Source organism: Limanda limanda, chromosome 10, assembly GCF_963576545.1.
Source record: "Limanda limanda chromosome 10, fLimLim1.1, whole genome shotgun sequence".
Classification (NCBI taxonomy): domain Eukaryota; kingdom Metazoa; phylum Chordata; class Actinopteri; order Pleuronectiformes; family Pleuronectidae; genus Limanda; species Limanda limanda.
Genome location: NC_083645.1, coordinates 10,795,316 through 10,932,492, shown reverse-complemented (window position 1 = coordinate 10,932,492; position 137,177 = coordinate 10,795,316). Strand labels below are relative to the sequence as shown.

General features: G+C 40.2%; 3 protein-coding genes across 4 annotated transcripts; 1 reads left to right on the top strand and 2 right to left on the bottom strand.

The window, feature by feature from the left end:
* Positions 1–22,968: 22,968 nt before the first annotated feature.
* mchr2b (melanin concentrating hormone receptor 2b) lies at positions 22,969–26,428 on the bottom strand. The gene is made up of 2 exons (XM_061080280.1): positions 26,025–26,428; positions 22,969–23,608 (listed from the first exon to the last, which is right to left on the bottom strand). The coding sequence occupies exons 1-2, from the start codon at positions 26,426–26,428 to the stop codon at positions 22,969–22,971; spliced, it is 1,044 nt and encodes a 347-aa protein (XP_060936263.1).
* Positions 26,429–62,157: 35,729 nt separating this feature from the next.
* On the top strand, positions 62,158–133,890 carry ctnna1 (catenin (cadherin-associated protein), alpha 1). Of its 2 annotated transcripts, none has more exons than XM_061079009.1 (18): positions 62,158–62,232; positions 64,328–64,437; positions 64,794–64,989; positions 71,047–71,213; positions 71,645–71,764; positions 73,506–73,775; positions 77,602–77,805; positions 97,047–97,127; positions 97,404–97,556; positions 103,424–103,516; positions 104,893–105,049; positions 105,781–105,981; positions 108,145–108,296; positions 111,665–111,775; positions 113,687–113,868; positions 120,203–120,308; positions 130,768–130,902; positions 131,953–133,890. In XM_061079009.1, the coding sequence occupies exons 2-18, from the start codon at positions 64,333–64,335 to the stop codon at positions 132,238–132,240; spliced, it is 2,721 nt and encodes a 906-aa protein (XP_060934992.1). In that variant the 5' UTR covers positions 62,158–62,232; positions 64,328–64,332; the 3' UTR covers positions 132,241–133,890. The 2 variants fall into 2 exon arrangements, with proteins under 2 accessions (XP_060934992.1, XP_060934993.1); XM_061079010.1 differs by lacking the exon at positions 62,158–62,232 and adding an exon at positions 62,282–62,433.
* On the bottom strand, positions 91,152–93,447 carry lrrtm2 (leucine rich repeat transmembrane neuronal 2). The gene is made up of 2 exons (XM_061079473.1): positions 93,444–93,447; positions 91,152–92,794 (listed from the first exon to the last, which is right to left on the bottom strand). Exons 1-2 carry the CDS (start codon positions 93,445–93,447, stop codon positions 91,152–91,154), a joined length of 1,647 nt encoding a protein of 548 aa, XP_060935456.1.
* Positions 133,891–137,177: the final 3,287 nt, after the last annotated feature.

Sequence of the window (137,177 nt, the reverse complement as noted above, 5' to 3'; positions counted from 1 at the left end):
TAATGTTTGTCAGACTCAGCAGCAATGTTCTGTCAGACAGTGGCTGGAATTGAAGCTGCAGTAATTTTCCTACTTACACTGGAAGGCCTTCTGTCATTTTCAGGGTGTATGATTAAGGAAATGTTTGAATTCATCATATGATGGATGAGTCAGCCAACAGAGGGAGACAAACAGTGACACACACACACACTGACTCACAGTTGTGCTGTGACTTGATCTTTTTATCCTGCGAGGCAGCAAACAACTGCAATGCTAAAAATACATGCTTGATAAATGAAAAATAAACAAAGCGGACTCTGATAAATGAGCACATGATGTTGACAGTAGTGGTGTTTAAAGGTCCGCTAGCAGCTTCATAAATCCATGCACTTCCGTGTCATTTTTGCCTTTAGGTGTTTTTAAATGTTCTTTTATGGTTCAGAGATAGGATGCACAAAGTGGAGCTGTTTTCTTGACAATGTACAAATGACCAAGTGGACACATGCATCACTGTTCACACGGTCTTTACGTTGCAGTGTCTGGCTGCAGGGAGCGGCAGCGAATGATCATTTGTAAACCTTGAAAATTCCCTAATTTAGTGCTGTGCCTGTTTAGATAAAGCACGTGGCTTCATGGACAGAGCTGCGACTGGCATTCCTCCTTTCTGATCTGATTTAAAGTAGCTGCTACCATGAGCAGTAAATACTGAGTGGTGCTGTGGTTTTATCTGCTCAGGAAACATCATGTACTGCGGGCAGCAACAGCAGCGGGCTTCCTGGCGTCCGCACAGTAGTCGCACAAAACCAGACCGTTTAATATTATTATGAGGATGCAGCTCGGTGATATCACAGCTAGATACACGCTCCACTTCCTTCATGAGTGAGGTTTCAAAATGTAATGGTACATCTGCAGGGCCGCATCAGGCCACTGCTGCCTGCCTGTATCACTGAGACTCTCGTATTGTACCTGGCTTCACATTGTGGTGGAGCACAGACCGTGCTGATGCATCTGACCCCCTGACCTCAACGTGAAGGCGTACAGTAGATCGTGTTCCACATGTGACCTCTCTATCTTTGTCACTCACTCACTTTGTTCACTGTCATGGTGGCTCCATCTGTAAGACAGTGGGGAAGTCTCTTGAGGGTGTAATAACTGCCATGCACATAATTTGATTTCATCACTTGATAATCTGCGGTTGACTGAGCACATTGACAGATGAACAAAGTGTCAGCTGTACTTAGCTTTACAAATAAGGATCTGCATTGTACCATCATATAAAAGCAATGTGTAATGTTTTTCTTATCTCAATTATCAAATGTTCTTTTCCCTTTATTTTCTTTCCTTCTTTTACTCGAAACAACGGCACATTCTCACCACATGAAACTCTGACCCGACCCACTGGTCAAAAACCAATAAATCTTTTAAAGTCATAATCAGTGCATCTTTAAGCAAATATTTGTCGAGTAACTTATAATGGAAATAAAGCCAAAATTTGTCCAAATTAAATTCATGTCATCATAACACAAACATACATATTTGTGTGTGTGTTGCATGTGTTATACAACACAAAAGCCATATTTATTTATACACTGCATGAAAAACTATAAAAAAACGATATGGTCTTTTTAACTTGTTATACCAACGCTGACTTTCATCGACTACAAGGTCGTCACCTGTTTCTTCAGAACCTGATGCTAATGAAATACTTTCCTCTGTCTCAGATTGTTTATGTGAGATACAGTTACATTTGTATTGTCCGTTGACTGAAGGCAGCAAGCGGTGTGGATGTAGGTCACACATTACATCCTCGCAGCCTCTCCAACCACGTGACACGTCTGGATGACCACCTCAGGCCATCATAAAGACTCACCCCCACTAAGCGAAAGGATGATAAATAAGTCATTTGTTTTGTGTGTGAGAGTAGATGCCGTCAATATGATTTAAAAAAGAATAGCAAATACCTACAGGCTAGATGGGGGAAATCATTCTCAGCTTTTACATTTCGAACAAGGACAGGCACAAGCAAGCAATGACTAAATAATACAGAGAACAAGGAAAGGGACCACAACGTGTGTTCGTGTTGCATTTGAAAACAAGATTGTTGTAGTTAGCATCATCCCGTCTTTTTTTTCCACCAGTGGAACTAAATATTTTAAGCATGAACTTGTTTTGGTGTCAGTATTGAATCTTGCTTCAGTCGTTGGTAAAATCGCCCTGCTCACTCTAATTAAACATTTGCATAAAGTTGAAAATATATTCACAAAACTTGACAATGTTGATGACAACATTTGGTGTTTCGTGTTAATAGGTGAACATTTTATATGTTTGTTAGTATAGGTGGCGCTACAGCAAGAAAGGTGCAGCACTCATTGCCTGCAGGTGGCGTCAATATATAAATGAGCATAGCTTTCACAGTCTTTGCTTGTGCTGATATTACTGATATAACTTCCCAGGTTGATAGCCAGAACTGAGCGGACAGAACAGCTCCCCCTAGTGAAGAATCTGCATCCTGTGGACTGTGAATAAGAAAGTGTTTCAACTATTTTCCATGATGCTTTACACCCATAACAATAAATGTCACAATCATTTCAGCCCAAAACGTATCCGTGCAGTACCTATAATAGAATTGATATTAAACTACAGTTACCGTTTTCAATGTAGTGTTCAACACTAACTGTTCAATAATAATATTTTTTAGTTATTGATCCACCAACCTGCTATCAACACTTTAAAAAAATACTGTCAGCAAAGTAGGAACTGCCTTTACTTTGCTCTCCGGTGGAATTACGACACTTTCTTTGGCTGTTTTGTCAATTTATGGCGCTGAGGCTTCGCTGGCCAGCCGACTTCGTGCTCGCTCTGCCAAGGGGGGCGTGAGTCCTGTCCCTGTTTAACATTCATAAAGTCTGTGGAGTTCTCTACCCGGCAAGATTTATGAGTGAGATTTCCCACACTTCATTTCACTACAGATATGATCAAGCGAACGAACAGCAGGGAGTAGAGGTCACAGTTACATCCTTGAAGCCCTGCAGTGTCTGACTCGCGTTGAAAAGCCCAGAAACCTCATACATTTGGATGCAGGACTTCACCCCAGCTGCTGTAATCCGTGCCTGAGCAGCTGAGTTAGATCCACACAGTTTGTAATTAGCCAATTAAAGAGCACGGCGGGGAGACTGTTGGGAATCTTAAGGAGCTGATTGGCCTCCTCTTGACATTCGGGGAAGCAAAGCCTCACCCCGAGCCCAGATCGGATTTATTGAATCTAAGTGGGAAAATCTCAGTTAAATGAAACAATTATCATTTTCCTTTTCAGAACACTGCATTTGATTTCAAATTGTTTCCAGCACGTTCAGTCTCAGCTCTGTCAATTACAGTCTGTGCGATGCTGAATCTCGTGCACAACAATCAAATCCTGCCAACCGTACCAGTAAAACTCAATATAATCATACAAATCACAACACAAATATGGTCATGGTGTCTCAACAAGCATAGGAATTCTTTGCTGTGGTTCACGTGGGAATGAAACCCATAACTTTGGAGTAACAGGCGGAAAGCTTTAATCCCGCTGCAGACATCCTGATCAATCGGAACAAGTATCTGCCATCAAGGAACATCAAACCTCAGGCAGTGGGAAAAGTCCCTGTGGTTCTGCAGGGGGGGGAAGATACCATGTCCACCTCCAGATAGGCCTGTTAGTGCCGCTGGCATGGACGCCAATTGATTTTATTGATGCATTCTGCGCAGTGAACTTTCAAAGGCGCCCATTCAGTAGCAGGTGACGTCACATCTGCGTCAGCTAACTTGGAGAAACAGACATCACATGACAGCACTCAGCTCCTCGCCGCTTCATGTGGTGTGTCAAAGGCATTCTTTCATAGCGGCGAGGGCAGGGACGCCGGGGCACGAGGGAGTTATTGACATATACTGTATTTGCTAGAAATAATAATCTTTGAAGTATTTGGGAAAAAAGCATGAATGCGCTGGAGAGGAACAGCACGGTAATTGTTTTCTTATCTAATTTGGTTGAAGAAAACTGAGTTTTTTACAAGTTTCATCCCCGAGATTTGTCCCCAGATCATCCACATGTCTGTATTGGCAGGCGATGGTCCCCCCCCCCCCTTGGGAAGGCTGATAGACGCAGAGAGTTGATGATATCATGATGTCGGAGCAATGTGGCGTTTGTTGGGGTCTAGTGGACCTGATTGGTTGATGGCATAATTCAATGAGCATCTGCATTTACCTGGTAAACAGTTATTGAATCAGAGGCCAATTTAGTTAATGGAGAGAAGGACTTCAGCCGAAACACAAAACTCAGAGTACGACTCTTGATCTGCTGGCACCTCAGTCACAGGTGCGTGCCACAGCATTTGAGATTTTGATCAGCACTATGTAAAGTATTTAAAGTTTTTCCAAGTACTGCACGTATAGTTGTGAAGTTGAGGGTGAATTGCAGTTTACCCCTTCATTAAGTGTAGGGTCCCCCTAGACCAGATCAGGTCTAGGGGATTAGGGACAAACAATTAAAACCAAACAGAAAACACTCTTGACAGAACTGAAGAGGTTATAAGCCGACAAAGAACAATCCACTGAAAACAATCTCCAAAAAACTGAAGATGAACCAGGACAACAAAAAGAGCCAACCAACTAAGGCAAACTACTACACTGGTCACTCGCAACTTCCCCACTGCCGCTTGCTTGGCCCACTGGTTTCCTGCAGGAGCGGCCTCAGCTGTGCCAGTGGGGGTGCAGGCAACAGCGCACACCTGGAGGAGATGAGAGAGAAAAAAAAAAACCCCACAAACAACGGCATGTAACAGCTAGTATTTTTAATAACATCAACTCTACTCAGCTGTGCTTATTGCAAATTAGCAAATGTTAGCATTCTAACACACTATATTACGACGGTAAACATTAGGCTTACTAAACACTAGCATGTTATTAGCTGTGGACAGCATTTAGCTCAAAGCACCAGTGTGCCTCACAGAGCCACTTGATATTTTTTTTTCCAATGTCCCAAGGACTATGGCTTTGTATTTAGCATTCGGAAATTTGAGTGGCATCAGCAAGAAAAAGAATTTGCATAAGTCCCCGCAAAAACTCAAATAATTTCGTCAAAAGGATCGGAAATAATAACCTTGGCAGGCAAATCAGGTAGGAGGCAGGTCCGGACACAATTAAATACTTTTTTCTTTTCACCGTAATTAGAATATTCTATATTTCTATTCATAAAATCATCTAAGGTCAAGTTTTCAGTGCCACAGTGATTCTTATATTGCCTTATTTATCACTGATATACAAGGTGTGACATTCATGGGAAGAGTAGACAGTCAGTTTATGTAAGATGTCCCGATCATGGTCTTAGAGCTTAAGGAAACACACACTCCTTCTCCGCCTTTGTTCAGAGGTTTACTGTTGCTATTCTTCTGTGAGGCCTGAAAAGACAGAGCCGTTAATCCCCCGAACACACTCAAATTAAGATGTTTCCTCTGAGCCCCCTAAAAAACAGAGTTTTTTCAATTCACAAAAATACTGAAGAATTTAATAGTGAAAGTAAAGCTATTTAAATGGCCTTGAATCGTGCTGATTAACAAATTAATGGCCACGTTTCCTTAATGTTAATCATGTCCAACTCTAGCAGGAGAGGATCAGCCAGTGGCACCAGAAGCAGCTAGAAGTGAAGTGCAAGAAGAGTTTCTCGCACACTTAAGGAGCTTAAGCTTTGTTTGGCATGAAGAATGGAATTCATATAATTACATAATTTCTCTCTATATGATCATGCTTATATAATATATGCAGCTTTCAAGTTTTACTTAATCGTTTTAGTGAGAAAAAGGTTCTTCAGTACCTCTGATTTCTTCCTCATCCTCCTCAGCGCTGCAGATTTGTTTATCTCCCGATTTAATAGGTGTTACAACGAGGCAATTTCATCTTGCTCCTTTCGAGTTTGATTTTCGTGAAGTCAAGGACTGATCCTTAGAGATCTATAAACAGTTTTTTGAGGCGGGACGTATGCCCAATTACCGTGGTAACCTCGTTGAAACGTATAAAGAGAGCGATACATGAACGGAACACACACTCAACCACTCAGCCAGACAACAACAGTGATGTTCTTAATACTGCAATTTACTGAAGAAAGTTCAGGTCTCAGTCATCACTTGAGAAAACACTGTCACAGCAGGTCATGTCCGATTAGAGTGTGGTCCGGAGATTTCAATCACATTAAACGAAACCCTGCTTTAGCAGAGTGAGTGTCCCCTGTTGTCCTTGTTTTTAAACCGGCATGGATGAAATGTTCTTAAGCGACTCAGGACAAAGACGTGAATTCTAATATTTACAGTTTCATGTCAGACTCCATGTGCTGGTAATCAAGAGATATGATCAAAAAACAGAACACCCCAAAACAGCTGCTAATCGCCCTTTTCCACCAGCCAGTTTTGCACGTTCCCACTGATTAAGGTCTTTTTACTGGCATGAATCTCGAACCACTGACGTCACTGGCTATGGTTCATTTTCTGGTTACATTTTTTTTAATTTGACATGGTGGGGGTGAAAAGCACAGACCTTGAAATTGTTCCTGAAGTGCGTCAAAACCAACAGAGCTCTCCCATGAAAAAACAAAATGCATTTAATCAAAAACCCCATACAACAATTATCCATGTATCTCCTAAAGAAAACCATGTTAAAATCCATTGATAAATGTGAAATTGATGAGCCCTTATAAATGCAGCTGGCCTTAAAAGCATCTGTGTGTCTTTTCGGAGAAAACATGAGCGAAAGCAGATGCAGCATGATGCTTTATTGGAAACCTTCAAATGCAAGATCTACTTAGTTTAGAATAAGATTTAAAAAACGCCATAGTTTTCCATATGACGGTGGCGTGTATATTTTATATTTTTCTAACATGAAAAACTGCACAGATGATGATATTTCGTATTATCTTGACTATTTATCAAATGCATATATTTTCACCAATGATTATTTATTGCACCCTTGAGTTTTAGCCATATGAGTGAACATGCAAAGGTCCTTTGTTTGTGTGCATGTGAAACATAAATCTGTCAATCCCTCAAAGTGCTCTCCAATGACCCTGAACAATTTATATATATTTACAGCCTATCTGCTCCCTTATGACATCATGGTGTTTTTTTTGCATTTTTAGTTGAAGCGTTGCACACTCCTCTGTAGAGTGAGGAAAGAAAACCCCCTCTGTCGGAATGAACTTGTTAAACTTTGTGGAAATCTAATTCATAACTTCAATAACTCTAATTTCATGATAAATCTCGAAAAAGTTGACATTTCTAAACCTCAATAAACACACGTCACAAACCGGAGTAATACACCTACAGATACATACATTTAATTAGTACCGCATACATTCCACACCACTGAACCAGCACTCACACACACATACCTTTCCGAGTCTGTCTGAATGACGTGTTCTTATCAATCGGCGTACCTAATGATTTACTGAGCTGTGCAACCACACGTCAGCCTTGGTTGTGTCATTCCAAAACATTTTGTAACCTCAAAGAAAATTTGAGCTACAAATGCCTGCACTCATTAAACCGGGTCTCCTGGTTTCTTGTCTTCTGGCCTTTCATAGCCTAATCAGGCCTGAGCCAGTGGCTGAGACTGTGTCCTCGACCCTGAGCATCTCGACTCGAACAGTGTGTTCTCCTGCAAGTGCCCTCCAACACAAGGACGCTGTCTGAGGTGAATGTTATTAAAATGATAATCATAAAATGCACATTTTTTCCTCAGTCACTATTGAGGACAAACAGAACCTGACCTTTTCATTGCCGTACTCCTAAAAGTCTCTGTTAAATCTGAATTTGTGGCAGCTTAATAGAAAATATCACACGAGCAACAGCGAGCAACATTGAGAGAATGTCTTTTTATTGACTATTATATTATTCCAGCGCTCACACTGTCAGGCCTCTACAGGAGTCCCACTCACCAAGACAAACACCCCTGCGTCTGGCTGTGCGTATGAAAGCAGAAAAGTGTTTTTCAGCGATCACGGCAAAAGTCGAAATCGATGTCCAGATTTAGTTTTGATATGGCGGAGGGTTGTCATATCACATTAAGATGGACGCCCTTTGGGATGTGTTGCCGGGAAGTGTGATGAGTAGGATTCTGTCGTCCAGGAGCAGCTAATCAATATGCCTCTCAGACACTCTCTTTTTCAGCCAGAGCACCACTTTTTTTCAACACTGCTGACACAGTTCAATTAAACTTGTGCTGCAGAGAGAGAGAGAGAGAGAGAGAGAGAGAGAGAGAGAGAGAGAGAGAGAGAGAGAGAGAGAGAGAAAAAGAAGGTTGGATTCAGATGGAGTCTCATTTCAATTCCAGTACACTCAAGCATTTTCCTGCTATTTAATCTACATCTCACACCTTCCTTAATATAGATAATCAAAACTATTTTGCCGTGATGCATCCGAGACAGGCAGTGTAACCCGATTTTACTCTCATAACTGGTTTCTGAGAGACGCCGCGTGAGTTTGTGCCCATTGAATTATGACAAATCACGCCTGGCGCTGTGTGGCTGCATCCTGTGTCATCACTCCATCAGCCACACTCAGAAGGAGACAGAACAAGTGTGGAAGTGATTATATTGAGCGGCCTCTGGGCTGTAGACATGCACCTGATCAATAGTCAATCTCAGTTATTTCACCCCACATTAACATCCCACACAGCGCTGCTCGATGCCTGGAGGGCGCGCCGCTGCTCAACCGCACTGGGAATCGCTTAATCAGAGAAGGTAACTAGATTCGGAGGTGTCGATAAAGGCATGTTGGCTAATGGGTGTAAAGCAGGTGGAGGTACTGTATTGCTTTGATGCAGGATGACATATCGATATAATGTCAGACAGTGTTTGTTGGAGTAGAAAGGTGTAGTGTTAGTTAGCTCTGAGTTTGAGAAAACAAACCAAAAATGATTTTCATCTGATTAAAACTGTCTGCTGGTGCTCTGTCTCAATGTGCATTTACTGTTTGTCTTTGAAAAATGTGTACTTTGCTGCTTAATGGAGAACAGTGGCTCTAATGTCATGGTCCTGCAATGCGATCCCAAAGATATTGAATATCTCTGTCCCTCAGCTGCTCGTATCTTTGGAACCTTATCAAAAACGCAAACTTACTGGATGATAGGAAATCTTCGAATCTGGAGGCAGCTCTGAGCCGGCTGCTGCTGAGCTTTTATTCAGCTGCGAGCGAGGGAGGAGACCTGACCTACACTATTTTATATGTTTTTTTATAAAACCTATATGGACGACGTGACTCACATCGAGATGAACATGTTTCATGAGCTGATCTGTGACAGAAGTATCCAAGTTATGTGAGAAAGCTGCACCGCACCATAAGAAGTGTAAGAGCTGGATGAGGAGCGAGAACATCAGCTCCAAGTCATCTTATAACAACAGATTCCATAAGACAAATCTGAATTGAGATAACTCATATCCTGCAACATGATCATCTTCTCTACTGTTGATGGCTGGATTTGTTTAGTAGTGGAGTATTATATGCATAGTTAAGGAAATCAAATTCTAAGATTTCCTGTATAAAATCTGAATATTATGAGAATAAAGTCGGAATAGAGAACTAGACTAAATACATCATATTATGAGATTATAGTTGTGATTTAACAAGAAAAAAAAGTCATAATATTACGAGAATAAAGTCATAATATTTCCAGAAAATTAAAAGAAAAGAGGAAATAAGCAGCAAGGAGAACATGTGCTCATCAGACTTCCCTTCCCTCTGGGTCTCAGTCTTGAACCAATCTCATTGTATCTTGAGAAACCATGAAATCCCCAACGCAGATGTGAACAAGGATAACCTCACAGTCAACCACTACCAAACATTTCCTCCTCGAAAAAGAAGTCATGATTATGACTTATGATAATGTGGATCTGATGAGCTGAAAGAGTCAGTCTGTGTGGCAGAGATGTTTGAGGTTGGCTTCAGAAAACCATGACTCCATCTTAAAGGTCCAGTGTGTACTATTTAGGTAAAAGGGATCGATTGGCAGGGATTTAATAGAAAACTCCTAGTGATGTTATCACTAGTGTGTTTCATCTAATTTGTATGAATTGTTGAACTTTAACCTACAATGGGCTTTTATATTTAAATACTTTATATTAACGTTCAGCTGCAACATGCATTCACCACTAGATGTCCTTCAATTCTACACCTTGAAACTTTAAATCAACTCTTTCTGCCTCAGTTGTTGTTGTGCTTGTAAGTAGATGCTATATTGATTTGTGCACATTTGCTTCTGTACTTATCAGCCCTCTGATTGGCTAACCAAATACACCTGTGGCTCGAGCAGTTCCCATTTGAATGTTTGCCTTTTAACTAAACTCCAGCTTATTACCATGTGGAGTTAAACTCATATCAAACCTCATCTCAGCCAGGCTTGTTTACAGCAGTAAGTCAGGACCCAACTTTGTGCAATCAGCTAATCCTCTCTCGCTGACTGAACCGAAATGTGTTGGTTCTGTTCATCTTGATTCAACTCAGAATTTCTTAGAAACCCCAGAGTTGTTCTAACATGACGTCTTTTGACTGGATATGAATTCAAGCGTTTACTCAGCTCATTAAATTAAGCTTTTAAAGAAACAAACCAGCGTAAGAAAAAACTTCCCTCCATGCATTGCTCCAGAGATCCTTCTCTTATGGACAAAAACAGACGTGATGTGAACTTCCTGTGATTCTAACACATGTGAAGGTACACTAAGTCATGGATGTTTATTTTCATGATAATGATGGACCGTATTGAATTCACTCCTGTAATCTGTATGCATGGAGTTTAACAGAGTTCTCTGGGATCAGCTTTGTGTGTCCTCTCTGAACTGACTCTGGTATAAACAGCTTCGATGGCTGCTGCGGTGAGTTTGATTCTTTAAACCTGTTAGTAATTGTTAAATGTGCAATGTTCAAGAAAATTCCTGTATCCGCCCGTTTGTCTGTATCCACAACAAAGTGTAACGGCTTCTTTCTTGGCCCATATTCCATCCTTCCACCGAGTTTCATGGAAATCTGTTCATTAGTTTTTGCGTGATGCTGCTGACAAAACAAATAACCCAACTAAACAAGGCAACGTTTTTGTGGTTGATTCTGGACCCATGTGCTGACGCAAACACCAGCTGAGGAAGTTTAGTGATTTACTCCAATAATTTAACACAATCAACACGAGAAAAAAATAGAAACTGAAACACTGAAAAACACTGGGAGCGGAAACATCATGTGGTATGAGAAACAGACCCGAACAGAACCCGAACTGAACAGATGACCTGACACAGAGGAATGAGTGTGCGACACAAGGGAGGTGCCGAAATAACTGTGTCTTAATTCAGATCCAGATCCAAATCCATCCCAGGCTGCGAGTGAAGACTGATCAGACCACAGCAGCACAACTTGACTGTCCCATTTCGTAGGCTCCTCAAAATAGGTCCTACCAGTGCGTCCTTCCATCCCGTAGATAGTAAAGCTTCCAATGGGTGGATCTTTCTTGGGCTCACCTGTCCCAGAATTCATTGCACATCGGTGACCATTTATTAAATAGGTAGTAGCGCCATGCGAGTGCCAAGAAGGCCAATGCTTGAGTATCACGCTTCGACCACCGTATTTCAGTTCAGCCTTTACCGCCCTTGAATTGAGATATAGCGAAATACAAGGGTGGGAAATGTAAGTAAAGACACACAAGGAAAGTGGTTTCAAAATAAAACGGGAAATGAAACAGACTAAGGGATAACAAAGAGTAACTTAACAGAGTCAGGCACACAGGAGGTGGGTAACGTAACACACAAAACACAAATCCAAACACATTAACACAAGAGTCCATAAGAAAAAATAAAATGTCCACTAAAGATAAAATATTGAGTTTCTCAAGAGTAGCAAATAGTCTATTTTAAGTCCTCAGAGAAAGAACAAAAGCCAGACACTGTCTTACAAAAGTCTAAACCAGAGCAAAGAGACAAACAAGTCCATAAATAAACAGACACGGGTGTAAACACAATCTTACTCGTGGAGGTTGTTATTTTCTTAATAAATTGAAATTCAAAAACCATTTAGTTAAATTAACTAATTAATTAAGTTGAAGGAACTTAAAAAAGATTTACAATGAGCTGTATCAATATACAGAGCATACCTCATCAAAAGATAAGGGGCATCATTAGAAAGCACCAAGCATTGGGAAGAGGAAACAAGTGATTAACGTCGTTCACAGGAAGCCGCCTATAGAGAGATTACAGCCATGTTACATATACTCCTATGTTTATATTGTTGGGCCATAATGAATCTAATGACCTTGTTTTCTTGACCTTGCTGAAGACACAACTAAGCTGCTTGCTGTTGACTTTGGCTGACTCCTCGCTGTTTTGCTACGAGCCCCCATGAGACCACAATACACTTTACATGAGCCAGTCAGTCATGCAGGGAGAAAACAAAACATTCTTTCAAGACAGACATTTTCTTTTTATTTCAGGGACCATGAAGACTCCATACAGGCCCCGCTTTGTGACTGCAAATTCATCTTGGGCCAGGCCTGGAGAAAGGTGTTTACCAGCACAATGCTTCTCATTATGCCATGAACAGGGGGCATGACTTTCAAGTTTATGAGCTCAGCTCATTGCACTAGTGGCTTCCAACACTATCAACCCAACCCACTCTCACAGGCAATTTATGATATTTAATGTATTTAGTTATCTGAAAAAGACTGTTTCCGTTTTTTGTTTTCTCTGTGACAGTCGGTCAAGACTTTTCGACTCTTCTCATCCAACATAATGTTTTTCTGTTGACTACAAAGATGTGATCACACATTTCCTCTGAGGGCGTTTTTCCCTCGAGGACACAGTGACAAAGGGTTTCTATCACACCCTGACTCTGAGTCTTTAGAGCAAAGATAGGAGATAGTTTTAAGGGCACGGCACATCAAGCCTTCATACTTTTCATGGTCACCATCACAGCTGTGTACGAGTGAGAAACTCGAGTTCAACACCAAGTCATTCCAACCTGACACTTGAAAATCGGGAGAGAGAATCAAATATTCAGATGTACTGTTTTGAGGATAGGTGTGGACGTCTTCAGTGGCTGAATATCCCTACGGCTATTTAAATGGACGCTTCCATGTCTACATCAGTTTGATGCGTGTTTATATTTCAATTTTTAATGGCCTTGTTTTTCAGGGGAATCAGATGTGATTGACCTTTTGTTGATTGATTAACTCTAATTGAATTTAAAGGCTGGCAGGCTCCTGAGCTGCTCTCATGTCTTGGATTGGAGTGTGTGTTCGTGTGTGTCAGCAGAGGCAGCGCGCCTTTGTCCGCTTGTTTGACTTGTGACAAAACAAATTTCAGGTCTGAGTATTAATAAAGTTGACTAATTCAATCTAATATAATCTAATGGATATATGCAATGACGTGAACAAAAGAAGGTAGGGAGATGTGGAAGGATGGAAGGCAAGAGGGAAAATTCCAGTTTTTATCCACATTATTGTTGCTACTTATGGCACTTTAATTTGATCGGGGATTTCCACTGCAGCTACTGTGTCCTGTTGGCTCTAACGCTGTCAAGAAAATTTAATAATCCTGAGCTGAAGTAGTTCTCCTGCGTGCTTAAGAAAACACTAAACTCCCAGATGTATATTTTAAAAAGGGCTGCACCTTCTGACTTATCGAGCTTGATTTCACCCAAAGAAATGTAAGGGGAGCTTACGTCACTGCACCATTTTAGAATAATATGATTGTGACGTATTTTATTAGCTAAAACAGCATCTCTGTCAAAGTCATAAAGAGACATGAAGCCAGTTGGTAAAATAACACCCTGGTCTTTTAAGTAACTCCTGAAAAGAATGCAAGACAAGGATGCAGTCAGGGCATGTGAAGAATCAGACACATTAATGCAACAGTGCTCATGACCCACAGTCAAATGCTTTCGTGAAAAGAATCCTCTCTGCACCGATTAAAGAGAGGAACCCTTCTTTCCTGCAGAGACAAGCCGTAAAATACCTCCTGACTAAAAAAGAGTCCTATTGAAAGTTCGAGAAATAGCAACAAGTGTTCACTCGCAGAGCTTTTCATCAGCAAGTCACAAGACCTCAACCCCAGTGAACAACTCTGGGAACATTTGAGGAGGAAAAAATTCAAACAACATCACAAGACAGTCTTCTGAAATCGAGCTGGAATGTGGGTTTTCCAATTCTGAAGACTTCACAGAACAAATGTGTGAGTGTGAGCTCTGATAAAGACAAACCTGTCTGGGCTTGGTGGAGACTCAGTTGAGGCATAAAGAACAGATCTAACCAGTGACCAATTGCTTGAGGTCTGGGTTTTAAAGCTGTGTCCACACCGATGGAGACAAACCTAGAAAACAACCTTCTATCCGCTCAAAATATTGCTTAACACATCAAGTTCACGCTCTTCAGGCCTCAGAGAGCCCTTCTGTTTGATTTGTATTAGAGTTCTCAGTAATCAGCACCACATAGCGTGCGTTGCTCCTTGAACATGCAGAGAAAATGTAAACTTTACACTTGCAGCCACAGAAATCTGCAGGTCTAGGAGCTTGTTCACAAGCTTGCGTCACTGCGACAAATCCCAAAGGTGCTTTTTATCATCATGCTGTGCTCTCTCTCCTCACACTGCTCCACTGAAGCTAAAGTGTTCAAAAGCTCCAACTCTATCCCAGCATCCACCCGCCGGCTGGGAGCGAATTACAGTACAAATTCTACGTTAACATAATGATCTGTTCTTTTTGACTAGTCTGACTGAAAGGCAATAGTGGAAGACATGATTTTGCCGTTGGTTCTTCAGGTGAATGGAGCTGAACCCTGTGGGTTTCTTGAGGTGCACTTTCAGGCTTTCTGATTTTAGTGAGTAGTGATGACCACTGTTTCAGTCAAACTAGACGATCACTGATCACATTAACAGCATTGGTCCTTCCATACTTATCTGATTCTCAAAAAATTCCCATGAAATGACTGAAGCCGACTTTGTGTTGATCTTTCTCTCAATAAGTCCTGATTTCTCAGCCCCATCTGTGGAAATCAGCCTTTAGTCCATTGGTTCATCTACTGAAGCTGTAAATCTTTAAAAAATTAGCTTCAAATAGGAAGTTTCACTTTCAAAAAATCTGAAAAACAGCTGCTGCTGTAGTTTTTAGAAAATAATGTCTCTAACGGGACTGAGTCGCGCTTTTTCAAGGGCCTAATTTCAGCGGTGGATTAATTCACTGCTGCTGCTGTGGTGAGTATTAACAGCAGGATGGTTCACGTGGGACTAACAGAACTCATCCCTTAATGGTTATTATGGCCCGTTAGTCGTCTGCAGCTCCGCAGTCTGCCAACATTGAAGTGGCAGTGATGCTTGGGGGTGGCCGTTGGATGAACTCAAATATATATGATGAAATATTTGCGTCCTTCATTTACAACACTCCACAATTTAGAGGAAGCTCATAGCTCGACTTACACAGGGAGGTATGTTCAATTGTCATATGAACCAATGTGCTACTCCAACATTTCAGCGTTTTTTGAAGTCAGCCTGGGTTTACAAACTATTTCTATTCAAATATTGACATGGTATGATTATAACCTACATTGTGTTTCTTCTATAACAATATAAAACACATATATGTGAACTTTATCTTGTGGTGACATGCAACTATTAAAATGTAAAAAATTGTATAAACAATCATTTAAGCAACCAACAGCTAGAATAGCAGTCCGTAGAGCACATACCTCCACCAAGGCCCAGCAGTTCCCTTATATTCAAACCAGCAGCACCACATTCCACACACTCATAGATAACTTCAACAAGATTCATGAACTGTTCCTTGGGAAATCAGGGAAAATGCCCAATCATACTCATGTTAAAGTACTGAAACATTCCTGTATCAACCCCCTTAACTGGCTTTGTTCCATTTTGTAATCTAATAATATTTCGTCCCAGCAGAACAAAGTGGACGAATATGTAACGAGTCTGGAAGTAGTTGCATCAACAGAGTTGTGTTGGAGTGAAATTCTCACTCCACATGCAGTTTAGTCGTACATACTTTTTAAATAACCATAACTTGCATAATTTTCAACCGATTTTTAAACGGTTTGGTTTGTTATAAACTTCAGAGATGTAGTTATGACACTGCATAAATTATTATTTTTTTTAGAAAATAACATAATTATTCATATTCGTATGCAGTGTCATAACTACATCTCAGACGTTTATAACAAACCAAACCGTTTAAAAATCGGTTGAAAATTGAGCAAGTTATGGTTATTTAAAAAGTACGTACCACTACAACACAATGTTATGGGTGGCCATCTTGCCTGTATCAAGATGGCCGCCATGTGTGGACGTTCGACTCCGTTGGCCGAGACATCTAGCCTTATATATATATCTATGGAGGGGACCATTTGTCAGAGGTGCATCTTTTATGATACCAGCATCCTCCTGTAACGTAAGGGAGGGAGGGGGGCTCTCCAGGCCTGAGACATGAGTGTTAAGAATCCATAATTTGATTTATTTCGTCTCCAGTGAGAGTCGGGGGGATCTGCTTCACTGAGATAGGAAGGAGAAGTCAGTGCGTGAGGAAAAATGAGGACAAAACCATGTGATTTATGTGTTTGCCCAGATCATAAAAGGACTGCTGTCTGACCATTTATTGAATCAGGGCTGGAATGTGTTTTTTGGTGCAGAGCAGGTGCTGTGTGTCCCGGTGAATGAGAAGGGGAGGGCAAAATGACATGTTGAAGTGTCCACACACAGGGCGTCGAGGTCTCACTTTGAATACATCAAGTTTAAAAAGGTTGACAGAGGCACGACATACGGTTGAATAAAAACACCTTTAGTTTGGAATGAAAGTAGTGTTGTTTCAAAGGGAATTGTACACATTAATGTTTATACAGTGAGTTGTAAACATTTGTGTGAGTTGTACAAATTAATCTATATACAATGAGTTGTACAAATTAATGTTTGTACTGTGAGTTGTACACATTTGTGTATATAGTGAGTTGTACAAATTAATGTTTATGCAGTGAGTTGTACACATTCATGTTTATACAGTTAATTTTTTAGAAATTGATGTTAATACAGTGAATTGACTGACTACTGTTTATTGGGCCACGATAGCGAGCAATATTAAATCATCAGCAAGAAAACTCTGTATCACATCTAATTCAAAACTAGATTTGAAGCTCACGTCAATTACCTTATTAAAATCTGTTGCTTTGACCTACTAAATAACAAAAAATCTGATCAACGTCGTCTTTTGACCTAGAAATACTTATTCATCACTGCATTGCACTATTTACATGCACCAGTTAATCCTCAGTGTCTGGACTGCACCAAGAGTATAGGGCTCATATCTCTACAATAATGAAGTGCCTTCATTGGCTGCCAGTTCAATTTAGGGTTGATTTTAAGATTCTTTCAATAACTTTTCAAACTCAGCACAGTCTGGCACCCAGTTTTATTACGGAGCAGCTTACTCTCTATGCTCAAAGATCTTCCTACCAACACTTGCTAGTTTAACTTCCTTTGTCAAGGCTCGTAACTCGTTAGACTTGCCAGCACTTAACCTCTCACTGCTTTATTAGGAATAGTTTACATGCCTGATTATTAAGTGGTTTTAACTAATGTTGTTTTTAATAATTGATTTTGTGCTCTGATTTCTTTTAGTTTTGTCTTGTTTTGCTTGATGCTGCTTTATTCCTTTTATTTGTAATCTTGTTTAGATTAGTGCTATAGAAATAAAGTATTATTATAAATTGTCATCCTCTTACAGCTACTGCTCTGTTATATCTACAACCATGTTTCAACAGTTGAATCTACTTTTCTTCCCAGATATTTGTTGATGAATAAGTGTTTGCGGGCCTTTACTGTGAGAGCCGTGCAGCTGTGGAGCAGTCGACCTGTTAAGATCAGCAACATCCTCTTCTTTAAAATCGCAAAGCTTTTACTAATATTTGGCATATTCTCTGTTTTTGTGTGTGTGTGATTTCATATTATTCACTTCTGTTTTAATAACTTTCACAGGGTTAGGTTTCTTATTTTAATTTCTTTAAACAGATTCTACATGTGAATATCAAGAACCTCTTAACTGACACAAACTTGACAAAGCACTCCCATTTGACAAGATCTTTGCTTTTTGTGTTTTATTACAAGAAGTCTATGAAATTAGTCAAACTTTCTGTATGTGTGTGTTACATAACGATGCCATTAAATTATTTCCCTTTTTGCCAGGGGCCCCTGAATCCGGACAAGGACTCTTTGTGGTCCCTGGACTCCACTTTCAGCACCCTTAGTCTAGACCCTAAACATTGGCTGTTGCCCCCAGAGGCTAATGAACGATAGCCAATGGGCTCGGAGATTGCCCTATTTCTTGTTATGATTGCCGTTCTTTTAATCTCCATTTTTTTCTCTATCTGAAGCACTTTGTAACTTTGTTGAGAAAAGTTTACAAATTTGACCATTCATTTCAATAATTTAACTTATGTAACACTTTCCAACAGAGATGGATGAAGAGATTGATGCAGTGTCTGTACAGCTTGGCCAGCAGCCAGTTGGCTTGACAGCAAGAAAGTGCCGGCGTGAATTTGTGCTGGGCGATTACAGATCGACCAAAAGTAAAATCCACATCCAAATATTTAATGATATTCTTTTACCATATATAATTATTATTTACAACCCATGGACAAAGCCTGGCTGTTTCCCCCTGGTCTTCATGCTACGCTAACCCATATGCTCGGTTGTAGTGAAAGTCCTTTAAAGTCACACTTCCTCCATAAACATTCAAATACGTGATTGTTTCAAACAGGCCATTAGGCACCACAATATGCTCCTGCTGTGCAGTACAGGAATGTTCTATATTTAATGTGTATGTGCATGTGTTTTTTTTGTCTGGAGGGGACGACTGCCCTTGAGCATCACATATTGCTGTCAGTCTTATTTTGGCTGAAACCAAAAGAAGTTTACTCATGGCAATCTTCCTAATGGGGGGAAAATAATTTGCGAAACTAATCGTTTTGTTCCACTGTGTCCACAACTTTGACATCAAATAACACCAGGAATCCATAATCCCTAAAGCATTCCCCGATGACACATAGCTGCTTCAGTGGGAATTTAATTCAGTTTATGGAATCGTCTGCAGCTGTTTACATGAGAATCAAACACAGAATCTAGGTTAAGGGTCGAGGTCTCGTCAGGGGTCACTGAAGTGGTTTTGTTTGTGACTCTGAATTTGCCTCGGCCATCAACCATCTGACTTCTCCACATTATGTCTCACAACATCTGACAAACCTGAGGCAAATAAGCTTTCACACCATATATGACATTATCTATTATTTCCGCGCAGCACTTTCTCCCGCTTCGCTTGGCATCCCCGAGAAGCCTCCTGCAGTCATAAATAACCAAGAGCTTATGAGGAACACTGTAAACAGCCAAGTCAAGTTGTTTGATGTGGGATATGGCAATCAAAGATAAATCTTGAATATCACCACTGCACCAATCGCTGATTTAAAGCCTGAATCCCATCCAGGTATCCTTCATGGTTGTTAAAATATTGGATTAAATCAAAATGAAAGGAGCCTCTGGACAATAGGTGGTGTTACACTTCTTTAAAATAGTGATTGTCAAAACACAGACTGCAGTTCTTCCATTGACATTGACTGGGAAACCATTGAAAGTACACAAGTATACTGCACAATATCAGTATGAATCACGACAAACAATAACATTCAGATAATATATCATATATTGGTAAGCTATAAGTATGTCATAGCACAGACTACAACAAACACAGCAGGTTTCAGTGATTGAATTGGCCAGTAGACACAGTAACCCAAACTGCAACATCAGAAAAAGGGTGTCAACTATACTCAACAATATCAAACAGTGAGTCTACACCAAAGACCACATTAAAATTCCGGCTGCATTTAACCCGAGTGAGGCCCCCAGAGTGAAAACCTGCTGTGGGCCAAACTCATGTCCCCAAGTTAGCTTGTGATGATATTAATACACTTATAATTGATCACATACGCATTATATCAGCTGAAATATTAGAATGGAATTAAAACAATTTTACATGTTGAGAACATTTTATTAATAAGGGTAGTCCCGCACACAAAGAAAAGATTATAGCATCAGTTATTGAAGAAAATTCTCAGAATCCACAGAGGTCTCTCTTCTAAATCCTATGGATGAGTGATACTGCATCACTGGGTTGCCACTTTAAAGGTATTTACCCTGGAATACAGACCTCAAGATAACGTGGAGTCACTTTAGAATAGGTAGAATTTGTCAATTTTTTGATCTTCACGTCCGCATTACCATCAATCAATAAAGTTGTCTAAAGAAAGAGAAGAGCTGGAGTAAGTGGCGCTCACTCCAATTCATTTCATTTGGACTGAAAAATAATTTGCTCTCTGTTACAAACCAACCTGCCTACCTTTCTTCACAAAGCCCAGGGACAAGCACTGCTGAAGCACAGATGATAGTCGTGCATTAGCAAGCAAGTCAGTGGGCTCAGCTTTGATTAGAGCAGCGATGGGACTGGGCGAGATATATCAGTTGCATACTTTTAAGGAGCAGCCTGCTCTTGCTAGTTTTTCCAGGATTATCAAGCCTTGCTTTAAGACCCTTACCAAATCAGTTTATAACGTGCACTAGTGGAAAATATTAACAACCGAATTAGCATATACAAAAATCAACAAAACTAATTTCCTCCGAGTGAACCTCCAACCCTGCAGCCCAACTTTGCCCTGCTGACCTTCCCGCCTTCATGGAAGTGAAAGAACGCCTACAGTCTTTGCACATTTAGCACACAGAAGAGCCAGATACAGTTTGACAGAGTCGTGCACATCTGCTGTAGCGTACGGACATGTGATTAGTGTACAGGACACACTGTATATCCCATTTAGTGATCCGTTGTCACTGTAAACACACAACTGTAATAACAGAAGATAATGTGAATGTAATTCTCCTGTACATTGCCTCTTGCTATGCATTCATTATGCAAAGAAACACTCAGGCATATGACATGATATCAATGCGAGAGCATTACCTGTCCTCCATGATGTCTTGGTTGTCTCTGTATTATAACTGTATTTGTCTTCTGAGTCAGTTAGGACAAATATACAACTGCAATTCACAGCCATCTTGTGCAGTCTAAGTGAATAATGATTGGTCTCACGTTGAAAAAATAGCGAATACAGAAAACAACAGTCACAATCCAAGGGAGATTATACAATACAGTCTCCTGCAAATTAAGGCAACTCAATTTATGTAGCATCAGATTTAATATGAGTTTTATTATCAGTTTCATCAAGTTTCCTCCCACGTAACATCCTGTCAGTGTGTAGTTGTCCATTGCGCTGTTAATTTGTGTAGTCCACAGTGATGGTGATGCTGTGGATGCAAAGATTTAAAAAAACAGCAAACGTCTGATACAGTATTTGTCTAATGATTCACACATCCTGGGATTGACTGATCTCTCGCAGGCCGATCTCGACAGTCTGAGAGATTCTTGATTTTCTCTGGTGAGCCATTGGGTTTAAGGCAGTTTCTGGTGTTTAACGCCGCGTTTTCCAGTGATTAGAGTCTAAAATTGATGAAAATTGGCCGTTCTGATCTGTCTTTAAATAGCATAATGACAGAGTGTGAAATCTGTGTTGATGACGAACGAAAGCACACGTGTTGCTCGAACCGTTCAGCTCATTATCGAGTAAAGAATGTGTGAGTCATTAGCAAGAGTTCATGAGAAACAGTACTTACACTGGTAGCAGTCATAAGTGTGTGTTGTTGGTCACAGGCTTTTTGTCATGAGACCAACAAGACTCAGTAAAACTAGTCTATTTGTGGTCGTGTGGATCAGCTATAAAATATAGATTGATTATGAAAACCGTAAACCACTGTAGAGAATGTGATATGAATGTCTTTGCTTTATTAACAGTTAAAATGTAATATACCAAGTTATAATAATTATAATAATTCTATATAATCCAACGATGAGTACACATCTTGGGCTGCCATGTTATGAAAACTATATCAAAAATGTGGGGGATGATCTGGACCAAAATCTATTTATTGACGAAAACAGACTAAACTTTGAAAATCAAACTTAATGACTTAAACCATTCATAACTGGTTGGGGTCTACCACCATGTATGATTGCATTATTATAAAATAGACGGGATAAACATCTGCTATTTTGATTTTGAACGATTTAAAGGTCCTCACTTATTATTATTACTCGCTGATAGCTGCTCTATAAAAAATAAAGACATCACATGTTAACCACAAAAGTCCCTCCTTATTAGAAAGTGAGACCAGTAATTGTTTTTGACAGAGGTCACATGTTCAGATCTTTTTTTTTTTTTCATCAAACAACTCATACAGCTATGAATTGGTAGCAGACTTCATCACGAGCTCTCCGGGCACTGTCTCGTACTCCGACTGGTGAATCTCACAATATTACAGACGTGAATGTGTTTTTGAATGTTTGTCAGGGTCAGATCTCACCAGCTGCCCCTCAGTGTTGTGTCTGACCAGCATTACACTGGAGGTAGCCTGTGGTCGACAAAGGTGTTGATGAAAAAGCTCCCAGTCCAGAAGAAAAAACAGAGCCACACCTGATTCGCTCCTCAGCGTCCCCTTCTCATCTGTGCATCTGTGAAGTCAGTGCTGGAGTCCCCCCTGGCTCAGAGACACTAAGTTCCTTTTTTATTTTTTTTTAGCGGGCTTGCTCTCCTCTGCAGATCTGTGTCTTTTCTCTCTTGCACTCTCTGTTGAAAACCTTTGATATGACCTGTATTTCACTTCTTTCACTCAGGGCTGAAGCTGCTACTCATGCTTTATACCCAGGCTCATTTGAACGGTATCCATTTCCAGTTGTGAAAATGCTGGGGAATGTTATTTCACTGACAACACCATTAATCGAGCTACTTCCTTTTGAGGTGAGCAGCAGCACATTGTGTATCTACAAAAGGACACACACTTTGGGATTATACGACAGTACAGCGGTAGTTGGGATTATTGGTTACACTGGAACCATCTTGTTTGACGACTGTGAGCTTGGAGGAATGCTGGGAGCTGTTAAGCATGTTTTTGCGGCAAAGGCGGTCACGGTAGTTCTGGGCGAAGATGAGCAGCATGAGTGGGTTGATGCAACTGTGGGAGTAGCTGAGGCAGATGCTGATGTGGTAGGCGTAGACGAAGGTGATGGTCGGTGTGTTGTTGCTCAGGTTGATCACCTGGATGACGTGGTAGGGCGACCAGCAGATCAGGAACAACGCGATGACCATCAGCACCATCTTGGTGGCTCTTTTAGCCCAGACGGACTGCTTGCGTTTAACCCGGCGGATGGAGCTGAAGACGTGGTAGAGGGTGAGCGAGTAAAAGGTGCTGATGATGATGAGGGGGATGATGTAGCCAAGGATGGACTGGTAGAAAGTGTACCAGTACATGTCCTCAGGCCCGTCCAGGTTCATCATGCAGACCTCCATATGCTGCCTACGCTCAACCTTGGCGAACATCATGACGGGGACGGTGAGGAGGAAGCTGCCCAGCCACACTAGGATGTTGATCATGATGGTCCAGCTGATGGTCCTTCTCTCCGAGGTGGGGTGGACGATGGCTATGTACCTAGAAGGAAGAAGTCACTGTTAAGAGTCAGACTGAAGACTCAACACTCAGACAATAAAAGCAACTTTGCTAGAGTGCATGTAAAGAGGTCATTGACATCCTTGACATGGGATGATACAATCAAATACCATGTAAAAGATACATTCTCAATATATTCGCAGAGTGATGAATGCAGCGATAAATTAGTGTAATCTAGAAAGTAGTGGAAAATGAACACATTTCCATTTGGTTGCATTTTAATTGAAGGAGAAGCTCAGCTGGATTAGTCACAATTGATCTCAGGCTTTAGGGCATTCGCAGGAAATTAATGACCATTTTGTCATTACTTACAGCAAGTGTCACTGAAGTGGAGAAAATTACATATTCTCTGCCGCTGAGGTACAAATGATTGCGTGTGTTCGTTCCCGACCCCTCTGCATAGATCTAAGATGCAGGGTGAACTGTAAAGATGTTGACGTTTTTCTCCCGGACATCCTGCTCAGCGGCAATTATATCAGTCCATAACAATTTTGACATTATGTTCATGAACAGACGCTGCTGTTCCGAGCTGACGTTCAATAAATGTACTTTTAGTCTGACAGTAGAATCGATGAGTGCAGATCCATATTCGGCCTCTGACCCGCTGATGTGTTCCCCCCAAAATTCACACTTAAGGCCGGCGCATGCTTCTGCGTTTTCACGGGAACGGAGACGCAAGAGCCCTTCCGGGCCCCTCACGGCCCTTCCTAAAGGCCGGCGCATGCTTCTGCGTCGTCAGGGGCCCGCAGGCACGCAGCTGTAACGCAGGACTCGTTGTCATTCATGGTTCTCCAACCGTTGCGCGTGTTGCCATGCAATTCCCCGCCAGAACACTAGGCGCAGTAATGTTTTTTGTCGAAGTCGGCTCTTCTTCGTGTGTTGCACGAAGAAGAGCGATTTATTTACATCGCCACGGTGGCTCCGCAGAGCTTTTTTCTGGCGGAAAAATCCGCCGGTTAGTGACGGGTTATACTAGTGGACATAGTGTCGGATCTCTTCTGCCAAGTGCTCTTCTATCTGGTCCATATTCGTTCTTCTAAATCTTCCGTGGTTTCCGGGCATGAACCGGAAATGCGACTCAGGAAATGATGTAGTCAGCAGACCAATCACAGCCCTCGCGGCCGGGTGACGCTTGCGGGGCTTTGCCGTCTAGTTAGAAAAATTGGCCGACGCACGTAAGGACGTAGGAAGGGCCGTGAGGGGCCCGGAAGGGCTCTTGCGTCTCCGTTCCCGTGAAAACGCAGAAGCATGCGCCGGCCTTTACACCACACCGACAGGAGAACTCTATGCTACATGCACGTCCTTTTAGGGCTACACGGAGAATCCGTTTTATGAACCATGTGATTGGTTCATACATGGGATTGTTCATCCTGATTATTTCTTATCTCTGATCGATTTTTTTCAGATAAGGCACTGCGATGATCTGGAACAGCGGGGGCAGTTGAAATAGCTTTGCATTTTTCACAAATAACTGCACCTTTTTAGTTATGACATAAATACCGTACATAATGTGCTCTAAGGAAATGATCTGGGCATCTGTGAATATGACCAATTGAGATTTCACCAGACCTTGAGATCAGTCCTATATTTGTAATGATTTACCAAAGCAATATGTAAAAGGTGCTTGCAAAACACTGAATCAGACTCTCCAGATGAAGATGCACTCTTCTTCATCAATCTGAGCTCCTCAAGACTCTGCTGCTGCAGCAACAGGAGGTATAACTATAACTCCTCTTCCTCCTCTCCTGCTCCGTGTTGTCTGCAGCCCTTCTCCTTTTTGAAAAAGTCTCTTATACCCTTCAAGTCTTACCTCATTGATTTAGTTTGCTGGCTCCCACCAGGTGCCAGCAATTATGACAAGCCGTGTAGACCTGCACACGTGTTGTCTGTCTTTCTTTCTCTCTCCAGCTCTGACACAAAATGCGCACGTGCCAGAGGAACCCAAACCTGCTTTTACGCTTATTGATCAGTAATCGGCCATTATATTATTTTCTAGCATTAACTAAGGAATGAATGCTGGGCTGTTTTATGAAAAGTTATTTTAGTTTTGTCTAGTACAAATTTGTTTAGACCATTAACATGACATTTTGATGGTTTATGCATAGAACATTATGTCTTCATGGGTTCTTGCAGATGATTAATCATCTAGGAAAACCTGTTAACACTATAGAGGGACGATTTTTTTTCACTATTATTGCAACAGTGAATATGTTTATTCATATCATTATTATTATTATTGCTGCTGCTGCTGCTGTTGGTGTTAGTAGTAGTATTATTAGTATAATTCACCTTTTAATATGTTGATTTGCACAGACATAAATATTGTTATTTTTCACCACCTTTATAATAACCCCTATCTGACTGCAGGCATCTCATCTGCATGTATTGATGGACTTACCGGTCAATGCACAGCACAGTAACAATCCCCACTGTGGTGAACTGGTTGCTCACGTCCACCACCACCACCGCTTTGCACATAAAGTTTCCGAACACCCACTGCCTGTCTCGGACCAGCTGGTGGATGTTGAAGGGCATCACCAGTAGGAACAGCATGTCCGCTATGGCCAAGTTCAGCACGTAGATGTCCGAGACCATCTTCTTCTTGCATGCCGCCACCGCGTAGATGACCAGTCCGTTGGCAATAACTCCAACCGAGCACAGGATGCCGTAGATGGTGGGGAACGTGTGCATGAACGTGGTGAGGTCTATGTGGTTGTAGGACGGGCGGGTTGAGTTCAGACACGCCGGGTCTGTCAGGTTGGCTGTTTGGTTGTTTCTGCAGAATATGCCCGTGTCGTTCATCTTCGGCTCCTCTCAGAAACAGTCCGTGGATGGAGGGATTTGAAGCGGACGCTCTCCTGTCGGTGACTGCTCTCCAAAAGTTTCAGATAGTTTTACGCACTATCCAAAGACGCAGGAGCGCGTCTTCCCTCCTGGGCTTTTCCTCAGTGCGCTTTGCCTTCACAGAGGTGTTTTAAAAACAAGGAGACGTTCACAGTTTGGTTTAAAATCGAACTGTGTACGGGCAGGGACAGTCTGTTGTAATAATGTCTCTGGAACCAAACTCCAGCTGACTCTTCACCGTGCGCCTCTGCTGCGCGCTTTACCAAACACTGTGCGCATCAGCGGACACTAGTTCCCTCCCTTCAGAGATCATTAGCTGTGTCATATTGAGGAAAGTACGAAGCCCTCCAATTAGGAGAGGGCAGTTTATCAAAGCCCTGTTGTTGGATCAGTACGCCATATTTACAATCTTATTCTTTAATAAGTATTAATAACTTTATAAAAACAACTTTATTAATGTAGCTTCCCTCAAAACAGCTACAACAAAAACATCGACAGCAAAAGCAGAATTATGCAAAGGCATTTTAAATTCAAATACAGGAAATCATATGACATAAAATCTAAAATCAAACACCAAAAATGATACGAAAGACAAAGATAAATTGGTACAACATCATTTAAGAGTAAGAGCAAAGAATAAAGAAACGTTAAAGTTAGAGCAAAAAAAGTAATGTCCATTCTGTTGTGTGATAAAAACACAGACAACAAAGAACAGATGACAATTTGGCCCAAAATCTCAGAATCAATAAGACTGAATCGTATCTCCTTGAGGCAACTTTAATAGATGTGGGTAAGATGAAATGAATACAAATGTTAGAGACATTCACCTCAGCAGCATCTGTCCAATTGGTACGTTTCAGTCACTTTAATACAAAAAGACATAGTGTTATTTTTTGCATCGCAAATTAAAACGCACATTCCCTGCGAGCCATTAATGAAGCCCCCTTTTTGTTTTCTCCAAATAATGATTAGCTTCAGCTTATTAAAAATTTGAGCCATCACTTGCAATTACGCTTTCAGTGATGAATACGCCCTTAGGGCTGCTGCTTAATGCTCACACCAAAAAATGATTTTCTGAGCAGCTTTGATCTGAAATCAGGAGCGGCTTTAAAGGACTGTCTTGATCCAGAGAATGAATCACCTTTGCAGAGAGGATTCTGCTGGGATCTGATCAGGTCACAGACAATGTATTCAAGCTTTTCACACTAGTCCTCATAAAGAATGCACTTTATGACTTATGTAACTGGACCAGACACAGGAGGCCTGCTTCAATCAGCTCTTTAAGCTCAGCTCTGCCAGTTCCTGACAGCAAAAGACAATTCCACCATGAACACCTTATCCCTAGAGACAAGAACAAGAGTGTCATTGGTCAAAAACATGTTGAGTGTCAAAATATCTGTCAGACTTGAACAGTAAGTCCAATGTGTTACAACCATATACTGAATAGAAAGATGGATGACGCATCTCCACTTCCTCCCACTGTCCAGCGGTGAGCCACGCTAACCTGGATACAGACGCCACCGCATATGGAGCAAGAGTCTGTGCAGCATTTTATTGCATCAAATAACAAATTAAAACCAAACTTATTGGGAAAATGAGCACTTGGACATAGTCAAGCAGCCAGTAGACAGGTGGCAAAAGAGACACTTTGGCTTTACTTTTGGGGAACCGTCATGTTGTCCATCTTTATTTACAGTCTGTGGTGTGGACCATGGATGGAGGTCCCACATCAGGGCCCCTTGGCTTCACCTAGAAAATGTCCCTGATAGAAAAACTATAAAAGGGATTAAGAACAACAGTCAATAGCTACAGAATGACAACATAAAAGAGACACAGTATCATCTCACCTGCACTCTGCAGTATGATCTCTTCAAGGCTCTCTTTGTTTTGGCTGCATTCATCATTCCCTCAATCCTAATCACTCTATCTGTCCCTGCAGCTGAAAACCACGGCCTCTACCATGATCTTGACACCATGCCTTTACAGTAGGGATGATATTAGCCAAGTGATGTAGTACATGATGTTTGCCAGATACAATGTTTAGAGTTCTTCTCAAAAAGTTTAGTTCCATTCCACCAGAGAATCTTTTCCCTTCATCCGCTCAAAATCCTTTTAGAGCTGTCAGGGAAACTCACGTCATCCATCTTTTACTCAGTGTGGCGTCCGTCCAGCCTCTCGCCCATAAAGCTCTGATTGATGGAGCGCTGCTGAGATGACTGTCCTTCCTGCAGGTTCTATACTCTCTACAGAGGGCGTCTGAGGCTCTGTTACAGTAACTGCTGGGTAGCTGACCAACCCCCTTATGGCCCATTAACTGAGTTTGACCTGACATGCAACTTTAGGAAGAGTCCTGGTGGTTCCAAACTTTTTCCATTTCACTATTGTTGAAGCCACTGTGCTCTTGGAAAGACTCAGAACTTTAGAAATGCTTTCACATCTTTGTCCTGGTGCCAACCTCACCACAATGTTATATTGGAGAGATCCTTGAATTTCGTGACTTGGTGTTTGCTGTATGTTGTTGGACAATACAGTATATAGAGGAGTGGGCCTGTTTATACTTTGGAGGAGTGGGCCTGTTTATTATCAATTCCGTTTGCTACAGGTGGACTTAGGACACATCTCACGGATGATGAAAGCCAATGTGATTTTGGACGTTTTGGAGTCTGAATACATTTGTAAATAGGAATTTCCAGTTTTAGATATTTAAGTAGATTGTTTTGCACAGATTAATCGGCCTAGAATTACAATTTGTTTATATAAAGTAATTCACATAACAATAAAATGTGAAAATTGCTGAGTTTTTTAAGATAAGAGAATCATTTATTTGTGTTTAACTTGCTCCCACCAGACAATTGTCTCATAATCCATCCATTGGAGGAAAAAGAAAAACCTTCGACCCGGGGCTAATCCTGTTTTTTGTCTCCATCTAATGCTGCTTGATTTCCTCAGAAGTTATTACAAGAATTGCTCTGACAGTTGGTACAAACAGTCATGTCCCTTCAGGATGAATTGTCATAACTTTTGTAATCCTTTCATCCAGTGCTGTCATCTGCTCCAGCGTCCGACTGCTCTGTAACCTGCTCGCTTTATGGCCAAATACTTGGAAAACGCGTGGATTTCCCATCATCCTCTGCTGCATGGCTGTGCTACTGGCTCAAGTTGACATGGTGAGCATCATTCAGCACACATACCTATCTTTAGCACTGTTATAACTGTCTACATCAGTATGTACAGATGTCTCCTTGTGGTTTGTCTGTGAGTGTATATGAATATGCATTTACTTCTTATTTCTTTAGATTTATGAAAACAGACATTGGAAAATAAGTATTTTATTGAATTATTATCTTGTTATTTCTGCATGTGACAATACAACCTTTGAATATTTGAACATCTGCATGCTAGCTACTGAATATTTAGCTTAAAGCAAATCATACAACCACAGAGCTTCTGGCATAAATGTTGAAATCATATAAAATTCAATTTAATTTGTATAAAATATAGAATAGTTATCAGGCAGCATGATTTATTTGTCCTCAAACAGAAAAGCATTTTGTTTGTCAGCTGCTGCTGCACCAACATCAAACTATTCAACCTGATTGTGCTGCAGGAAAAAGAGAAACGGAATTCAGATGATGAAATGAAAGAGGAATTCTTTTCCAGAGTAGCTCCAGGTGTTGTCAGTCTGAAAATCAGCATCCATCAGTCGGTCCTGCGTTCTTTCAGTCACGTCATGGACGAGGTAACACTGCTTAACTGATGGACAGCAGTGATGGGGATGGACTAATGATGCAAAACTCATGACCCGGCTGCCCAAGTCATGAAATGTTAAATTCGACTGACAGCAGAATGTTCTCTGGTGTACAGTATATTCAGACAGCCAGATTCACCGTTAATAAAACCTTTCATATACAACTGTGTGTGTGTGTGTGTGCGTGCATTTTCGTTTCCCCTTTTTCAGCATAAACACTGACCTTGTCAAGACCAGTAGACCTCATGTGGACCAAAGTCCACCCTTCTAAGGACCTCTAGTCAAGACCCCTGGTTAAGGTTAGAGATAAGATGTGAGTTATGGTTAGGTTATTGTTAGACATGAACTGGTCATGGTTAAGGTTAGGAATAAGGTTTTGGTTAGGCTGTCCACAATGAATGGGAGGCAATGCAAAGTCCTAATAAGGATAGCAATACAAACCTATGTGTGTGTGTGTATGTGTGTGTGGTTTGTTCTTCTGAGAGATAAAGTAGGCCTACTCTCCATATGTCCATTCTGAACATGATTACATGATACAGTATAGCAGTTATTTAAAGCTACAGTTGGTACTAACAGACCAAGCGAGTGAGAAAACATCAGTGCAGTGGGCTACACTAAACACACAGTTGGACTTTCTTCATCAGATTGTCGGCATCAGTGATCCGCTGTAATCCCGACCTGGAAGAATTTGGCTTGTGGCTGCTACATATCTGCTTGTTTCCTTCCTTCAGTTAGTGCAGGGGTCTCAAACTCGCGGCCCGCGGGCCAATTGCGGCCCGCGGGACGATATTTTGTGGCCCCCACCTTAATATGAAAGTTTAATGTTAGTGCGGCCCGCACAAACATTGTAGCAGCTCCGCTGTTAGCTGCTGTGTGGGACAATGTTATGATGTTCTGGTTTCCTACTGTGTGCCTGACCAGTGAACGCAGCATGCAAGTGAGTGACATGGGGGGCGGGGTCGTGTGTGTGTGTGTGTACGTGTGAGAGTGAGTGAGAGAGAGAGCCGGGAGAGAAAAGAGTGGCTTTGGATGTGCGTGGCAGGAGGGTGAAATTCATAGTTTTCTGCCCTCTTTCGCGCAGGTCATGATGTAGCCAGTGCTTCATTTATAAATCACAAGGTGCCGGAACGCTAAGTACATATCACAGCGCAGGTACGACGAGCACAGGTCCCGGAACGCACATAAAACGCCGCTTAAAACAGCACACACATGTCACTTACAATGCAGTGGGACTTATTTAGGCTATACTGCAGTGACGGTATCAGTCTTTATGTCAGTGATTAATAAAGTGGCGTCTTGAGCAAAGGCGACTTCTGTGTCCAGCGGAACGGAACACACACACACACACACACACACACACACACACACACACACACACACACACACACACACACACACACACAATTTGTTAAATTGAAGGCAAATTCAAGGGACACCACGGCTCCTTTACGCACACGCTGCGCTGTGAGGTTTTGGGAGCTTCTTTACGCAGACAGATTATTCTAAACCGCAGCAGTTTATAACACATCATTGAGCTAATATCTACATTTTACAGTCTGGGCTGTTTTACATTATTATTTACACCTGATATGTGTGGATGAATTTTAATGATTTAAATTCCCTCATCCTCTGGTGGTGACATTTACGCACCGAGCCACGGACTGTACATGACGATGTGCTAGTTATTTTGGTTCATCTTAGAAGTCTGCATTTGTTATTATTTTATGAAATTGTGATGCTGTTGTTAAGAAAGCTTTATATATAATTTATTAGATTATCTTGTTATTGCGTGGCCACAAATTAGTAATTCATCCACCGATGTCAACAGGGGCTCCGTAATTTTCTAGTGATTACGTTATATTGTTATATTTTATTTTAATCATTTCTTAAAAAACTTTTTTTAATGTTCATATTTTTTTCGATACGAGAGGTACCGGATCTGCTCAAATAAGTCCCAGAACGCAGGCAAGCCAACACGCCGGCACAAAGTAAGCACAAAAATGTATAGAAAAATGTGAGGCTACAGGAGGAATTTGATCATAGATTTGCAGACTTCAAGACGCACAGAGCGACTTTTACAAAAATTTTGCGGATCCCTTCTCCTTTGATGTGCAAGATGCCCCTCCTGTGCTTCAAATGGAGCTCATTGGCCTGCAGTGCAACTCTGACCTCAAAGCCAAGTTCAGGGAGGTGAGTGGAAAGGAAGACAAGCTGGGGCAATTTTTGTGAGAATTGAACCCCAGCTTCCTTGAGCTTTCCCGAATGTTCAAGCGGACCATGTGCCTTTTTTGGAGCACATATTTGTGTGAAAAGCTCTTCTCCACCTTGAACTTCAATAAGTCCAGGTACAGGTCCAGGCTTACTGATGATCATCTTCAAGCCATACTGAGGGTCTCAACTGCTTCCTCCCTCAAGCCAAATGTGGCTCAGCTATGTGAGAGGAAGCGCTGCCAGGTCTCTGGCAGCAAGAAGTAGGCAAGAGAAGCCATGTTTACAAGAACTGTTCCTGTTCTTCAATATTCTATTCATGTTCAGAAGAACCCATTGAAGTTAAATAACTGTTAAATAACAGAAATGACATTAGAGAAGTTTGGATTTTTTTAGCAAAGTTTTTTTTTTTTTTTGTGGAATACCTGATGCGGCCCAGCCTCACCCAGATACTGCCTCTAGCGGCCCCCAGGTAATTTAAGTTTGAGACCCCTGAGTTAGTGCCAACTGTACTGGGGCGATACAGGGTTAGTGAGGTCACGCCCTCAGTTACCAACATGGGAGGACGGCGATGCCCTCGCCACCTCCCGGGTGTTAAGTTGTGCACTTGTTGAAATGTGAAGCTGGAATCAGTTGAAAAAGAGCACGAGCGTTCAATACAACTCTAACCTGCAGCAAGTTACTCCATCAAGTGAGGAATAAACATGAGTAAATAACAGCTACAGACGTTTATGGGCTGTTTCAGGGTTTAAATCAAACTCAAATAAGGTCTAAATGGTGAATAGTTAATCCTGGTTCAAAAACTGGCTTTTTAATAGAGATCTTAAATATGGATTGGTTACTTTTTGACAACAGAGTCCTGGACTACTTAATTGTAACAACCCACAATATGTTAGTGCTCATAAATGTGATTATGTGAACACAACACTGGCCTCGGGCAGATCATAAAAGCTGGAGCAGATCACAATATGCTGGCTTCAGAGGAGTAAAAACAGACACAACCACATACACGAAAAAGTGAACTTTCACAAATACAAAATCCTTAAAGTGATCAGCACATAGGCAGGGAATATTGGTTTTGTTATGTGTGATAATAATGCAGGCCCAATCTCAAGCAGTGAATTTATTGCCGCTACAATTTTTATGTGCATGGAAAATGGAGCTGGAAAATAATTTCCTGAAAATGATTGCCAGGGTCGTTTCTGCAAATGGTAACTTGTTCACTGAAATGGACCAAGTAATGTTCATGTTCGACCATGTGACAAACAGTGTTATTCTGAAGTTGTTTCTGGTTCTGTGAGATTTAATTTCAGTTTTAACTAAATCCGTCATTTAGATGAGGAGAACATTTCGACTTCCTGCAGTAAAACCGTGTCAAAGAGGAAGCAACTGAGAATGGATCTTTGCTACTATACTACATTTATAACTAGAGCACTTGGGTGTATATCTTTCAATTTCTTATCCTGGAGGACTCAAACTATCTGTTTTATTTAATTTTTATATTTTTGTGTGGATCGTATTGCTGTGAGATGGAATGAAATAAAAACACCATACTTGGGCCATTAAATAGAGATGATGGTGAAGAGAAAAAAAAGGCCAGATGGTGGGAAATTATGGTCCCAAAAAGCAATGTTGCAACAGCCATATTAACTTGAAATTTTGAAATACATCTAGCTCAATGTGCTTTACAATACAACTTCATGAAGAACCACTATAATTAATACTACGCTGCTTAGAATTGTTTTGACATATATCCCTCATTATTCGTCTGCGCATAAATAGAATCAACACATCCTCCAGCTCACAGAAGTTGCAGGATGTGTTTGGTCTATTTATGCCTCCTCATGCGACCACATACATATCTGCAACACACTCTGAAGGTTTGTTTCAATTATACCACAAAAAATTGGTGTCACAACGCAAATCAGACTATCAAATGGAAAATTTTTGACCCATCGTTGCGAAACTCACAGGGAACGTTTCATAACAATGTTGAACCATGGGTTATAAACTATTTTGAAATCACACAGTAGGGACGCACCGTCAGAAAGAAACTTGTGCACAAGCCTGGTGCAAATTGTGTCACAAATTATTTAGAACCTGCCAATTCCTGCTTGGGGTTGGAATTCTTTGGATTGTTGTAGTTATGCCTTTGGCAGTGAATGTCACATAGACAAAACCCACCGTACCTATAATTACCATTGAGTTTAAATAGTGCATATTTTCAAATGCATGCATCTACTGCATAGTTTGAGTATATTTTTTCACTGAGATGAGAGGACTGACTCTCACTCAGCTCGATGTTCATTTGCAGTTTTCCAGAAATATTAGGTGCCTTATGTGCCGCAAACCCAATTTCTCCTTGGAACCCCAAAGGCGCGGCCCAGTAAGGGATATAGAATTGATTCAGTGACACATTTCTTTCTTTTTTTTAAAGGTAGAAGTAGTCAATCTCTTCACAGACGACACGTTCTCTTTCCAGGTCAAAAGGCTTGGAGTGCTCTGATGTCACTGTGCTGACTGAACCTGTCTCCTCTTCAAGCATTTTCTCCCATCAGGCCTGATGAGGACTCATTAAAGTGAGGGGTATAATTGCATGTCACATTGAGTTATTTGACGGCAGCATTAAGGAGTTTGCACTGATTTCTAGTGATATCATCATTCCTCTCTTTGAGAGAGAATTAACCTGCTGCTGCTCAGATAGAGAGGGAGAGTGGCGCTGCTCCCTGTGCTTCCCCGGGAGGTAGCATTTAGTTCAAAGTGTTTCTATGGTAATGGTGATGCTCCTTGCCTCCATCCCTGGATATCAGGATAACACAGATAGAGCTGGTGCGTGTTTCTCACTGACTTGTGTTTTTTTTTTTTGTCCCTTTAAGGAGGAAGGCATAACAGAAAACTTGTGGTCTACATGAGCATTTTGTGCTTGGTTAGCTGCTGGAATAACATTCAGTGTGTATCACTGCCAGCTACATTTCATTTTTTTCATTCATTTTTGTCTACATGGTCCAGCCGGTTGCAGGAGCTTTAGTTGATGCTTGTTAATTCATTACCACCATTGCACTGTGTATATTCAGCACACAGTGAAGCCATAGTCTACATTTATATTTATTCCTCACACTTTGATTGCGTATAATTGAGCCTTTTTTAAATCTAAACCTCTTGATTCTTTGTGATTTATGTCAAGTATCAGCTGCAACACTGCAAACTCCCTTAATGATCAATACAGATTCAACAACACTTTACTTTAAATAGAGAGAATAGAAGCCTGAGCCATGACTTGCCACAGCAAATGATTTTCTATCACATCAGTAAACACTGACCAGAGACCATCCTGTGCTCTGTATTCATAAGTCCCCTCTATGGACTGTTTTCAGTGTTTGCGCTCTATAGACTGAAAGCAGCACTGCCAACAGGGAGTAATAAAATGAGTAGGACATGTGAACTGCAATGCCACAGGGACAATACTGTATATAACCATATTAAATATGATATGATCAATATTTAGCGTTATTAGTATATGATGTATGTATGTCTAATTTATCCTAATCGTCACACCAGACATCCTGTAATTCACCTAGTCGTTTGTGGGTCACAGATTTACAGATATTCTCCTGTACTGCATGTTCAAGCGAGGCGGAATCAAAGCAGCTGTTGTCACAACTGAGCACGAATCCAGGGGGAAAAACATGAAGCAACGCAAGTGAAACAGTAGCCTCTCCTGTCTGGTTCACAGTCGATAGTGGGTTATCACATGGCTCAGATGTCTTATGAGTTTTTGTCGAGATAAGATAAACATCTCAATAAATGCTCTGGGCCTTAGTTAATGTTAATTGCATGCTCTGGTCAGTGTTAAGTTTATATTTATCACCAGGAAAAACAATAGGAAATACTGTCTTCCAAAGGTTAAGACATGTGATAAACACAGTTGGGAAGGTTGATCGAATACGATGAGTCAGACTGGGTTCAATGTCATGATTTATTACTACTGTTTTTTTTAAATATATTTGGGAGATTCCCATTGGTATATACATATATCCTCTGGCTATAAATGTTACTGTGGAGTTATGTTTCTTTTTTTTTTATCAGTTTCATTCGTAAATACCCAGAAATTGTGTAGTTCCTCACGTGTGCATCACATGCAAGCTGTGTATGAGGACGTTTTCTGTTCAGATTCCTCAAATGAAGTAGTCATAAAAATGTCACGCCTAAAAAGGAAAAGTATAATATATACTTAAAAATATAAAAAGAAATCCTGAAACTATGATAAAAAAACTTGAACTCCTGAACGACACCATGGCTCTGATGACGTTATCTTTCTGTCACGTTACATGTTATCCTGGGTGAAAGGTTGATCAGATTATGTCTCGTTCCCAGTGGGGCTGTCTGTCAATGTGAACGGGCAACAGGCCAACAAATGTTCTAAAAACCTCTTCATGCATTCACACACATCATCAGATTGTAGAGTCGTAAAACCTACACTCAAACAAACATAAAACAATCACGTTAGATAACTTTATGTTTGCTGGAATTAAAGACCGAACAAGCTTCGACAGACGAGTCTTTCAAATGAGTCTGACCGCAGTGTTTGTTCTGACATGCTTGTTCTTATTCTCTCGGCTGCTGGATGACACAGATCTTGTGGAGGACGGTCATATGATCTCCTGCTGCAGCTCCTCTGGGGGATCGAGCAAGACAAATTCCCATAATGCGGTGAACCCATTCCTTTATAGTAACCACTTTATTACACCAGTCTGAGAGATGCTCCTATGTACAAATATATACTTTTACTCGTTTCATACTGATAATGAAAACATTACATTTTCCTCCAAGCACCTCTCAAAGTTAAGATTAAGCTGTTTTTTTATTTATATAAATAGCCTCTACGTTTAAAGGGATAGTTCACAGAAAAATGATTTACTCACCACTATGCCATTGGATGGCTGGGTGAAGTATCTGAGTTCAAAAAGCACTTTCAGAGTTTCAGGGTGTCCGTAAGCCCCAACAGTCAAATTTAGCCTAAATGTCCGCTGATATCCTCCTCTGATGAAAATTACGTGAATGATGTGCTACGGCCTTCACAGACTCCTGACATTAGCTCAACAGCTTACATCCCTATATCAATAACTCAATAGCCTATTGGGGGATTTGGACCAATATATTATTGACATTTTTAAAATAACCTTTTCTTTTTCTTTTCAACCACTTGTTTACTGTCTTATTTCATAAGATTGAAATGACAATAGACAAGTGTTGTGCCTTGACAGTTTAGTGTTGCGATAGTATGAGAAGGGCAGGACCATGAATATCTTTGGAGGAGATCTTCGTTTATTGTGACAGAAAGAACCAATTCAGTTAGGAACACGAATGTCATGATTTAACCAGAGGTGTAAAAAGTACTGAAATATTGTACTCAAGTAAAAGTACCTTTACTTTGATGAAATTTTACTTAAGTACAAGTAAAAGTACCCATCTAAAAATCTACTCAAGTAACAGTAAAAAGTAGTTCATTTGAAATGTACTTTAAGTAAAAGTTACTTAGTTACTTCCAACAACTTGATGGGGGTCGCACCTATACAGTGCAAAAAAAGGACAAGGGGTCATAAATCCTATCCAAAAACAGTTATTTTTAATTAAAGGAGAATCTTTACAAATATAAGTGCAATGACATTAAACATGTCAAACATTAACATTTAACATGTCAACACAACATTTAAGAACTTTTGGGAGGACATGTCAAGTTCAGTTCATTTCATAGTTTTAAGGTGGAAAGTGAGAATGAAAGACTTAACTTGTTTTTTGGAGAAAAACTATCCATCCATATGAATCAATCATGTTTTTTTTTTTAAATTTTATTATTGCCAATTTTGCGTGTTTATTTATTCATACTCTGCACACAAAAGGCACAAGAAAATCAAAGTTTTGATACATTTATTTTGAAATGGTTTCTTTTAGTTTGAAGAGATACTTCCTGAAAAATACGGAAAAAATCGCTACTGGCAGGTGGCCTGGCTGTTGGAATGAACGCGTTCACTGTCTACCACTGCAGTGAGAATTGCCTTGCGCCTTGAACTATGTTTTTTTTTTTACTCAGTAACGGATGTAATTTCCAATGTGGCGAAGTAAAATACTTCAGTCAAAATCTACTTAAGTAAAAGTAAAATTACCCCTTTCAAAAACTACTCAAAAAATTACAAAGTACACAAAAAAACTACTCAATTACAGTAACTTGAGTAAATGTAATTCGTTACTTTACACCTCTGGATTTAACCATGTGTTGCACAAATGGGACAGTTATGCTTGGCACAGATGGCTCATTCTTTGGATGTGCCTTGGATTAGCCCTGGATTAGCATGCTAAAATAGAACAGGGAACACATGAAAAACCCCATAGTGGGCCTAGCAGGCAAGATACATTTGTTCAAGATGAATCTCATTTACCACAACCATGTTTGGACTAAAAGGTGGAGGCCGGGGTGGTGGAGGCAGATGCTGGCAGCAGGCCGCGGGTGGAAGTGTAGCTGAGCAGGGATCAGTGAGGAGGAGGTCGTATTTAAAGAAACTGTGATACACATATTACTGCTGTATAACTGGCATTGTTGAGTGTACGATGAAATAAAACAAATAAATGACATCATCAGGTTTACTTGACTTGCAGCACAAAGGAACTGTATCTCAAAGCATAATGCTTTTTTTTTTTTTCTATCACTGACTTTCCAACAGGTAGGAGAAAAGAGTGACGAGCATTCACTCCCAGCCTCTGGAACGTGCACGCTCTCATGCACACCTTGAACACACAGAGAGGTCTATCTTATGAACTTTCTCTCATTACAGTGATGGAGCTGCATAATATAACAGATCTATATCTCAACAAATAAACAAAAAAAACAAAATCTTCACCAGAACCAGTCTGTTTTTGACTCCTATCAATGACGTATCCGTGTTTATATTTCCCTCGTATTTATTTTAAGAATCTTATCAGACGGATATGAGTTTTTCTTGACCAGAGATGGCGTTGGAGAAACAATGTTCTCAAACGTTTCTGTGCTGACCCTGAATCTCACCGTGAGAGCATGAGAATTACGTTTCATTCAGATCGTTTCATTCAGATTTTTATAATAATACCATCAACAATAATAAAAGTTATGATAATAAAGTTATAATAATAACAATAACCTTTATGTGTATAGCACCTTTCATACAAGAAATGCTACGAAGTGACGATAAGATTATTGTTGTATCTGATCACTGGTATCCCATTGTTATTGCCAGTGTTTTTCTATGAACCTTCAATGTTTCATGTGGCTCCTTGTCCTTATGCCTGGTGTCACTTAGCCTTTAGTTCTTTGGAACATCAAGACGAACACACGTAGAGAGGGTTAGTGCTTCCTTATTGATCTTTCAACTGTTTCAATAGCCATTGATAGAAACCTCTGAAGCTTTTTGTTACTGCTTGAAGAACAGCACTCCAGAATGCACCTAATGACTCCTTTATGGAAAATACACTTGGTTCTTCATATGTATATGAGCAGCACAAGCTGATGAAAGCTGTGTAGACCCAGATCACAGATGAATAAACTGAAAAGGCCTGTTTTAAGGCTGTAGACGTATGTTCATCTCTGAGAAGGGATTTCAGATGAGTGAACATCTCCACCAAGGCCCACTAGTCCTCTAATAAAAGCACATTTAAATCCACTCGGTGTGGATTATCACTTGGAACTGCTTTAAATTGCTTAAACTCATAGATATCGCTGCCCTAAATTTGTCAAATTTAGTCAAGATATGGAAATATTTCCTGGGATATCTGCGAAAAAATTTATTTAATTGAATTTTTCAATTTGACACTTTATCCGGATCAAATCCACAAAGTTTAGCGGGTTTATTTTGGCTTATGTTCAATACTTCAATCAATTCACAAAGTGGCATGCAACTGTAACGTATCTCGTTGGTTTGTGAGCTGCTGTTTTGAAGCCTCAAGCTTGGCATTTAGTCCGGTGCCATCTTGATTTTTGAAAACCAGAAGTAACCATATTTGGAGGGGTTGGGGGTGGAGCCTGACTGAGGACTCAGGACACTGCATGCACACCTACACCTTCGACCTGCATCCATCGGAAGGTAATAGCATTAAACCACGTGGTATCAACGCGTTAATGCATACCTGAGCTTTTCATCTATTTGACTCTAAATGGGACCACAGTGTAACCTTTGCAGTCGCCCTCTGCTGGTCATTTAAACAGAGTTTTCAGGCACTTCCGCATTGGTTCCCCTTCCAGGCTCGGAGTCTATATATATTTTTATATACAGTCTATTACTGTCACTGACTGCTGCGGAGGTCCAACTGGGAAAGCATTGACTCTTTAGTGACCCTGTGTGGGGAGGTGTGGAACACAATAATAATTATATATCGAAAAAGGAAAAGATTGCGACAATGAAAAAATATGTATTTAAATTTCTGTTGTCTACTCCATGAAAGTTGGTCGTGCTGCGTACCCATCTACTACCCTGTACTCCACAGCCATAGTTTCTACTTCACTCCCGGAATGACACATCCTGCACTACAACTGAACACTGGCACGGTACAGAATCTGTGATATAATCCAATCTGAGTGTAATTAATGGGTTTATTTGACACAAAAAGACCAACGTTCTTCCTGGGAAAAGGCTCGGACGGTAAATGAGGTGCTATAGGAAACCTGCCTGAGCAAATCTTCTCTATCTTGACTCTAACTGGCACACAGCTCCCCCCCCACGCTGAAAAGAGCCAGCTGACCTCTGATCAGGATTCTCCTGGACACCTTCCAGTAAAAGGTATTCTGGAGGCATGCAACTGGAAGCTAGATAACATCAGAGAGGTGATATATCCCACCTAGCCGAGGAAAGCCTCGGGATCCCCAGATAGCAGGAGGATGTGGCTGCAGAGAGGAGCATCTCGGGTGTTTTTCTCAGCCTGCGAACTTTGTCTGAATTGTCTAAGAATGTGTTCAGTCATTTTTGGTTGTGTCTGAATGTAACAAAAGTGTCACTATGAACAAATTGTGGAAGCGACCGCAGTTTCTCTTTAAGTCTGCATGAACTGACACGTCTCCATGATGACACGCTCTATTGCCTGCAGAAGCGTGTTTTTTTTATTCAACTACCAACTGCATAAAGTGGAAAACCATGAAGAAGATTGATTCATAAGCAACCATCGTGTTGTGCAGATAAGCACACAAATCTGTGTGGCCACATACTGGAGGTCGAGGTTTAATCAAGGAGCCACTATGGATGTAGCCTGCATAATCCTGCTGAGATTTGAACATCGACCCTCCACCTTCATTTGCTTGACTAGAGAGTTGATTAACCAAAAGGGAAAGCCGGCGCACTATGTAGGCATTTGAAGAGATTCAGAATTAGACGTGAAGCTAATGTATAGTGGGCATTACTGTCATTATGGATATAATCTGAACCAAACATGATTATTTTCTCGTATTTTGTGTGTTTATTGTGTGATTTAAAAGTCAAATAAGCAAAGAAAATATGCATAGTTATACAATGAGCTTCGAGAGGTCCATGCACATTTGTTTCTGCCTACTGAAGGGATGAAAATAGCACAGAATAGTGCAAATAGAGATGTTCACTGTTGACCTGTTTTAAACAGGCAAACTATTCCATGTAAAAGGGAGTCACCTGAAGACATGACTGTGAGCTAAGCTGTCATTTTCTAAGTGATGAGTTACATTCCAAAACTGTGAGAGCACATTCACCATGAAGAAGAACAACACGTCTCCACCTCCTTCCTCTATCCTACACTGTCATCTTGCACATTGGTGTGATAAGAACTACTTAAAATGATTCACTTCCCATCCACTAACATGGAGGAGACAAGGTTTTTTATGATGATAACATACTGTAGCTAGCCACAAGGGTGATAAAGATGCTTCATCATCATTTTTGAGTAGCCATGATATCATCCATTTTTATATACACTCTATCACATTAGCCAATAAGGGATTTCAAACATAGTCAGCCAATGTTATTGAGGTTACTACTTAATTAAGGGCAGGGGTCTTTTTCATCATGTTTACAGTGATGACCAGTGTGGGAAACAATCGTGGTAATGATCTCCCCCATGTTGAAAATGTATTGAACCATTCATCAACCCGCAACCTCGTCAGACATTATGTTTGTCTGCATTGTCACCTGACTTCCTACTGTGCCCCAAATAGAGAATGATTATAGATTTAAACAGTATAAACTCATAACGTCTTGAGAGCTTAGCTTCTTAAAATGAACCATATTCTTTTTGTGCAATAATTGATGCTCTTATTTGTACATATAAATACCCAAAAAGGGTAAGAGAGAGTTCAGTATAACTCCACATAGACAGTTCTCACCTCATACACTGAAGCAAAATAAATCGTTCACACTGAAGTTGCAACGAGCCATTCAAATACCAAAGATATTCGTTCTGTTGCCCTTTTCCTCCGACTGCAGCACATGGAATAAGGAAAATGCCACACTTCGATAAGAAAGAACTGACACTTAATGTAAATATCTATCCAACAGTTGCCCAATTAGGACAATTTATGACCAATCTCAGTCTGTGAAAGGCCAAACTAAACGCTGTTATCCATGATTTGATTGAAGTGAGTATGTATATATGTATGGATAATGACTGACATGTGTTGTTGTATTTGCTGTAGCATCTATTGGAGTAATTCAAGGTAAAGAAAAAGGTTTAAAGAAAAGCAGTAGTTAATTAAAGAAAAATGTGATGTTTAAAAGGCACAGTGGAGATCAGGCAGACTACCATGATTTACTTCCTCTGTGACACTTGACATTTGTTCTGCGGAGGACATTGATCACTTCTTCTTTAATCATCCCCTGTCTGGGCTTTTTCGCTACACAGTGCCAAATGCTGCATTGTTGAACCGACAAAATGAGTTTGCATGTTCTCCTCAGATTGAGTGTTAGGTTGTTGGGAAACTCTAAATTGAACATGGGTGTGATTGAACGTGCGATTGTTTGTCTGTCTCTGTGTGTTGGCTCTGAGGAATAGTGGTGACCTGTCCCTTTACCCCTTCTCTTGCCCGATGTCAATGATAGGCTCCAGGATGGAGGGAGGGATTCTGTCTTCTATTTCAGGCTTTTCGTTTTTTATTCCTCACAGCCACTAAAGTGTTAAAAAGTATCAAATACCTGAGTGCAGTTTATCCTGGGCACATCTTTTGAAGATTTGGTCAAACGTATAAGTGAATATCAGTCAGCAATAAGCAAAAGTCAAACAGCTTATTTTCACCTCTGAGATGTAAAAAAAAAAAAAAAATCTGTATTCAGTATTGATCCTGCTGAGCCCAGTAGGCTTTTGAATTACGGCTCGCCATCTCCACAGCAAGAGCTCACACCTCTGAGTAGCATCTGAGGATTCATGCAGTGTCTGTGGGGTTCCAGCATTATCAGTATGCAGCACGCGCGCCTGCAGGTCCGCAAGTAAGTCTGTGGCGTAACCCCCACCCACCCATCCCGCCCCTTTGTTGATATATTTTATTGCTATATTTATGAGTAATATACAGGTTCCAGCACAGTCGTTCCAATCAACGAGGGGCTGTGCAACTTTTTCCCCACTAGCCATAAAATTTAATGAATAATTTGAATAGGTGCTGATGCAGATGGAGCTGTTGGTCAGGTCGGTTTATCTGATTGGTTTTTAAATATATTGTGCTCAAGTGATACGGGAACAGATAAAACACTTGAATCTTATTAACACGGGATAAAATCGCGTTCGCTCGCTGCCGCCAACCTCACCTGGGAGCTCTCAAGATCAAAAATGAACATGTCACAGATAGCATCTCTCTCCCGCCTTTCTTAACAGGGGAAGAAACTGCATCAGTGCAAATGGTCACAAGCAGATCGACCAGAAGCCAGCCTAAAACACAATCCTCTGTGCACTTCAATGATTTCAACACGGAGATACGGACAAGCTCTGAGCTTATAGAGCAGGAGAGAATCAATAATAGATTTTTACACCACGCAGGTAATGGTTTATACCTGACAAGTAACAATCTTTGTTCTGTGAGACGCTCGTCCACCTCAAAATGGGACTCCATTTCTTTTCATGTGAGGCAAAGTAGATGTAAGATCAGACAGGGAGAGAGGCTTCAAGTCCACTGAACATAACATGATTGTAACATATCGATTAGAAATCCATCAGATGTGTTTAACAACTCTGAATTAAAGTCTCCTGGTAAGAGCTGGTATTCTAAAGTTTGTACAGGGTAAGTGTGTGTGTGTGTGTGTGTGTGTGTGTGTGTGTGTGTGTATGTGTGTGTGCGTGCGTGCGTGTGTGTCTGCAATGGTTTTTTCCAGGTACTCTAAATTCCTCCCACAGTCCAAAGACATGGTTGAGGTTAGGGCAATTGGAGACTCTAAAATGACCATAGGTGTGAATGTGAGTGTGAATGTCCATGGTGTATCCCACCTCTCGCCCAATGTCAGCTGAGGTTTTGCTGCAGCTCTCCAGCGATCCTCAAAGGATAAGCTGCAGAAAATGTATAAAGTATACATTCGATTTTTTTATCTGATTTTGAGTATATAGGAAAAGCACATATTCTTTTAATGACTGTCAATGAAACACGCAAAATCACAAACAAGGGTCCAGTGTGTAGACCATGAGCCGAGAAAGTGAAATGTTTCTTCCCCAAGAAACACTAACAGAAACCGTAGTTTTTATAGATTTCAATGGTATAGTAAAGTATAGAATATACTATAATGTTCATGTTAAGAATCCATGTACAGTTACCTGCACAGCTTTCAAGGCAATAGCTATTTTTTAGTTTTTAAATAAGTTTAAATGAATAAATATGTGTTTGCTGCAAAACTTAGAAGATTCCTCTGTCTGCAGCTGCCACTGCAGTAAAACCTCCTTGGCACTGACTCAGCCACTTAATATGCATGTATTTCCACCTACTGGTCAAACAATGACACTGCACGTCGTCCTCATCCTTTCTCTTTTCCAGTTTACGATACAAATCTAAATTACTGATGCAAAATAGAGATTTGAGCAGATTGTAGACATGCATATAAAATGTCAGCATACTTATATAATGGGCCGCGGTCAGTCGAGCGTATCACAGGCAGCCTCTGAGGTTTATAGCTGTTATAAAAACAGCCTGGTCCAGACCTGTGTTGATTTGTGCCTCTCTGCTCAGGTGTTCCTGCATGTAATTTGCCAAACACGTCCTTTTCTGATCTACACTGCAAATTCTCTCTCAGACAGGTCGACACAGCATGCGAGCAATTCCCTGCAGTGCATTTTACATTAAGCCTTTCATCCAAACCTGCGCTGATGCTCAGGCATTGGGAATACTGTATAATAGGTGGTGCCTCCCCCTCTTGTGGTTTGACGCAATATTACATAGGTCTGCAATTGTCCTTCTTGACTGTACTCAGACATTACAGCTTTTGAGAACCACGGCTGAGGTTGAAAGTGAAACTGTGGCAGTGCTTAAGCATCTAATCATAGGGGAAAAGAAGAAAGTGAGTGGACCGCGCTTATGTTTCATCCGCCCCAAAATATCACAGACACTCATAGACCTGTGAGTGCAAAGTATGACTTATGTGACTAACTGTGATCCGGAGGATAATGTCTAAGAGGAAAGAGAAAGAAATCATTGTCAGGGTTGAAGTGGCTGCCTTTCTGTATGTCCTTTAGAGTGCACTATGTTGCTGATTGAGCGTTCAGACCCATTCAGAACTGAGATTGCCTCTCCTCTTTATAGGCAGCTCCAGCCTGGATTAGTTCTCAGTCTCATGATGCTGGTAAAAATAGCCTTATTCTCAACAGGCACGATTTAATTTAGCGGGCCTGCGTCTCCACAGCGATGGCTGATGTGACGAAGTGTGTTCACCACGTAGGAGTAGACAGATCATATAGCAAGCTGCTATCTTTCTATTCTAAATTCATTAAAAAAACAACAGTTTGCAACCTCAGCGGTCACTGTTGCAGAAAACATGACGACAGATGACGCGACTTTGCTTTGTTTGCATTTGTTTGCATGTGAACAATTCCCCCTACCTTCATATGTTACTGTGCAAGTGTTTTCTTTTGACAGTGGAGACGAGTGTTCACATTGCCAATGTTCCCCCATGCATTCAGAATTTGCTTCTTTAATCTCCTCCGAGGAAGCTCCTGGGCTTGGCTGCAAAGCATGGGTGGTTGTGTGAGTTATGGCATGCCAGCTCTTCAGGAGGGTTTTAGAAGAATGGGTGAAATAGAGGATTTCACCCAAGAACACGCTAATAGTGAAGACTTATCACATCGCTGTGCAGAGCGAGAAAGGTCCTCCCAGATACTTAGCAGATAAGAAAAAAAGCGTTTTTATGGGACAGACAGGGGAGCTTTGGGCTCATGGGGGGGTGCTGGGCCCCTCGGGTCGTGTTTTCTCATGGCGAGGAAATGGCGAGCGAGGAGACCTGGATTCACTCTCCTTTATCTTCCTGAAGGCACCGGGTTCATGCCGCTCCTTTATTCTCTCCTTCCTGCCTCTTTGTACTCCTGTGATCGTGCAGGCCGCGCTCCTGTTTGTGTTTGTGTGTGTGTGTGTGTGTGTGTGTGTGTGTGTGTGTGGGGGGGGGTGATTAGGAAGTGTTCTGAGGCATCAATGGGTTGAAGCTATGCGGAATGAAATTCATCAAAGTCAGTGGAGCATTGTGATGAAGGCTTTGTGAGGGAATTTCAACCATTACTATAGCCAGGGTCCATGCAAAGTTGTTAGTTTTCTCTTGTTTTTTAATGAAAATTCTTCCCAGCCATCTTGGTTCACGGGGTCTCAGTATAGCCTCAACCTTCGCCAGTTATACTCTCAGCTCAATTGGCTGCTCGCTGTCCATTAGAACCATCCAGAAGTTGTTAAGCTGGCCGAGAACCTGGCCGGGCGTCTATCTATCCGCTTCGCCCCCTGGAGACAGATTCTCCAAGTTCACGTTGTATTTGTTCCATCCAGTTTCCATTTGGAAGCTGATTGACTCTGTGCTTCCCCATCCGACATATAATCACCAAATAATTTACCTCGTTGTTATGAAGGGGTAGATAATGGAAAAGAAAAGAAATCCACATCTCAATTTTGTTAGACCGGCATTTGGGAACAGGGGAGGAGAAGAGAAGAAGAAAACACTCTTTGTGTTGCTTCCATTGCTTTTGTAACTGCACCAACATCATTTATTTACAATAACCCTGAACATTACTGTAAATGACATGAGACAAGATCTGATGTCCCCCCTGCTCTTTTACAGAATAATCACAGCCTTTTGTGCACCACCTCCAGGTCGAGCACACATAGGTATAGAACTCACGTAAACCCACTACCACCGTTAATGGACCACGGTAAACACATTCATGATTGCAGCACAGTAGCCCTGCATCAGAGTATGATGGATGCTATGCCATCAAAACTCTTTCTGATGACAGATTTGCTCCAACAGTTTGCTCTGACTGTGTCGTGGCTTTGACAGTGTTGAGAGGGAGACAGGACCAAAAAAAAAGAGTACGCATCACGATGCATCAGGAGCAGTCGTGTCTCGGTTCACTTTTTCTTCTGTCTTTCTCAAAACAGTGTTCGGTCTGCCACTGACATGCTTCCGCTCAGAGCCAGTGTTGTGTATATGCTGATGTGGTATTTCATTTTCAGCTGTGAAAAGTTTTCGGCTTAGCCCACAATTATTTTTAGATTGGATAATGGAATTCACACCAGCGCTGCAGATATAGGACAATTTGCTGCCTTAGAAGTGCAGTTTCATCAGGTGTGTGGATGAGCGTATGGAGACCCCAAAAGAAAAAGAAGGGGGATTGAAGTCATGCTTGCTCAAAGATCCTCTTTTTCTCCACGATGCACAGAGACAGACATACACAAAGACGCACCAACACAAACAGCCGCACTTTCATGCCACATTCTCAGGTTTAATATAGCACATGCATTCCCGGCGCCAGACACATCTCACAACACATCGTCATCTGTTGACTGAAAACCCAGTGATATATTTTCCCATTTATTTAAGACACGCACAACATGGATATCACTTTAAAAATACTCCACCTCATTAATTTGTTTTTCTACAATCAGAAAAGTTTCGTATACTCCCTTCTCACCAGGCTGTCACTCTTTTTCTCTTTGCATTTGCGGCAGCGGAAACTGGTGTTTTAATGCCATTAACTAACAAGGGCTGTTAGTTGCCTCCTGTTCTCTCTACACGGAGCCACTCTGCACTTCAGAGCACAGAGGATACTGTAAGCCTGTCAATGAGCAAACCCCTGTCTGCTCAGCCCATTAACCTCCCGCTCATCTGCCATGGACAACTGATTCAAAGTAGCACTTTCTCCTCACAGCAAGATGGCTCCTGCTTTGAATCACGGTTAGACCGGAGTCTCTCTGTGTGCAGCTTGCGTGTTCTGCCTGCGTTTGCATAGGTTGTCCTCAGGTATTCCAACGTCCTCCCACAGTCCAAAGACAAAGCCGTGCAGATTGGAGTTATAGATTAAATGGAGATTCTTAAATGACCGTGGGAGTGAATGGTTGTTTGTCTCTGTGTGTTAGCAATCTGTCCAAGGTGTATCCCACCTCTTGCCCAAGGTCAACTGCGATTGGCCCCCAGCTCCCCCCATGACCTTCAAAGAATAAGCAGTAAATATAATGGATGGATGGATGGATGGACGGGTATATAGATATATAGATGGATCGATGGATCGATGGATAGATGGATAGATGGATAGATGGATAGATGGATAGATGGATAGATGGATAGATGGATAGATGGATAGATGGATAGATGGATAGATGGATAGATGGATAGATGGATAGATGGATAGATGGATAGATGGATAGATGGATAGGTTGATAGATGGATAGATGGATAGATGGATAGGTTGATAGATGGATAGATGGATAGATGGATAGATGGATAGATGGATAGATGGATAGATGGATAGATGGATAGATGGATAGATGGATAGATGGATAGATGGATAGATGGATAGATGGATAGATGTTCAATGTGCAAAATGCAAATCCCCATAATCCCTGTTTTGAAATTATATAGATAGCATGTTTTGTAGGAGTTTTATTTTACTGTATATGTTCCACTGCTTCTTACCAGGCTGGATGTTTATGACCTCGCTTTATTCAATCATTACAACATGTATTTTTAATTATGCCTTGTTTCCAACTGCACCAGCCAAGTTAATAACACTGCACCATAATTAATACGCGGCGGGTTTGCAGACAGCCACACACACACACACACACACACACACACACACACACACACACACACACACACACACACACACACACACACACACACACACACACACACACACACACACAGACACACACACACACACACACACACACACACACACACACACACACACACACACACACACACACACACACACACATACACATACACACACACACACACACAGCAGGTCCATTTAGCCTTTTGCTTCTCTCTCACTCACACTAAAAGACATGTATAAATTTTAATCAGCAGAAAGACGCAGAATTGGAAAACTGAGAGGACAAAATCAATTCCAATCAGCAGGAACCTGACCTAATGCTAACTATGAGCTACTGAGTCACTTGCAGTAACTGTGTAAAGCCGGGGCTGACCGCATTACAGAGAAAATAAACAGTTTTCAGCTCGGCTCTTTAAAGAGAGCTACAGAGTTCTCCTCCTTATTCTCTGCAGGAAAAGCAATGAAAGAGAATATCGTGATGTGAGTTCATTCCCTTCGAAATAGCTGTACATTGAGGTCACCTCCAAATAAAAGATAGAACATTAGTACCCTGGACAGTTTTTTGGACAGTGAAAGGGAAGCAGAGTACAATAAGAAAACCAACACTAACATCGGGGCAACACAAAAACTCTGTGCGGAAAGGATCAGGGCTGAATTTGAAATTAACAGGTTGTCGCAACGCTTTGCTATTTTTAGAATTCTCTCCAGTAAAATGTGTGTTTGGTTGTTACTGGAGAGCAGCACAGTTACAAACATCTGTAGTTTGAATTCAGTGAGTCAATAAGGACGAGGGGTTGCAAACAGGTTATTCTATTGAACGTTGTTTAAGCTGAGTGTCATCAACATAAAGGAAATCCTAATTTAAATGATATATGAAATTAAGAAACAGAAAAAACATATTAAAGTTTAATATCTACTTCAATAATATTTTATATCTCCGCCTAAGTGGTTATGTTTTATCCCCTGTAGCTGTTGATTGGTTTGTTTATAAGCAAGATCAAATTAAAAAACTAGACGGATTTCCACGGAACTTGGTGGAAGAATGTTGTCTGGGTTAGAGAAGAACCTCATAATTCTCGGGGGTTTGGAGCAGGGGACTGATATTTGAGTGTGTGCAATTCGTTGCAGATCCAACCAAAAATCTGGATCCAGTGAATTTAAATGTGGTTTCATAAGGGAACTGTTGGGCATTGGCGAAGGTAAATGTGCTCTGTGAGTGCAATTCTAGTTATTGTTGTAGTTCAAAACAGAAAAAAGTTTACATAGTGACTGCAGACACGATGTGTTCTTCGAAAAAACATAATCTTTCCAAAATGCATTTGTTGCCTAGTGACGGGAGTGTGAGTGTGAACCCCCAGCATCATCCAGAGGCTTTTTGAAAGCTTGTCAGTCGTACATTAAAATGAGAAAGGTGGTGTTTAAAACATGAACACTTTCCCTCACTGGGATGTGGATTTGACCCTGATGTTAACACAAAAACTGTTTCCGTAAAAAAAAGATGAGAAAGTGCTGAGTGGATGTTACAAGTTGGCATTTTGATCAGTTCTTGGTTTTGTTAGCAGTCTCTACCTCGTGTCACCTTGTGTAAAACAGGGTGGGTGTGTCGATGTGTGACACTAAGTGCACATGTGCCGCAGCACCCACAGTTCTTGGTTGCAGGTTCATAACATTTAAGCAGCAACAGTTGAGTTTAACTTAAGGTGCACTAACGAAATGTCTAAACCTGACATCATACACACAGTGTCTGGAACAACTCCCGTGCATTGTGTCATGTTTTGAGTTTAGTCATAGCAGAAGGACAAAAACAATTAAATAAGGCTGTCAAGAGTATTAACCATCCTCCTACTTTCTTACATTAAGAGATTAGGAAGTGGCTCATCCCTCCGTATAGAATAGCATCTGCTGCCGAGTGAAGGGTACTTATTATGAAAAATGTGTTGTCTTCATCTAGCAGCTCATAAGACGCCCACACACACTCCTGCGCATACACATACTGCGGGTGTCGTCATTCAGGCTTATGATCTTTTTTTTTAAACAATAAGGGAGGAAACGTCAGTATTTTTAGCACATACTCCATGAAATGTGATAGGGAGCAATACACAAATTAAGTTATAGGGACTTGGCTACGCTTCTATAAATCCATTTGAGCTGTTTTAATGCTGATATATGACCAGTAGGGGGCAGAAAATAATCTTAAAAAGTTCACAGTTACAGTTACAACTGTATTACGACTTTTTAAAGTTGTTGTGGTTATAAAGCATTAGCACACGCTTGCCGATATAGACATCAGGAAGACACAGAGCGACTTTAGCATTCCTTCAGAAGATTAGAGACAAATCACTACATGGTCAGACTTCGCTTTATGTTTCAGAACTCTTAACGCCTCACTCTGCTCCGAGACCCCTGAGATCAGAGAATTCATGTTGTAAAAGAGTCTCAAGATCCAGGCTTAAAACAAAGGGGATCTCGCTTTTATGGCTGTAGCTCTTTCACTGTGGAACAAACTCTCCCTCAACCTCAGATCAGCAGAATCAGTGCCTCAGTATAAAAAGTTTAATTTTCTTTATATATTTATTTTTCTTTAATTTACTCAATGTTGTTCTTTTATTGCTTTAATTTCCTTGATCTGTTTTGTTTTATAGCATTGCTGAGTATTTTCTGGCTTTTTTAATGATTTGCTCACTTGGCATTTAGGTTTTATTTTATGGAGCACCTTGCAACTCTGGTTTTGAAAGGAATAGAAATAAACTATTATTATTTAAGTCCAATATTTACTCTTGTTTCAGTTCAGTTTTTATTTCACCTCTCGCTGGGGTGTTAACTTAAAACATTAAAGCCTGAATAGTTTTAGTAAACCTGAAGATTGAAAATTAATGCTCCATGATTTTAGCACCCTGAACAACACCTCTGACATTGCACATAACTTACTGAATATAAATATGAGAAATAATTTTAGTCTCGGGAATTTAAAGCCACTAAAAATCACATTAATTTGACATTTAATTAAATCGACAATAAGGATATTAAAATAGCGTAAGTGCATTCCTCCAGTTTCATGTGGGATTTTCAACTTGAGGGCTCAAACACTTGATAATGTGCGAATGTGCAAGCAATCATTTGGTGTTAAATTCTTTGAAAGTAACCCAATGCACACAGCATTTGAAGAAGGTGTGCTCACACTGAGTATGGATGGCTTTCTAATCAATTCTCTGCTGGCTTAGATGAGTCTTGCGTGGCAGGAGAGAGACATCTGCCGGGATACATTTTTCATAAGGAAGCCCTCCTCGTGGGCATACCACCCCCCAGTAGTGTATGAAACATTTACCGCAATCGGTGAAATGAAGCTTAGCAATCAGCAGGAAATGAGTCGAAGGTGCAGACCTGCAAGTGAGAAAAACAGCCGACCAAAGCTGTTTGACATCGTGTTCCTGCAATGGATGCTGCAACACCGAGGCTGGCAGCACATTCCCTACATGTTCCTGTGCTTTGATCACTGCCTCTTCTTAACTAGGTCCATTTTTCGCTTTGTGTTTTTTCCATCATATCCTGCCCCTCCAAAGCTCATTTACCCCTCCTCCTCCTCCTCCTCCTCCTCGTCCTCCTCTCCATTCTGTTAAAAACACAGCTGGGTCATTCTTCTTGTTTTGTATTTTCATCTTTTCATGCTTCACGCTTGATGGTTTCATTATAGTTAAGAGAAGAGAAATGTTTGGGATAAACTGCATTATATTTGTCACAGGCTAGCTGTGGTTGTTCCAGGCTTGCCTCCTGTCACTCGATAACCTTGGTTTGTTAAATGGAGCAACAATGGTTCTCTCCCAGATGCAACTGCAGTTTGACGCTGTCTTTTATTATCACTTTGTCTCGTCTTTGTCTGTCTTCAAAGACATGTCAGCACTACAGCTGACTGTAGTTTAACCCTGGGATTAGTTTTCGCTGCCATGTACTTTATCCTACTGTGGATGTACTGCTGCAGATGGATGTCAGCTCAGTCACAACACAATGTAAACTGACAGAGTGTGATCATCTTTCTCCCCAACATGAATCCTTGTGGGGATAGGGTTTAGGTTGTTTGTTTGTGTGGAAGTGTAGTTAGAGGACCTTTGAGTGAGAGGCCACTGAATGAAATGTCATTCCCCTCATTACTGGACTCATTTACACAGTCTATCACAGTTAGACCTTCACATTTAACCTACACCCCTTCTGAAATGTGTTCAAATTTGCAAAGAGAGTACAATTATAATTTGCAATATCTGATATCTGCAATATCAAGGACACAATTTGATTATTTTTTTAGGTTATTAAAAATCTACCTTTCTTGTCTTACATTTCTTGACATACAGGATTTGTTTTGTTGCATTATGAACTTTTGATTAAATAAAGCTCATTACCAATTCTCCAGGTTGTTTGACACGTATGAATAGATTTTCTCTGCTGCTGAACATTTTTTGCGGTGATGGTCATTTGCCAACAGCTTCAGTCTTTTTTTAATTTAAAATTCGAGAATACTCTCTCTGGGCAATGCTATATCTTCAGGCTGAATGGATGCTGCAGTGACTCACTATTGAGAAAATGATGTGTTGGCTAGGCCCAGGCTCTTTGTTTAGCATGTTAACTTAAAACAGAAATAAATAGATGATTGTGAAGATTAACAGCAGTTAAATAAAAACATTAATATTCATTTAAACCATAAGGGAAAATAATACTCAATAGTTGTCATCAATTTTTTACTGTTATTTAAATTATAAAAGTAATTTTCAAGCAAAAACAGCTCAAGTTAACAGATCAGCTTCTCTGGGTGAAAAATTAAAAAGCTTTACGTTTTGCGTTGTTGGCTCCGGGAAATTGTGATGAGCTTTTATCCTTCTGGCATTCTAGTGACCAACAGTTGTTTAAAGAACAATTAGATTAATTAGTAATAAAACTAATTTCAATTGTCTATTAAAATCTAACAAACTCACATTTACTCACTGCATCAGGTAATCTAGCATTCAAAATCCGCAAATTGGTAATATACAGTCCAAGAAATCTGTCCATTGATTTCTTGCTACATCAAAATTTATCACCACTTATGAAATATCACGAAATTTTGATAATAGACACATGGGATTCCCTGTTATTGGCCGAACTGACGTGTCAGAATAGAAATCCATAAACCTCTCTTGACAGTGCATTAAACTGGACACATCCCCATGATTGATTAGACATCCAGCTGACAGATACCCAACGATTGTTTACTGTGGTGGGCCCTGGCAACGACTGGGCGTTTATTGCTGTCTGGTCCAGCAGTATTTCAACATTGTAGCTCACTCCTTGGAGACACCGGCGAGCAGGTTCACAGCGAACCCCACTCAACCGAGCAGGCATTGCTAGTTTGTGCCTAAACGGCCGAGGCCCTGCTGGGTTCTACTCAGCTGACACCTCTTCCAGCTGATGTTCTCACTCTCAGGTGTGTCAGGAGGCTAAGAAATGTGAGAGTGGTTAATTCATGGGTAATTATCCATCGCTCTTTGACGATCAACATGTTCACTGAATTCCCTTCAGATTTGCAAATATTGTTGGAGGAATCAAAACTGCTGTCTAGCGTGTTGGCATTGCAGAATGGTAGGCACATAAAACATTCACTTCAGTCGCATTTGTAGTTTGTGTATTTTTCATTTCGTACAAGATTTTAGCATATGAGTGGATCAGCTTTTCTTCAATCTCGTATTCATTATTCAAACTGCAGCTACTTTTGCGAGAAATGCTTCTTGAATTTTAAAGAGCCTTAACAGGGAAGATGCCGTTTGCCTCTATCAGTTGCCGGCTATAAACTTTTTCACTCACCGATTATCCATTCAAATCACAGTAGCGCGTCAGGTAGAACAGCTCAAGATGGAAGTCCCAAATAACTGACGATGCTGGTGACATCCTCTCGACAAGGACTCCTTATATCGGAAAGAATTAAAGTCAGACCAGCAGAGCTTCACTTTCCCTTGCTGCATTTTCTGTGATGTGTGAGAATTGTATGCTTTCAAAGACCCGTGCTTTGCACTACATTAAAAACCAGGCAGCACACAGAAAGAACCCCCCCCTCCTGCTGTTATACTGCCTGAAGAAGACTTAAATGGTTCTGAGAAGGTGATTGCATTTGTTATATTTGGAGAAAATTTGATTCCACGGTGCAATGTGTGAGGCACCTTCTAAGCAGGCCAGTAAACAAACAGATGTTAGGGGGGTATCAGTTCTGCTTGAGCAGGAGAGAAAAAAAAGAGCCTAAATGCATTTCAACAAGACATCATCTCAATGGTGTGGAGATGGGGAGAAGGTGCTCATTGAATTACAACACTACCGCTACTGCTCTCAATAGGACTACTTGAGCTCAGAGTGCTGTGGTTAGGTCTGATACATTTTTATGAAAGCCAATATGGTGTAAATGTTGGCTGTGGGTGAACTGGTCGTCTCAAACGCTCATATCAATTCATTTTCCCATAGATCACATGGACCCAATCAGGTCCTGATGATGTCATAGCTCCCTGCATCATTAATATTGAAAGGTCATTTCCCCTACTTGGAAGTCATGTCTATCACATGGGGGGGTTCAATTTCCAATTTGCCACGAGACTGCCTGGGTCTTTTTCACCATTTATCTAGGGAAGGACTACCTACGTGTTGTAAAATTCCTCTGGAAATTAGCTGACTGCTTCTTTTATTGTTTCCCAGAGAGCCCTTGACTTGAAGCGGTAGCATACTGAATCACCCACTGCCTGCCTCCTATAGTCCCATGATATTTTCAGTGGAAAGCTTGTGTTTAAAGCCCGACTGAACGCAATGTCTTGATACTGAAGATGTTACCTTCTTTAAAAAGTAGAAAACTGTTGAGATTTGCTTCCGTTTATCAATTATCTCTGCATTGAATATTTAATCCTGCGTTGACTTCACATTTATTCAGGTATAAACATCTAACCTGAGTTTGATTTGTGGTATATATGGTCATGGGAGAGCATCAAGAGACTTTAACTAAAGTAGTTAGAGCAAACCCCCATCACCATCCAAGACCCATCATATTAGACATTCACAGTCACATGGGGCCTCATTAGGGGGTTTCTGACTTCTTGTACATGGCTGATCGTAGAATGTAAGGGGTTCTCACAAAATTAGCAGTTAGTTTTAAAAACGTACTCTTTACCTTCCCAAGTCCAAACATGCATTAAATTTTATTTCGACCAATACCAGTTTATTAATTTAGCGACTAAAAGTTACAGATTTTCAGATTTAAAAAAAGACAGCAGCCCGTTGATGTCCTTCGAGCTCCTTTTTTAAAAATTAAAGCCACCTATATTGTACAGTATGATGTCATATAAGCTGTCTTCAGCTATTTCAGTGCCGCTGATGTTGTGACCTTGTGCATGTTTGTGCGTACACTAACCAAGTGTGGGCCAGACACTGTATTTGTGAAGCTCATATATCTAGGTAATACGTTTGGTTCTAACGTTGTGACGCTGTCTGAACCTGTGACTCATTACTGATCTGAAATGCCTCATGTTTCCTTTTGTGACTTCCTCCACATTCTTCACCTTCCTCTTAGCCTGAATCCCACATGGTGCTGGAAATTAGGACAGTAGCTCCCGGGAGAATTTTGGTATAAAACAAAGTTTCTGAAATATAGTGCATTTATAGACAGGTACAAACTGGGCGGCTGGTAATTGTATTTCCGTCAGTAATCACTGATTGTTTAATAATGACGATGAACACATTGTTACCATTCGTTAAACCTATCCAGAAACAGAGGCAGAACTGCTGGGAGAGCATTAACAGCAAATGCACTTGTTGGAATACTGTCCATAGCATTGTTACCACAAAACATCAACAACTCCTCACTGAGTGCTAGTCCTTCTCTTGTCTGACTTTGAAGACTTCTCTCAAACTAAATACAAAACATTTTTGGTGGCGTTAGTGGACTATTTATTTGAGTCATATCGAGCATTCAAAGTTCTTTACAGTTTTATACACAATCAAATGTTGGTAAATGGTCTTAGTGGGCAGATGCATATATTTCGGTTATTTCCTTCCCCTTCTAGAGCCAAAAGACTGACTGTATAGAGCAGAAGGCGGCGGTCTGATGATATGTAGACCAGCAGGTGGAGCTCAACAAACTGCCAACAACTAGTTAACTGCACCTATCTCAACGGCCCAATCAGATGGCATTACATCCTTCTGAAACCATTACATCCCTGTCCCAACAAACAGGCTGTAAACACGTTTGATTTGTTTTCCCAATGGACATTTATTTTGCTTCTTTTCACCTCTGCGAGAAAGTCACTGTGAATCACTGCTACGGGGGAGAATCATTAGTGTTGTTAGCATGTTGATTTTGCTCTCCACCCCCTGGGTGTTGCAGTGGATGACTGATGCTAATACGTTGCACCGTGCTCATTTCTAATTGCAAAGGTAAGAGGTCTTACTCAGGAAGGAAGAGCCTGCAGATGACATCATGCAGCTCCATGGAAAGGATGAGTCAGGTGAATGTGGGCAGAGTGAAAGTCGCTGTGTTCCTTATGTCAGGGAACAAAACCCTCCTTCAGTGAGGATGCTTCCAGTCCAGTCAACATCAAAGTATGAGTAACTCATTCGACAGCAAGCTATAAGGTACAGTTACTTCCACGTCTGAAAAACCACAGATGATGACAAATTGCGAAAGAAGCTCGCCTATGGCTGCAATCACGAGTGCTTCTCTTATCAGCGCAGACCAGTGCAGGACTGCCATTCGATAAGACATTGTGTTCCTTGAATAGAAATGAAAATCTAATCTACAGATTCACTGAGCAGAAAGCTCAGAAAAAAACATGTAATGTAATATGTATATTGAATGTATATGTTACATTTTGGACAAACCCCCCAGATTAGGATCACGTTAAAAATACACTATAACGCTTTATTTCTCATATGCCACACACAACAGATTTGCATTTGCTCAATTTTGGATTCAGTGTGTGACAAACATGTGCACTTTCTCATAATGAGAAGGAATTATTTATAGCATGCTGTGCTCTTATCATTTGTCGGGCCCAACAGGTACAGAAAGCTGAAGTTCAAGGACACCCAAACTTGTCCTCCAAGCAAGCTGTTTCTCGGACAAACATTCATCATTCAAGCACAAGGCCGCACAACATCCAATCCTTCTCTCAACCTCAGAGAATTAATTGGATAAACAAATCTCTGCCACACGATGTACGTGGCAGGCACCTTTGTGCTTGACTGAAATTAATATTGCACACAAGACAGTTCACTTATATATCTCAGTTTGAGGGAATTTAATATTCCTATTTAATGCATGACCCTTCAGTTTCGGCATGGTCAAAACTCCATGGAGAAAACAATTACTTTGCTAATTATTATTGCACGAAGAATATTCAGGGGCGTCTTTCTGGGAGATAATTGTATTCTGAGGCCTTCATTAAAGAGCTCTGTAAGTACATAGTACATTTGTAAACTCATTCTCATCAGGACTGTAATTCATTCTGCACTGGTGGAGCTTCATCTACTCCAGCCAGCAACACAAGTGTGTCAGCTGGAGTGGAGCACAGAACAAAACACCATTGTAGCTTGTAATGTTCTCTGTGGTAACAACTGTGGATTGCAGATGACTGTCTCCTATTTTCTAAAGCTGTTTCTATTTTCTTTCTCTAAACACACTCATATATATATATATATATGTATATATATATGTCTGTGTGTGTATACAATTAGAATTATGACCCATGTGATTGCACTTCTTTGTCATATTAGATTATATATTGTGTTTTGTAATTAGACTTATCCTTTGCCAAAGAGGTTTAATGAGCATATACCAATGGGAGGTTACAGAAAAGGATGCAGGCTGTAGAAACTTAATTACCAGATTAGCACTTGTCATTGCCTTTCTACTTATGATATAACATGATACCTCTGTTTAAAGAGATAATGTTTCGATTGTGTGTGGGTTGTACTTTATATTTGTGAGAGGACCATTTTGATCATAGACCTTACGGAGTGAGGACACTTTTGGAAAGTGAGGACAGTCCTCCCTTTTTCAAAGAGCTGTTCGAGGGTTAAGACTTGGTTTAGATTAAGGTTAGGGTAAGGGGCTGGCAAATTTATTATGCCGATGATTGCCCTCACTAGATAAGCACTAGATAGAATTGCAAGTATGTGCGTGTGTGTGTGTGTGTGAGGTGAAAAAGTAAAGTGGGAGGACTGGCACCTAGCCTCTTCAAATAATCTATTTATGGCTCTGGCACTTCATTACGTCTGAACCAAAATACTTGCCTCTTGAATATGTTTATCAAACTTCTCATTGTTATCAGTCACAGCTGCAACTACCCATAAAGGTGACCATCCTGCATACTGACCCATGACTTATATAATTTTTCCTTGACCTTGAAATATATATCTTTGTGACATCTGCGTGCCCTTTCTAGCTCAAGAATAAAGTCTCATATGAAAGGTCAGCACTGCTGTAGGAGGATGTTTATTATATATTAATAAAATATGAGAAACCAACTCACCTGAGAAACATCCTCACTGCGTGTTAACCTGATGCTGCATCAGCTGACTTTGGAGTACACGTCTTTCTCTGGAGTCTGCTATACTGGAATTTGTTCCTCCAACATTTGGCCTCATTAACATTTTAAAACACAACCTTAGCTAAGATACATGGAATGAATGCAGTCATATATAATTTATGAGAAGGTTGGAAACCGAGCTCCTCCACAGGGAACAGAATAGGCCGTATGTTAGCAATGAAGAAGAACGGGAAAAAAAGGTAATTTTAAAATCCAGACAACTGAGACGTTATATGACACTTTGGCGTTAGCAGAAATATGGGTTCAGATCAAAAAGATTTTAAGAAAGCAAATTCTAAAATGATCCACCTACCATGGACAAAATATGTCACACATGCTGCTTAATAACTGCAGGTGAAGGTAAAAATACTTTGAAGATTGCAGTCACGTATAACTTGAAAAGATTAAATAATAGATTAAAGGTAAGGTTTCTCCCAAGACATCACTTGAGAATGAAACCTTTAACCTGAATCCGTTTTTAATGAGCAAAGATGCTGTGGATTTACTGAGTAATGTTGCTTGTAAGGTTGGTCAGCGTGCAGCTGGACAATACAAGAAAACATGAGACGGGATGAAATCACCATTAAATTTCACCTCAGCAGTAAATAATTAAAACCCTTCAGCGTGAAATGCTTTCCAAGGTGGCTATAAGATGTAGTGTGTGTTGATTTGTTATAATAAGACAATCTAAGGTGAGCTCTGAATCAAACAACAAGGTTTTTTGGCAGTTTCTACTGTAGCAAAGTCAGGGAATAGGGAGACTGTACATAAAGATGGATGACATGACTGCTCTCCGAAAGTGAAGCCAAAGTGTCTCGATTACCACCTACTGGCTGGCTGCAGTATAGGTCATAAATCCCACCTCCAGCGTGTTAATTGGTGGGACAAAGGCTAAAAAGTCAAAGCACACATAATTTTTGTAATTTTAAGTAGATCTTATCAAATTGATGTATACCCGAGTCTTAATTTTTCCGGTAATCTTAGTTTTAATTGCCTCTAATGAGAAGCTTATGGTTTCAGCCTGTCTGAGTGTTTATTGGTTTGTAAGCAGAATTACACAAAAACAACTCAGCAGATTTCAATAAAATTTGGGGGAACATTTTAATCCGGATCAGGGGCCAGATACAGGATACTTTTTTTTTTACTTTCTTTAACATAGCAAAATGGGGAATAGTTCATGGATCTAGATGAAAACAATGAGGCACATTTATGGAGCTGGTATCTATAAGGGTGAAATTTGGTGCAGCGGGATTGAATTTAAGGAGACTGGTGGGACTTGCCGGAGGTGTGCCGTCTACTTGATGACACTCAAGATAGTAACTGGATGACAGAAGCACTACCTTGAAACGTCATGATCGACAGAAGCGAGTGAACCAGCGAGACCCTCAATACCTGACTCCAAATATGCCAGAGGACAGCGTTCGTATCCGGATGCTTTGGCTTCACTTGTGGATACCGGGAGGAAATGGAGTGCACTTTTGTCTGCACTGATAAAACAATACCGATGCAGAAATAAAAGTTGTTATGTTAAACTTTACATTTTTTAAACATTATTTATTCTTTAACATCAGATCCCCACATGATTCTCTATCTGGCTCCATGGTTTTGTCTTTGCTGTGGAGTAAGTTCCCTTTCCAGACGTGCCTGTGTAGAAACCACAGCCTGCTCCCACACTATGTTTCATGGAAGCAGTAATTAATCCATATATGGACACACACAGCCAGTGCCACGCCCGGGACACCTCCTCGTTCTGCGGGCTTGCTGTGTCCTGTGGTCGGCCCGGGCCTGCGCCTGCCCCCCCCCCCCCACTGCTGCCAGGAAGTTCAGGAACTCGGTCACCGCCCCGGCTCCAGCTCACACCCCCCCCCTCGCCCCCCACATCCCCACCCCTCAGCCTCATCCATTGTTGGGCAACAGCCAGCGACACCGAAACAATCGTGACCGAAACTTTCCAGGTAACGTAACTCGCTGCAAATCTTTCTACTTCTCGAACCGACCGCTCGGGTTCAGCTGTCGTCGTGTTTGCTCGGCGGCTCGTGACGCAGCTGAGTTACAGTCGGCGAGGGGAGGAAAAGTTTTCAGCCCAGGAATTCCGTAGTTCTGCTTCCTCCATTTTGAACTTTTAAACTCCGGGGTTTTGTAGCGGACTGTTGTCGGTAAGTTTACTAACTTTTACTGCAGTCGCACTCGGGACAGAGACTCCAGTTACTGGCATTGGACGGGACAGGCCTTTAAGACCCCCGCTAAAGTTCCCCATAGGTTTAAAGCCGTTTAACGGAGCCACGGCGGAGGGTTGTTGTGTCGGCTAGCATTAGCGTTAGCAAGGTGCCGTGTCTGCTACAGCGAACGTTAGAAGGTAACCAACCAAGCTACTAGGCTAGCTAAGTTGGCTTAAATGTAACCGGTGTTCTATTTAAAGAACAACCCATTGGAAGTCTGCTACAGCACCGGGGTTAAACAGCACCACTTATTTGTGACCGTTACAACGAACTGTGCAAACTTTAGCGGTGTAAACAATCACAAATGCAGGTAAAGTTAGCAGCAACAGGTGTAACCACACCTATCGCTGCTAGCACCTAGCTCACCTGGTGCTCGACCCACCCCGGTGCCCCCATTCGAGTACCTGGTAAACTTGTCGATTTGGGTCTTTCTTCCTCGTAAACTACAACATCTAAGGTTTTATTCTCTGGTTTCTCTCGACCCTAATGTATTCGTTTGCTCGGTACTTCCGCAATCACCTTCTGGGGCCTTTAGCCCTGCACAGACTTTTAGTTTCATCGGATCAGATCCTCAGATACCTGCCCCTGAAACTCCTCACGCCACACCCAGACCCTCACAGAGGAAGTCAACAGAATTTCACCAGTGATGTCGCAGTTACCTGGAATAATCAACAGACTGGCTGTGAATGCAATAATTAAATAATTACTGGCTGCCTTAGTGTAAATAATCCACAGTTAGGTGCGTGTGAGTAACTGGTGAATATGGTGTTTTTATAAAAAGCCTTCAGGGCCTAGTTTCTCGATGTAGTTTTCCAGTTCACGTGTTACAGTATTTGTTATAAAGGCACATATGTCACAGCAGTGGAGATCTCAAAGCCCCCACAAAACAAAGCTGCTGTCATGGTTAAATCCTTATTACGTCTTTGATCTGTTGGTTTGTGTGACCTTAAACATGCAGTGGTTGATAAGTAATTACAGATGAATGACTCAGTGAATACTGTGGAAAAACATGAGGAGCTTGTGCTTGGGATTTATGTGCTGGATAAAACCAGTTGACACTCTGACAGACCATCTGCATCCATTCATGCTGCATGGCATTATTTTCATCTTTCTGATTGGTTCAAATTTAAAGGGTGTCATAGATCATAACAACTATAGCCCATCCAAGTGCAATCCTTGACAGCAATATTCATAGCTCCTCCACGCAGTAAAAAAAACAGTTGGATTTAATGTTGTGTAGTTGTCCTTCAAATATTTTTTTGGTGTATTCAATAGTTTGGTACAATAATCAACAATATAGGCTAATGACTAGTCAGAATATTGTTCTCATAATACAACTGGCCAGCCTTTCAGCTTAAGGCCCTCAGCCCTCCGGGCTTGCTGATTATCCCTGCCCCTCCATGTTTGATAGTTAATCAATAGAGCTGCAGCCACTGACTGAAAAGAGAAATTGAAATTGGGCCACAGTGTTACTGTGCTCGGCTTTTGGCAGACATTCTGTGAGAGATGGGGCATTGCTGGCTCTAACAAGGGACCTAATATTTGGACTATTGCACAAACCTTTAGAGAGTAGTCTGAAATTCATAAAGGAATATTGATTTAGGAAGCAAACTTTTTTTTACTGACTGCATCTTCTAAAGTAGTTTTACTTTTTATTGGCAAAAGCAAAAAGCTGTCTTTGGAACATACAACCACAGTCTTATTTGAAAAGCGAGTCAGTTATTTGTGTCGTTTGATGCCGTCTGAATTGTGTTTCATCATGGCATGTAGAATGATTTGACATAGTCTTGGTCTTCTTTTTAAATTTTTGTTTCCTTTCTCCAAATTCCAGACACCATGACGACCATCAACACAGCAAACATCAACTTTAAATGGGATCCAAAGAGTCTGGAGATCCGCACTCTTGCAGTGGAGAGGCTGCTTGAGCCTCTGGTCACCCAGGTAACGTGAACACAGATTATTTTTATCCATAATGATGGGATAGGGTCAGATGGTTCATATAGGGAATTGGCATCCTGGTTAGAAAAATGCTTGAAAACAAGCAATTATTTGAATGCATTTTTATTTAATCATTAAAGATGTATTTTGTGAAAAATTATGTATTCTACATAAAAACTCAATTGGTCGATGCTAATTCATTTGATAAGAAACTAAAAGCTAGTACAGTGGGGTCATAGGTTTTACCTGTGAAAATGACCCTGACAACCATCATTTGTTTACTACATTTTAGATCCTGAAGCTGCCGTTTCTGACATTAGCTGTTACACTGAACCACTTTGTATTCCTGCCATACATAGGTAACCACTTTGGTAAACTCCAGCAACAAAGGTCCATCTAACAAGAAGAAGGGACGCTCAAAGAAGGCTCATGTTTTGGCTGCTTCAGTGGAAAATGCTACCGAGAACTTCCTGGAGAAAGGAGAAAAGATTGCAAAGGAAAGTCAGTTCCTTAAGGATGAGCTGACTGCAGCTGTGGAAGATGTCCGCAAGCAAGGTAAATTGAAAATGCATACTGCAGTAGCGTGTGGTTTCTAGCTTGTACAGAGTACCTCTCAAGATAGCTGGGATAATACATAAATCATAAGCTATGTACATTGCATCTGCCCCAGTGGACGACATTGCAATAAGATCATGCATTGAGCCTGATAGATTTCCACTTGCGGTTGGGTTTTCAGGGCTCCCATTAATAGACTTTATATGGTTCACATTTGGTTCAGTCCATACACTGGCATTACCATGCCACCTACGAGGATCTTAATTAAGTATGTGTCCATTCAGACGTTCATGGGTTCTTGTAGCTCAGTGTGAGTTTGCTCAGAGGTTATATGGACCTCAGCATCACTAGCCTCACTCTTATAAGCCTAAGCTGTTGTGTAGTATTTCTCCTCTTTTATGTTTCTTGTCTGTGTTCTATTGTGATGAAGCGATAGCAGGTTAATAAAAGACTCCATAAATTAGGGCCAGGCAATTATTCAATGTTATTGTCTATCATAACGATATGATGCAAAGAAAAAATTGTCCTCTGGTTTTGTAGTATGTTTATTATAAGTTCCTTTCTGATGTATAGTGCAGTAAATATAAAAAAAATCTACCTTCATTTTACATTTTCAGTAGGAACATATACATTTTTATAGTGGGATAATAATTTTGGCCAAGCCCCCACTTACCTTGCTATTCCCTGCAATATAATTCCAGTGAAGTCCTCCTGATTATAATAATAAATCTCCCCCATCCCTGTGCTTGAGCGGCATAAGACCTTTGTTGGGCTGTTAACAAATAAAAACAGGTATTCTATTGTGTGAATTAATATTCAGTTGGGGGTGGAATAAGAGGCACTGCTGGGGCTGTCTGTGGCAAAAGCCTGAGTTGCTGCAGTGCATCGCAGACAGGAATCACAGAATTGATTGATAATGAAATGTATGTCACGCTCAAATGTGTAAATAATTCAACATTAGCAGAGTGATTTGCACTCAAAGCTATCTAAAACTCCTGTTGGAAAACATATAGGATATTGGTAAGTACAACACAGAATTGTCAAATCGAACATAAATTTGCAAGCCCAGTAAGCTACAGTTAACCCACCATTCCGGCATCAGCAACCTGAGAGAGCGTCATGAGAATATGCACCTAAATGAGCATGGCCCGATGTCAGGTACTCTACCCAAACTGCCACTTCTTGACTTGTATTTAACACCATAGAATGTAGGTATATAGTGAGAATCCCATATAATGAGGCATGAATCTACTGCAGGAGCAGCTGCAGGTTTGGTTCCACATAGCTGCTAGCCTTCTCCTTCTTTCTCTCCCCCTTTCAGGCTTATAATCGGTCCTATCAGTGAAGGTGAGAAAATATAGTAATGTTTTCTTTCTTTTTTTAAAAATAAACTACAAGGGCAAAAAAAAGAAAGAGTAATCATGTCCTGTTTGCCCTGTTTTGATTGCAGTAAACCGTTGATGGTTCTTTGTCAGCAGCAGTAACAAGTTTCAGCTTGATTTACCTGTGTTATCCTGCTCAGACTAGTGGTAAATGGATCCTTTGTGCCAGTCTGTAGAGCACATTAGTTTGCAGCCTCTGGAGCTGAATTTGTCTGTAATGATGATGACGAAATCAAAAGTGAATCATCAAACACCAGGAGGCTCGTCTTGTCTTTGTAGGGAGTGCGTTGGTAGTTGAGATGGTAGTTCTAGCATTCTGTGTAAAAGGTTATCTGCTCATTGTGCGGCAGAAGTGACACAAAAGGTATCTATCAACACACGCATACATTTTTGTTCCGTTTTTATAATGAAAATTCCTCCTTTTTGGTTGTTTCCATGGTGATCAGAAGAAGGAAGTGCTTGTCCTTCATCAAGGGATAAAGGGAAAAAAATGTCGAAAGATGTCATTGATGATGTCAAATGTATTTAAATGACTATATCCACTTGCCTGAGGGATTCAACCCACGCACAGTCCATTTCCAATTCAATTGCATACCTCCCACAAGTCTCAAAACAGGAATCCACCATCAAATCACCTGCCAATGAAATTACCATTTGTCAGGTTATATCATCTAACAACCACACTTGGAGCCTCAATTATTCCTTTCTTCTCTGAATACGTGTCTCTCTCTTGACACAACAGCAGACCATTGGGACCGGGGAGCTTTGACTTCAGGGTGGCTGTTATCACCTTGTGAAGCAACATCTGTGTCACTGTCTCCTCTCCCCAGATGCCCAGCGAGTTATACTGTGTCCCTTGCTCGAGTACTGCTCTGAGTAGTTGGGAGGTAGATGACATGTTGCTAGATGGCTTGTGCTGTGCTCAGTGCCCAGGAATGTTACTGTCGTCGTGGTAAGCTGTCACCGGGCCGGAATTCAGTGACTGTTGTTAGCTGGTGCCTAGGCCTGGCTGTCAGCTATGCCATGCTGCTCAGTGGAGCGTGCCTAGACTGATAATACGGCCATTGAGTAGGGTAACACCCCCCCACCCCCACTGGACTCTGAAAACATTTTCCAACCAGCTGTGGCTTACCAGCTGTTTTAAAATGGGAGAAAAAATTCTGTCATGATCAGTGAGGATGACTGTGCATAAAATTCATGTAGAAGAGGCCAGCAGACCGTTTCCGGTTTTCCAATGATTTGAAATGTAGTGGAGGAATGGCACCAGTTAAATGATTTTCTGAATATTATATTCATTTTTTATTTCCAATAGAAATCAGTATACACATTTCTTATCCTGTAAGCACTTCCTTTACTAAGCCTTTTCTCTCTGTTGTTTTCCTTGTTCTCTCCCTTTTGTCCTTTCCTCCCCGTCTCGAGTCTTTGTTGTCCTGCTTTGGAAGGCTTTTTGCGTGATATACATTTTAATCATTTCACCGTGCACTTGGTGGGCCGCAGGTGAGCATTAGATGGATGGAAGTTTATTAAAGGAGCCCTGATCACTATCTGCCCCCTGAAAATGGCCCTATTGATTTTGTTTACGGGGTGTATAACAGTCTGAAGATGTGGACTGTGTTTGAGGTGTGTGTTGTCAATCATTTGCAACAACAGCTTTAGCTCTCTGTCGGGGTAACATGAATCTGATTCAGATCTTTGTGCTAAAGATTTGATGGTGTGAAATTTTTCTTTACCAATCACACTGCTTCACTGAAGTTAAATGTGGATTTTCTGAAACTGTTTCTTTGCAAGAGTATTGATGAAACAAATTAATCTTTGTATTGTATAGGCTATGTGCATACCTACGACATAGCTTTGACGCACAAGCATGAATTGGGCTAAAGAGAAAGTGGCATCCCTATTTTGTTTGGAAATGAGTCTACGCGTCACACATCCATTCATCTGTTGTTAAGTCAGTTTGAAAAATCTGTTTTTGAATACAATCCAAGGGTTTAAGCCAAACTTCACATTGTATCTAAATACAGCTCACTTCTCATCAAGGAGTGCAATAGTACACTTATGCTTTGACTTCATAAAATACACTATGGCACTTACTCCAGACTGATCAATCAGCCAGTTTGTAAGACTTAGTTTATTGCGCAGTCCTTTTTCAGTATGTCCTTTATGTTGCATGCCTACTGAAAATAAATATGGAACCTAATCCCAGATCAAATGTAGGTTAAAGGGCCTTGAGTGTCATCTTCTTTGTTTCATACCGTTAAAAGTTTGTAGTGTTGTCTTTTGTGTAAACCTAAGGTGATTTTATTATGTTAAATGGAGCTGCTATATGGCACAAAACAAATTATGGGTTGTGTTCTGACAATAAAAGTATCGTCATCATTTTCTCAACTGTTTACCGTGTTTACGGTCAGGGTGGTTTGAGTCAGCCCTGGCACACTATGGCTAAAGGGGAAGTGCATTCTGTATGAAAGCAGTTCTCTCTTAGCATTGGTGCCAAAAAAAAGAGCTGCTTTCTAAATACACTGCTGTCAAAGAAATAGTATTTAGCAAGATTGTAACCACTGACTGACAACATACTGCTGCTGAATACATACAAAAAAAATTCAGAAGTATATAGATAATTTTTCCTTATTTTTAAATGCTTAGCTTCTTTGAAGCCGTACCACATCATAGTAAAGTGGACGATATAAGTACTCATCCTTTTGTTGGTTTGACCCTATCATTCATTTTGGTAGAGTTTAATTTCGCCCATTCCTCTTCTGAGGTAAACTGTTTTAGGATTTACTGTCTTGTTCATAATGTGAGCCTACAAAGTCCATTTGTGTGCCCAGTCAACTGTGCAGGCCCAGCCAATGTAGGACAAAGCAGGGAGCTGGACAAACCAGACACTGAGCCTTTTGTTGTGGCTTTGACCTCTTTTTTTTGTGTGTGTGTGCATGTCCATTTGAAAGAAGAAATTATTACCGGACACTGAAGAGGTGTGGGTGTCTGTGTGTGTCACTGCCCCTCTTGATGACACATGCTGACCCAAGTCAGTCAGGGAAAATGTGCCAAACAGTTGTCCGCCTCCTGAACACCCATCCTCATTTCTAGTGATTTTGACTGTGACCCCTCACAGAAACGCGCTGCAGTACTCCCACCACTACTAATACTACCACTGATGTTACAACAGCTACTGTAGGCTTGTGTCATAAATACTGCCAATAACGGTAACACAATGTTTTTACGGGTGAGGAATTTTGTCTTATTTAATGGTTAACCGACAAGTGTTGTAGTAGCTTGCATTTAAAAAAAACAGTGCTGTCAAATGATTAAAATATTTAATCGTGATTAATCGCATTTATGTCATAGTTAACTCACGATTAATCGCAATTAATCGCAAATTTTTATCTATTCTAAATGTCCCTTCATTTATTTTTTTTTCCATTTTTTTTCCGTTTTAATGCTCTTATCAACATGGAAAAGTGGATTGGCTTGCTTTATGCAAATGTTTTATTTGATTGAAAAACAACATTGCCAAACAGGGCGGTACAAAATAAAATTATAAAGTGCACATTTCAGGTAAACCATGGCTTAATATTAAAAAAAATTCAAGTTTGCTGTGAACATAGCAGTCAGGCCTCTTATTTCAGAAACAATGAAACATAACAGTTAGGTTATCAATAAAAGGTAAGCCTACTACTTCTTTGCTTTTAGCCAGCTACTCAAACAGACAAGCAACAAAATAACAAACAAACAAAATACACAGGCAAGTGTCAGCCTACTTTGAAATAAATTAAACACAGAACTTTGTAGGGCTATTTGAGTCCTCCCCATATTTGTGGAAAATGTATGAAATAAGAAGTACCCTATTTTGAAATAAATAAAACCATATAGCTGCAGCCTAATAGTGTAACGGACTGGGTTTATGTTTATGTTTGGTTTTGACGTATGCTCAGTAAAACACTGTGGTGAAGGAGCGTTCTGATATCCTGAGTGTCAGTGAAGGGGTCGGGGTTGGACATGTGACTGTTTGGACCAATAGGATGGGTTGTTTGGGGATCGGGGGCCAATGAGGAAGTGAAGTGTTGTTGATGTGTGCGAGTGACGGAGTATGAGCGAGAAGTGCACATGTCCGTGTAGAGGATAATAAAAGCTACTAAACCACGAAGAAGTTCCGTGTCCTGTGTAAGCGGGGACGCTACAATAGCTTTAAAATATATATTTTAGTTGGCGAAATATTAAAACAAAAAGCAAAAGCAGGTCAGACTGGATCCGAACACAGATACTGCAGCTGCAGCTCTGCTTTAACTCACGTTAAAAAAATTGACGGCGTTAAAATGGGTTTGCGTTAATGCCGTTAATAACGCGTTAAACTGACAGCACTAAAAAAAAAAAAACAATTTTATTTGGTTTTGCATCACATTTTCAAATCATAAACTGATGGTTAGGCACGTGCTGAGTTAATCAAATGGTCACAGCTTGGTGCTTAGATATTTCTTCTGTAATCACTGCAAACTGATGGAAAACTGTTTCCTGGTCACAGTCAATTGATGATTAAGTGCACTTTTTAGCACTAAAAACGAATAAATCACAGCTGGCATTCTTGAACAGTACTTGCTGTTTTGAATTGGATTTCATTTGAACTTGTAATTTACACTTTAGAAGTTACAGCAGATGTTTTGTCATTTGTTCTCAGGTGACTCCATGCGCCAGTCTTCTGGAGAATTTGCAGAAGACCCCTGCTCTTCTGTGAAGAGGGGTAATATGGTTCGTGCTGCCAGAGCCCTCCTGTCAGCAGTCACACATCTGTTGGTGCTGGCTGACATGTCTGATGTCTACAAACTTCTACTGCAACTGAAACTGGTGAGATTGTCAGATTTGTATGCATATTGCACTATATAAACAAGCTTATCTGTAAGACTTTGCCATATCAGTTCCTCTCAACCTGAATCTGAAAACAACTTAACTTATTCCTATGGTATGATGGGAGCTGTGATATACTTCTGGGCTAGGTGAGGCTCATCCCATCATGTGTAAATAATAAAGGAAAACTGAATAAGCAAGATTTTTGAACTCATGTCATAGATATTAACCCAAATTTTCATCTTTCTTTTTAATAAATTAATTCAACTCTAAAAGTTTGGATACTTCTGACAAAACCCATATAAATGTATTAAAACAAAAAAAAGTCTGAAGTGGGGCTAATTAAATATTGACTTCATTCTAAATTGATCATTTCAGCTGAGTGGAACTTAACAAGTATTTTCTAACCTTTTTCCATCTTCTATGGTCAGGTGGAGGACAGTCTGGTGAAAGTGCGTAATGCAGGAACAGAACAGGACCTGGGAATCCAATATAAGGCCTTGAAACCAGAGGTGGACAAGCTGAATATGATGGCTGCCAAGAGACAACAGGTAAGGGAAAGTGAGCATGAAAGAGAGACAGGTTCTGATTGTGGGAGAAGAGGATTGATGGAGTTCTCGTCTGAAGGTCATCATGTAGATGAGTGGGTATTACTGCTCCTGTCAATCATTACAAAACATGTTATCCAAATGTCATAGCAAATTGTAAGTACAGTTGTAATAGAAAGTAAACAACAGGAAGAGTGCCTTATGCATAAACTGCTACATATATGTTGTATGTATGTATGTATGTATATGTGTGTGTGTGTGTGTGTGTATGTTTGTATGTATGAACAATCAATTACCAGTTGCAAGGACGTGGTGTGGGAATGCAGAAGCATGCAGGCTTGAGAAAACAAAATGACAAAAGCCTTTTCCTTGTGATCAGATATGGCATCTACAATGTTTTTCTCTACTATGGTGTTCGTGGTACTCACCAAAGGACACATTTATAAAACATTTTCCAGCACATTCTTCGAAAGAATCAAGGAGATGCACAGACATGCAAGTCACTGCATATGGAGAAAGCCTAGTGAATAGTGTTTTGATGCGTTAACTCAATAATTCATATGCTAATTATGGCATTAAATACATTTAGTGCCTTTTATGTTACATTTCTTTAATGTCCTACACATGAGTGTAGAAAGACGAGGATGCAACTTGACTGGTTAGTGGGGGCATACAGTCATGAGGCAGTAATTCTGTAGGTTCATGAATTTAATACTTCTTTTGCAGCCGTTACATCATATAGGAAAAATATTTGAATTACTGTATGTACATTTTTCAAGCAATAAAAACCGGCTAATCGTACCGGTATAAAAATCGGTATAAAATCGTATCATACCGGCTGCTATGACAACTTAATTTCCCTTCGGGGATGAATAAAGTACTCTATCTATCTATCTATCTATCTATCTATCTATCTATCTATCTATCTATCTATCTATCTATCTATCTATCTATCTATCTATCTATCTATCTATCTATCTATCTATCTATCTATCTATCTATCTATCTATCTATCTATCTATCTATCTATCTATCTATCTATCTATCTATCTATCTATCTATCTATCTATCTATCTATCTATCTATCTATCTATCTATCTATCTATCTATCTATCTATCTATCTATCTATCTATCTATCTATCTATCTATCTATCTATCTATCTATCTATCTATCTATCTATCTATCTAATCAGTAAATACTGTTTCCAATATTACCCCTTTTTAAATGAGAAAACTTGGCAGAGTAATCTGTGATGATTTTGTGAGCAAATTAGTTTTAGTTAACAAAATGTGTTTAACTTAAGTGAATGCAGGAAGTAATAAGGCTTCACAACTTTTTTCTCAAGCAGAAGTAGAGCCCTGGTAGCGTTCCTTTTGGAGGAGAGGTTTTGTGTATTCAAAGTATTTTTTACGCTGAAGTCTATGCCAGCGATCACTATCTCTTCTCCTCCCTTCTATGAAAATGAAATTGCAATATAATGCAGAGGTCTGAAAAGCAGCGCATTAAATTGCAAAGGCATATAATAATGGCCTGATTATGACTGTTGTGTTACCGCAGGGGACAGAAATAAATCTGGGTCATCCAGAACAAACTCTGTCACACTTAGTGTCCCCACAAGGGCATGACAGGCCCATTTTGAATTTAAAATACATTACCACCCCGCCCCCTGTAGGTATTCCATCTTCTAGTTTAACCCTTTATTTTTCATATTTTTCACTCTCCTTTGAATCCCGTTCTGCTAGGAACTAAAGGATGTCCAGCACAAGGACCAAATGGCTGCTGCTCGTGGGATTCTCCAGAGGAACATCCCCATGTTGTACACAGCGTCCCGTGCCTGCCTCCAGCACCCCGACGTGGCAGCCTACAAGGCTAACCGTGACCTCATCTACAAACAGCTGCAGCATGCAGTCTCTGGAATCTCCAACGCCGCCCAGGCCACCGCATCTGAGGACTCTGCACTCAATCATCCAGCAGGGGGTGGAGAACTTGCCTACGCCCTCAACAATTTTGATGTAAGTCAGATGAGTAGTTCACAGATCACATCAAATTCAGGTATCTGCCAGATCAATTCAAAACATCATATTTTTCCACCGCCAACAAGGCTCAGTTTCAATTAGAAGGGTTTATTAACAGAGTTAGATGAAGGGGTGTTTTTGAAGGATATAGTGAGGTCATATAGTGAGAGGAAACCCAACTGAATCATAAAATGACCAAAACCCTTGAAGGGCTTGGGGTCAAGGTGGAAATTAGGATGAGATATGTGGACAAATTTGGAAATGCCTTCAGGGTTCCTCAAAATATAGTTGTGAGTCACTTCTACATTCCTTGATTTTCTTCTATCTGTCAAACAAAGGAGATGCGCCCAACTCTGTTATTCAGACATAGAGACTCAAATGAGGCTGCATTTATAACTGACTCGTCATCAACTTGATTTTACATAAATATAGATAAACCCTTTCTCTGCTTGTTGCTATTGAGCTTTGTTAGTAGGTTGGTATATTTTACAGAAGTTATCAGAAAAACATAGCAAACTGCAATATTACCATTAAGTTTTATTTTGGGAAGACAGGGATTATACATGCTTCTTTTGTTGCAGACAAAAGTGTACCTATTTTGGCATTTAGCGCAGGCACAAACCCTAATATACTTAAATTTATTTAGCATGTTGCTCGCCAGTCCTTTTTGATGAAAACCTTTATTTCTCTTAAAGGTGTTGAGAGTCATCCAATGTTTTTTGGGGAATATATCTTTTCTCTATTCTTCCTACTATGGATCTTTAATTGTTCAAATTGCTGATATGAAACTGCCCATTCAACCTTTTAACAGGTTTTCTAAGATGTTATTCAAAAAAGATAGTCTAATATATATTATTTAAAGGAAAATATTTATGTCACAGTAATCATCATAATTTTGACATGAAATAACATTAGGATATCAGTTGGATTTAACATGGAACCAGATGCAGTCTGTGGTGAAGAATAGAAAGACTTTTAACCAGATTTTTGGTTCTGACATTGACTTATGTCAGAATTTCACTGCACCTTTTGATAAAATAAAAAAAAAGCTATATATATATATATAATGTACTGAAGATTGTTCATATTCAGCTTCCAAAGACACTTAAAAGACCCACAGCGACACATTAACTCTCTTTCAATGAGCTCTATAGAAGCACAAGTTGCCATTGTGTCCTCCACAAGTGTCCTTTGTCCCTTGGTTCCTTTCACTTGACGCAGCACTGCTCTTGTATTGATCATTTATTTAGTTTCACAATTTGCTGTGTGTATTTGGAAGAATGTGCCCTTAAAGACTCACAGCAGTGTTTCTCAATAATTACCATGGCTGTGGCGGCCCACCAGTTTAATTTGTACTGCCACAGTTTAATTGTGATCTGAATTTTTGTTTCACTTCTCAGTGACATAAAATATGTATAATGGAGTTTTTTTCACCATGGCCTAATTGTAGAGCGATGCCTGACTCTCGTTGCCCCGCTGTCATGCTCTCTCTCTCTCTCTCTCTCTTCATTGACAATTGACCCGTCCATCATTCAAAAAGAACCAAAGATTTTAGAACTCAGAACTCGGCATATCATTGGCAGTTTTCGATTTAGCTCTGTGCTTTTCCCTGACAAGCATTCAGTTCTCAGCTGGCAGGCAGATCTTTGCATAACACAGGCCCTCTTTCTTTCTACCTGCCTATCCTCTCAGTGTTCCCCTGTTACCACTATTGCTACCGTTATTCTAAACTTTTTCATTTGTAAAATTTTAAGGGATGCAGCTAACACAATTGGAGAAAAACTTAATTTAGCCTTTATTTAACCAAGAGCTCCCTTAAAATACGTTGTCTCTTTTTTTAATGCAACACCTGGTTATCACTTAGTCTTATTACGTTTGTAAATCACACGCCACAATGCTTTACCCAATCAACAAAATTCTTAGGCCCATCTTCAGATTTTCCACCTGAGTCAGTAGCACTTGGCAAGACTTATAAAAATGTACTTTTGCTAAGCTTTTTAATGTTTGTCCTTTTGACATTAATTTTGAAGTATGCTTCATTAAGCTTTGCTTTTCAAAATAGTCTCCGAACTCAGTACTCAAACCATGCCATTTCCTGCATGTTTACACTTATGGCACCTCAAGTGATCTATGTGCATCCAACAAGTGGCAACAATGCTGTATCTGAGATCTGTTGCATCACTTATTATTTTACAGGTAGTCACTCCAAAAACCTGGATGCAAACCTTTTTCCCAACTAGCTCCTTCAAGAACAAGTCAAAATTAGCATGACTCACCCCCCCTACCAAATTTCCTCTCTCTCTATTTCCTCCTCTGTGTCTCTCTCCTGTGCCTGTTGCCATGGCAATATGACACGAAAGCAGATGAGGTCAGATGAGACGGAATGGAGGGAGCTGGAGGTGGATGTGATAGAGGGCGGGCTGCCTAATAAACCGCAGTTTTATCCACTGAATTGTTGAATATTTTGTAGCAACAAGACATCTGTGGAAGCACGGAGTTCAATGGAGAAGTTGTCTTTCTTTGATTCGCTGCCACAGGCGTCACGGTGATATCTCAACCCTCTGCAGCGCCTCTTTAGAATGTCAACTAGTTGCCTCTCTGAGCAGGCTTGTCCCTGTAAAATCAGACATTTGGCTGTTCTCTCATCCTGCAGATATAAAAAAAGAGGAGCGTCGGCTACTGTAGCACTCAAATCAACGGTAGCAAATCAAATTCTTTCACTAAAGGATTATACATTTATATATACAATTACGTATTCATAGGCTCATCTGTTGTATGAAATGGATCTTGTCCACATTGCAGACATACAGTAGTACAACACCTGTCCTTTTTTGACTCATAGTGGATTCTTTCATGGGGTCCTTGGATATGCTCTCACTATCCCTCAATAAGGTCCTTTAATTACACTTTTTCTCCAGCCAGGGCCCATAAATTTGCCCGTTGAAGCAATACAAGTCAAAACACTATCAGTAGAGCAAAAGAACAGGCTTATGCTTAAAAAGGCTTTATAACAAATAATACTCACCCGTGCTTACTTTTTCTGTTGGTAAAACAATCGAGGAGACTCCCGAGTCCAGTTTAGAAAAGAAAACCAAATCAAATTGTTTTCAGTTGAATATGACTTGTGATCTATATACAGCATTGCATTAAACAGTAATGTCGAAAAGAAATTCTGACCAGACTTTCAAATTTGAAATGTTTATTTTCCTTTTCAAATGCTTTAGTTATTTTTTTGTACAGTGATGTATTAATAGTGATGTGATGGCTGGATGACAAATATTTGAAAAGATTAGAGCCGTTTAAGGTTTTCATTTTTTCCCCAACATTGCACTTTAATACAGAAACGTCTTTGAAAATATGTTGATATTGTCCCAAACTTTTTTACCATGTTGTGTACCTAATTCCTCCAACATTCAACTTTTACTACTACATTTAATGTGGTGCTCTCTTAGTGCTGAGTACAGGCCATTTATTTTTTTATTGAATTAAAGAAACAAGGTACTGCTTCTTAATTCTTTGCTATCCATATCATGAATTAGTCAGGACATGTTATCTCTTTCATTTTATGAAAGATGTGGCCATTATTTATATAACTATTTCTAAAACTGTCCTGTAATTGGCCTACATATACATAAATACCCTAAATACATATTTACCTTCACCCTAAGTGTTCCCTGTCGACCTGTCAGTCTCTCAAATCCGCCCTCCTCTTGCTCTTCACTCTAGTCTCTCTGGTTTTGGAGAAGGAGACATCAGTGTACCATAATAACTTTTTGCATTTTTTCCTCCATTTGTAATTTCCCCTCTGCTCCTTCCCCTACAGAAACAAATCATCGTGGACCCTCTGGCATTTAGTGAGGAGCGTTTCCGTCCCTCCCTGGAGGAGCGCCTTGAGAGCATTATCAGTGGTGCTGCCCTCATGGCCGACTCATCTTGCACACGTGATGACCGCAGGGAGCGGATCGTGGCCGAATGCAATTCTGTGCGCCAGGCTCTTCAGGACCTTCTGTCCGAGTATATGGGCAACGTAAGTGTCTCAGCTTTTGATATTTCCTTGTTCTTGCCATGCCACTATCTTAGACTCTGTAAGCATAACTAGTTCTCTAGTTTTTTATTCACATTTAGTCTTCATTGGAAATTTGGACAGAATATTTGTGAGATCAAAAGACATTTAAGTAATACATTTTTTCCAACTTTGACAAATAGTTATATAATATATAACATCGGATTCTCAAAAAACTTTTTATAATGTAGCATTCAGGAGTACGACCTAAAATCTGTGAAGTGCGACTCAACATTCTCCTTGGTTGCACCGGTGCACCAAACATTTAGCTGGCCTGTCTATGTGTATTTGATCCAGTCATGTCACTTCCTCATTTCATCTCTCCACTGCAGCGTTTACATTAACCCACACACTGACACCAGACCAACACAAAGACAGTGAGCAAAGATAAGCGAGGAGAGGCGGTGAACGAGGTGCAAAATGTCGAACAGTGGTGTCAAAAAGTGTGAATACATGGTCTACGCGACGGATTGCTAATGATTAACGATTAGTGCCACCGATTCAGGATCAGAGCAGAAGCAGCGGTTGGATATCACACTGTCAGAGTCTCCTGTCTGGGTTTGCTCCCTCCACACTCCTGCTCACCACTGCTCACTCACCACAATTCAGTAAAAAGTAAACAGTTTATCTGGAACTATTAAATAGAGATAATAGGACTTGATCCTTTCTGTAACATCAGAATCTCAGTGTGTGGAGTATCATTGCTGTGTAATGTCTTATAATCTATGAGGCTGATGTTTGTGTTTGCTGCGTTTTTTTCTGGCTTTTAGAGGAAAAGTCATACACTGCACAGTCTCCTTATTTCCTTGGTGAAATTTAAGTGTTCCTGTGTCTGTGACAGATGTCTGGTCAGGCAGGTTGTTATCGCTGTATTTTAACTCTTAAGCCCCTCTCACACTGGATAAAAAAACACCAATAGCTGCCTTTGTCTATAGAGTCATCACAGGTATTTTATTGGCTTCAGCTTCAAGCGCAGTAATGGAAACATGATGCCTGGGTAGACACTGGACACACTAATTTTCACCCCTGTTCTGATGCGATTCTGTGATGGCTTGTCGCCTCCATCTGTCTCGGCCACAAATTCCATCCATCTCCATTCAAGCAATGCACCAATATTGTTCAGCTGTCATCACGTTTGAACAGACCAAAGAAAAATATATAAAAAACAGCTGCTATAACATAGTCACTGGACAATGTAGCTTTCTACTGTTTACTAACCCTGCTTCCGTCACGTTCATATTTTTGAACGTTGCAAACCATAAAAACAAATCAGTAAGGCAAACTTGTCTTCCGGAAATAATTCGATCAGCTTTTTTACCTGTGTCAATAGCATCCATATATGTGGTAATTTTGGTGTAAAAGTTATCAACACACAATAGTCGTTTTTCAAAAACACAAGTATTTTAACAATGAAAATTGATTTGTCGTTGAAGTTCTGACTTTTTGTATTACCTGCCATAGTCTGAACAGTTGGCTATTAATTTAAGCATGTCTTGCTAACTGGCTTACTACCTGTAGTAATTTCCCTCCTAAACCAAGAGGTAACCTAACATAATCTAAATACAGTATGAAATTCTAAAAAGGCCAATTTAGGACAGGCAGATCAGCTGCCTCACTGCTCAGCCAGGATATTCACTACAGTAGAGAACTGGGCAATAGCCTAAGCCTGCCTGCTTAACAAGGTGAGCAAATTGGTGTTCTTGCTGCACCCAAATGTACTCTGTCTTCCTGGCCCTTGGCCTAATGCACCATGCAATGTCACTGAAATGTGTTGGAGTAGGTTTTGAGAGATTCTGCAAAGTAACTCTTTGGCAGAGATAATAACTGCATAGCAAGGTGGCATTTGATGAATTGCAGTAGCTTTACATTTTGGAGCGTGTAGCTTTGTTTTAAGTATGACAAAGTAGTACTTTGTAATTCTACAGTAGTAGTTTGCTTCACTTTGGTTGTCCTTGGGGGCAGATATTATATAGATATAGATATTAAAAGGATGGTAAAAGCCTTTTGTTTTGCTCCATTTCTATCCTTTACCTCTGTTCTGTTGTCGTGTAATCAGCTTTTATAGAATACAATACGCAAGAGAAATAGATTATGTTGCTGTATCGCTGTTTGAATGGGTTTTCAATGACATATTCACAAAATGGTTGAGGAGAATCATCAAATAAACCAGATTGGAGAACTCTAGTGTCAAATCATTGCTCATGCTGCATGGATATGACATTAGTAACCTGATAAGAGGCCATTTGTCAGGTCAGACTATTTGACACGTCACAGACAGTAATAGTAGAATGATGAAATGAATGATAGCTGAATTATTTTGTGCTGTTCAGTTTCGGGGTCCTTGTATTGTTACGCTTGCTCATAGTCATGTCTTTCTAAAACACTTGAGGTGATTAGGGCTACACCTGTGCTTTTCCTGCTTTATTGGTTCTCACTAAACATTTTCAAGATGATGACCAGATGTTGATCCAGTTTAAATGTTTCTCTCTGTGTATCATCCTTTTCCTGCACAGGCATTGCAGCAGTAGTATGATGGCTTTGTTGACCCAGAACATTGCCAGATTATTTAAGGTTCAGTCTATTCATGCAGCATCTTTGGTTTGCTTCTAAGTTTTCTACTTGACTGAACTCTGTCTGAACTGAACTCCATGTCACTCAGCATCTTCTTGTATGACCTGAGAACTTGGGATCCATCACCACAATGACAAGAAGACATTACATAGATTTGGCTTCTCATTTGACCAAATGTACGAAATGAATGAGGAGCAAAATATGTAATTTCCCACTTCGTGCAACTCTTTATTTTCTGGTGCCTTGCAAGGGATAGTTCTCTGAGAAATAAAAATTCTATCATCTACTCACCACTATGCCGATGGAGGGTGAGTGATGTGTTTGAGTCCAGAAAACAGAGTATTGGGGCTTAATCCAACCAAATTGAAGAAACTGGGTACCCATCTTCAAACTTTACATTGTTTTTTTAGCCTAAATGTCGTCCGTTCACATAACACACGCACAAGCTCTCGCCAAAGGTGCCAGAGTCGAGATAAGCTGGAACTTGCTGCAGAACGTGCAAGTTTTCACTGAGCTCATCGGGCTCCCCTTGTGAATGCGGTTATGAGCTATGAGGATAACAGAGGTCATTAAGGCTCAAAACATGGTGTAAATGACACCGTTTTTTAGTTTACTATGAAGGGTGGGTCTTACGGACACTTTGATGACAACACAAAAACAGTATGGAGGCATTTTCAGTTTTTTACGTTTGAAGAAGAGGTCACCAGTCACTTCAATTGTATCGAATATGGCTGCTACGCTATTTACCCCTAAAACTCCAAAAGGGTTTTGTGGACTCCGATACTTTACCCACCCCTCCATAGCCATAGTGGTGAGTAGATAATGATTGAATTTCAATTTTGGGGTGAACTATCTCTATAAACCAATGTTAGACTGTGACATATAACTGTGATTGAGCTTGACAGAATAACCTTAGATCACACTGGCTTAATGCAGATGTCTCTGTCATGATTCTAAAGTAGAGCTGGAAAGAAATGTAATTTATGCAGCAAAGCAATACCCTTTTTTGGGTCGATTTTTCACTACAAGTTCATACCTAGCACATATTATTCTGAGTGTAGAAACTGGAGTGCAAGTCATTTATCACTATATTTTGCCATTGCAGCATATGGGTTTACACTCACAGCTGATGCTGTTTGATAGACTACTATCTCCTATTCACTTTCTCTCTCATTCCTTCTGCTCCTTCATTCCCTCAAGCTACAAGATGTCTCTACCCCCCCCCCTTTCTCCATGTTTTTGACACTTCAGAAAAAAATTCTGTCTGAGATCCTTTCGTTTTCATCTGTTTTGAGTGACATTTCAAGGATGACACATAAGCTTTTAGAATATTTCACAAAATTTTGTGTAGTTCTGTTCAGTATGCCTGTAAGTTTTTATGGGTAAAATAATATTCACTAAGATTGCCAATGGCATTTACTTTGATCTGGGCTCACAACAGACCCTATCTGACCTATGCAGATATTCTAAGTATTTCATGACATTGAGGAATGTACTTTTGCAGCAGGGTGACCAGACGTCCCAATTTAGAAGTATTTGTTCAGGCATCCCAAAGTCTTAAATAATAATTAGGCTGAATGTTTTCTCAAAAGAAAATATAATTTATTGTAATGGTAGAATAAAGGCTATATTTAGACCATAGAGATAGAGAAGACCAGTGTTCTAAACCGAAAACAAACTCACACAAACGCACACCTACTCTGGGTTAATACAGCCTCTCAAAGAAAGGAGGACAAATTAAAGAATGTTGGTGGAATTCTACAACTTCCTCGCCTTTGTTTTTTATGTTTTTAGAAAAACATAGAAAAACATAAAGCTGCAGCACATTGATATGAAAAGCTCTGATAACCTTGGGTTAAACTGATTGTGGACTTGAGGTTGTGGGAAACAGATATTTGAAAAATTTCTTAATAAACAGAATATGTTTTGTTGTTGGATCACGTTTTCCCTCCTCCAATCCTGAGTGGAAATATACGTTTGCACAGTGTTGTGATTATCATTTAACAAGACTAGAGCTTGTGCACTCAGCCATTGAAGGGGAAAGGCGAGTGGGGGTAATGTTGCCCCAGCACTGCCACATAGTATGACCTCAATTACTCCATATTGTCAAGACAGTTCGGCATGGTGTGTGTTGAGTGTAACTGTTTCTGCCACTTTTTATTAATAATGCATCTCTTGTTCCCAGTTTCTGTCAGGGTTTTATTTCACGTAAGAGAGTGATGCTAGGTCGCTTTGACATATTAGGCTCCTGACATTTAAATTCTTCAACTTGAAGTGATACATTATCATTTGGACCTGTATTAAAAGGACATGCGTATCCACTGCATTGGGACCCTAGCCTCTCCCTTCGCTTGCCACCTTGTATCTCAATATAGTTCCCCATGCTGTACTATTCAGCATTTCTCTTACCCATGGCTTTTTCCTGGTTGAATTCTCTTTCCTGTTTTTTCCATCCTTGCAATCCTGTCTGCCCCCCGTTTATGTCCATCTCTCTCGTGCAACAGCTCACTTCCCCCAGCCAACTCTCGCAGTCTTTTTGCCTCAGGCATCCGCAGTGAGTGACAGAATTTTGCTTTATGCCTGCTACTCTGTGCCAACATGGAAGCCTCTCATTTAAACACATTTTCGGTTGAATGAATTTCAGACCATCTATCCTGTCTATCCGACACATTAATGAGATATGTGTTACCCAACAGAAAATTATTTTTGATTTAGGTTTAAAAACACCTGCACACAAGTAATCTTTAATACGGTTCCAAGAGGACCGTTTACAAGTTCATGAGACATAAGCTATAACAGCATACTGTTAGGTAAGGATATTTTTTCTTTCTAGTGGTCAGGAACTGAAAGACTGAATGTAGTGGAATGGCTCAAGGTAGGTTTTTATTTTTCCCCATATTTTGAAAAAGCTAAAGTGGAATAACATTCAAGGGGACTACACCTAAAGCAAGACCTGCGTGAAAGGAGTTCAATTTATCTAGTTGTAATCTCATCTAAACGCATAATTAAAACAAATTACACTCCACACAATGTAACAGGGAAAAGATTTAGTGTCCCCAAGGCTTTCGAATATTTACAGCCTCCATAAAACACTAGTCTGTCAGTAACAGCCCGTCAGGCAACGTTTCCCAGACCTGGCCCTTGATCTCTTACTGGTAAAATCTAGGCTTTTTGATTGGCTTTGCTGGCAGGTAGAGTATATGCACCTTGTTTTTCCACTGTAGTCAAACAGCGAGGAAGGCCACGCCCTCACAATTGGACATTTAGCAAATTCGAACCTTCACATTATTAGTTATGTGGGTAAATTAAATTGACCATGGCTTGGGTTTTTACATAAAAAAGGTAATTTGTTGATATTCAGTAATTGCGCGCTGCACAAAAAAGCAATTTCAATGTAAAGAAACATAACTGATAGCTTTCTTATATTATCAATCTATAGGCATGACTCTCTTGTAAAAATCACACAACTAAACGTTGTGTGTATTTTATTCATGCAGTTGTCCCTAATATTTGCTAACAGCTGTCTCCAGATATCAAGCTGATGTCTTGTCAACACAAACGGAGAATGAAAGCAGACTCTCAGTTTCTGCTTGGTTTGTGCTCAAAGTGATCATTAAATTTGATTCACTGTACTTAGTTGAATCATCTGCCTTCAACACGGCTTGCGTATCTATATAAGATGGCAGTTATTTCTATGAAATATGCATGATAATGTCCTTGTAAGTGGTTCAGTCTTTTTATCGTTGTTGCTCAATGTTTTGTACATTTGGGGCTAAAATAAATATGTCTTGGCTTGGTTGTTTGCATTTGTCAAGGAAAATAAATTCCAAGTTTTAGGTTTTATAACTGGGTAATGTGTTTATAATTTTGTCTATAATGTTCCCTTCACATATTTATATTTAATGAAACGGTGTTAATTTTCCTTTTAAATGAAACAGTGTTAATTTTTCTTTTAAATTAAATGGAAGTTTAAGTTCTCTCGCATGTCCCACAAATGTGAAGCCCAAATTAATTGCTTTTACACTAACACGAAAGCTACACCAAGCTTACGGTTAAACCTGTTATAATTCCGTCAGAGATGTAAGGAAAGTTTCTTTTTTCCCACACAGCATGTTGTGGATTGTTGCAGCTTTTCTGATGCTGATGACAGTAGTAAGAGTGAACCAAATTTAGAAGCTCTCATAAAGCTCCATAGAACTGTGGGGAACTGCATAGTCTTTTCAGTTCGAGAGTAGTTATGCTTTCCATTGTTGCTATAACGATTTGGATTTGAGCCATTTTAAATGGAGGTACATGAAGTGTCCATTTTGTTTCACCCTCATATGAACACTACATTTATCACACACATATAAATCAACAAATTCAATCAACATCATTCAACCCTTGTTTCTTACCTTGATAAGTCAGATGTCCACTTGCATTCATTGTTAAAAATGGGAGGGGAAACCAAAATTAGAATCTTCTCCTCTCAGGTGTCGTCTCAGAGCATTACATTAGATGGAGGTTACAGGTTAGAAACAGACTGAATTGAAGTGAATAGAGCAATGATGAAAGTTTATACATTTTTCTCTGCAAACTAAAAACACAACTCTTCTGACTATACTTTGAATAAACGTTGAAACTAACAATTTAGTAGCACTTAAATGTGATTCTTGTTCTGGGATCTTACCCTCATGGTTGAATGCACTTATTGTAAGTAGCTTTGGATAAAAGCGTCAGCTAAATGTAATGTAATGGCAAACCTCATCTAGGCATGTTTTGACTTGTTCACTCAGATTACATATTATAGCAAGTCCCATTATAAAACATGCCACTGAGCTTGGCAACAAGATATTAAATGACTGGATACTGTGGATATCTTTGTGTTGAGTGAAAAACAAAATTAATTACACAGAGTCCTTTGCTAACAAGCTGTTGCATCGATTTGTATCATTATCATCCATCTATTTTCAAAACCTTGGAAGCCTGCATCATGGCCTTTCATGGAAATCAGCGCACGTGCGTAATTGACAGCAACAATGTTTTGTTCAAGCTGTACTATCAAATCAGACTTTATTGTCATTTTACGGGCATACAACAGTAAAGCAGGTAGAAGGAAATGGCCTTTCCAGTTTGTAACCAGTCTGTTTTAATATGTCATATGGTGTGGTATTTCAGCTAACCTATAAGTTGTTGTCATCCACTCTGCACAGAAAACAAGGTTCGAGGTGGAGCTGTCAGTGCTGTTGCTTAGAGAACATGATTGCAGCAGTTCGTTGTATTAAATCATGTGTCACAATTTGACACAACACTGACTTCTGGGAAGAGAAGGCAGCAATGGAAGGCTTGCAGTACGGAGTGCCTCTTTTTTTATTGTTTGGACACTTAATCCAAACCAATACATCACAAAGAGGCAAACAAAAGACTAGCACTGTGCTAAATAACCATGGTCTGTGGCTCTGACAGCTGACCGTAGTCTAAAGTGTAAAGTAAAAAGACGCTTTTCATTTTCTGTGGTCGCCGTCCTGACTATGAACAGGAAAAGGGATGGAGCACTGCTGGATTTTGCGGAAGTTGCAATTGAGGAAGAAGGACAGGTTGTTGGAGCCAATGGCAACCTAATTCCCTGTCATATGAAATGGGGCCCACGCAAGAAAGTAAATGTTAATTGTATTTCAATTCAAAGCAACCGGTAAATAACTTGGTGAGCAACCTTTTCGGTCATGTTTCAGCCATCATCATTTTTGGTGCGTGCAAAATGGTCATGTTGTATTTTGGGCAACAATATCCTGCTGGAGTTAAAGCTCAATGCCAGTGAGTTTACCATCCTCAATGTGACTGCACTGACCAGAGTATCCAATTCGAGACGCAGTACTAGTCCATATAGGTGATAGCAATGATGCTGTTTCACAAGTGGCTCATTAGTTTTTGCTTGCACATATTTATACCCAGACTGTTAGCTTAACTTCTTCTTTAGCTTGTAGCTAATGTTGCCATATCCTCTAAAAAGATCAGCAAAAGGGCTGAGCATTTTGCAGATAGAAACAGAGTCTGACCTTTGTGTTGCTCATCCCTATATCAGTTGTGCTTGAATCCCCCAATCATGTAGTTGAGGAATGGGTTTAAATGTGTTAAGCAATAAATACATTAGTGGTGTATTTGCTGAGAGTCCAGATCAATATGTCCTTCCCAAGCATTTTCTAGATTTATTGGAGGTTTCATAATAATACCTGAAGTGTACATGAGCTCTGAGTCCTTGAACCCTCCAGACTACAGAGGCCTCATAGTCAGACTCATCAGTTTAGTGGCTCCCCGGCCTGGGTACACTCTGTAGGTTAATTATGTGGTTTCTGAAGGCCTCATCAAAAAAGAGAAGGTAAAATTGAAGTACCTCTTAGAGCTGGTAAGCCAGGTTGGCCTATATTCTTCATAATGTTTGCACTCCAAACTGCTTGACATAAATAAGTTGCCTTAAGATAAGGTATACATATCGAACAGCATGTCAACCTGAAACTGTCAAATTCAAGAGTTGAATTAAAGTAAATTTTTTTGGAGCAAATTAAGTATTTGCTGAGGATACGAATGAGATGAGTGAATTTACATTTTCGGTGCACTATCCCTTTAAAGTGCCATTCGTGACACGCTATGTGTGAGACGGGATACCTGCGTCTAATCGTGTCTTTGCATTGTAAAACATTGCTGTCAGTGTATAAAGTACACACACAACACCAAGAACACATCACCTTGATTTCACCCCATTGCGTCTCACCGCAATTCTGTGAAATCTACTGTGCAATGCCAATTCTATAGACATACGCCCAACCCGCACCACCATTTTGAAAAGGTTTCTTAAAAATCAACGGGTATTCAATGTGTTATCTGCTTTGGGTTATTTTTGATCATAATTAGTCTGCTAAATAACATAAAATCCACAGTTGACCAGAATCAACGTCAAAAAGTGTGACTATTACGATTATTCAACACTTTGACATGTAGCTCATATTTATATACAAGGGAGGAAATGGAAATTTTGTTATCACCGTCTTTTTCTATAACTGACATTAGCGTGATTTTGCATGGAGCATTAACTGCCAACTGTCAGCCAAGATTTCTAATCTGGAATTTTATTTGGAAGTTGATGCCTGTGGCCATTTTTAGAATATTATTTTTTCACTGCTATTCAGGCAGTGGAGGCAGTTAATATAGTGATTCATCATGTAAAAATATTATTTGGTACTTTGATTTGCTCAAATATGAAGATTTAGTACTTTTCTCTATTTTAGATATCACATACTCAAAAGCTCTGAGTTTACCATTGTTGTTTGGACAGAAATCGCAGTTAAGAAATGACCTTGGCCTCTGTGAAACCAAGGAGCAGGGAATGCAGGTTGTGACCATCATGCTGCCTTCTGTTAATGCTTTGTATTTTTATCACATCCATTTGCAAACTAGATAATTTAATAATTGTGCTGACAGCTACTGCTGGAAGGTAATTTTTTTTTTACTTTAGTGACCTAAACTGTTACTAGAAAACCGTGAGAGCGTTTATGTTCAATACATATGAATTTTCACAATATACTCTTACATTTCACCTTCATCAAGGGTTGTTTATTTTTGGAAGGCTTTTTTCAAGAGCGTGAGGTGTATACATTTAACAGAAAATTGAAAGACCAAACCATGTTGTGAGCATCCATCATTTCGCAAACAGTCTAAATTATAACGATTTTATTTAAAAAATATATGTTTTGAGGGGAAAATGTTTTTTTTTTCAGTTTGGCACATCTTTTCCACTATACAGATATGAAATTGTACATTTTACAATACAAAATGAAAATGGGAAGAGAAAAGCATTCATTTTGCACAAAGATGTTGGGTAAGAGAGAGGGGGATTGGTTCACTTGGTTTTTCTTTTTTTTTTTGTTTATTTTTTTTAGGCAGGATGGGGACCAGGGCTAGAGGATGACAAGAGGAAACAAAAACAGTTTACAAAGACCCAGTGCAAAGGATGCTTATTTCTACAAATTCTGTGGATCTTCAGTCACTCAGTACAACTGTAGTCAGTGAAATTGAATTTCAATGATTGACAAAACCTTTTTAGGAATTCCACATACATCCCCATTCTTGGTGATATCAAAAATGAGGTCCCCCCCCCATAATGTTTGCTGAATGACATTAGGAATATTTAACTCAATTTCGACTTTTGTACATGCAAGACAGATTAGAAGGGCAACAGTAAAAGCAGTGCTGGAAGAAAAGCTGGAAGAAAATAAACAGTGGAGCTGCGAGGATTTGGAAATCGGTATGATCAGTGTAGTTTTTCATGTGAAGTGTAACAAGTTTTGGTTTACACACTTTCTTCAAACTTGTTGAATGCATTTTATGACCATGTGCAGAGAAACATTGACACAAACATTAATTTAAAAGTGTGAATCCAAATTTTGGCTCCCAAGAGACAGCCACAAATGCTACCCCCTGGCTACCTCTAGGGGCACCAGCCAACACACAGCAACCTATTTGCTCAAAACCAGATATCTCACTTCAACATGCTATGCCACTTCTTGCTGTCTGAATGGCTGACTTTGTTAAACGTTGCCACACATTTAACTGTCTAGAAAATGGCATATCCTGATTTCCAGAGTGAAATGTTTTTCACTATAAAAATGCTCAATACAGCTCATCAGTTAACCAGTAATGAAACTGCTGCTGCTGTGGGATCAGTATACATTTCAAGCCCAAGTGCAATCAGTCAGCATTCGTCATTCCATTTTCTACTACCTTTACTTGGCCAGAGAAATGCTCAATGGTTTTGATAAACTACGACATTACCCCAGAGTTGCCCCCCTCCATCGTCCCATCAATTCCTCTTAATTCCTCTCTTTCACCCTGCCCCCACCACCAAACTGAACACAAAGAAGTGCGGAGCTGCGGCAGCAGCTTTAGTCTGATGCTAATGCACATCCTCTCCCTGCTGCATACAAATGTGTCCTGACCCAGGCTTGCTGTTTGCTTATTACCGGATCTCCATTTGCTTTCAGGGTATTAACCACAGTTTAACTTGACACTTGTGACTGCCAACCAAGTAACTGCTCTCAAATTTATTATTCACCCTAAACACATTTTTAAGACTGTAAATGACAGCTCAGTGTCTCTAACGAGCAATTCCTTAAAATAAAAGGTTATGTTTTGTGTGGTGTGGTGTGGAGGATGAATCTAGTGGAACTACTTTCGAGTGGCTGAACAAGCCAAATGTTGCTGGATCACTGGTGTGGGTGACAGAATTTTAGATTATTTTTGCCTTGCCTTAATTGGTTCAATCTTGAGCCTGTCAGTCCTGATTAGAGTGTTAGCAGTTAAGATCCTGGATGACTGGGAAAGGTTTAATTTTCAGAGTGAAATGCTCTCCTATCTGGTATTTGCACTGTTCATTATTCTTTCACTTGCTACCGTCTTGTCACTCTACCTGGTCTGTATATTGAACCTTGTATATATTAGCAAATCAGTAAACTACTTATTAGGTGAAGCTGTAGGAATGGTTATGGTCACAGTGTGTATGGCATTTGGGTGCTCAAAAATCCATGTACAAGTTATGGTACATTTAAAGGTCTAATAGTTTTTTTCTTGATGTCCAAGGTCAGGAAGACATCCATGTGCTTTGTTAAGCAGTGTAGCGTATTGGAGATTAACCACAGACAAACAATGCTTAGTGTTTCCCACAGGTTAAGAATTTATTTGTCGCAGTTGGCCCCTGTGTGTGAGTGCTCCAACATCCGAGTCAGCTGCAAAACAGCATTACATTTACAAGCTAAGATCTGATTAAAGAGTTCATTTTTCCAATTTATATAATTGAACATAAATTCACCATACCGGCAGTGTTTTCAATCAGTATACACTTTTAGTTGCATTTGCACGCAAGATATTTTGGAAGAAACCCAAGTTTCCCCCGAAAATCCCCTTTTGGCTAAGGACAACTGTTTTTGGGGTGGGCTGCCCAAATAAATTCTGCAAATGGGAAACACAGAGAGCCTTTTGGTTTGATGGGAAGTTATAGACTTCCTTAATAGGCTCATGTCTGATTTTTCTAAAGTAATATAATTATCGTATACCGAATAGGATTCCACCCTCTCTAAAGAGGATTTATTTTTATTTATAACATAATAATAATAATATCATGAATTTATAATTCAGAATGTGAATTTGGTCTTCGTAGCCTTTAATGTGTCATGCCTGTCCCCAAAACAATGAAGCTGTAAAACAACATGTATATATCACTCTAATATCCAATTAATCTGCCTCAGTGTTAGAGTGATTAGCTTACAGTGTCTGTGGTGCATTTAGAATCATGATTTCAAATATTTACTCTGTAAAAGATGTAAATCACATTTCTCCACTTAATGTATTCTGTACGCAGTGGGCCATTTGGCTATGTTATATAGTATTCTCTCTGTGCTGCAGAATATAGAGACAATGTGGTGACAAATCTCACAGTTTACATTTTTCTTGTTTAAAATGATTGCCCCCTGCCTGATATGAACAACCTCGCATTCATAGAAAAATAAATTTGTGACTATCCCTACCTCATCCCTAAACTGTCACGTCCAACCTCTGTCATTGTGGCATTCTTTATTTCTCACATATTCTCAAATCTCACTGGTAGAAATTATGCTTTTTACATAAATTGGAAAACAAAATCAAAAAAGCAAACCCTGTATCATCTGAAATGGTCAAATGGAAAACCATATGCTCTAGGAATAAATAAGAGTTCATACTTCACACTCTTTGTAAGGCAGTTGCTGACACTTGCACTGCCCATAGCCATTGATGATCACGAGTGCCCCTTCTTCGTGGCTGGGCTCATATTCATTATAGGGTACCTGTGTTGCTAGATCTGCCATAGGCTGCCGCTGCTGGGTCCTCATCTGTCTGCGGTTCTGTATGGCCGAACAGTGGCGTATCCGGCGCAGGGTGGGAGGGCAGCACTTCCGTGAGATATACACAACAAAAATGATGAAAAAGAATGAAAATAGAAGGGCCATAGTTCCAATTATAACCCTATGAGTCATAACAGTGTTGTCCATTGCCGAGAAGTCATCCGTTACTGCTGCCTCTTCCAATGCAGCAGTAGTTGCTTGAGCAGTGAGTGGTGTTTGTGTTGTGGTTGTCGTGGTAGTGACCGTGGTAAAGCTCCCAAAATCCTCTGAATAGTCCTGCGTGGGGGTCAGCTGCATAATTCCAAACAGGGAGCTTGTGATTTCTGTAGCTGTAGTAGCGTCTGTGGTTGTACTGATTGTCTGAACAACTGGCGCTGAAAAATTCTGACAAAGCTGGAATCCATAGACGGCATCAAGTATCTCCTCCCCTTGGGCATATTCAGGACTATGGCAGAGAATGGAATGTTCCCACCTTCCCTTAAAGGTGCTTAGCCAAGTGGCCAGAGAGCAAATCCTTTTGGTACATTCCCACAGGTTGCTAGACAGCCCAACAGTGCCCAGAGACTGCCACATTTCCATGACTTGGGGATCCAGACTGCTTAGTTTGTTGTTATCCAACAGCAAAATCTTTAAATTTGGCAGCGTTTGAAACACATCAGGTGTGAGCACACGAATTTCGTTTCCTGTAAGGTCGAGCTTCTCTAAAGTGGTCCAGCTCCACTCCATGCCACATGTTAGGTTGCTGATTTTATTCCATTGCAGATATAGAAACTGCAGAGCAACAAGGCGAGGGAAATGGGCCAAGTTGATCTTGGTCAGCTGATTGTGCTCCAAGTGGAGCTCTTTAAGCTTAATGAGCCCAGCAAATCCATTCCGTGCCAGACTCCTTAGACGGTTGCTGCTCAGGCCCAGATATTCCAGGCTGCGGCAGTCCCAGAATGCTCGAACAGGTGTGGTGCGAAGTAAATTTGAACGAAGGTGGAGTATCTGGAGCTTCCTCAGTCCATGAAATAGTTCGGGTTCCAATGCAGTCATCTGATTGAAGGACAGGTCCAGTATCTGGAGGTTGATGAGGTGGATGAAGGTTGTGTTGGGCAACTTGGTGATACGATTAGAGCTCAGATTGAGGTCCTTCAGCTTGTAGAGCCCTTGAAAGGCATCCTCTTGTACAGTGGTAATCTGGTTGTGGTCAAGGTGTAGCCAGGTCAGCTGGCCGAATCCATAGAACTGATCAGGGCTGAGCTCAGTGATGCTGTTGTGACGTAGTGACAACCCCAGGGCCCCCTTGTCCACACCATCTGGGGGCGCCTGAAGCCCCTGGGTGTCGCAGTAGAACTGCAGGTCCTCACAGCGGCATTTTTGAGGGCAGGTTGTGCACGATGCAGGAGGCAGCTGGCACACTAGGAGCATGCTGATCACACACAGACACAGAGCCGCTGGTGCAGGTCCCACCAATGGCCACCTTGAATGGAAACCTGGGTGGGTTCAAAGATAAGAAAATGAACTATGGGGCGGGAAAGCTAATCTCTGCAGAGCACTTATTACTAATTCATGGTGGCGATTGTTGTCTCGTTTGTTAACACATGCACATGCACCAGTTTAGGTATTTTACATTGACAACTTTCACAATCTGTGTAAATGTGATATCTTTGAGCTTAGGTTTAGTAGAGATATCATTTACGGAGGCATCTAATTATCAAATGCATACAGCAGCTGCACTTTCCTCCCCCTTATTTTTTTAATTTGATCTATTTTGTTCATAATTTGTGCTAAGCGATTTGACGTAAATATACATTTTCTGCTGCTTACGTCATTCATTTATTACATTTTTCAATGTTTCTACCCCTTTTTTCAGCAGCATAAATAAGATATGCTGTCATCCTTTTAATCTTTAGTTTTTTCTTCTTTTTTCCCCTGAGTTTTGTTATCACTCAAGAGGTTAACAATCAAATAATAATGGTATTTAAAAAGTATACATACACAAGACTGATTCAGTGAAGAAGGAAACATGAAAGACAATTGCGGTAAATAGACTGGGCTGAAGAGCTTTTAGTCCTCAGCCTCCCTCTCTTACTTGTATTCCCTATTCATGTCCCGACCTGGCGTATAAAGGGGCTAACTTACCCATTCTTTTGTGCACATCGGAGGCTGCATTCAACTGTCCTTTTCTGCAGACTCTTGGAGCAACCAGATGGAAAAAAAATCCAAAGGGAAAAAACCCTTTTGAGTAAGCACAAAAGGAATCAGCCTCTTTGGAAATAAAGCAATTCGGAGCCCACCCCAATGAGACAAAATCTGAAATTCCATGTCCCGAGATGATGCTTATTCCGGTTTTTTTCTCAGTCCGTTAAAATCCAAGCTGAAAGAGAGTGTTGAATCTTGTCCTTCATCCCAAAAATCCTTGAAATAAATATTTATATTTTTTTAAGTTGATCAGTTGCATCCAGAGCGACTCCGATGAACAGACCCCCTCCTTCTCCTTTTTTTCCTCTTTCTTTTTTTACCCTTTTGTTTCCCCTCCACGGCAATGATGTCAGCTTAAATGGTTAATTGAAGATCAAGTGTTCCTCTTTCATGGCTGTGTTGTTCCAACCCTAACTTGTTGATGGCAGCTGGAGATCCTGCTTCCGACGCCGGCTCAATCTCGGCATAGCCTCTGCAGAGCTGTGCGCGAAGCTCTCGTCTGCTAGCTGAGACGCAGGGAGAGAGAAAACACCAGAGCAGGGAGTCAGGGATGTTATTCTGTGCTTTTTGTTGCAGCCACTCACTGCTACAGAGTGGTGGCAGCCTGGCGTCGATCATCACTACTGTTTCTCTCTCTCTTTCTCCCTCCCACACACACACAAACACCCTCTCACTCTCTTGCTCAGTCACTTGCTCTCTGCCTCATACACACTGCTTGTGTACCTCAGTCCTACCCCACCTCCCACTGCCTCCCCCAACCCTCCTCGCTGCCCCCCCCCGCCCCCCCCATCGCCCCCTCCCCCTCCTTCCACTGGCTCGTCACCATCAGAATATTGATATCTTGAAGGTGTTGCAGCAGCTTGCTGTTGAAATTAACCACAGCTGTAAATCTGAGTGTTGCCTTGACGGTGCACTGCATGGGCTATGTATGGAAGTATACCCGAGACTTAAACTAAATGGCATAACAATACTAAATTGAATTTATAACGAGTGCCTTTAGTCAAAAATAAACATGAACAGGATTGAAAATAGGTGTGCTGCATTGCCATAGGAGTATGCTATAGCAGAGCTAACATGGGGTGTCTGGCTTATATTCATAATTTACATATCCTGAGTGCAATGCTTTAATTTTTGAGCACTGGCATGTGATGTATGACCAGCTGCTCTGAAGTTAAATGAGATTGGCTTTGAACATGTAATGGTTGCAGTAATGTAATAGCAGAATTCCTGCTTGATTCACATGGTGAGATCAAAGAAACAAAATTGTGTTAATATGATATTTTTCCCCAGTATTGAGCAAATGGATTTGATAAGTGGTTTTGTATGAAAAAGACCATATTCCAGCTCCATTAACAATGTTATATATATGTTGTTCAGTGTATGAAAACACTAAGACTTTCTCTTAATTATTTAATGGGGGTGGAGATGGATGTGAAGGTAATTGCAATGAACTAGATTTACCGCAGCAAAAGGCTAGATACCAAAGAACATCCGAAGGACAAGGACTGTTCTTCTACCCCCTGTCATCCCATTCCTCACTCAAGCATCTTTTACTTGATTTATTTGAACCTATTTCACCTGTTGCAGACAATAGGTTGTACTTAATGAAATGAATGCAATTCACACTGTGCTTTGGCAGTAGACGTAGTCAAAGACTAACTGAAACAAATGTTCTATCTTCATAATTGAAATTTGAATAATTATAAGCTAACTTGTGTCACAAATTTACAGATCTGTGGAGAGAGCAGAAAATTATTTTCACCAAATGTTTATGTCCTATTAAATCTTATCACATAATTCTCAGTTCTTCTTAAGACAACACAAACATCTGGCTGTGACTTCCCAGGTCAGCTGACTAGCATGCTGCTGTCATTCTCCACAGTTATTGTGGTAGAATACATCTCCCACTGGGACTCCCCTGCAGAATGTGAGAGTGGAAAACATGGCGAAACATGCTAAACTCTCGGGGGGAATGATAGATATTCCCTTTACTTAAGGGGTACTAGATTTGCACTTGGAATTCAAGCTGTTTAAAAACATTTTTTCCGAGAAAAAATAATATAAATGGACATACAATTAAGTGAACTTGATGTCTTATCTATAAAAGCAATATCATTGAGCTCAGTGATCATTTGACACTTGAAGCTATTCCCTTTGAATCTTTCCATAATCCAGCAGACTAGTGGTTTTGTAGAAAAGGGATGTTCCTAAATCTTTCCTGAAGGAGATAGATAGAGACTCACTTTAGTGTCATAAAAGATGCCACATAGAAACAGCCTCCATAATAAGCACCTGAAGAAGAAGTGCTTTAGAACCCTCTGGTGTGGAAATAAAATATAGGCTAGGCATGAATGAAATAGGATTGAGGGAGTAGGGGTAATGCAGACTAAACCCTACCACAGCATTCCATCCAGCCTGCAGAAAAAAACCGGGGGATTAGTGCGGTTGGAGCTCCCCAGCCCCTAACTATGTACACAGCCCTTCAATAGGCAAAGGGCAGTGGGGGATGGGGTAGGTCAATGCCACCACCGTCCATGTGTTATGTCGCACTTGATTTAAGCTTTATAAGGGGGATTAACAGCCCAGAGTCCAACTGTTTCTTTGCCTTTTCTCAGTTACCCTTTCATCAACATTTTCTCTCATTTTATTTTAGTCCAGTGTCTCTGTCTCTCTCTTAATCTCTCACATGCTGCATCTCTCCATCATTCCTGAAAGTTTTATATATTCACTGCTTGAGCAGTTTGCAGAACATCGCTCTGCTCTCAGCGGGGAGGGGCAGTGGTTATGGCCAACTGCTACGTGCTTAGCTGTATGACCACTGCCTATGGTGTTAGTGTTACTGTACATCATTTCACATTTACCCATGTGGAACAAATTTGAACATATTATTCGTCACACATTTCTCATTCGAGATAAGAAAGTGAAAATGGAAAACAAGATTAGAATGTTATTTTGACTTTGCATTACATAGCTTTTGCCCAGTGTTGTCACAGCCTTTTTACATTTTTATTAACAGTTGCTCATGTCCACACTAGTATGGAGAAATAAATACTTGTCTAGGTTCTGGATTTCGATATCAAACAGTGATTTAGTCCTGCAACTGGAGATTTGTGAAGGCACTGGTCTCAGGTTGAAGAGCTTATAGGGAGAACAGCGCTTCTGAAAAAGCTACAAAGTGATGCAGATTCTGTCATTTCAGGCAGAAAACACATACAAAACATTTTGCGGATGTCCAACTACCATACTAGTAAGAGGAAAGAAAGCAATAGTAAGATTAAATTCAAGGGGGCTGAAAAGAAACCAACTGTCTAAACTGTCCGACTACAGTTCAGACAGATTTGTTCCCTTTTGCCTTCAATCACTTCAGTCTGTAAGATGTTGTTGCATCTTTTCAGACTCCGACATAGAATGATTCAATTCAGTGTTATCCTTGTTCTCATCCCAATGCTAGTTTATACAAGTGTCCACAACAAATACGTTGGAAACAGTTGTCACGGTACTTTATTACTGCACACTAATTACTTTTCCATATTCATGCTTTAGGCTGGAAGGAAGGACAGGAGTGATGCTCTGAACACAGCCATCGACAGGATGACAAAGAAAACCAGAGACCTTCGCAGACAGGTTTGTTCTCTGTTTAAATTTCTTCTACGATATTTATTTCATGCATAATAAAAAAAAATATATATATAGTTAACTGCTCGAGTATATTTTTTTCACCTCAGGAATGTCTTCGCTGTAGTTTATCTAATCTAGTTGATAAGCTATTTTCTTTGTCTCTATCTTGTATATAAAGGTAATGTATGCTATTTAATCAGGTAAACAAGCTCTACTGTAAGATGTGAATGCATATCCACAAGGGGATATATTATTTTAACGCTGCCTTTCTTTTCTTCACAGTTGCGTAAAGCTGTAATGGACCATGTCTCCGACTCTTTTTTGGAGACTAATGTTCCCCTTTTGGTCCTGATCGAAGCTGCGAAGAACGGCAACGAGAAAGAAGTCAAGGAATATGCCCAGGTGTTCCGCGAGCATGCCAACAAGCTGATCGAGGTAACGTCCAATTTATTGTTCTTCCATAGTCAAATTCCGATGTGACCCAAATACGCAACATATTGTACTGCTGGTTATGGACATTTTAACCTGGTTTATGGTTAACATCAGTCTTCATCCAGCTTCTGTGTTTGTTGCTCTGTTCTCAGAGATTCCCTTGTGATACAACTCTAGGATTACGAGGCCTCCGAAAACAGCAATCTGAAATTGTCTTTCCCTAATGAAAACAAAACCTAAAATTTGGAAATTATTTTCTATGGTCACTGTCTTTATCTGTCACTATTTCCCATACACACAGATAATACTTTCCAACAGCATTTGTAAATTAAAGGGCGTCCTGACTGTATGCTGTGACGCTACAGACAGCAGACAAACAACATTTCAATGGTGGTTATAACAACGAATCAAATATTTAAGCACAACTGAAGGAAGCAACAACCACAACTCAAGATAACGCTACCTCTGGGAAAATGTTGTCTTTGCCTCAACAGATTGTTGTATGATTTCTTACTGACCAAGTCCTCATGACCGCTAAAGTGATACTTACTGCATAAGTACTGCCCAACTGCATCCTGCTTCTTATCCCTTTCTTTGGTGTGGACTAATGGCTTAACAGGAACAACAGATATTGTCTTTACACATGGCAATTCGAAAGCAGCTGCATGGGCAACGTCTCAGATGAGCAACATTCTCATAAAATCATCATTGACCTAATTAGAGGTCTTTTAAATCTCTTGGAAGCCTTTGTCAGAGCATTATGCTGAAAGTGACTTTTCTCCCATGGGCAAATTACCATGAGTGTTGCTGGAACGGTTCGTCCAGCAAGAGCAGGGCAGTGTGAGCATTGACTGGGATTACCGCCGAGGCATCCAAGGGAAAAGGGGACCACCCTGGGGAGTAGAGCCCTAAGTAGCTCCTGAAGGCTGAAGTGTCAGGAGTTGCATTAGACCGTGACATTGATGAACTTCTCGATGCTCGGTCACTACTCCTGCTTCTTAAACTTTGATGGCTGTTTTAGATGAATGGTATTAGATGTAAATACTTTGCCAGTTGCCTTATGCAGTTAGATGTGATTGAGTGAATCTCACAATGGACTGCACTGCATTAGCATTGAGAGGCAGCAAGGTCCACTGTTCATAAAATTAGAGATGGGGAAAGGAGTTTTCATCTGTTTCAGGAACAAATGGAACAAACTTTCCTCTATACACTGATTGAATATCAACAATGAAACAAGAAGTTGTTAGATAGAATCCCATGCAGTCATAGTTCTGGGTGATAGGTTTTGTTTTATCCTTTAGACAAAATATTTAATTCGCTCAATATCCATGCCTTCTAAACTGCTTGCTTGATCTAATCCTTCATAAATTATTCATCAGCAACAGGATCTTTGTTAGACATAAACTAAGAATTAAGACAGAATATCTCAGGAGCGCCATTGAATAGCATATAGTTGTGCTGTGTCCTGAGGATTTGCCAAACCTTAATTCTCATGACTAAATAAGATACGTAAACTGATCATTATACTTAACTTTGACTAAAACACAAGTATAACTATATAGATTAGACATAATGTCATCCAAAACTGACTGCTCACTAATTGTTGTAACTAATGATACTCCGATTTAATCTTTTATTACACCCTACAAGTACTGTAAGTTCATAAGAAAAAAATCCCCTGTAGAATTGATCTTTTTTGTTTCTCTTACATAAACAATATTGGAAACTGTTATATTCCATGAATGTACCACTAAAAATGTGAAATTCATAAGTTCAACCACAAAAATATGCTAAATTACTCTAAATATATTCTAGAAGAAGCATTATCACACCCAAAGACAATGTAATGGCAGGTGCAGATGCAACCAGGTGCTCATTCATTCTTGCTGACATAAATTGAAGCATGTGTCTGCATTTTAAGAGTGTAGTAATGATGTTATCAGTAAATTGCTAAAAAAAAGTATTTAAATCCCGGGGATTCAGTTACACATTGCACTTAGATACAGTTGAGTATGTGATACAGTGGTTTAATTTGCTAGCATACTTTTTTTTTATTGTTTGCAATGAAATATGAAGAGGTTGGATGTCAGAATGGATTAATTGTGGTTAAGAATTGTAATCTTTTTAAGAGCAGCCAGTGTCGCATTTTTATAATTTTCGGTTTACTCCCAGCTTTATTTTAGTATAATAGAGCACTGGCTAACATGAGATTCAAATTGTTCATGAAAACCCCTATCCTTTGGAGCAGTCTCACATTAATGCATTCAGCTGAACAATAGGTTAGTCACAGTAGGACTCATGGCTTTCACCTCTGAATGAAAATGGTTGACCTTTTCCTCTAAATGCAATGTGCAAAGTGGGTATCGAACAGTACTGCAAGTAACTTCAGGAAATGACCCTCAGCCAAACACTACAGATACAAATGAATGGTGTTGCAATGTCCCGAGTGAGAAGTAATAGTTTGGTTTATTATCAAAGAAACCAGCAAATATGTCAGTAAAAGTAATGTCCCCCATTCAGCGGGACGAACAGCAAAGTGCCACCCATCTGAGCCTCTGTGTGTATGACATCATGCCACTGTAGGCTGCCCAAAGGCAAATGATCCATTAGATCACACACATTTATTTAAAAGCAACATTATGAGTGACCCACATCCATTCAGGCAGGCTTCAAGCAGCTTCTCTGCCCTTGTTTGTCAGAACACCAATTTATCGAAACCCAATGTTTATCTCATTAAATAATAATAGGTGTTACTTTAAATTTCATTCATGTGAACTGCAATAATTTAATGAGAGTCAGTACAAGTCTGGCAACATTTTCCTCTTCTCAGAAGGAAGTAAGTTAAGATTATTTGACCTGACAAGACATTGACACGGCTGGAGCCCTTTTATAGTCATTTCGTAAAGCAAGCTGTGGCAATAAAAATGGGTATTGACATTTACAGCCAAATCCAGTGGTTTAAAGGTTTTCTTTCCCATGTTTGTAAACATTTATAAGCAGAGAAATTCATCATCCTAAGAGCAGGAGGAAAAAATAGACTTAGCTTAATGTTTTTACCTCAAGGCTATCTTCTTAACCAGGCTGCTCAGGATGCTGTGTGGAGAATTCAGTAGCAGAGAAAAAACTTTAACTCAAAATGCGACTGATTATACCGCAATCTGTAATGTTCTCATCAGATACTGTAAATCCATTTCAATTCTCTCCTTATAACTAAAAAGAAGTATCTTGTCCATCCTAATGAGAAGATGAAATTGGAAGATTGATTTGCTGTAGAACGGTGTGAATTAAAAAAATATATTCAGTTTTTCAGGCACCAAGTGTAAGTCTCCTCTTAACCAGGCAGAGGGATGGTAGTGACATAAGAGAGGAGGTTGGTTTTTGTTATTTAGATAAGTTGATGCTCTGATCTGATGATGAGTTCTAGATAAAAAAGTCATATGTCGGAAATTTGCAAAATGTCAAGCCAACATGTAGACTTGCCAGTGATCCTATGGAATAATGGAATCCATTGAAAGACATAATTTAGCTGATGAAACCCTACTCTGTATATTTGCACACAGATAAAATTACAGAAATATACTCTCGTATAGAGAGTTGTACAGAAATGCATTGAAAGATATTAAGATGTTATTTTCTTTTACATTATTTGATGTACGATGAACGACATGATCAAGTTGAATGCTTTGCTCTGCAATATACAGAATAGAAAACATTATTTCATTTTTCTGTTAAAATGAGACAAGCAAATGGAAAAGGCTGAGATCTTTTCAGTGTTTTAAGCATGACTGACCTGTTATCAAGTCTCCAACCGAAGGCTATGGAAAAGAATTACAGCTACACATTTTTACTTCTGATTCTATTTAGTACAATGATGACAATGCATATTTAGCCTCCAAAACAGACTCCTCCTCTCCTCGTATCCTCTCTCCTTTCCTTGCAACCACAAGCAATATTTCATAAGCATAATGTTTATAGGATGGTCCTCAATATGCATCTGCGTTAGATGTCATTTAATGTAATTTGTCATATTCATTTGCTCTGTATGAACTAAATATTGGCAAGTCAAGGTGAAATCTGTGTAGCATAATATAAACAAAATAATTCCATTGAAAAAAAAAAAATTAGAATACGGGCTGGTGCAATTTGTAATTTTTTGCACAGACTTAAACTCTGACTTCCCTGACACTTTGAAATGTGTGGCACAGCATAGCAAGTGAAACAGTGTGAGTTTACTTAGAAGTCTCCTCAGTCACCTCCATGGTCTCTTCGTGTTGAAATGGCTTCAGTCCCAGGGGTGTCACTGGGAGAATAAGAAGTGTTACGTGAAAGATCAAGAAGGTGGAAAACACAGGTCGATCAATAAATTATCCGTTTTTCTTTTCATAACCACCACTCTGGGGTTGCTGAATGTTCTCCCTGTGGTCTCTACATGGGTTTGCATAGTAATGCAAAATATTTTGTGTCAATCTTTCAGTGCTTCATCAGCGCACTAGAATAAGTGCTTCTCATCAGAAACATTGCCGATGAGTTTTTTAACCAATTGGTTTTTTTAACCAATGTATCTATTTTTAATTGTTTTACCCCACATTTCCAATCTTAAATCATAGCTTTTTATGTAGCTGTTTAATTCCTAAGACCCTTTAGCCCAGTCGAGTTAAATCGGGCAAACATGAGCAATGAGATCACATGGGTTGAATAAAACTGACTTACCATGATCTTTTCCTTTTGAAGAGTAAATTATTACACATTAAAATTAACAACCAAGCTGTCCATTATAAACATTAATTTATATTTTAAATAAAACAACCTGCTTTTGCTTTGTCCATTCTGATTTCTATAGCTGTGAACACGTAGTGCTTCAAAATCATATGCAATCATAACAGTCTTGTTGCACTCAATGTTAGATGCCATGGTAAAACTAGGGTTTTGTTTACATGTTGGATATCGTCACTGCTTACATTATCGCTTGACCCAGATTTCAGCATTTAAATTGAGAATCGGTGTGCAGCAACTACAAAAATAAGACCCACGTTGTAACAATAACCTTTCACTCCTTATTGTTTTTAAAGCAATCAGCAGTTGGTTTTTGCCTTTGTAATTGATTATGTTTCAGCACATTTTCTTTCTATTGGATAATCCCACTCTGGCACAGTTCCTCATAACACAGGCATTCTGTTTCAAAACTGTTGCCAACCCATCCCGACCAACCAATGGGAATCTTCAACGTCTGTGACCTAAATTCTGGAGTATGAGTAGAAACATACTACTACTCTGCAAGATGCAAGAACATTTACAAATAATTGCTGGAGAGCTTGATTTGTTGGTCAGTACAAGAAAATATACTCACAAACCATAAATGTTGGCGCTCGCAAAGCAAAGACCTGCTTACTTCAGCACTCCAGCTCTCACTCGGCTGCTTGGTTTTTTGAAAGTGTCAGGAATATTTGCCTCTCTGATTCCAGGAGTGTAATGGCAATCTGGCAGCCTTGTGATTTAGCTGCTGAGAACTACCTCTTCCTTGCTGAGAACTACCCCTTCCGTGAGAAAACAAATACAAAACTTATATTTGATCAATTCACTCACTTAGGTTTTGTTTACCCTCCTACTTCTCTTTTTGCCCCCTCTGTGGCATCGTATTGTATCATTTTAGCATCGCTATAAATTAATCCTTGGCCGTGTGTTTGTATTCCACTGGGATTAGTTGTGTTGCAGAGCTGCTCCATTTCTGATGGAGAAGAAACCAGGCTACCATAATGAACTTATCTAAGTTTAATTATGTATTGCTCTATTTGCTTTTCTCAAAATACATTTGTGTTAGTGTCTCTGAATGTGTTTTAAAAGTAGATTGTTTTTCTTCGTCTTCTTTTTAGGTTGCCAACCTGGCATGCTCCATCTCAAACAATGAGGAGGGAGTGAAACTGGTTCGCATGGCAGCATCTCAACTGGAAACCCTTTGCCCACAGGTACCAGGCAATTTACCCCTGACTTTTACTCAGTTCATTGATAATACAACTCTTTAATGTGTCCTTGTTGTCTCTTACTTGAAACAGCATTGTCAATGTTAAAACTGCAGCGTATAGACACAGTCTCTTCAGCATTTTGCAGCACATAGTCGCTCTTACAGTTTTTTCCACCAAATCATCATTTTGATATAAATTCATTTTTTTAACCACTTGCAAGCAGTTTAGTATTTTAATACTTGATTTAAAAAATGAAAGATTTCCATCTGCCATGTACAAACCTTGATGGAATCATCAAATTTAGGACAAAATCCCAACATTGTTTGGGCGTTGTTCCCTTTTTCTCAAATAATTAATTTGAACAATTCTGAAATGAAAATGGGCACAGAACAGGCCACTTAACCAGACTTCATTTACACCTGGCATTAAAATGTGTTTTGTATCTGGATATAATCTGATCCAGTTTACATTTACACCTGCTATTATGTCTCCAGTGTCCAACTCGGAGATCAGACTGCAGATCTGATGGCTTTCTCCAGCTAATTTGCATCAGTCCATAAAAACAACAGATAAAGAAAGAAGAACAGAGGATGGTAGCCATCCATGTTGTAACTGCTTTGTGTGTTTATGGGATAACGGTTCAGACCAGTCATGTGTGATTCTTTTATTGGCCCCCATCTAGTAACTGTATTTGGACTTGCAACCTAATTGCATTTATACTTGTGTTCATTGTTGTCACAGTGCGTCCCTGCCCATCACATCCGCCCTCAATGCATCTCGGGTTCATTTTTTCTCCACTTTCATGTGGTCAATCACTATCCAGTTGCAATACTATCAACCAAAACAGATTTTTATGCCAGTTTTAAATGAAGTAGACATTTCATAGATAGTGGAAATACCTGCAGTTTGTATTTCCATTGTCATACATACTATATTAACTAAAGTGGACAAGTCAGAAAGATCATGGGGGAAATCTAAAAACATCAGTACACTAAGTCTTGTCCATCATTGAGCCCATCTTTTTAAACCTCTTGCCACCCTAACTACCAGTCCCTCATCTGTACCTTTGAGCTGTGCCAGCTCCCTTCACTATGCTGCCACTGCTCTTTTTAATCTCATCTAATGACTCCCATTCATCCTGAGCTTTGATACCCACAGATGTTTCTACCCCCAAAACAAGCAGCTATTAGTTTTATTTCAATCAATCCTTCAAAACACCCTGTGTCTATAATCACTCCCAGGAATGAATTGGCTTCATACTACAGTCCCAACATCGAGGCGGGAGAGTAGGGGGGCTTCGTGCAATCAACCTATGCAAATGTTGTGGCTCAGGGCTATGCTGTAATGGAGCTTTAATGGCTGTAATTGGGTGATTACAGGTGATTAATGCAGCGTTAGCCCTTGCTGCAAAGCCCAACAGTAAGGTGGCCCAGGACAATATGGATTTGTTCAAGGAGCAGTGGGAGAAGCAGGTTCGCGTCCTCACTGATGCTGTTGATGACATAACATCCATTGACGACTTCCTTTGTGTGTCTGGTAAGTGGTATTCTTCTGCATGGACAAATAAAAATGTACTGTTGGGATGGTTTGGATTAGTGATGTGTAAACAGGCGGGGCACTGATTATTGGTAGACAGCACTTTTGGTCAGAATTAAGATGGATTTTCACAAAGCTTTTAAGACCATTCGTAAGAGGAGGTAAAACGGCTGTAAAGGATCTCTGTTATTTGTCTTTTCTGATGAGAGCCATACATACCAAGGCTGATTGGTTTCCACAGAGGAAAGCACTGAAGCATCAGCAGAACTACGTCTGAAATTGACATCCTGTCCCGTGCGTTAAAGCACACAAATGGTTTGTCAGGCATACCCTTAAAGAGTTCTCATTAAGCATTAAGCAGACTGACTTCTCTCACCTCCAGCCAAGGACAGACTGTAATTTACACAGTCGACATTTGCATTTTACAGGCTCCCATTAATAAGCAGTCTGAGAATTTGTCTTCAGCCCTCTCAAATATACACTTAAGCTTCCCAGTGGTCCTCTTAATTTCATCCCTATGCAAACACACAATGAAGGCCAGGTATTCGGTTAATATATGTATTTTCTCATTTACTCACATCAAGATGATCCAGGTTTGATTAAAGTGTGTTTCAGATGAGCAAATAAAAAATGACATTTAAAGTTTAGGCAGGCTGATGGCATGTTTGGAGCAACGTGTTAAACTTATAAGACATATGTCACTCATACAATTATTGGTTGTTTGTCCCCAGAGAACCACATCCTGGAGGATGTGAACAAGTGTGTCATCGCTCTGCAGGAGAAAGATGTTGATGGGTTGGATCGCACTGCCGGGGCGATTCGAGGCCGAGCTGCAAGAGTCGTCCATGTGGTCACTTGCGAAATGGACAATTATGAGCCTGGAATCTACACAGAGAAAGTGTTGGAGGCCACCAAGCTCCTCACTAACCAAGGTACCATACACATATATTATTATCCAACTGGAAATCTGCTTCTGCCAAACAGACATGTGCATTTATATGTTCTTAAATCATTTGACTAAGTTTTCATGACTTGGACTTGGACTCACCAGGAGTACTATTGTAGCTTTTTTATTTATTGCACAATGTTTGTTTGTTATGTTATCTGCCTTTTGTGTTAGTGATTCTGCACATGCACAATTAAAATTGACTGATAATGTAGGGTTATTGACTGATATTATATAAAGGTAAAACCTAACTTGCTTTTCAACAATGGATGTGTCTATATTTGTGGATTACACATATAAAACCGGATCCAAATTTCCCTGCAGGGATTCCATGTTTTGTCCCAGTGTGATGAGGAACAGGGTTGAACATTCCTCCCAATTTTTTATCTTAATTTCTTCAATGGTCTTTATCAGTGAAACTGGTATCCAGCCTTGAATGTTATGTTACTAATTCGCTTATTATGAATGCAGCATCTTCTTAAGGAGTCCTGCTTTTTCATTGTTTCAGCGTATTATATAGGTTTTTATGTCTGTATCAGCAACAGCTACTCTGGCATGCCCCCTTATATAGCAGTTGACCGAAGGCAGTACAGTGGGCTGGCCGGCCAATCAGAGGAGCTGCTGCAATGGACAGTATGAAGAATTGATGTGTTTTTAGAACATGAGAGCATTTTAATCTTTTAAAGAAATAACCCAAATTCAAATGATGTAGCTGAATCTGAGAATATGTCGCCTTTAAATGATCTGAACACATCTATCCTAGCTTGCTTAAGTGTTTTTGTCACAGCATAAGCCACACCCAGAAATGAGTGCTGTTTGTTGTTTATCAGAAGTGTATTTTTAAAAGGCTAGTTCAATCTTTATTGTTACTTGAAATATTAGTCACATTATGTTGCCAAAACAAATTCAGATATGCACTGACTTGGCATAGACAAGTGTATTTTTCTTCTGTGAAGTTGACTGCTCAGTTATATTTTTTATTATTACTGCTTCATCGTGAGATCCAACCAGGTCTGACTCAACTGACACTATTTATCTGCACAGCAGGCACTGTTCAGTTGTAGTTGTTGTAGTTCAAGTTGGATTTTAAATTAGGCTCAGAGAGGTGACGCTATCTGGAGACAGACTGCTTGTCAGATTCTTTCACACCATGTCGACAGTAAAGTGATGAGATTCAGTTTGCAACTCAACAGTCACTTTTTTATTATAGAATCACTGATCTGACGTGCACGTGCATTTGTGTAACAAATGTACAGTAAGTATATGAATAGAAATATGTAATTCTTAGTTTGTTGAACCTGAATCAAGTTTTATGAAACTTGTAGGTTTTTAAAAAAATTTATTCCTTTCATTCATCATTGATTCAAATTAACAGGGAATGTTGTTTATGTGGCTGGATATTCATGTATGAATTTAGTTGCAAAATGCATAAAACAGACAAATTCAAAACATGTATATATTTTACAACAGAATGAAAACTGAAATCTCGTCCTCCTTATGTGACGGAATAAGATATAGTGAAAACAGTGAACATTTCACAGGACCTATTTGAATTTTCCCATACGAGTCTGCAGGTTATCAACAACCTGTGAGCACAAAACCCTGGTCCCCTGTGTTTCTTTCTCCTGCTGTTCTCTGCATCCTTACATCCATTCCTCTCCCACGAAGGCCCAGCTGAATCCTGAATCTAAATTTTAATCCTCAATCAGAAATACTATTATTGCAGATGTGCTGCTGGAGAGCCCTCTGGAACTGTTGTTAAAATTCATGTCCTCCGGGACAGCTTTGTGATTCATTCTATTGGAAAATAGGATATATTTCCTTCAGCATTTCCCATATTTGCCCTGCAACCATATAAGGCAGTCGATAGATCAATAGAACAAATCTAATTTTGTCAAAATAAGACATGGAAGAGATGTAAATTGTCACGTTATTGCCATTGCTTACACAAACCTGCTGGCTCTGTTTTGGCTGTATGAAAATAACGTGGTAGTTGTCACTAGGTTAGCTACTACTGTTAGTCTTCTAAACTGCCTTCTTTACTTCTGAACCTTTCCTCTCGGGGTTTATGGAGTGGATTTTCATTTGTGTTTCTTTTCTCTTTTGTTTTTCCATTCTTCTTCCAACCTTTCATCTCACCCTCCTTCAGTCATGCCACGGTTCACAGAGCAAGTGGAGTCTGCGGTGGAGGCCTTGAGTTCAAATCCTTCACAACCTGTGGATGAGAACGAGTTCATTGACGCATCCCGTCTGGTATATGATGGCATTCGCGACATCCGCAAGGCTGTCCTCATGATCCGAGTAAGTTGCACATTTTTTTTTTCTCTCTCTCCATTTTTCATACATGACTCTTGAGCTCATCGCAGTGTGAAAATCAGCTTTCAATCTTTAATGATGTCATCTGCTGTCATCTTCCCTAATCCGTTTTCATTTGCATTATATACCTTTTTTCCCTGGAGCATGGAGTGAGTTATAAATTTGTTAAGTAAATAATTCTCTTTTATTTCTGGATGTTTTTGCAGGTATAGCAAGGTTTCCTTTTGATCAGATTCAGAAGCTGCAACACCCTAAAAGAAACATAAGCCCTGTGTAATGATAAACATTCATTATTCATGGGCAGTATTCGTTTTGATGCGGTTTAATTTGAAGCGCTTCGACACAGGTCACAACATTGTAACTGTGCTTGGTTATAGTAGTTTAATGTGTGTGTGAATGTATAATATGGCTCTCGGTCTTGGAGCACCAGATGCTGTTTTTCATGGTATGTGAGAAACTGTATATGCGTGCAGCCCTAGAAGCCAATGATTAACTTGTCTCAGGCAAGAGCCGACCTAATTGACCAGACTTGCAATCTAGTCTAACAGTCTTAGTTGTCTGTGGGTTAATGGCCTTTGCTTGAGTAGAAGTATAACTGAGACAGATGGTGGATGGGTACCACTGAAGCCTTATGTAAGTGACTGACAACAAAATGCACCGTAGCGAGGAAATTGATAGTTCTTAAGATGGTATAGTTTAACTAGCAAGTAAGTAGATTTATCCAAACTGCTCCTCATGTCCGACAGTACCTAATTATCTATTTACTGCGATGAGTTGCTGGTTGGTTGTATTATGCCCTCTTCCATTATTTTCAACACTTTAATCTTTTCAATTTGAATCGTTGGATTTGACAGCACATTCTGTGTTGACAGTATTGCTCTAAAACTAAGCATGGGCTCTCGTTAATAATGCTGCACAGACATACACAAAAAACAAATGAGAGGTAGACCATTATGCAGTATTTGCATTATAATAAGCAATTGATTTAAGATGGAGGATTTAATTAGCATTTTTTTAGTCGGACTGAGAACTACATTCAATATCCATCTGCCCCTGCTCGGCTCTTGTTAGCCAGAATGATTAGGCTGAAAACACTGGACCCGTGGGGCGGGCTGAACGGGCTGAACTATGTAGGTGTGCATATGTGTTTAAAGAAACCTGAGGATTTATGGAAAATCTTGCTTGTTTTTAATTAATCTGTCAGATTCAGTTGGCCATTTAAGTGAGAGCAGGAGATGGCAATGAGCCTCAACTCAGGGTTCATCCATTATCTAAAATGAAAAATGATCCACTTTCCCAAGATTTCTGGTCAGGTGTGAGAGGTGATCATCACAGGTTTCGAGGTGATTACTAAGCTGATCATTTAGCGGCAAATGGTTATTGAATTCCCAGCAGGATCTACACTGTAATCTCTTAATGCTTAATGTCAATTGCTGTTGTTCGGGATGAGATCAGAGAAATGGATCATAAACCATAATGCTTTGTTAGGCTGAACAGTCTCTTGATGGCACAGGTCATATGTTAACCTAGGAATGTAGAGCAATGAGTCCAAAGAGATCTCAAATATTGCAAATCAGCTGGAGAACTCTATGATACAACTTCTCTACAGGACAAGTCCACACAAACGCACAAGAACACACTCTCTATCCATCTTTCTATAAACCCTCATTGCTCGCACTGCACACTGACCTACTATTAAATCAGAACAGACCAGTGTGTGGCTTGGGCTACTTAAGATAGACAAGTCTTTAACCTCTCTAAGTGGTGCACACACAGTCCATGTTGGTGGACAGGACCCTCTCCTCACCCACAGTCACATCACAGAAAATGCATTGAACTGTCCCAGACATTGAACTGTCTCAAAGTCAGCAAGAAGCTGACAGGAAGATACAGGGGACAGCTGTCGCTACCTTGTGTTATGTGAAGTACGTTACACCACAAGGTGTTTCTCCCGGCTGTGTCCCCCAAAAAAAGAAAGTGCTGTGCTGTGCTTTTACTATGCTGTTGTTTTCTTTTATTATTGCACAGCTACTGTCTAGCTATGTTTTGCACTTTGTGTTAATTAGACAGGATCTAATACCAGAATCGTAAATGTCCCGCATATTGACGAAAATGTTTGGTTGGGCATCAGCAAGTAGGCAATTTCTTGTAGTGATCCAATAGCATGTGTTTAATGTGTATCTGTTGAACTGGATAAGACAGAAATGTTCTTTTCCTGGAAGTCAATTCTTCTTTACGACTGGAGTTGCTGGACGTTACTTTGCCTGAGCATGAAAAAAAGTATTAAGATTTCATCGTCAACACTTTTTTTTATTAAACTGCATAACTGCTGTTGCTTCTCTACAGCAATTTACCACTGGGTGCTCACCATGAACTATCATTTCAGAGCCTCCCACGTTCACAGGTTATCTGTTGCACAGGCCACAGCAGGTGATATCTCTGCCCCACTGAACAGCATTGTCTGGGTTGAAAGAGATGCCTATGAGTCACTATAGCTTTCTGAAACCGTACCCCCATTCCCTTGAGAACAAGAGCATCTCTACATTGCATAAAGGAGTGTAAGGTTGTTCAGAGACCTTCAGCTATTTTTAGATGTGACGGTTCCAAATCCATTACAGAAGAGACGTATTGAGACAGCTTGATAAGCACTAGTAACGGCAGAGGTGTGATAATGCACCGTAATCTGTCCACATCATCTTTCCTGTGCCCATATCACAATGAAATACATTTTCCGTCAGTCAGTGTTGGCTTTTTGCAGTAAGCATGGCCTGTTGGGATAGAAATTATTTTTAATATTAATATTTATGGGGAATTAGTTGCTCGTGTCTTGTTTTACATTTAATGTAAGGGAAGAGGTGAAGATTGGAGATGAAGTAGCGACACTCTCGAAGAACACCACTTGTTTTTTTTCCGAGAGCAGCGACAGACGGAACTCTGAAGCGTTTTGCTCCCAATGTGTTTCATACAAGCCTGTACCTTCATTTCCCCTCTCAAAATGCACAGGCAGCACGTTACACTTGATTTGCGAATACATTTAGACTTTGCAGTTTCTAGTACCATGGGGTACTATAGGGTAGAAGACATTTATCTGACCCTGCTGTGGCTCGTAGTGCCAAGGCATTTCTCATGGGTAATAAACAGACTGCTTATTTGATAGTGCTCAAAAGGCTATGGTATGCCAGCATTATTTTATGTTCATTACTCAAAGCTTACTGCCTTTGTTTGACCAATTCTCCCTTTTCTGCCCTTTCTCTTGTTGCCCTTCCCCACCCTATACATTTGGCTCTTTTGATCCGTCTCCCCTCCTGTACCCTTCCTTTGTTACATCCACCCTCTCTGTTCTGCCATTTCAGACTCCAGAGGAGTTGGACGACTCTGACTTTGAGACTGAGGACTTTGATGTTCGCAGCAGGACCAGCGTGCAGACAGAGAATGATGAGTGTATTGCTGGCCAGAGTGCACGGGTAAGTTGTAAATTGCTTCTCGTAGTATTTACAGGTATTACATTACATGTCATTTGGCAGATGCTTTATCCAAAGCGACTTACAATTAGTGCATTTAACATCTATGAGGGGCCATTTAGGGGTTCAGTATCTTGCCCAAGATCACTTCCGCATGCAGATGGGGAAGAGTGAGGATTTAACCCCCAACCTTCTTGTTAGAGGATGACCACTCTACCCCGTGGCCACACCACCCATATTACTGAGTCTAATGCCCTGCCTCTTAATATGGCATCAGTGATAGCTTGTGAGAAATGGGAGATAAGTGCAAAAGAAATATACATATTATACATATTGACCGCACAGTACGTATTTAGGTGATTCGTTCACTATTGGACCACAGAATTGAAGCTTAGTTGCGCATGTTGAATATTGGCTTACAAGTTTTAATATATGTTCAGTTAAGTTGAATATTGCTATTCAACTTGATTAAATTAATGTTTGCTAATGCATTAGTGGAAAATATTATCACTGTACAATAAAATACATTACGGTTTGATGCCCTATACATTAGGCTGTAGTCCAGTTCTCATAATTTTTAGATTTATTAGAATTCAGATACATTTATGATCCTAATGTAACAGTACACTCATGTTAATGTACCAGACAGTTTTTCTTTCAAAATGCCCCACCCTCCTACGCTACTGACCATCCACAGTTGGCATGTTCCCAACACAGAATATGAGACCCAAGTATTTTTATAAAGTAATTCATTATTACAGCTTATACAACAGCATATCAACTTGACCTACACTCTCAGTTAGTTGGGCAGCACTGCATTGGTATACTTCAGACTCTAGAAAGATATCAGAGTTATGATCTTGTCATGATCTCCTCCCTCCTGTCTAATACATACATTCACTCTCGAGTAGCCACAGTGAATTCATCTCAATCAGCATTTTAGAGATATTTCAATTATCCCCACATTCTTTTTTGTGTGTGAACCAGTGGTAAGCGACATGTTGGAAGCTACCTGAGAAGACTCATAATAGATAATGAGATGCCAGGCGTTTTAATGTATTTGAGGGGGGAGGAGGAGACAACTGTGAATGATTTACAATCCTAAATGGAATAGAGTAATAATTTAATCTTGAAAATATCTAATGGGCGAATGACCATTCAGTACATTTACACCACAATGTTTTTTTTTATTTATATGGTGGATGTTTTCATCTTTGCACTCGCCTGAACAGCTTTACTGACGCTTAGTTGAGGGTCTTATTTACCAGTAAGGGAATAAACGCTCCTGTGATGATATTTGATTTCATGCTCTCACGTGTCTCAGGCCCCCTCAGCCTCACAACCTCATTCACTGAATGTTTGACTTTGACTGAAACTGTCCATGAAACATTCAGCCAGGATGAATAGAAATGCTGCTAGAAACACTTGCCGATGAGATCAATTACTGCTAAACAAATGCTTTATATTTATCTTGTTCTTTGGCCCAAAGCTCACAGTTCAATGTGATTTCATTTCTTCAGGAGAGGTTGTATATATTTTTTTTAGTTACTGAGAACCCCATTTGGATCCTTTATATTGCAGTTTTGTACAACACTACCTATGTAACATATAACGGAATGTTTTAATAAGAACTGAGCATTATAACCTTCATAAGGGAGTAGTATGGTAGTTCAGGTGAAAATAAAGTGTCCAGGGAGTATAGTTAGAGCTCAAACTAGGAACACAGCAGTGATGCACTATATAGTCCCAATGTGGCTGGGGTTCTTCACTGGCAAGAACACTCTTGTGCATCCATGGAAACCATAGGGAATGATGTAAAACAAAATGCCCCGGAGACACAGAAATGGCTTCACTCACAGTATGTTGATGTATAGTGTGCTAACCCACCACATTTCCCATCACTTCCTCCTTCAGGCTATCATGGCCCAGTTGCCCCAGGAGCAGAGGGCGATTATTGCAGAACAGGTGGCTAGCTTCCAAGAAGAGAAGAGCAAGCTGGATGCTGAGGTATCCAAGTGGGATGACAGCGGCAATGACATCATTGTGTTGGCCAAGCAGATGTGCATGATCATGATGGAGATGACAGACTTCACCAGGTGAGTTCAGATTGACAACCTCGTTCCCTCCCACTGCCAAAGTTTCGATATTTTCCTGGCCTTGCAATTCATCATAATTAATGATTTATACATTTTAAATAATCATGATGTCGTCAAAAAATGTCTATGTATTTGTCTTGTTTAAAGTGTATATATATACATGTGCCGCCTTAACTTCTCACATTAATACTACTCTAGTTGTGCAATTCCAGCAAAATGCCTGCAAGACAGAACGCATGTTTAAGTTAAGCCTGTGTCAAATACACCCAACATCGTCCAATAAGCTTACTGTAGTTTCCAAGCATTTGCCCATATCCGCACAATGCTATGCATCCAGTAAAATACAACTATTCATGCATCAATGCTCTTCATTTTCCTTAAGCAGCACTGTAGGTAGAATTTTTGTCTTGATTATTTTTCCATCCCTCCCTAATCTTAATTTGCACAACCATAAGCAGTGCATCAAATCTCCCTCTCTCTGGTTCATGAATACAGCTGGGTGAGCACTGTAAATCTTAAACGCAGAGCTGCTACAGGGTGGCCTTATCCGCCTGTGTCAGTGGTTTGCTGAGACAATAAAGATGGCAGAGAAATGGTTGGAAAACCATCTCCAGAATCATAATGTGTCCTGCTATAATATGAAACATCTTTGCTGGAAATACGCCTCCACTAAAAGAAGAATGTGTGGAAGATTCTGTGGTTTCAAGCTTTCAGTTTTTTCAGGAAACTCACAAACTTGGTTCATATTTAAGTATTGATCTCTGCAGAAAAGATTTCTAATGTATCTGTAAAAAAAATATTTAAGAGGTTAAAAATGTTTAGATTTTTAACAAAATCACAAGGGTATAATAAGAATAAGATTTCCTTTATTAGTCCCACAATGTGGACATTTTTCATTTAAAACAAAGTGTGATAAAAATGACAACAAAGAGGTATCACCCTCACCAAAATATAAACAGAGGCTTGTCACTCCAAAATTAATTGTTACTCTACTGTAATTGTTTTATTTTCTTAAGGATTATTCATAAACCTCGTAAGAAAAACAACAGAATATATACAGACATCAGACATTATAACTATTAAAAATAATGGATCTGAAGTTTTTTCCACCTATATTTCTGTAATCCCTCTTGTGTTGATAAAGTGCAATGAACTCTTGGTGCTTTTAGCAATGCAGTGTACTTAGATTCTCAAGCTCTCACAGACTATTGCGTAATGCAAAGAAGAAAACAGGCAACACAAGCATGAAACGCATCTCTGTAAGTGCACTGCATGTTCGAAGACCACAACACTTGAAACTTCATTTACCATAATTGGGTTTCCTTCTGCCCATGCTTCTTGCTCAGCAGCTTTAAATTCCTACTGTTTTTCTCCTCTAGTGGCCACGATAGCAGCACTCACAGACAGTTTAGATTTTTCCCCCAAATGGGAAATATCTTATTTCATTGTGAAGCTGCTAGCATTGATTCGCTCAGCCTCTCCTGGCTCCACTCTCTCCTCTCCATCTTTCCTTCTCAACACAAAGATATTGACAGGACACATCTTTAATACTCATGTGATTGCGAACAGAAATGGTGTACATGTTCATTTGCATATAGAACGGGGGACATCCGGTCACAAGAGACTCATTCAGGACACACTCTATTGCTAGGTGTGAACAGACATTCTTAGAGCTGAACATTTGTGGTTGGATCTCTCAGGGCAGACGTTACTACCACGTCTTAACAACGCCATAAAGGCATCTTCAGTGTTGACTGACTTGAGGGGCGTCACACCTCTTATGGAGCCATTAACACCTTAACCACCATTGAGGTCATATACAGTATGAGTCATTGGAGTCACAAATCCAAGCAATCCCACTATATTGGCATTAAGGAGGCCCCATGTTGTGCCGTTTTTGATTTTTTTTTTTACACTGAACCAAACAAGTTGGCATCTTATATCTCTCTGCAAGATTTTTTTCTTTTTCTTTTGATAATACATTGGCCTTCAGGATGTAGAAGCCAGCGGACAGCTCTAACTACAAGTGTAAAAACCCAGAAGACTCATCGAGGATACATTTGAGATCAGACTTCTCATACAGAGGTCATAAGAGACCTGTGAGGCCATGTTTAGCGTCCTGGGCCACCTTGAAGGACAATCTACTCAGCTGACTTCCTCTGGTTCACAATTAGATTTTCATAATGAACCAACAGTAATCAACCAATTTGTATTATACTTCTCAGTCTTTCCCATACATCGATTTATTTGTGGTCACTAAAACAATATGAACATTGACCGCCACATATCGTTTTTCTGTTTTTTTTTATTATTTCAAACGGGTAAAATATTATTTCATTGCAGATTTGTGTACATTGATTCACTCGCATCTCTCTCTCTCGCTCGCGCGCTCGCTGGCTGGCTGACTGTGGCCCCGTCTGTCATTGTCAGACTGGCTAAAAACAACACATTTGTTCTTTGAAAACAGCAATGATGTACGTGTTTATTTGCATATAGAGCGGGAAGGCAAGATCTGATCAAAAGTTGTCACTCACGATGCATGTGGAGACATAGTGCACGGGTTGTGGAGTAGCGAGTGTGAATAAGTTTGGGCTGTAAAAGCCCAAACACTGATCTTAGCTATTGCATATTCTTTGATAATTTGTAATATGAATATGACCATTTAGTGATAATTTGAGGACATTTATGGGAGAAACCTATCTATCATATATGTAACTGCAGGAAGGTTTGTAATATATATATATATTAAACAACGAATAATAGAAATAATACAAGCCTTCCTCAAAGGCCGTCTACCAGTTACAGTTGAGTTAAATCAAGGTCCTGGTTATTATTTGAGGACATGTGGTGATAAAGTAGCCAGCTGGACTTCAATGAGTAGCCGTTGCTCTGATTTTAATGCCAGATGAACTGACTTACTTAGAGCTGTCCACTTGTGATCTGATCACCCATGACACATGTTAATGCCAGGTACCAAACAGGGCAAAGGCATTACTGGGCTTTAAGTGTACACATGGATGCTGTTTAATAAAACACACACAAATCATGATCCCAACAACTCTACAGGTGCCAACAGCTGCGCAGGTTAAATATCTGTAGCACCGTTCAGACCAAATTATGCTGTTAATTTAGCCTGTCTTTAGTGACTGACTATATACTGATGGGTCCACTGTCGATGTGTTTGTGTGTGCGTTGCTGTGTCAATTTGAGGTAGAAAGCGGAGCCAGGAGCGGCTAAGTGAATATCTGAGTCACATAGCTTTTCAATGAAATACGATTTTACCCTTTTGAAAAATATCTGAACAAATGTACGGTGGTGTAAAAGTATTTTTATTTACTCTGACCTCCAAATATGGTCTGAGTCATCAGAACTTAGAGCTGTCCACTTGTGAACAGGTTACAGGATTTTCAGATGAGAGGTAAAACATATTCAAGAACCTTAAGTTCACAATCTTTGTATAGAACTTATATATATATATATATATATATATATATATATATATATATATATATATATATATATATATATATATATATAGAACAATATGAATATAATATATAAGAAATATGACCTGGATTACTGAGATTTGTTATATTGAAACTGGCTGGGTGTGGAATGATTGACACATTGATTAGGTTTGAACAGCATTTCTATGCGTCTGTGAGCAGCTCATGCTGCGGAAATGTGTTTGTGTATGTGGAGGATGTGAGGAGACCTGGTTGAATATATTAGCGCCTGACTGTATTTGTATGACTGTCTTTTTAAAATTTCATGTGAATTACTCAGAGGACATCTTGTGCCCGACTCTGAGTCACATCCGCAATGATGATGAAATTCTGCCACTCTGCCTTCATCCTCTGAATGGGTCAAAGATCCTGTCTCCTCGGCCAAAGAAGTACAACGCTGGAGAGCGGTAGCTGAGTTAAAAATAATAACACAGCCAGGCTTTGACTGAGGTTACACAGAACCCGGCAATTTTTAATTTGCTTCCTATTCATCTGAATAATAAAAAATAAATAGCTCTTTTTTTTATTACAACCTCTATAGCCACGGATGTAAATGAAATGTAAATGATGCTGCTTCCATCTTAGGGCTGTTGATTATTTTTAACAGATGGCATCAGTTGTCATGCGCTCCAAGAAAGCATGTTTTTAGTTGTTTTAAATTTCTCAAAGAACATTTCAATTATTTGTTATATTTACCCTGTGATGTACACAACCATAAGCTTTAATATCTTTGACCCCAGAGATATCAATATGGCCGGGATGGTTATTCGTAATTGAAACATAGTTTCTAGAAGAAACCCATGGGAAAGGGTTTTCTTTTGCTTGTGTTATCAGTGCAGTTACTCTGGAGAATTTGCTAATTTATGGGCTAATACTGGAACTTTTTATGTGGCACACTCAGACTTTGGATTGCACTCTATATATCCTGCTGTGTGTCTGAGGGCTGAATATATATCTTCATATTATGCCCCCACTCTTGCATGCGGCAGTAGCACATGGAAGGTCAGTCGCTGGCTAATTCAGCCCACGCCCAAATTATTGCCCCCTCAACCTTGAGCTGGCACAAAGCCCTGCCAGGGTTAATGCTGTATGAGGTAATTGATCTGGACCTCTCCCCTGACAAAGCTGCACAGAGAGAGGGAGAGATTCTCGTTGACTCGTGCATCGCTTATGGCTGTGTGGCAGCTTTCATGAATAAGGCATGTGTGGCTTGGATGCATGCAACATATTTGGGAGCCACCTGTCTCAGAGCATTCTGTGCTGTGGAGTGCTCGGTCCGATGTGGTTTACACCCATCTGGAGGCCTGCAGCTGTCACCAGAGCTGAAGTTCCCAGCCCTTTCTACATGTATGAATTCACTATAAAAAAAAAACTTACTCAGGTGTCCTTGTCAAGAGTTTTCCTGTATCTTGACATGTTCTCTTCGTGCTTTTCCAGTCGTCCCATGGTCTCTGAGACAGAGCTGGAAATGGCAAGGAAACTAGTCATTTATCTCTTAGGGCTAGAGCAAGTGGAAATCAGTGGTTGTTGTCTTTAAGCACCATAATGTGATGGGGTTTATTTTATTGGGACATTATACTAGCAACACTCAATTTAAAAACACTTCATGCTGTCTTTTTTTCCCAGTACTCCGCACAGTGCCCGTAGATCTGTCTCCGGGGGTTGACTTGCCCCCAGAGAGCTTCCAGTATGTGCTCTGACGCATTGGCCTAGGACCCCGAAGTGCTTTAGAGCAGAGCAAGGGAGGGGAAGGGTTGGAGATGCGAGGGGGGGGGGGGGGGGGACAGAACACAAAATTCCATCTGTTCTGGTTTGGATGGCTCATTTTTTAGCCTGGAGAGAGCAGCTTTGAATCCAATTTGTGCCTCTTGCCAACTGTGTCCCAGAGTCCCTTGTGGGGGTAGAAAAAAAAAGGGAAAATGGTTGACAAGCGTTACAGTGGATCAGGTCAGTGCTTGACTAGACTGGACTGACCCATGTTGGGACCGGCTTTGTTGGGCTTAAGAGGGGTTAAGAACGGCTGTGTTATGTAGTAACAATGAATGCTCCTTAAAGTTGAGTCATATTCTCATCTCTATACTCTCAATTCTCCCCTCTTTTCTGTGGTTCGCCTTCTTAATCCCAAACCTGGATGAAAATGACAATTCAAATACATTGCTTGTTTGTGTGTGCAAGAGTGAAGGGTTTTGGGGGGGGGGCAATTTATCTCCACCAATAGACCTGAAACCAGTCAAATTTGCTTCTAATAAACTCTGCAAAGCTGCTTGAATAAAATGGAAAACTAGATTGAATTGAGAATTTGTTTGTGATGTGAAAGTTGGTGATCGTTAAAATACGATGGACCCTTGAATCGGGGTTTTCACTAGTAAGTATGATTGTCCTGCCCTTTTTTTAATAGCACATTATCAATAGATATTGTCTAGCATATGCCTAGCTGCGGAAAAATGGGGGTAATACCCTATTTTGTAACAGGGTGGGAGAAAGCAGCAGTCTCCGTCGTCCCATTCTGGTCCCAGCCCTGAAAGGGAAGGCTGCAGCTCTGCACTTTTTATAATGGGTTATAAAACGTCCTCTTCTCTGACTGAACAGTATGGTGCCTACTGTTTTGCATTTGTAGCATCATTTGTCTGTTGGCATATACATTTATTTTGTGAGGTTTCCCTGAACTACTCCCATAAGTCATGCCACCCTATCCATACTTGTCGTTAACTGAAAAACAACCATCCAAAACCAACCGCTGCTCCATGACTGAGATGCTCCTCCTGCATATTGAATGAGGCTGCAGTAGATCAGAAACTGTGACTGATCCTTCCACTTTTTCTCCCCAGAGGAAAAGGGCCACTGAAGAATACGTCTGATGTCATCAGCGCTGCCAAAAAAATCGCAGAGGCAGGATCAAGGATGGACAAGCTGGGCCGCACCATCGCTGACAATGTAAGTTGTTAATGAACCTCCGTCCCCAAGGGTTGGATGTAGACTTCACCTTTGTGCCTGCAACCCCAATATGTAACCAGAATTGTAGTGACACTGTCAGGCTCTGATAAATCAGCTTCAAGTGCAGCAACACAAATGATAAAGGGAATTTACTCACTTTCTGATATAGAAAAATGCTGCATATACTTAAAAAGAATAGTTCACCCAAAAATTCCCTTATTCCCTATGCCGTTGAAGGGATGGGTGAAGTGTTTGAGTGCACAAAACACTGCTGGAGATACAGGGGTATCCAGCGTAGCAGCCATATCAAATACATCTGAAGATATCCAAGTTCCCACACGACCCAACATTCAGATTCAACTCAAAACATGGTCAGTTACGACTTGGTTTATAGCCTAAATGTCCACTCATCTCTGACGGTCCCTGAATGCACCTCTTCGGAAGATATCAGCAGATGTTCTAAGATGGGGGGGACATTTTTCTCTAAGGTTCCTGCCTCCAGCACAATGTTCAGTTATATTTCAATAAGGGATCCATTTAATCATAGCGGTGGTCATTAATTTACATTAATTAATTAATTAAATTCACTATATTCTAAGTCATGGATGTTCTGACTACATTGCACAAGTTGACACTATTGAGCTAGAGTTTAGCAAACTTTTTCATTATCCAAATGCACAACTTGTTCTCTGCTCCTGTGTCGCAGGAGGAACTGACATTGCTGCGTGCTTTAGTGCTCAGAGTTAGAAAAAGCAAAGCTTTCATACTGATTACATCTTGACAGCCCCTCCTTTTGTTTTTAAATGTCCTTTGACCGCGATGCACGTAAGCCGGATTTAAAGACTGAAATAGCAGAAATCTTTACTTTTGGAGTATTCTGTGCCAATATTCCTGTAATCCATGTCTACAAAAATAACTAAACAACTTTCACTACATGAAATTCCTTTTTTATTTCATTTTATTTCTTCTCATTTGCGCATTAAGAATCAAATCCAAGTAAAGGACTCAGACAGTAGAGTCTTTCCGATGTGAACAACTGCTTTGATTTGTGTTATTCATGAGACACCCCTTACCAGTCTTTACCAATTTCTTTCAAACACCCCCCCCCCTTCTCATCCTTCCATCTCCCACTCCCCAATTCCCTATTCCATCATCCCTCCACATATATCCTTTTCCCAAGAGACCATGGTCCATGACATAGGGAAACACGCATTCAATTATCCATGGCCTCATATTTCACTTAAATACTTGCACTGTACCACTCCTCAGGGAAACACTGTACATGATTTATCCCCCAACTTATTCATGTGCCATATCTACGGCAGAGACTTATTGCCTCCATGTCTGAAATATGTATACACTTTGTTGTTAAATCGTGGAAGAGTTTAGTTGTGATGTTTGCAACAAGACAGGATCTTCTCTCCACTTAAGATGTTGCTTGCTTCCATGGTTGAAATGAACCAGCTGCTGGTTTATTCCAGTTATGTCCAGGAGCATGGTCGCTCTTCAGGCCTTGTGCTGACTTGACATGTTTCCGTAGTATTTTAATAACATTGGTTTGTTTGGTGGCATCAGTCTTTGTCTTCCTCTCGTTTTGTGAACATCTCTACTGATATCATCAAAACAGTATAACCGCCTAAAGTGTGTTTGGTAAATAATGTTTTCATTCAAATTGAATGTTTTCGCTCTCGACTCCCATCACGTGGATTTAAGTGCTTTGCATCAATCATGATGTCTGTTTTGTCTATTTTGCACTATAATTTAAATATTTGCTTCTACACAGGGTTTCCTACACAAGGCAGTAGTAAATAATTAATTTATGGATCATGTAGTTTTACATCACAGCTTTTTTTTAACCGGTTGTTAGCGTGCACATGAGGAGTATATTCCACATATGCTGATACGGCAAAAGAGCCCAAAGCTTATAGAGAGCTTCTCCATAAATTAAGCTCGTACTCAAATGGGGCGTAAGAGGTATATCAATTACCTTTGTCCGATTTTCGGCACAAGCGGGGGATTCAATTATGCCAACATATGCTGGAAACATCTGCATCCAGATCTCAGCATAGATCTCACCCTCAGTCTGACATAATGAGCTGCTGGCCTCCAACAGCCCTGCGTGTGTGATATTTTATTTAAGGTGCCCTGAGATCCTTAATATTACAGGTCCACATCTATCACAAAGTCATAGTTTTACCTGTACTGACCTAATTGCATCTGAATCGTCTGAACAGGGAATAAGCCGTTCTGGAAAGTGACTTTTTTTTTATGCCTCACTACCGCTTTTGAAGATGCTTATTCACTTTAATGAAAACGCTTTAATCCCCTAAAGAAAACAGATGGGCAACTGTGTGTGTGTGTGCGTGCGTGCGCAAACACGACTGTTGACTGGGCCCGGTCTCTGCAGGCACATGTGTGTGGATGTGTTTGATTTAGTTAACTATTTTATTCTTCCAACCTCAACTATTTGTAGTGACTTGTTTCTTTATCTTTTTCTCTGCCTATGTGTACGTTTGTATGTGTATACACTATTTGGGGATTTGGGGGTTTGAAGCACTCAAAGTATGAATAAATTAAGAGCTTTGGTTACTGGAACAGAAGTCTTTGCCAAGAGCGAGCACCCCTCCAGCCTCTGTACCCATCCAGCTGTCCCCCTTAGCCTTTATCTCTCAGCAGACACCAAAACACTAGCACACCAGGCAACACACACCCGTAGCACATCAGCCAGGGACGGACGTGGGGTAGAGGGGAGGAGAATGATGGAAAGATAGGAGAGCTAGGAAGAGTGGGCAGTGCATTTGTGTGAAGACAGGAACATCCATCCTGAGAGATGAATCCATTAAGAGTGCTTTGCCTTTTAATTAGCAGTATAATTGCCAGGTGGCAGTTTTTTCAAATTTATTTATTTACACAAGCGGTTTATATTTAGGGCCATATCTCTAACAAAGCAGGAGATGCCACAGGCCCACTCTGGGCAAAGGCATGGCATGTTGGGATAGTCTCTACACTCCAGCAGCAGCAGTAGTACAGTGAGTACCAAGATGCACACATACTGACAGTCAGAGGAGCAAAGGCAATGCTGGGACTGCTCATTAACCTAGGCATATTAATTACTTGTGCTCTGTGCCTTTGGCCTGGAGGGCCTATGCGGGTTTACTCCTAATATAAAACACATCAGCAGATGGTCCTGTACTGATAGCACAGCATCTTAACCCGCGTCTTCATCCACAGGACCATGTCGAGGCATGTTTTACAGAAATATGCAGGTGGACAATGTTTAGTTTGGGGTTTCTGAAAACCTGTTAAATATGTGTAATAGAGCCTTATTAAAGTTTAAAGAAATGAGTAGTGCTCAGATGAGCTGCAGGATTTAGGTCAGTGCCACACAAAGGTCTGCACTGCAGTTTATTAAGAATTTATGACCCTCCTCTGCAGGGCACCTTATAAGAATTCCATCTTAGCAGGCTGGTAAACAAATAATGCTATGTAATTGAGATTTATAATGCAAATGTGTTAGCCACTATGTAGTCCATAAATTGTTGCTCCTTGCCTGCTAACCAAGCAAGCCCATGTACACATACACATGAAATAAGGCTTGCATATTTAGAGAACCGGCATGCACGTGCTGTGTGCGTGTTTGTTGTGCAAGCTTTATTCTCATGATGTATACTGACACATATAGTGTTCTTTTCCAATTTGCATTCAATCAGTGAGAATTTATGGTGATCCATGGGCTCTGTTGCTGGTCACAGTCTAATCCCAGCTCTGGCCCAAGACGCTTTACAGCAGACAGGGTTGTAAATTATCAACTGCAGTGGAGAAGCAAAGTAGCCCAAAGATCCCACAAATTCTCAGCTCAGCAGTTCAAGGGTCATCTCTGAGCTAACTGCCCAAAGTCAACCCAACCAAATGTAGATTACCTTATTTTTGAAGTGCATTTACCCACAATAATTCAGTATTTTGATAGTATAGTAAATTGTATATTCTTAATTCTGTGATTAAAAGAAGCAAATTATAACCAAAGAGCTCCTAAAGGTGGAGGAGGCGGCAGAAGGAGCATGAGAAACACAGCTACATTGATATTGTCACATAAAGGCATTGTTACCTTACCCGCAGAGAGACATTAAAAATCTTGAGGAGAGAATGGATTACTATGGTTTGGGATGACTAAATGGTGTTGAGCTTCTGAATACATATTTAAAAGATGTGAGGGCCTTTGTCTTTGTCTCTCAACCTGCAATATGCAAATTTGAGGTTTGGCACAGTCAGGTGTGAAATGTGACAAAAAGCTGTCAAGGGTCAAATGAAAGTCAGTTTCTAAATGTGAAAAAGTTGAGAGCATGAATGATTTATCGACGCTGTTTGTGCATACCTATTCTGTTGAGGCAATGTTAAGTTATCAGTTTACAACTACCGCAGTGAAGTGTCGGACTGACAGGTGCAGCCTGAACATTAAGTATTGATGAGGGCCATTTAATTGGTCCCTGTGGTTACCTCTGAAGTCGGTTCTTTTTGGCTGGCCCCCAGCTTGATTTTCTCCTGTCATAGCCAGACTCTCAGTCTGCTTCAATCTCACATTATCATTCCCGAGTTCCAGTGTGATTCAATCAGCCCCGCCCAAATATGCAGCAGAATCTTTTTAGCAGGTGCAAGTAAGCGGAAGAGACCTGGCTGTCATTCTGTTTGAAATGCATCTCGATTGATATTGGTCACCCATGGAAGATTTATGTTTTGCCGTCAACAGTAATATAATTCGCACTAAAAGGTCGAAATCTAGTGTTGAACATATTAACTGTAAAACCCAATAATTAGGTGGTACACAGAAAACGCCATCATTCCAAACTTTATCTGAGGTCTTGTGAATAGGAAGTATGCTCAAGCTTTTATCCACCAACAAAACTCTTGTTAAATTTGTCACTGCCATCGATGTCCTCACTTCTATCTTCACTTTTCACTATTTTGTCCCCACCACTGTTTTCACCTTTTTAAAATAGCATTTAATATATTAAACATTTTTTATGTGGCAGTGTATTCATCTTCAAGTGTCTACGGACTAGAGCTTGGAATCAATCTTTTCCTACCCCTGCATAGCCTTATCTCCTACTTCAGCTCCTGCCTAAAGTAACAGAATGGTCTTTCCACTGCTTTGTTCCCTCTATCTCCTTAAACTTTGCCATGGATCTCGCTCACAGTATTTTTTCCCACATAAAACTAAAATATATATCTCCCCATGCCTGCAACCCTCATGGCAGTTTTGAGTTGTAATGGTAGATAAAGTTGCCCTGTGGCATTATGTCCTGGAGGTTCTTTCTCAGGTTAGGCATAGTTAATTATCCACAACCCTGTAACACGCACATTTGTTTTCCCCCTTCCCCTTGTTGGATGCTTTATGTCAGAGCAGTAAGGCTGCATAGGGAAACCTGCCGGCTGGTCTAGGGTTCGGGATTTGTCTTCCTCCCTTTGACCCATGAAAACCCAGCATACCGCATAGCCCACATCAGTTTCCCTCAATGAAGGTTTTTTTGTGTGTTTGTCATTTAACTGCAGTGGGAGAACAAATTGCCCTGTCACTACATTATTATATAGGGTGATTAATAGGTTTTAGGCATAGTTTTCAGTAAACAATACCTTTTAGAAATGAAGCCATCTGTGTTCCCTACTAATTGTAGTTTCTCAGCTTAAATGAAAGTATGCTTCATGGAACGGGTGAAAAAAAGTATAAATTGTATATTTCAATAGCCCGGCTTAGCTTAACAGTTTTTGTCCACCCTGTTACTCAGTTTAGAAGAAAATGGCGCTCCAAATAAGACATTAAGCAAAAATACCAATACCCCTCTCAGGTCTAAAAACACTGTCACTTTCATCAAAACCAAATGTGAAAACACAAATTCTGGTCAGCGCCTGTGGCCCTCTCCAACAGGTTGCTGGCAATGGTGCATTAGAATGCTGCCGTGTCAGTAAATATTGGAAATTGGCATTTCCTCTGGGTGATTCGTCCTGAAAGGTCAGAACTGGGCGTCAGAAGCACAGTGGCTCTGCCGCTGTCTCTGGTCTGTATAATGGAATTCAGTGGAACTGCATGGCATTTCCAATGATGGGACCTGACCTTCCTGATCATCATTTATATCATTGACATTACCCAACACGTAGCACAGCGCAATCCTTCTGTTCAGCATCCTGCTCTGTCATTATTGTTCCCTAATTTATTTCTTCGGATTTTAGGGATTTTACCTTTTAGCACTCTACTCTGGACCGTCTCTAGAGCAAAGCTTAATCTTATGGATGCAAAAGAAAAAACTCTCTCATAGTCTCATGAAACCTGGAAATTTCATGGTAACGATTATCGACTATATATTTTTTGAGACATCCCTAGTGCAGTGTATAAATAAAAAATGAGCCTGGCCAACTTGACTGACCCCAATACCTCTATTTTCCCAATCCTGGCCCGACCTGGCTCAGGTTAGGAATGCAGACTCTACTGGGCTGCATGCACTCATGCCACTGTGCGTAAGAGATAAAGAGAATGAGCAAATTAAACCAATGACCTGCTACCTTTTTTCACAACTTTGATGTTTCATCTTTATTTTTGGGGAAGGACCTTAAAGCTAGAAGTGCAGAGACGAGAACCACTACACGAGAATCATTGACATTTCTTCCTCACTCCTTTTTGAAAGATGATGTCTCACCTTTTTTATCAGTTTGCCTTGAAAAGGTATCCAGAGTTGTGTGATGAAGTCTCCGGTGCTCCTCTTCCTGCTTTGCCATATCTCAATAGCAGCTGACCATGCAAGGTTATCCGTCCCAGTCCATAAGTGGCCACACAGCATGTTGAGAAAAGCTGTATCACCAAAGCAGCACTCAGGCAAGACGAGGGAAACTACAATGATAGCCTGTAATGGTTGAAGTCACGATTAGCAGGATGAATGATGGTCCCAATGTTTTTCGCATGAATGAATTAAGTCCTGTGAAATGGAAATGAGTTGTTAAGATAGTAATGCAAGAGCTGACTTTCTTCATAACTGTTGGATTTTGGTGTTTTCACAACTTGAATGTAGATAGACACATACGTTAAGTAAATACATGGTTATATGCCCAATTTACTAAATGTTTTTGTCACTGTTAATTATTTATACCCCCAAGTATAAGGAGGGATCTAAAATGATTGTCAGTAATATGTGAGTTATCTGTTGTTGCATGTGGCTTCAGAAAACATTGATACAGCACAGTGAAGGTAGTCAGTAGCATGTTTAGCCTCTGGAGCATTCGTCAAATTGCGAATACCCCTTGAGTTAGCGGCCCACTGGGGCTTTTGCTTGTGTTACCAAAACAATCCAAGGTGTTTTTATCTGTACCCCGTGTAACTTCTGTATTCACGTGTCAGAGTCAGAGCAGCCTTACAGAGTTTCCTGAGTGCTGAGTGAAGCCAGCAGCTGAGCGGAGTATGAGCACAAGTGATGCTTTCACAGCGCCCTGCTCTCAGCCGTCTGAATACTTCCCCAAGCCCTCATTAGCATGGCTGCTGCATTCAGCCTCATCCTAGGTCTCTGCTGCTGCATGTGTGCTCACACACACACACACACACACACACACACACATGTTTGTACTTCTATCTTAGTGAGGACACTCCTTGACATAATATCTAGCCCCTTATACTAACATGAACCATCAAAACTAAATGCTGAACCCTAACCTACACTCATTTTGAACCTAACCTTAAAACCAAGTCTTAACCCTCAATCAGTCAAAATGTCCTCACTTTCCAAGTGTCCTCACTCTGTAGTTTCTATGCTCAAAATGGTCCTCACAAAGATATAAGTACAGGAATACGTGCACACACACACGCACAGAATAACTTACTTATACCCCCGCCTCCCCTCCCTCTCATCTACAGTTGAATCCTCCTGTCTGCGTCCTTTTTCCCCAGTTGGATTTCGCCCCCTTATTTACTTCTCCATACTGTTCCCCCTCTGGCTCTGGCTCCTCGTCTTTTCTCCAACTACTTATCTTTCACTGGTTCTTTCCTCTCTTTTTTTCCCCTCTCTCATATCCCCCCCCCCTCCCATTTATCCAGCCCCTCAGCCATGTATTAGTCCTCTCCTGTATGATGATCATCCCCTCCAGCTCCTTTTCCATTCATCACCTCATGCATACGTCCTTTTTAATAGAACGCCAAAATATTTTCATCATCATCACAAAACATCTCTAGAGCTCTCAGTAAAGAAAGACATTTGTTACGGAGTTAGTTGCGTACTTTGGATGTGTGACCAATTTGTGTTAGCATGTATAGATGAAGTGGGGCTACATTGAGCATGGTAAAAGGATGTGTTGCTGATAAATGTGTTTTTGTCCTTATTCAGCTGAAGTCTCCCACCGTCATGATGTACGATGTGTATGAATAAGCATGGCTGTGCTGGCTGGGGTGGTGTGTAAATGCAGGCATGCATGGCTGTATGTCTGCGAGCGGGTGTACTATATTCAGATGAGCGCTCCACACTCCCACCAGGGACTCAGCAGGATTAGACGCATCATAAGTCCTAGTCTGTTTGAAGTGTCCAAAAATTACGATCCCAAATGCGTTTCCTGTTCCTGTGTTTGCAAAGAGAAAAGAAAAGCTGGATTTCTTCTCTGTTTGTGGATCAGAGCACTTTAATTGTGGTAATTGCCATTATTGACAAATGGAAAAAAGAAAACTGACGTCCGCCCTCTGTGTCATTTCCTCACTTACAGCCAGAAAAAAATGACTATTAATTTTTGACTCGCAGCATACTTCACTTCCCAAGTACCGACCTTGCCAACTACTTCCTGTAGAGATTCCATCAATTAAATATTGGCTGCTATTACCTCCATTTCACCTTTTCCATGCACTCAGAATTAACAACTGCCAAAGGACAACTTCTTCACACAGCCCAGCACCTGCCAATTCTGGTGTCTACGCCAGATTTTCCTTTCGTCTTGCTCCGTCACTTGGTCCTTCGGTTGCTTTTCACAGGTGTAGTTAGTTTAGTGACGTGAATCTGCCAGCCTCTTATTGTCTGTAGCAGTCTCAGTCTAGCTGTGCCCTGAGGATTGCAGGACCTTCCTGTTGTGGGTGTCAGGTCACTGTAACGATCTGTAGTTAACTTTAAGTGTGTTTACGTCCCTTGCTTAAAGAAGAATATTGAGGCCTAATTACTCTGCTGGCAGGGGACTTGTTTAGCAAACTAGTAGAGGGATGGCTGTGCTGTTCCAAAGTAGAGCCCAGTCTAATTATAATGAGATGAAATATTTCTAAACGATTGCCAAATCTAAATGAGAAGCATTTGTGTGGCTCTTCACATAGTGCCACTTTCAAGTAGGCTTTATGAGAATTTATTGGATTTTGTGAAGTTGATGGTGTGTTTATGGCTCCAATGTATTTTTGTTTTGTGTTCATAGCTGACTTTTGGCAAAATTGTTATGCCTTATATCAAAAAAGGCCTTTTCAACTTTATTCTTAATTTATGTCCTAAAGAATTGTTTTAACACATGTACTTACACAGACACATGAACATATTGAAGCCGGTTATGATATTTACATGAGGTGCAACTAGAATCTTCCGTTCATATTCCCAATTACATTTTGAAGAGTATAGTCTGATTATGACACCAGTCAACATTACATCGATCACGTCCAACGTTCCTGCCAGAACTTTAAATCCCAACTCTGAAATAGTTTAATGCACAATGCTGGTAATTTAACAATAGTTTAAAACCAATCTTATTGTTTACAGTTGAACCCAGGTCATGCGCCATCACGCAGTTGGTAACTGTTGTTTGTTGATGTCGGAATTTCTATAAAAACTCCAAACTTCAAAACATGTTCTAGTGTGATTAAAACATATACTAACCTACATAAGGCACTAAGGTCAGAATACTCCATGACTTAATGGTATTTTTGCTTATTCTGTGAATGACCTCATTCAGGTTAAGATTATAAAAAAATTGATGTTCACCTGTTTAAATAGTTTAAATAGCATTTTAAACTAGGAGCAGGGAGCCTGTGTCACTTTGAGAGCAAGTAATCTTGGTTCCAAAGAGACTCTACACAGGATTATCTCCACCTGCTGAAAATAAATGATTGACATAAGTTTTTACCTCTTAATAGAATTAGCATTCTGTAGTAGTTGATCATGCTTAACTCTGTGAAGAGGATTTATCAATCTAGCAGGTTGTGGGAGTGCATTTGTCATTTTGGCTCTGAGCACGTCCCTTATGTGGGTGTCTACCTGTCACACTGGTACTAACTCATCATGATATAGTGCGGGATGGTTGCATCTGTAGAATCACATAAATATTCAGATTAAGTAGTGCCAGCAAATGAATAAGGTGTCACAGATTAATTCATTGTACCACTTACGGGCAGGTAGTATTAGAATCAACCTGTTTGTGCTTATACACCAATTGATGTGCAGGAGCTGACGTGTGTTGTTTTTTCTTGCAGTGCCCCGACTCTACCTGCAAGCAGGACCTGCTGGCCTACCTGCAGCGTATCGCCCTGTACTGTCACCAGCTCAACATCTGCAGCAAAGTCAAGGCCGAGGTTCAGAACCTGGGAGGAGAGATGGTGGTGTCGGGGGTAAGTTCCCTCTTCATCCGCAGAAACATCACACGTCCTTTTACAATCCTCATTTAAGGAAAGCGCCACAGTAGCTCAAGAGTAGTTGAGCAGTTTAAAAGAGGTTTTAAATCCAAACTATTCACTTAACTTGTTTTGATGACTGCAGAGGGCCGTACGAGTTGCTGGCAAATGCACTTTCAAAGGTTGTAACGTGCTGGTTAAGAGAAAAGCAGGAATAATGATGAAGACAGAGCAGGATTTAAAACATTCACCTAAAAAATAATTTTAAAGTTAGATAAGCAGTGTGATCTTTTCTGGAGCACATGCTGTGTTTTGGTGAGAAACGATGAAAGTAAACTGAACTGCTTCTAGTTTTAAGGAAATTCCCTCATCGTACCTTTTAATTTCGGACTATAGAGATTATAAAATCGATATAAAGCATTGGTCTTTTTCTTAAGTTTTATTATCTGCTGTTACTGAAAGAAAGAAATAATACTAAAGACTTGATGGCATTGCCTGCTGTTTGTCATGAGTTAATGTTTCATTCTCTGCACTGTAATTTGCAGCTTATATTTACATCGAATGATGAGATAACAGAAATAATGGATTTGTCTTCTACCAAGAAGTAATGCTGCCCAATTGTTTCCTAACCGTAAGATAACATTGTACAAGGCCGCTGTTTACAAACCCTTTAAGCAATAATTAACCACTCACTTGCTAGTCAGATTAATTCAGATACATTGCCTGTGTGTGCAGGAAATAATGAATTCCTCCCTCCTCTCTGTGGGGCTGCGAATGCTCCAAAACGTCCAGTCAAGTGTCAGCTGTGTCTGTGAGGCTATTAAACTGCAGAGATTAAATTAGTGTGACCTTTTTCTATATTCTCCAATTTCTCACATCTGTTTGTATATGCCTTGGGAACTTAGAAAGGTTGTTATTTTGGTTTCCCTTTGCAAAATGACGGAAGCAGGTTACTTTCACTCGGCTTGAATAAAATAATGATACCAAAATAACAACAGCACAAGGCTAATTGTTTCTCTCTCTCTCACGTCTCTTCCATGTCAACAGCTGGACAGCGCCATGTCTCTCATCCAGGCTGCAAAGAACCTGATGAACACAGTGGTGTCCACCGTCAAGGCCTCCTACGTGGCGTCCACTAAGTACCAGAAGAGCAAAGGCATGGAGTCCCTCAACATGCCGGCCATCTCCTGGAGGATGAAAGCTCCTGAGAAGAAGCCTCTGGTGAAGAGAGAGAAGCAGGATGACCAGAGCAACAGAGTCAAGAGATCCTCGCAAAAGAAGCACATCAACCCCGTGCAGGCTCTGAGCGAGTTCAAAGCCATGGATAGCATCTAGACTCGTCTGCGTTTGGTTCCAGACAACACACAATATCGACCAGTGAGTTTATATAGAGATCAAGCTTGTCGTTCTTTCAAAGAGAAAAAAAAATGTTTTAACATATTTGTTCTATCTTCCTATAGACGGCTTGTTTGTTTGACCAATTATATTCCTACACGGCCTAATTTCTCTTCCATAAGTTCAGATGTGCTCTAGCCTGTAGTATTAACTGTCTCTTATCTGGAAAATACAGTCAGAGGGAAATCAACTGGACAAAAGCATTTTTTTTATATATTTTCCCTTTTCCTCTCACGTTAATGGGAGGAAAAGGTGTTGATTTCATAGATGTTATACGAATTTATTCCAGGAGACATTTAATTGTTGTGTTCTAACCAGTTTTAAAGTAATACTATGGGGTCTCTGGTGTTTTACGCTGTAATGTTTGATAAAGGCAAAAATACCCTCTGAACTGCAGATATCAACTATGCAAAATCTCAACTGCCTTATTGTAGTTCACATGGATGTGCTGGGTTAACTAATAGATATAATTATGTTATGGTTCAGCCTTAAAGAACCAAAGTCAATCTATTTCCACGTTACCCTACATTTCTCTAATTGTAAACATTGTAATGCCACTACAAACAGTGAAATACGTTTAAACTGATTATAAACACTGTTTTCAAACTCCTGATTTTTACACAGCCTGTTAGCATTCGGACTGACCGTGTCATCTTTTTTATTTAATCATCTCACATTCATTTTTTTTTTATATGTTATTTTTATGTTCACATGATGCAGCAAACCAAAGGTCTTCTCAGGCTTCTGTTTAACTACAGGACTGGTACAGGTCCCCTATCGTAAACTCGGGGTACACAGATCTACGCAGTCCAAACTTTGTAAAGAAGCCTCGTCAATGCTCAGTCAAGGAGAACCCAGTGGACTAAACTACGACTCGACCACCTGCTGGTCCTCTCCACAGCAGATGAGCTTCATTAAATGTCAATGAGACCAAACACTTTCCACAATCGCGGAATGAGACCAGCTTGAGGGATAAATATGTTTTGTCTCCACAGTTTGGAGGTATTTGAGGAACACAGGGGATTTCCGTGACTTTGAAGTCTCCTTGTTAGTCGCCTTATTCTTACTGTTAAACTCTAATCAACATTTTGTTATGTCAAGCACAATCTTAACAAAAAAAACAACTAGAAACAAGTTGCGAGGTGTTGGAGCTTTATAATAAAACGGGAGGAAGTTTTTCTGTACTTCAGGCAGCAGCTGTGGGGGGGGGGGGTCACTGTGCTGCCTGTTCTCCAGTCATACAGATTCCTGCTGCATTGATGAAGAGTGAGGCTCTGAAATCCTGCTGCTTTGGACCTGGGGCCGAATCTTTTGTTTGGCTCGTTTGACATCTGTGAACTATAGCAGGGTGAGCAGGTATATGGTGATTTGATAGGTGGATTTTTTTATACTGTAGAACTTCCAGTATGTTTATCCTCACAGTTTGTTTTCATAATGCTGTATTAGAGTTTGGATTTCAATCTGGAGTGACATCAAACTACTTTGCTGTGGATTTGTTTTTTTGTTTGTTATTGAGAGCTGACTTATTAGTGCACACGTTTCTCAAATTCATGTGCCCGCTTTATACCCTAATAAACAATTGAAATTAAACTACTTTCTTCATTTTTTTTGTCTGTACTGCAGAATGAAACTCTGCTTTTTCGCCTCACTTGAACCCATGGTTTTCCTGATGCCTTGTTTTGCCATCACGGCAGATTTGTGTTGTACTAATCAGGTTTAGTACTTTGAAAGTGAAAGCCCTTAAGAGTCATTTTTGCTCTAAAATGTAAAACACGTTTTAGAACAGCCTCAAATATGCTGCGGTGCATAATTAAAGGCATTATATTATGTATACTTTCTTCCCATATAGTCTGCATTACTGACTTGAGGGCTATATATAATGTGCTCATGAAACTCCTGTAATTATATTGCTCTTCTGTTATTTTGTCTCTAAAAGAAAATGTGGTACATTTAACTGCACGTCGGGAAGATAAATGCATCCAAAACAAACAGAGGATTTGGAATGAACGGTCTTATTTTTCCCTGAAGTGTCGTAGTGAATGCACATCAGAGTCTTGAGTTATCGCAGAGAGGATTCTGAGGAGACGCGCTCACCTTTTCATATTCCACCACAAGTCAGTTTACGTATGCCTGTGTTTAGTGAGGATTTTGATTCATTGTGTTGAAGAGCCAGACCCCTCACTTTCCCACATCTACATCTACTTCAGATTCTTCTTCCTTCAGTTTCCCAGAATAACTTTGAACACCCCACAGAGAATTGATGTGAGACAGAAGAGAACTCTCTTGAAAGCTGCATCACTCCGGGATATATTTTGTCGAGTGCTTTGTCAGATCTGATGCAAACACACAGACATTTATAAATACAGTGTAATCTATCTGAAAGAGTGGAGACCATACTGATCATAGACTTATCTCAGTCATAGGGCAGGAGGATAAGATGATATGGCCAATTAATATTCTTATAGATAAAATGTTCATATCAGCCGATATTGATATTATTTCTTATAACTTTACAGTGATTATTTCCTGAGTAAAGGTTGTGTTTTTAAACTCTTCACGAGATAAGAAAAACATTATATTGTTTTATTCCAAGCTGTAAATGGAATAAAATTTGAGGTTTAAAATCAATAAACAAAGTATTCCTCGTCAGATTGCACAACATGTATTCAGTTGACTTGATCATTAGTGACACCATTTTCCTTGAGGTCTGATTGCACAAAATGAATGGTCTTCTGGGGGAATGTTAAATAATTCCTTGGTCTAGTGTTACGTCAACCGTGACCCGTTGCTATGGTTAAACTACAACTATGTATTTGCTCTAACAATAACTGGAAGTTTAACTGTAGATATACACAACATCAGTGCAGTTAATAGGAAGGAGGCAGGAGGTCCATAAAACATCATTGCCCCTTGCATTTCCAGATCTCTGAAAGGTAAAGAACAAGACTTGAGGTTTGTACAACTGAAGAGATGGTTCAGTGAATACAGTCACACACACATGTTTTTATTTAATGTAAACTGGACTGTACAGATTAGGGGCCTGAAGAGTGTTGCTCCTGGAGTTCAGTCCTGGGATTCCCCCTTGACCCAGTGGAGGTGGAGGGACAGGGGAGAGTGACAGTTAAGAAGCCCCTCGCTCTGCAGGACACCACCACAGCAACACACTGAGTCCCCCAACATGTCTTAAGGTATCGCAGATTGTTCCTGTTGCTGTAACACTGCTGCTTCCAGTCGGCAAAATTCATCCAGAGTGTCTTTTCAACTGTATGATTATAATTTGCATAGTTTACATTGTCTGTGTTATTTTCTATTTCTTTAATTTCCTTGTGTTTATAATAATTATCACTTTAATTGATGTGTCTATTTTTGCGATCCTCTTTGCTGCTGTGGATTCCCCATAGTGTTACTATTAAAGGATTATCCATATCTCATCTCATCGTACCATATCTCACCTCATCTCACTGTGTTGTATTATTTCCTATTTTATCATAATATATATCGTACAACGCGAGCACAAAACACAGATTAGCACTTAACACATACAATCATTGTGTATTGCTGCAAGAATTTTACAAGTATAATGAGATGTCGGAACTAAGGAACATTACAATTTTCTACTCATTTCTCCTATTCTGTAAAACAATGGTTACTGAATACTCAAATATGTCATCATCTAGAATTATCTTGTTATTGTAAATCTAATTCCCTTCTTTGTCTCCCTTTAACAGTCAAATTGTTTTACTGTCTAACTGTTGGTTTTTGTGGATTTTGCATCAAAGTGTGTATGTGTTTTTTATTTGTATCTGTAAGTTTGTTGTCCATTTGTTTGTTGCTTGTTCTCTCTTTGTTTCTCTGTTCTCTCTTCTAAACATCAACCTGCGTGTGACTGCAGATGGAAAATAGTGCAAGAGACTAACTCTGGTACATTGCTATGAACCATTGTGCTCATATTAATTAATTTACACTGTCCCTTTTAAATAAATAAAAGTAAAGTCAATTCATTATAAAGGAATCTTGAATTGTTAAAAGTAATGTAAATATCAAATGCTTTTGTAACAATTTCAAATTTTAAACAATTAAAAGCGTTCCCTCATCATGGAAGAAAAAACGATGCTAAGAGTAACTTTATTTGTTAAATGTGTTGATTGCAAGTAACTTCTTTGACTTAAAGAACATGTTGACATTAAAGGGAAAGTTCACCCAAAAATGAAAACGCACCCATTATCTACTCACCACTTTTTTTCTGGAGTCACCAGTTCCTTCAATTATATTGGATTTTATGGGTGAACTATCCCTTTAACCATGGCTCCATTCCATGTAGCAGTGAGGTTGCTCGGGACCAGAGCCCAGGGACCGACTCACCTGAATGGATCGTAGCCTTCATCAAAGTTATCATCCTCACCTGTGCTTGTGACAAGTCTACATGTCTGTCCTGAGGAGGGTCAGTGTCCAGCTCACATGTCTTAACCCCAACAGAGAGATAAAACAAGCTTTAATGTGTAAAACAAAGAAGCAGAGAGGAGGAGAGGGCAGGGCGGAGGGGACCACAGAGGGAACCCGGCCAGAGCTACATCAGTGTCGGTGAAGTGAAGCTAATGTCTACGCCTCCAGCCCCGGAGCGGGTGTGTCTGCCGGGCCTCTCCTCTCCGTCACCCACTGCTGCTGCTGCTCCGCGGGCCGGTGCTGTCAGACCAACAGCCAGGACCGATAATAATCATAATAGCAACAACAATATGAACAACTTTATTTGCATAGCACTTATCCATACACGGTTACAAAGTGTTTCACAAAATCCATCACAAAAAAATTAATGAATTACAATAAAAGGTATTCAATTCAGCTTCAAAAAGCAGTGACAGACAGTTGACGATAAATAA

Excerpts from the sequence above, each read along its gene's own strand:
- mchr2b (XM_061080280.1), bottom strand. The coding sequence starts at position 26,428 with ATGAACGACACGGGCATATTCTGCAGAAACAACCAAACAGCCAACCTG. Across the intron at positions 23,609-26,024 it reads ACTGTGCTGTGCATTGACCG|GTACATAGCCATCGTCCACC; the intron begins GTAAGTCCATCA and ends TCTTCCTTCTAG.
- ctnna1 (XM_061079009.1), top strand. The coding sequence starts at position 64,333 with ATGACGACCATCAACACAGCAAACATCAACTTTAAATGGGATCCAAAG. Across the intron at positions 71,214-71,644 it reads TTCTACTGCAACTGAAACTG|GTGGAGGACAGTCTGGTGAA; the intron begins GTGAGATTGTCA and ends TTCTATGGTCAG. Across the intron at positions 120,309-130,767 it reads GCCGCACCATCGCTGACAAT|TGCCCCGACTCTACCTGCAA; the intron begins GTAAGTTGTTAA and ends TTTTTCTTGCAG.